This window comes from Aphelocoma coerulescens, chromosome 5, assembly GCF_041296385.1.
Source record: "Aphelocoma coerulescens isolate FSJ_1873_10779 chromosome 5, UR_Acoe_1.0, whole genome shotgun sequence".
NCBI lineage: Eukaryota > Metazoa > Chordata > Aves > Passeriformes > Corvidae > Aphelocoma > Aphelocoma coerulescens.
In genome coordinates, this window is record NC_091019.1 from 3,495,055 (window position 1) to 3,639,233 (window position 144,179).

At 43.8% G+C, this 144,179-nt stretch overlaps 2 protein-coding genes and 1 long non-coding RNA gene across 10 annotated transcripts; all 3 read right to left on the reverse strand.

The window, feature by feature from the left end:
- Nucleotides 1–12,744: 12,744 nt before the first annotated feature.
- FADD (Fas associated via death domain) lies at nt 12,745–16,308 on the reverse strand. Its single transcript, XM_069016403.1, has 2 exons — nt 15,791–16,308; nt 12,745–15,475 (listed from the first exon to the last, which is right to left on the reverse strand). Exons 1-2 carry the CDS (start codon nt 16,167–16,169, stop codon nt 15,189–15,191), a joined length of 666 nt encoding a protein of 221 aa, XP_068872504.1. The 5' UTR covers nt 16,170–16,308; the 3' UTR covers nt 12,745–15,188.
- Nucleotides 16,309–26,539: 10,231 nt separating this feature from the next.
- ANO1 (anoctamin 1) lies at nt 26,540–99,253 on the reverse strand. 8 transcript variants are annotated; one of them, XM_069016412.1, is made up of 28 exons: nt 98,822–99,019; nt 66,868–67,046; nt 63,997–64,323; nt 61,533–61,631; nt 60,397–60,548; nt 59,105–59,159; nt 56,608–56,659; nt 54,047–54,112; nt 53,495–53,550; nt 51,964–52,005; nt 48,862–48,926; nt 48,140–48,274; nt 46,718–46,878; nt 43,968–44,050; nt 42,349–42,360; nt 41,474–41,545; nt 39,538–39,615; nt 38,286–38,360; nt 36,681–36,882; nt 36,117–36,228; nt 35,932–35,989; nt 35,718–35,818; nt 35,446–35,591; nt 34,144–34,296; nt 32,911–32,963; nt 31,122–31,306; nt 29,382–29,487; nt 26,540–28,484 (listed from the first exon to the last, which is right to left on the reverse strand). In XM_069016412.1, the coding sequence occupies exons 1-28, from the start codon at nt 98,877–98,879 to the stop codon at nt 28,224–28,226; spliced, it is 3,144 nt and encodes a 1,047-aa protein (XP_068872513.1). In that variant the 5' UTR covers nt 98,880–99,019; the 3' UTR covers nt 26,540–28,223. The 8 variants fall into 8 exon arrangements, with proteins under 8 accessions (XP_068872513.1, XP_068872510.1, XP_068872506.1 ...); XM_069016409.1 differs by lacking the exons at nt 39,538–39,615; nt 98,822–99,019 and adding an exon at nt 99,246–99,253; XM_069016405.1 differs by lacking the exon at nt 39,538–39,615 and having other exon boundaries at nt 98,822–99,018.
- A 6,147-nt stretch (nt 99,254–105,400) lies between these two features.
- On the reverse strand, nt 105,401–111,768 carry LOC138112118 (uncharacterized). Its single transcript, XR_011151556.1, has 4 exons — nt 111,679–111,768; nt 111,291–111,455; nt 106,710–106,793; nt 105,401–106,101 (listed from the first exon to the last, which is right to left on the reverse strand). It is a non-coding gene; the product is annotated as an uncharacterized lncRNA (long non-coding RNA).
- Nucleotides 111,769–144,179: the final 32,411 nt, after the last annotated feature.

A 144,179-nucleotide genomic window follows, 5' to 3' on the forward strand; every position in this document is an offset into this window, starting at 1 on the left:
ACCCTGAAATCACTGTGTACACAGGTTTCAGGGGAGGGTGGAAATGCCAGTGGTTAGGCACTTTCTTGAGAAATGGGTTTCAGCCTCGGGTGGGAACAGAGTTCCCATAGCATATAAATGTCTGCTCTATGAGAAGGAGGCACTGTAAAGAGCCAGGTATTTATTCATGCCCAAAAGGATGGCTTAGTCCAGGAGGGAACCTACATCCAGAATATCCCAGCTAAGGAATATGCCTCCCACGTGGCATAGTGCAAATACCTTCCTTAGGCGCCACGCTCTGGGAATGCCACACAGAGCCCAGACCGTGGATACGGCAGAATTGCTGAGATGCCCCAAAAACGCCCAAAAGGCCTGACTTCAAAGCCAATTGCTACTCCCATGTGCAGTCCACCAAAGCTGGGACCAGATCAGCGTAGAGCCAGAACTTGAAATTCCAGAGAAAAAGTGAATAAGCAGGTCTTTGCATGATGCTCCGTGCTGCACAAAACACACATGGAATGATAAAGTCAGAACTCCCAGGCTCTGCAAATACCAGAATATTTCTCAGTCCTATTTACTTTGTAGTACAAGGAAAACAGTTTCCTTATTTTCCTTCCTCCTGGGCATGTAACCCAGGGTATACCATCCGACATGAAGAGGCACCAGCAGCTCAGATCTTTTTAATTAAATGAGTGTGATGTGTCTTTTGTAAGTTCAGCAAGAGGTCTGGCTCCCTGTCCGTGTCATTTAGTGAGATGTAACACTTGTGGATGTGTCTGGAAAGAGCCCCACATACATCAGCTGACAGCAAAGTAATCAGTTCAGAAACCCAGGTTAAATCTCCCTCCACTCTTTGCACCTCAGAAACCACACGCTGAAATTCAAACAAAGGCTGTTAAAAACAGGGAGGAGGGGGGGGAAAAAAAAGGTTTCCTTTCCTGTCACATGATAAATTAGATCCTAATGTTTATCCAAGCTCAGCAAAGCAGCCAGCTCTTCCTGCCAGCCAGTGCGGTGGGGTGAGGTGTGGGGTCGGGCCGGAGCTGCCCTGCCGTGGGCTCCGAGGACAAACACCTGCTGCCACCCGGGCCGGGCTGCCCGCGCACCCTGCTCGCCTCACCCGCCGCCTTCCCTGCCCACCGAGGGCTTCACGCTTCATCTGTGCTGAAATTTCCTTTGTGAGCCTCAGAGCCACCCCACGCTAGCACAAAACCTCTGCTGAAAATAGTCCAAGATCGCCTACGCAGTTTTCTTCCCCTCCGAGCCGAGCTGACGGTGCCTTATTTACTCCTTGTCCTTTACAGATGACTTAATGACTTAGCAGCAAGATGCATTTTGAACACATTTCAGGCATTTCATACAGAAATGAATAGATGCAAGGACAGGATTTTTGCCAGCAGCACTGATTATCCTTTTGTCAGTAGATAGACGTGACCTGGACCATTCTGTTACCATAAGAAACGTCTCCAGAGGTTTCTAGACAGAGGAGACACTTTGCCTGAGGGAGAAGGAATGAGAGGGAAGAGGATGGAAGGTGGCCTGTGGAGAAGAGGACGGAGGTAATTAATGGTTATGCCCACGTATAAAGATAAGTGCCCCAGTAAATGTGTCAGCCCTTGGGCAATGGAAGCCACGACTTCTGCAAACCCCAACGCAGTTCTCGACATCGACATTTTATTTATATAACGTGGGTCTACGTGGATCTGTGCCGGATTCAGGCAGGTGTAAATCAAATGGGAATTGGCTGCTCTGAAGCTGAAGAGGGTTTTTGAGTTGGACTTAGGAAGAAAAGTCTCCACAAAGCAACTGGAGACATGGAGAGGACTCTTAAAACACCAGATGAACTTACACAGTTTATTTTAGTGGGAATCATACCTATGTCAAGACCATAAATATTTTCAAATGTAGCTGTTACTCCTGCAACCAAAACCACATATTCTCACTCAAGTACAAACCTGCTGAACTCGAAAAGGCTTTCAGCTTAGTTTCAGCTTCAGTTGTGCAATTTGCAGTTCAGAATTATTGCAGCTGTTGTCTTTTTTGTGTGGATTTACAGCAGCAGAAATCCCCTTGAGCTAGAAGGAATTTCTAAAGCCAAGTATCATTTATTTCAATCTGAAATGAAATACACCCCTAATATCTAATGCAAACGTAGTACATTCCCTCAGTGTAGACTGATTTCAGCACGTCTTCAGATAGTTTATAGCTATAATGAAAGGTATCGACCTAAAAGTGCATTCAGTTGCAAGTTCAGGGCAATGGAGTTGCACATTATTTAGTTAAGCATTTTTAAAAAGATAATATTTTTCAGAAAGGCCATATTTGTGTGACGTAGCTGTGAATAATATTGGAAGAAGAAACTGAAGGGTTCAGAACCAGCTGTGATAATGCAGCTCCTGCCTAACTAGAACAGGTCTGGATACATTCCACCAGGCTGACCACCTACAGCATGAACCCATTTACCCTGGGCTGCCTCTGTAATCAGTGGAGCGAGAGAACCACTCCATGGGAGGAGTGATTCAGACCTTTGGTGTGGTCCATGAATCACCTGCTCCAGGTGCCTGTCTGTTCCCATTGACTGCAGAGGGAGCCCAGGGCAGCCGGACTCTTGCCGTGGGAGCTGTGCTCGGGTGTCTAAAGCAGCATGAGATGAATCTGGATGCTGGATACGTGTGAGATCAGCACAGCTTGTTGCTGTAGGAAAGCAAGGAAAATGACCATGACTGTCCTCAGAAATGAGCAGGGCTGTTACTGGCTTCATTGCCACGGATTTAGCAGCCCAGGGTTTGCCTGTCTCAGTAATTTTAGCTGGTCTGCAATTCAATTACTGTCTTTGCAAGACTGGAGCCTAGAGCTTCAGAGACATGGCAGCCTCTCAGGGCAGAGAATCATAGAAACACAGAATGGTTTGGGTTGGCAGGGACCTTAAAGATGATCCAGTTCCAACCCCCTGCCATGGGCAGGGACACCTTCCACTAGACCAGATTGCTCCAAGCCCTGTCCAGCATGGTCTTGAACGCCTCCAGGGATGGGGAGTCCATAACCTCTCTGGGCAACCCGTGCCAGTGCCTTATCACCCTCTCAGCAAAGAATTTATTTCTTATATCTAATCTAAACCCACCCTCCTTCAGCTTGAGGCCATTTCCCCTTGTCACTCTGCCCTTGCCCAAAGTCCCTCTCCATCTCTCTTGTAGCCCTTTTAGGTACTGCAAAGGGCTGTAAGGTCTCCCCAGAGCCTTTTCTTCTCCGGGATGAACAGTCCCAACTCCCTCAGCCTGTCTTCATTCCAAGAGAAAAGAATGATGTTGTTTTTATTCTGAACCCCCTGTATACGCACACAGCGATCCCAGAGTGAGCTCCACAGACATTGAACCTTTCACCTCTTCTCAGGACCACAAGAGAGAACAGCTGGGTTCTACCTGGATCGCTTCAATGTGGAGGCTTCAGCTTTTAGAATGTTTTGAGACCTGCTACGAGAAAAATTAAAAGATTGCATTATTTTAATAACAGATTTAATAAACTTTATAAATAATCCAACTACAGAAAACAAAAAGGATTTGCATGTGAAGTAACACTTCTGTTCCTGTACATCAGTGTTTGAAGGAAAAAAAATAGGGTTTTTTTCTGCTTTGTCTGCTATGCAAAGACTCCTACTGTTTCAAGTGGCTTTGGAGTAGGCACTAAGCAAAGTGGACCATGATTTCCATGTACTCAGTGTCCTCTACTATTAGTCCTTCATACTGTAGTAAAGTAGATAAAAGCATTTGAAAAATAAAGAGATCTCAAATAGCACTTAAGCCTATTTTTAATCCTTACCTGACTAGATTTCAAGTGATAACATACCTTTCATTACATGCACATTGCCTGCATGAAATTGTTTGCAGCAATCACCACCTTCATTATTCAGATGCACACTGAATTGAAGCATTAACCCCTGTGTGTGAAGATAATAATGTTGGGAAGGTATTAGTCCCAAATCATACGTGTGGGACAAGGCTGAAGCATCTTGCTGTACAACCAGCTTCAGCTTACAGGCAAATGAAAATGTAAACAACACTTGCAGTGAATCACCAGTTTATGTATGAGTTAAAATGTTTATTTTCACCGTTTTAGAGCTCCCCACTGTCTTCACAGTATTTACTAGAAATATTAATTTGCTGAAATGAATTGGCTGAGATGGTGACTAAAAACCAACATGGCCTCAAAATGAAGTCATAAAGCAAACTGCACCAGATAAAAATTATTAAAACTACGGACGCTTGCAATGGCAACAGTGTGTTTGGCAAAAAAACATCTCCAATTTCAAGGTGAACCTAAGGCTCAGATGAAATTGTCTGCCAGTAGATATGGTGTATTAAAGTGCTGTTAAAGTTCAGTTTCCAATATTATTTCCTGTTCTGACTAGTAGCAATTCTGCCTAGGCAACCAGGTCATTTCAGACTAAATCTCACCTTTGGCATTTGGAGAAGAAGGTTATTAGGTCAGGATCCAACACGGAAAATGAGTATAGGTATAAGCCATCTAATGGGAACCATTCAGCTCCGACCACCTACCAGCAGCCTGAAGCAGCAGAGTGACATTTAAAAGCAATCAGAGTCAGAAGAAAACCTTCAGGGAAAACAGACAGTCCTTCAGAAAAAGCAGCTCTACATTCGGCAGAGGGAAAAAAACACCAGACCTTTGGGAGCAGTGCTCAAGTCGACTTGAAATAAATATCAAGAAAAAGAATGGAAATACAGTAAGTGGGGCTTCTTTTTAAGTAAATTTATTCCCCACTTGCTTCTATATTGGCCTGTCCTTACCTGTCAGTGTTGTCCCTTGCTGGGAGCGGTCTCACCCTTAGCTTTTGAGCAAAATTCCCTGCAAATCCATAAACCCAGAGCACACAGCACACAGCCTGGGTGAGACATGCTGTGGGGAGGAGATCCTCATGGAGAAGGCAGGATCCTCTCTAATGCCAACAGGAGCAGGAGCTGCCTTTGCACTGCCTTGCCCATATGGGTTATCCCTGCTGCTGGACTCACAGTGCCCTAAAGTAAGGCAGTTTTAGGATTCCTGTCTGAAATTATAATTTCATTGCAACTACAATATCCTAATTTTGAGATTAATGTGTTAAGGATGCTTAAGTCCTTATGGAACCATCTCTTTTTTTAATAATGACTAAAAACAGTGAAGCCTTGCATCCCTTCTTGGCTGGCAGAGTGTTTGTCGCTAATCTGGCCCAATTTATCTTCCCTCTACACAGAAATCTCCTCTGTAAAACTTATGGTCAGCTCATACTGCCTCCTCCGGCTGGAGTCAGGCTTTGTGTGTGCTCATCCCTGTGGGTCACTCCGAGTTCAGGCCCCTTACAGGAATGTCTTTATCTGCACCTGAGGTTTGATCCGGTGTGTCCTCAGCTGCAATTGAGGTCTCCACGTGTAGTCTTTTGGCTCAGCTACCAACAAAAGGTTTGTCCCTGCCTTGTGCCAGATAACGCTCTTAGTCACTCAAATGTTCCTTTTCCCTTTTTCTGTTTGCCTGAATGCCTTGTTCCTTTGCACAGAGCTATTTACACAGCTCTTGTCAAATGGCAATTAATTAAGGCTGGCTGTTACTAAATAAAAAGTCATTTACTATCTAACTGCTGCACGTAAGGTGACATGGCATGTAACTTGGAAAAAAAACCAAAAAACCAAGAGAAAAAGGTATGAGAAGTTGTCCTCTCCCTGCTCTGGGTTAGGAATCATCATTTCTAGGAGGGTGGACAAACAGCTGATCAAACCTTGTCACTGTCTTATGCTAATCCTTAAATGAAGTGAGAATAACACATGTAAGATATAAAAGGGAATAACTCAGAAGAAAGCAGCAGCCCTGATATTGTTCATCTGTGCCACAACGAGCAGGGGAAATGATTTATTTCGAAGCTAAATTCCCCGTTGTCCTGAACACGGTTCATATTAAAGACCCTTTGACCACACCATCTGTTTGCATTGTAATCCACGTCTAAAAGAGTCAACAGCAGTATTGACTCACGAGCTGGTTCTAGCTTAGGCCTGCGAGTTAAGCTCCCACGGCACACTTAAGCTTTTGCACAAAGAGCCGCAGGAACACTTCCCACCTTTTCCTTTCGTGTTACAATCAATCATCCAGTACTCCAAACACAGCTCAGGTCCTCCTCCCCAGTGCAAACGAACTTCTATCTTCCCTTTGTCTCGCAAACAACTTTAAATAACAATGCCGAAAACTTCCAGGAATCATTAGCATTTCTTCGTACCCAAATGGGAAATATTAAGTCTAGCCAAGGTGAGATTAATCTGGCAGTTTCAGTCTGGTGAAGTGCTGCCCTTGCCACAACAGCCATCGAGGAACTTGGCACTAACTCGCTCTTTGTACTTTTTACCTGGGAAGCCAAAGGCTGAAGTGGCAGGGACTCACCTGCCCTGGGCTGGAATAATTTATGGCACTGGAAAAGCACAAGGAGAGTGAGAGAAGGACTCTTCCATTCACTCTGGCCACGTATAATTTCTAAATTTTTACTGTTAGATGATTTCCTCGGTGTCTCCAGCTGCTGCCTGCGAAAGCAGAAGCAACGGGGAACAGAACAGAAGGTTCATTTCAGCATCCCAGGTTTTGAATTGACCCAAAACACTGGACTGAAGGAAAATGCTGAAAATCCCAGTAACTGCTCCAGTGTACACCAGGAATTAAGCCAATTCTCGCATTTAAAGCTGTGAGAGTAAAACAATGGCTCAAAATCACTCCTGCTCTGGCTGATCCTGGAGATGCAGCAGCTGCCTCTGGATTTGTACTTATTTTTAATGAGTTGGCCCAGAAATACCACCTTTGTTTCTGACAAAATTAGGCTGCTCTTGGAGATTGCCATAGGGATATATTTCCTTACAGAAGCAGCATATACGGGACAGCCAGAAGCTGGAGAAGCAGTGTTGAGACATAGCCCTGGCAGGAAAATCTTGTTTTCCAGATTATATCAAATAACTTTACTGAAGGGTGTGTGTGTGTGTGTGTGTGCATTTGGATACACACACTATACACACACAGATACGTGGATATATGCACACACACAAGCATATCAGGATTTGGGAGGCACGTAATTTTCATGTCCAAAACTTTCTTTCTCTCCTATAATTAAATGTGCAGTTTCCTTTCACCAAAACAACCTGGAACCAGTTTGATTTTAATATATCTTTAAGCCATGTACAAACAGTGAGGTTCCTTGCATGAATATTCAGCATTTATCTGCCACATGCCCATGGATATTCAGAAAAACAGGGAATATTCAGCTGTAAGTGATACAACAAAAAGTTCTGCAGTACCAGATTTTTGCTGTAAATAGAATCATCAAATATTATGCCAGCCAAAACAGTGATAATTTAAACTTTTATCTCTCAAATCCAGCAATGCTTTTCTGGATTGGGTTGTTTTATGCTGTCAAGGTCAGGATGTATAGTAACAGCAATGGGGATGGTTCCTGACTCCCAGTTTTCAGTGCTCATGGAGATAACATGTCTCAGTTACAGCCAAAATGCTGCAGAAAAGCCTCTGTATACAGACACCAGCTAGGTCATAGCAAGGTTTCTGAGTGCACAAAGGAAGGGTTTTTCAGCTCCTAGGGTTCACTTTGGTTCCATGATTTAGAGGCTTTTTTTGTCTGCCTTCAATAATGCCACCTTTGTAGTACCAAAACACACGGCTGGGAGAAGCTGGCAGCTCTCTGTGGCCAGCAGCTCCCCCATTCCCTCCCTTTGCATGGAAAAAAATAAACAAACCCAAAGCAGGAAGCTGCCACTGCTGCTGTGACATCTGACATGGTTCAAAAACAGGATACTCCCTGACCTGCCTACAGGTGCCGTGGCAATTCCACCCGTGCCCGTTTTTCCCTAGCTGAGGTTGTCCTATCCTATTTGAATGCATTAAGAACCGCTGGAACAGGCTGCCTGAATAACCAGGGGTGATTCAAGGACTGTCAGAGTCCTCTTCAAAGCACCAAGAAAACGAGTGTTTGTCCTCCCTCAGGCCTGTGTGTTGGAATTATCCAGCATTTAATGATGAGTTGGGGGGTGAGTTTGTGGGAAGGAGATAAGGGATGAAAGTAACCTTTTAAAGGAGAAAATGGGACAAGCCTATGGGGCACTTCAGGTACCCTTTAAATAAAAGAAAGTGGGATCTGATTTCTCTACAATTCCTTCTCTAATTCCTCTGAATTAGCCTGTGGGAACTTCTCAGCCCTCACAAAACAAATTGAGCTCCCCACAAGTCAGACCCGAGGAACAGACATCAGACTTGCTGGTGAGGCTCCTTCTGGCAGAAGACCTGTCTCAAGCCTATTTGAATCACACATTATTAAAAAAATCACCTTCAAAAAATGTCAGTTCAACCTAAATTCAGGCAAACCTAATAGTAATACCCCGTAAACCAGTGAAAATACTAACATAGGAAATGGACAAACACTATGTGTGAAAGCAAACTCAGGATTTTCAAAGGTGTTGGTTGACATTAAATTTGGTTAAGTAGCTGTGTGATGGCATCTTCTCTGAGAGTGTTGGCCTAGACACCTCTGAAAACCTTAATTCACAGGAGTCAAATCTGCCTCTGGCTTTCAAGCTGCAAAATGATCTGGTCCTTTCCCACTGCTCAGCATCTTACCCAGTGGAAGTGATTACTGAAGAGTCAGGAATTTCTAGAGCTGAGGATTTCTCTCTCTGGTGAGGACTCCCACCTCCACTCCCACTTTAAGGCAAATTAGGCGAAAGAAGGAGATATTCCTAGGGAGAAAATCATGATCAGGGGTACCTTATGCCATGCTCAAGCTGCTTTTCTTTACCCCCAGTGGCTGGAGGCTGCACAGGCATCAGTCCCATATGCCAAGGAGCTCAAGGATTATTTGGACCCTTGGCTGAGCACTTTCATTCCCCAGCATTTTATTTCTGTACTGGATGCAGGGTGGGGAAAAAAAGGATCCCATCCACAGAATTATTCTTAAAATCAAAAGCCAGGGTTTGGGGGTGCCTCTTGCTCAGGTCCAACATGAAAATACGGGGTTTAAATTCTTACTCAGCCATTGAGTCACGTGAGTAAAAGTTTGAAGTGAGGCAGGGCTGGAGAGCTTTAACCATGAAATTCCAGGAGTTAAGGGGAAAAAATACTGCATGAAGTGAAGTGCCTTCTAAACACAATCCTCTAAGATACAGTGCAACATTTAATAGCCCTGAAAAGTCACAGGCTGGATGCAGAATTTGACGTTCTGATTTAAAGATTCAGATATTAGTTCTTCAGCATGAAGCCAGTATTTTTTTTTTTTTTTTTTTTTTTTTTTGGGGTAAAAAGTAGAATATGGTTTACAGAAAATCGTATGAGCAGGTCCACAGTGAATAACTTATTTGGTGGCATGTAACAGAGCTGCCCACAGTCGTTAGCTAGAAATGTGCACTTTGCTGGCTTTAGCTCTAATTTTAATTCATCTGCATATAAAATAGCTGCTTCATGCACCAACATGCAGCTACACACACAAGCTGGAGCTTTACCATTCCAGCTGGAAACAGAAATGGAAGCACCGTGTGCTAAACTGGTGCTAAGGACAAAAAACCAATTCTATTTCTTAATATTTAGCCCTGCTCTCTCACGTCGTGTTCCAGGGAGAAGTGGAACCGAGGGAATTCGTCAAGAAACTTTCATTTTCCATTCCTGCCCTCGGATTTTGGGTTCCTGACATGGTCACTGAGTGGAGCCTGCAGCAAATCCCACAATTAGTAAGGGCTTCCCAGGGCTGTGCGGCTGGCTGGGATGGCCAGGAGGCAGCGTGCTGCAGCCACATGGCCCGTGGACTGCCGTGCACTCGGATTGCCGTGGCAACCCCGGCTTTGGGGGGAATTCAGGCTATCCCGGCTTTCCCACGTTAGGGACTTCACAGCCAAGAAGCTGTGAATAAATTCTGCTTACGCTGAGCAGAACATAAATTAAACAGTGTGGGATGTGAGGCACAGACCTGCCAGTGCTGCACCCTTTTAATTCACGTTTTCTCCGCAATTTTTGTTCACAATTTGGCAATATGCCTGGGAGTGACAGAAAGCACCTCTCAGGAGATGACTGGGAGGGAAACAAAGATAAGATTTAGCTCAATTGTTCACATACAGACATTAGTGGCAAGAACAGTTTTATAGTTTCATTTTTATGTCAAACCTTTCTCACACTTTGTATGCTGGCTACAAAATCGCGTACCAGGTTTGCATACAAAAATCACCAACTTTTGTACAGAGATTTCATCTTTATTCATCCCTTTAGACAAACTTTTGCCACAGGTGGTGTGTACCCTTGCAGAATGGCTGCTACAACCCTATTAAAAGTTAGACCCCAGTAAGAACTGCTCCCAGATTAAATTCTGCAAATTAATTTTGTTTGAAAGTTAATATTCCTGCTGGTATCAATAGCAGAATTAAGAAACGGGAAAGGAAACATTATAAAGATGGTGAGCATTTTTAATGGCAAGATGATTGCTTTCTGTAGAAGTTCTCGAAAGCCAGGCTTGCCTGTGAATAAAACACCTCCCACACAAAGTCCCAGCTGGGTGTTTTTTACATTTCCCATGACAAAGGTCCAGTTCTATGTCTGTGTAACTTCACACAGCACCAGAGGCTGCTCTGAAGGCTTCGACATTAGGTAGTAAATAAAAAATACCAGTCTGGCAACTTTCTGAAGTATTCGGCAGAGATACAAAGTTGACATTAGGCTGCTTCCCTTAGCAAAGGCCCTTTTTTATTCCATTGCACTGGAGACATCTCAAGGCCTCCCTTAGAGCTGTCATTTTTTACAGAGTAGAGAGCACACACAAACCCCTTCCCTTTGCTCTAAGAGCTGGTTACTGAGAGCTGCTGCGCCCTGCCCCAAACACAGCACAGCAAACCGAAAGAAAGGAGAGCCAAGCTGCCATCCACGCAGGAGCTCTGCACACACAGGGCACTTGGAAACCCATGAAAAGGCTTTCCGCTTCCAAACCCGATCAAATCAGAGAAATTACCACATTCCAACTCAACCAGGATGGCCAACTTCAGGGACTTTAACGGTGTCTATTACATCACGCTTCACAAGAGCAAGCCTGCTGTTTTCTCTTCAGCCTGCTTTAAGAAAGGCATGTGTAATGCTCTCAGGAATGAGGCAGGAGCAGGAACGCTTCTGTGGACGGGACTCTTTAATGATCAAGAGTCGGCTCCCCGCAGATTCCCACGCAGAGACCTGCATGACTCTGCCTTTCCCAGCAGCCGAGTAAAGCTCAGCTTCCCTCTCCCCGAACCTACAGTTCCCAGCACACATTGGCAACACGCCCTGCTGCTGTGAAGCAATCCTCAGCTGCGACAGGTTTTACTGAAACACATTCTCCAAAAGTTCCTGAACCTCTCTACTCACAACTCCTTCCCCTAGCCCCCAGCTCACCCCCACAATTCCTACTTTCGTGGTTGAAGCAGTGAACTAATTTCTCTCAATTCCACCAGAGCAACAAAACACTGGCAGAGAAAAGTAATAAATCAAAGAGGGAAGACAGCCTACAAAAATATTTGTGCTGGAACACATTTTAAGGACATAGGTGATTCATGCAGAAGAAGAAGGCCACAAGGCAGTGATTAGAAATAAATTTGAATTGAAAAATACTCAGCCAAAAAGCCTGAATTAAGAACATGCTGAGCACCAGAGAGAGCTTGGAGACACAGTCTGTGTTATTAAGCTTTCTGCATTAAACAATTAAATGAAGCAATTACATTTCAGAAAGGAGGCAATTATTTTAGGAATGAAACAAAGGCTGGAGGAAATGCAGCTGCCTGTGTGTGGAGAATGGAGAAAAGGAAAGCAAAGCACTGCATTTGAAATGTTCACAACAACCAATTTGCCTAAGAGGATTTTTAATTAACGGTCTAGGAAACTTCTTTTGACTCAGTAATGAAAATAATGCGATTTAAGAAAAACACCTCAATATGTGATTATAATTGGTATCTTCAAAAATCATAGGCAATGGGAAGCAAGTGCTGAAAGGGACCGAGAAGTGACACGGAAAAACAATCCTCCAAGAGGAGAATTCTCCCGAGATGGCACTTTTAACTCTCCACATGTTTTGATGTGCTGTTTTCTCAAGGCTGTGAGGAAAGATGACTCTCACGAGACTAAAAGGAAAAGGTTTGAGTAATTCCTCACAGGCAGATCTTCTTGCAGAGCATCCTAAAGGACTTGATAAAATGGGTAATTAAGTTATTTGTCTTACTCATTCACAGCTTTTAGTGCAGGCTGACACTCCAGAGAGCACCCAAACCTCTGACAATTTTGCTCTGAGCACGTCTTCTAAAAGCCTGACCAAGCTTAGACTAAACTGGAAGCCGTGCTTTTAATTAATCATAAAACAAATATAACATCCTCAGCACGGCACGGCTAGCAGAGGAAAAGGGAGGGAAACTACCCACAGGCAGCCTGTCTCCCAAGCACACTGGGACTCGATTTTAGGCTCCTGAGGGCTGGCAGAGAATTTGTTTTCCTTACACCTCCCTAAGTGACAGCATTCAAATGCTACTGCTGCTGCTGGAAAACTGCAGCCTGTTTAGCACTTCTGAGAAACTCAATGACAAAACACTTTGCTTTTTTGCTTTCATGTCCCAAGGAGGGCACTTGGTAACACAATGCCTGTTTAGCACCACTCCTTGCCTTCAAAGTGTCCTTAACATCCACCTTCTCCCAATCAGAGATCTCACTGCAGACAGCAATCCCACCAAACAAGAAGAAAGCCCAGTTCCATTTATCTTGGTTTTTAAGGAATTATTTTTAATGAATTGTACCAAAAATTACACAATATAAAGCTTTAATTCAAGTTATAAAAATATGTATATGAGTTCAAAGTGTTTAATTTGAAAATAGAAGATTGCCAGCTGGATCAGAAAACATTCCCTTACAAACTGCACCCTTTCCCCTTATCCCTCCTCCCAATAAAAATATTTTGTTCCCTTCGTTTCAGTTGATTTTGCTCTCACATAAACAACATTTTAACCTCGCATAAAAACAGTCTTAATTGGCCCTGAGGTACTGCACAGATTGATGCAGTCTAGGTCATTGCTTTCATACACCGTAAAAGGATGTACAAAATCTCTGAAGAAATAAGGTTTTTATCTTCTGAAGCAGAATATTTCTTGTAGCTGATGAGTCCTTGGCTACAACTAACAGGTTGTTCCAACCGATTCCCAAAATATCCTAGTCGTATGCAGTAGGCAGTATGCTCTTCCCATTCCACATAAATCTCCTCTGTGAAGCAGAAGACTCATTAAAAGTGGGTAAGAAAGGCACTTTAGCAGAGAGATTGGACTTGGAGCTGTTGCAGCACTCGCATAACTCACTCCACTTCTCTGCTCTGCTCCCAAGGATTGCTCAGAGGCAGGAAGGAAAAATTCCTGGAGCAATCCTTTTCTTTACATACTGCAGAATGGATACTGCTGGTGTCTGTGGAACAAAAACCTCCAAAACACCCGAGCTGGTCATTCAGCTGAAGCTCAGCATCTCCTCCTGGGAGCCTGGAGTTGACAACTGATACAAGTAAAGGGAATAAGAACGTGGAGAACTCTGCCTGCCCAAAAAGGCAGACAGGTGGCAACTCCTGAATTACCCTTTGCTTGGATACTCACTGGTATTTAACATACCACAAGTGGAAAGATACTGAGAATCAGCATGCAATCCCAATGGTTTGGGCTGGAAGGGACCTTAAAGATCATCCAGTTCCAACCAGGGACACCTTACACTCAGCCAGGTTGCTCCAAGTCCCATCCAGCCTGGCCTTGAGCACTTCTAGGAATGTGGAGAAGAATCACTGAAGAGAAAAAAAAGCCCTGACTGAAATGATTTTTCTATCATGTGAACTTACAGCAGTTTCCCTTCACTACAATTAAGTATTCAAGCCTCAGTGTTTGAGCAAGAGGCACCAAGTGCAATGAAAACCTGACAACTGTCAGTGTCATGACGTTTCTGCAGAGCACTGCCAGGTTACCTGCTGACACCCAGCCTTCACAGCAATGGCACCACACAAAAACAGCTTGGAAGGAGCTGGAAGTCCCACAGGTGCAGCAGCAATAAAACCTCTTCCAATCTCTAGCCAGGCACTTGGGAGGATGTTTGCAGAAACACATGATCAAGCAAGAATGTTCTGTTCAAGCAAGAATGAACTGTTCAAGCAAGAATGAACTGTTCAAGCAAGAATGATTTCAGAGGATTCCCCCCCAGCACAGGGGATGGTCCCCAGAGGCCTCTACAGCCCTGCACGTCCTGGACTGAGCAATTGTGCAGCTTCTCCAGCCTTAGGTCAGGCGGGAAGGCCACGGACTGAAGTTTGTTCCAGATTAAAGCTGAGAACTGCACCTGGTCTGGCTCATACATCCTGTTCCCTCACACCTTCCAGCACACACGAGCAGCCTCTGGGACAGAGGTCATGGGAGGATTCCCAGCAAGGAACCCCAAAGCATTCACAGCTTTGAAAAGAGGCTGCTGCAAACATCTGTGAGACACACAATCACTTGGATAGGTTCAGGAGAACGCTTCCTTCAGGATGCTGAAGGCACTTGGTGCAGACATTGGATTTCATTTTCAAACCCAAGGCACATTTTTTTTTGTTCCAAGAAAGAGCCACCACAATATTTAATGGCCCTCTTGCACTGCAGTCTGAGGTTACAGTTGTCTTAATATCCCTTGATGGAGAGCAAATATACTTGACAAATTACCTAAGATATTATCTTATGCTACTCCAAAAGAAAAGCCAGCACCCAGCTGAGAAGTTTACTCCTTCTCCCTTTCACACTAAATGTATAATAGGCCACCAAAACAAAAAAAATCCAACCTCTCCATGAAATTTTAAATTCCAGTCGCCTCAGAAGTGTCCCATGGATGTATTTTCATGGAGATGTATCTGAAAAGGGCCTCGCAGCAAAGCAAATCTTTCCAGGTAGGTGGCAGAACAAAAGTGCAAGAATTTCTACAAAACGGAGTTCAGGTCTTGTGAAAGTTAAAATATCTTGAAGGAAGCATCAAACTACAAAGTGTTCTCTGAAAGGAATCAGTTTCAATGTCAATTTTCATCTGAGCACAAATTAACTTATTAAGGCACATAAATTAATGGCATGGTAAGCAAACAGCGGTAATTGTTTTGGTTCAGAAGAAGGCACTTTGACTTTTTTTATTCATATTTTTCACTGATTTCATCTGGCTCCAGTGTTAAGCTGTGAGATCTTCTCTTCAACCATGTCTGCCACCAAATTCAGGCTGCAGCCCCGCAGGGCTTTTATTAAATCAGCCACCTTTGCATCCTTCCCCTTCCACTTCTGCCACTCCAGAAGTGCCTGAACAAGCTGTTCATACAAATTAAATCGATGGGCTGCCTCTATCCTGTCCAGCTTCACCTCCGGCATTCCAAGTTCTCGCATCAGCTTCTTCCACTCTTTCCCAACGTTGTCACATATGACAGCAATAGCTGCCTTCAGGAGACCTGAAACAGCAGATGCAGATCAACTCAGCCATGGATTTATTAAGAAATATAAGACAATGTTTAGAAGTTGTCGGTTTTTTGGTTCTGTTTCAGCAAAATGCCACTACTCTTGTTGCACTGCACATACTGAGAGTTCTAAAGAATAGAATAGATAGATTTGGAATCCCAAAAGATAACAGAAAAGGAAGATAAAGAGAGGGGAAAAAATTCCACCCCGGAAAGCCGTTTGTGTACACATTTACTGGGGCTGCTGGGCAGCGGTACACACGGGGGATGTACCTGTTTACAACCACATACATATAATAATCCACCTACCTTTTTCATGCGCATCTGGCTGACCATCAGGGGCATGAGGTTCTTCCTCTTCGAACTGCACCAGCTGTGCCACCAAGTCGTCCCTATCGATGTGCTGCAGCAGCTTCCTCAGGAATTCCAGGCTGCCGCTCGAGATCTCCTGCTGCTCCATCAGGATGCTGAACAGTTCCCGGCCGCTTTGCACCGTCTCAAGCTTTCGCTTCCTAATTTTGTCGCGGCAGAGGAACTTCATGGCGGAGAGCTCCGTGTCCGACAGGCCCGAGGAGATGGAGTGCAGCAGGCTCAGGAAAGGATTCACGGCGCCCGGGCCCGCGCCGGGCACAGGCCGCGCGGGGAGCACTTCGGCGTCCCGTCCCCACCCTCCGGAGGGGAAATCCATTGCTGCCTGCGCAGAGCGACTTCCCGGGAACACGGAGAGACAGCAGGGAGACGACACCGGAAAGACGGAGACGGAGACCAAAACCAAAACCGAGACCGACCCGACCCGGCCCGGCCCGGCCCGTCCCCGCCGCGATGGCCGCGACCCGCGCCCGGAACTCACGTGACCCCGCGGGTTTCCCGCGCCCCGCCCGCCCCAAGATGGCGGCCGCGCTGCCGCCCGTAAGGCGGGAGGGTTCGTGCCCTCGCCGCCGCCTACCCCGGGGCTGGGGCCCGCTGCCCCGACCTTCCCGCGAGGCGAACGGGCTTGTTTGGTGCTGCTGAATGCAGAGCGTGTGTTGGAGCCGAGCTCGGCCCGGTCCGTGTCCGGCTGCAGCAGAGCCCCCCGTGCCTCAGCGCCTCAGCCCTGGCTGGGTCCCAGAATCACAGAATCGCAGAACCAATTCGGTTGGAAAAGACCTCGGAGACCATGGAGTCCAGTCTATGAGCGAACACCACCGTGTCAACCAGACCGTGGCCCTGAGAGCCACACCCATCGTTCAGCACCACCAGGGACGGTGACTCCGCCGCCTCTCTGGGCAGCCCATTCCAAAGTCTGATCACCCTTTCTGCAAAGGAATTCTTCCTAATATCCAACCTAAGCCTCTCCTGGTGCAGCTTAGACCATGTCCTCTCCTCCTGTCCCTGTTCCCTGGCAGCAGAGCCCGACCCCCCCGGCTGCCCCCTCCTGTCAGGGACTTGTGCAGAGCCACAAGGTCCCCCCTGAGCCTCCTTTGCTCCAGCCTGAGCCCCTTCCCAGCTCCCTCAGCCTCTCCTGGGGCTCCAGCCCCTTCCCAGCTCCATTCCCTCCTCTGGACATGCCCCTCGATGACCTTCCTGAAGCACGGAGCCCAGAACTGGACACAAGACTCATGGGGTGACTTTGCCAGTCTAAGCCTGAAGTTGGGGGAGCTGTAGCTTCCTTGTTTAGTACTCAATCATTGGACTTCTTGCAAACATCTACCCCTATGAGGGTTAATCTCTGTGGGGTTTTTTTTTCAAAAGATGGAAAGAAAATCAGTACAGGGATGAAAGGTCCAACCTGGGGAGGAGGAGGCTCAGGGGGTACCTTCTCGCTCTCCTCAACTCCCTGAGAGGAGCATGTAGAGTGTGGGTTTGATCTCTTTTCCCGAGGAAAAGGGGCTGGACAAGAAGAAGATCACCAGGGGAGGTTTAGGCGGGATATTAGGAGAAATTTCTTCACTGAAAGGGTGGACAGCCATTGGAACAGGCTGCCCAGGGGATTGGTGGAGTCACCATCCTTGGAAGGATTTAAAAGACGTACAGATGCAGTGCTTTGAGACATGGTGGTGGACTTGGTAGTGCTGGGTTAATGGTCAGACTCAATGATCTTAGAGGTCTTTTCCAAGCTTAATTGTTCAATGGTTCTATGATTCTAAAGAGGGCTTTCTACACCAAGAGCAAGAAAGGCCACAACAGAGCCCTGCTCCCAAAGAGATGCCATTCCCATGGTTTCCCTGCCTGATAGCTGCCCAGGGAAGCAGCCTCTGCCCTCCCTGTGCAGCCTCGGCTGCCCCCAGAGACCCCCAGCCTTTCCCTGGAAACGCAGGGCATGCAGCCTGGCCTTTGTTCCTCACAAAGATTAATTGTGACACAAAGCACCTCCTGACCTTTAAAAGGGAAGAAACAGGGCAAATGTTAAGTCCCTGTATTTTAGAGGCGACTCTTACACAGGGTGGAAGGTTGTGAACTTTTCTTAAATGGGAAAGATCACGTTCATCCCATTGTTTTGTAGGTGCCTTTTGGCTTTCCTTCTCAGCACATGTAGATAGTTCAGAGATTTCCTTGCTCCTTCTGTGAGCACTGGCACATTGATTCCCCAAGCTACCTCATTCCTAAGTTGTTTCCAGCACACTTTATTATTGTTACACTCACAGGCCTGTGTTCCCTCATCATAAAAAGATTTCCATCTGATAAATGGACTTAAACACTATCGTCTTCCTCATCTCCGTCTCCACTCTCACATTCCAACGGGAACTCCTACCCCCAAAACATTTCTAAAACTCCCACAGGCACAAGCCCTCCTTAGATAAACCCACTAGATATTTTTGTTTATTCCCTAAATGCTGCAAACTGGAGGGAATTAACTTGTTGCAGGGTCTCATGGTGGAGCAAAGAGCGAGAGGAGTCACTGCTGAGACCCTGAGCTGGGATGAGATGTGCCCGATTTAAGAGATTTGGTTTCTTTCTGCAGCCCTGAATATACCTTAAACTCAAGGAAAGACATTAACAAAAAGGGTAGCGTAGGAGAGATATGCTTGCTGTGTGTGTATTAATTTATGAAGCAGGACCAATGCTTTTACTGATGTAAGAAGTACAAAATCCAGTTAAATAAAATCTCTTATTAATTTTATGAAGGAGGGTGACTCTACAAAACAGCAGGTACCAAATCCCAATATGCCTGGTGATGGCAGCCAGCTGAATTCAGAGACAAATCTATGTGAGAGAAATCTAAATCAGTAAAACTCATGGTTTTATTCTCTATTCCTTGGCATGCAATTGAGAACATCAACTGAGATTTTAATCAGCTCATGCAAACCTAGGATTCAGCACTGAGGTACGAGGAGCGTGGAAGTGATGCTGCACATTTATGTGATTCCAAAGGTGTTTAAATTTGTAACAGAGACGAAGCTAAAAGACACAAATCAGTATTTAATTAAGACTCTTAAGTGCTTTTAAACTCACTCCTAACCTAAGGCAGAGTGATTGAGTAGGGTCTTTTATTGTGTCTGAACCTGACTTGGACACATTCACTGATGAAAGTACCCCAGCAACTTGCTGTGTTCCAGGGATTTCCTTTGGAAGCAGTCCGTGGGGCTTTGGCAAAGAAAGGATTAGGCGAGCCTAACACATCGTAAGCGCTTCCGCATCGGAATAAAACTTAATAGAAATGATTTATTGGAGCAGCTCAGATTTCAGTGGAAGCTTCCCAGAAATTTAAGTGCTGTGAATGATCCCGTTCCTAACCAAGTAATCCTCGGGATTCTCGAGGCAAGACGAGTCCTTGCACAATACTGCAGAGGGAGCTCGAAGCCTGGGAGTGTTTCAGGCTTCGCTTTGACTTCACGGTCCTCGCTGGAGGAGCAGGGCAAAGAGAGCGTGGAAAGATTAATTTCAGCAGAGCCCTCAGGGAGGTGTCGGACACCGGGACATTCAGGCAGAACCCGCCCATTTGGGCACTGCAAAAATGGCAAAGTGTGGGGCTGTCCTGAGCTTTGGGTGACTGAGGTGTGTTTGTGTGGGAAGATGCTTCGTGATTTCCAGCCAAGGCCACTGACATTCTGCTGCTCCAGAGAAACTGGAGTATTTAGGAGCTGCTGGGCTTTTAAGTGAAGCAGCTTGGATAATTTCTTTAATTTACCAGGCAATTCGATAGCAGATAACCCGGGGGGGATTTAAAATCCTCCACACGGGTTGGGCAAGTGCCTTGGCACAGGCAGTGCTGAGGAACTGTTTCTCTTTTGAGGCCCAGTTGATTGCATATGTATCTTTTAATATACCTGCTCTTGTCTCCCGAGGGAATTAATAGCACCTCCTCTTTTTCTTTGCTGTCTCCAAGATAAGAGGGGATTTTTGCATTAAAAGAGCAACCCCCTCCCTACTAGCAGAACTGGGCTGCAAGAGGTTTGTAGTTTGCTTGCTGGCTTTTTCACTCCCATGGTGAATAAACTGATCTCCATAACATTTCTTAATGGATTTATTCGATGCCTCTCACCCGTTTTTTCTTTTCTTTTCTTTTTTTTTTTTGCAAAACCCCAAAATACACATTTTCAGCAAAGAGAAGACAGTTTCTGTATTTTCTTTTGTGAATGAATTGATCTGCACATGTTTCTTTTGTCAGCTATCACCTCTCTGTTGCTATAACAGCCAGTGTAGAAAGAAGTGCTCTGGTAAAGAAACTCATTTGTGAAGAGACTAAGGATCTTAGGAGAAAACTGTCCCTGACAAAAGGGCCTGTAAGAAATGTCAAATTATTGTGGGCTGAGAGAGTAAATTAGAAGCAGAGTGTGGGAAAAGTAAATAAGTACTGAAAAGAAAGTGAACTCTGGCATGACTAGGTTGTATACAGATAAAAGATCTGGCCAAGTAACAACAACAACAAGCAAGAAGTTGTTAACAGATGCTTGAACTTAATATTGAAACAGCAGAAGTGTTGATATAATTCTGTTGATACAGTTCTCTTGTGTTATTGTTGGCAGAAGAAGTTAGTTTAACTTTAGGGGAAGGGTAAATTGTAGACTTTTGTTTATTTGCTCCGGCTAAAAACCTCTGACTTGACTTTTTACCTATTTTTGTAGTGAATTTTCATCATACCATGGAAGTATGAAATCATTCAGACAAACATTTCACATGTCAATAAAGCTGTGTGTATATGTTAGCCCAGCACATCTCATTCCTATAAACCGTATTTATTACTTAAGCCCTGTGACATCAATTTGGCACTTGGAAAAACAGGAGAACAGAGAAAACAGAAAGCAAGGGCTGTTTGCAGAGGAGCATTGTTGTGAAGTGACAAAACACCCCCGAGTAACAGTGAGTGATCATTAGATCCCTTTTGAGGCCCTTTGTGTCTCTATTCAGTTCAGTTCCTGCTCTGTAACTGGCTGAGGGTGAAGCAGAGCAAGTTAAGATCCAAACTGGAAGTTGCTGTTCATCCAGGGAAATAATCCAGCAGCTTTGATTGCCAGGCTTGGAAGCTAATACGAATTAATTTCTGCAGAGTATGTATAATTTGTTCTTTATTTTCCTGAGTTGCTGTATTGCCAGTTCCTAAACCAGATAAAACCATGAAAAGGTAAATACTTACCACAATAACATTTATTTTCTGTAAATGGAGGTGTTTTTCCTCACTCTCCATCTTTGTATTAGAAAATACAATATTGTGAGCAGCTATAAAATAAAGGTTAGGATAACAAAAATAATTATTTTGCAGAAAACTGATCCATTTTGCACCACTTGGAAGTATTTCTTACAAGCATGTAATTAGTCCTGTGCCATGGGACTTCCTCCTCCCACCCAAGGAAAGGTTTTTTTCTCCTTTCCCTACAGAGGAGCAGCACTCCATTGCCTGATGCAGAGCATTGCAGTTGAAATAATGGCAGCAGCGATTTTTACTTGTGGGTGTACCTGTGAATATTCAGCTCTTATCTCTTCTGCACTAACAGACTCTGCTTTGAACCTGGTGAAAAATGCAATCTTTCTCCCAGCCAGCATCCAGCCTGCAGAGCAGCCTCTTCAGAGACCAGGGAATATCGAAATGTCTCTCAGAGGTACTGAAATTTTGCTTTAATAAAGAAAAATCAGTGAGCCTGGTCGCACTTGCTTGGTTTTTGGGTTAAACTCAGGTATTGTGAACTCTCTGCTGTGACTGGAGATGATGACAAGCTGAGGAGTGGGGGTTATTTCCTAGAAACAAGTGTTGCCTTAGATACCTGTGACTCTCATTCTTTTCAGGATGTGCCAATGCAGTATTTTCCATCTGAGTCACTGTCCTGGAGGTTGGAAGGTGCAAGTTTTCGACTCAGTTCCGATTGGAGAGGGAGTGCCTCGTCTGCTCCAACACAGTGCAGTTATTACCCAGTTATTTCCTTCCAGAACATGAATAGTTTTGTGTAGCCACTAAGTGATACAGGATGTGACTGGGCGAGTAGCTCACAGGGATTTAGATATAATAAATAAGAAAGCAAATCTGATTTCATCATCCCTCTCCCTCTGTTCTTTGGGGAGGAAGTATTATTTTCTGCTCTCTGAAGAAACGCTGTAATTTGAGCTAGCCCACAGTGCTGTGGTCAGAACCAGATACCAGCTGGTCCTAAACCACAGTTTGGAATCCATTTTCATGCACAGACATGTGGGAAACTTGTTGCATTTGTTCCCAGAGATGAAAAGTCTAGGAAGGGAGCGTGGCTTCCTGAGAGAAGGCTGGATTAATCTAATACAATATAGCATTTATGCATTTTCCTCACAGTCTGTACCCTTTACAAGAAGTGAGGAAGTTACATGTGCCACAGCTTGGAGCCAAAAAAGCCACAGAGGGAGTTTTCATTTTTTCCTTTTGTAGATACAACCCAAATTAAAAGACCTGTAGCATAAGATCAGCCCCAAGCTCACCCTCTCTGGTCAGTCAAATACACATTTAACCATCCTTGGCTGTTCTTCACCAGTTTTGGAGTGAGGCTTTCGAAAGGAGCCCGTACCACATCTTTGCCAAGCACCTAAACCTGCCTGTGATTAATTCATTGTCACTTCTTACACCCAAGAAGCCCCAGAGGTGATTACCAGCTTAGCTCACCAGCTCTAAGAGGCAAGCCTTGTAAAGAGGTGGAGAAACTTGGGTTCAGAAGTCACACTCAGAGAGGCAGAAGGGAAGAGGTTCGGTAGAAGTTCAGAACTACCTCTCAGTTTTACCCATTTCACTCTTTGAAGGCAGGATGAAGATGGAGCTGAAGTTCACGTTGATTCGGAGGAATTTCACTGTTCCTTCCCTGCTCACAGCTCCCTTTTTCCAGCAGGGCCTGAGGGAGAGCAAAATGCCCAAACACGTCCAGGAGTCAGAGCCCACCATCCTGCAGACACACAGTGCCCACACACCGTCTCCTGCAGCACACCCAGGGCAGTCTGGCCTGCTGAGATTTGTTGCCCTCCCACTTGATGGCTAGTTACTTGCTAATTACTTGCTAGTTACTACCTTCCTTCCTTACCTGGAGATGTATTTCAGAGATGAATCCCATGAGAAGTGTGAGCTGCTCCTGTAATTACATGCTGCTGCCAGGACAGATGGGAATTCCAGGCTCGTGAGCGACGTCCCTCCCACAGGAGCAAAGCCTCCCAGCTTCCATCTCCACACCAGGCCCACAGCATTGCCTGGCTTGGCACGCTTGGGATGGCACATGGCTGTGGGAACACTGGCAAAGGCTGCCCCATAACGACCTACAAGGTGTCCTTGCCTTAGGAATCCATCCTCTTTCCAGAAAAAAAGCCATTCCTGTGGCTGATCTGTCAGCTACCTGGGCTCTGAGAACAGCAGGCAAAAGCCTTTTCTTCCTCCCTTCCCTATTTCGCACCTTTCCTGTAGCTCCATCTCATATTTCAGCTGGAGAAGATAACCACTATTTTTTCATTTAGCAGTAAAAGTAGGGAATAACCTTTTCTTCTCTTCTAAGATTGCTTAACCACATGCCTCTCGCTCTGAAAAATGGACTTTATTACACTTCTAAGCTTGTTCAGCACAAACACTCTGCAAAATATTTTGTATTTTGATTCTTTTTTCTCATGGTCATCAGAACAGATCCGTTTCCTGTTTTGGCATGAATTTTTTTCCCAAGATGGAGGACCACATGAAAGCTTTGACCTCAAAATCTTCAATCCTCTTGGATTTTCCAAGGCCTTTGCCTCATGGAAACCAGCACAGTGGTGCACCCAACTCTTTACTGCTCTCACAATGCATCTGCATCGATTTATTTTGGCTTTAGCTGACACTGAGGGTTAGAAAAGTAACCTACAATAACTGTCAGGAGTTTTTATTTTATCCAAAGTGAAACCAATCACTCAATAAGTAATGCTTAACCTCATGCAAAGCACGCTGAAGTCAAAGGGAATCAATGGAAATATTTTCTTTGGCTTCAGGTGGCCTGCATGGCCTTAAAAACTAAGGATAGAGTTAAAATTCAAAACAAGCCATAGTTAGTTTTTTCTTCAGAAAGGCCTGTTGGGCTAAAAAAAGAAGGTTAAAAAAAGCACTTTGGTTTTTCTCTGCTATACTAAAAATGGCACGTTGTGTTTGGTCATGGAATAAATAGTGCTCGAATGTGCAAAGAATTGAACCAGAGTTTGAATGGAATTCATATAAATTTTAAGATGGGTTTTTTTGTTCCAGTGGCAAGAGGAAGAGCAGTTGTTTACTCTAAAAGCTTCATAGGAAAATATAAATGCACTCAAGTGATGTATGGAACTCTGAGAGAGGTCAGACTCCTGAGGTATCAAGACGAAAAATAAATTATTATTGCCTATTGGAAATCACAACAGCCAAAAAGATCATTAACAGCTCAGGACCAGGGAGCGTGGGGGGGTTAAAAATAGAAATGTGTCTGTGCCTTGACATGAGACTTATTCACCCTTAAGCTATTTAAGACTGCAAAATATTTGTAGGACAGTATCTTGGAAACACAATGACATGGAAATGCAGGAGCTCCAGACTCGCTCTGGCAGCACTGTGGGGTGGGAACAACTTCCTCCTCGGACTCAGTGGCTGACGTCGTGTCTTTGCTGCGAGCTTCGGATGGCAAAAAGCAAACAGTGATTCAGCAGTGGTTCAGAAATGGTCCTTGGAGCCTTTTCCAGCAGGAATCTTCCCCCTGGTCTGCATTTTCTCTTGGACCAAGCAAACTGGTGTTGTGACTTTCCTCTTCAATATGTTAAGACATTGCTTTTGGGACTCTTTTTCTTTGCTCAAATCAGGGCTGGGAAGTGGTTTTGTACTCATGGTTTTGGGGCAGAAGCATGCCAGGAACAGGGCGAATGCATGTCATGGACGTGCTGTCATACCAACACAGAATTCAGCTTTGTATTTGCACAAATGAAATATTTGGTTTGCTATCTTTCATCAAACCTGGCCCACATGGTGACTGTGAGTCACATCAAGGCACGGCCAGGTATTCTTTGATCACTTCCAGATCCCTGCTTCCCTGCTTTATTTTTTTTCCCCCTCTATTCCAGCAAATCCTTATGCATAATCCTGCCCCAAATTTGCTATTGATAAAAGCAAACCCTTTTTTTTTTTTTTTTTTTTTTTTTGTGTCCCAAATATGAAAAAAACTTTCAGGAGAAGTACCACAACCACAGTGCAGGTCTTTTTCCAGAAGGCATTACCTTGTATCTAATAAGCTCATATGTACTATTTTGTCTTTAAGAACTGACAATCCCACACAGTTACCAGCTAGACCGTGATTTACCTGCTTCTGGTGTCCATGTCCATTCTCTCAGGACACAATTCCCACCTTCTAACTAAATTTCCTGGCTTGGAACATTATTTTCCACCAGGGAAAGGAGGATTGGCATGAAGCCTCCTGCTTCGCCTTCTCACACAACAGTTAAATGGGAGAAGGAGAAAAAAAAATTGCAACCAGCAGGTGAGGTTCTGAGCCCAGCTTTGCTTGGACAGGTCCCTCAGGGCAGTGAAAGTGTGACAGCCACAGTGGGGCCATTCTGCTTCCCTTCAGAGCTGAATCCAGCAAGGTGTGGTCAAAAGGCTCCCCGAGTTTCACTCCTGTCGTTTCACCACTTCATTCTTAATAATGAATACAGTTTCCAATGAAAAAAGAAACAAAGCCAATAGCATTCTTCCTCATTGCAAACTTCTTAGTAAAAGCTCCTCCACGTTGTTTTCTCCTAAATGCCTAGGATTAAATCAGAAAAAAAAGGAAAGCTCCCAGGCTAAGACCCATCATTTCATATTCCGTGTCTGTAGGTCCAAAGCAGCCAAAAACTCCCTTTGTGCTCTTGGAGATGGATTTCAGGTAGGTTTCACTCATCTCCAAGGGGGTCTCTAAAGTGGCTCAAACACCAGATCTACCTGGGACATTTTTAGGAAGATGTCTGTATGCTCAGAGCACAAGGAGGGTTGGGAACAGAACCTGTCCCACAGGAGAAACTCTTGGATATTTAAGTTTATTTCAAATAAGTGTTCAAAGAAAAAGGAAAAAAAAAAAAAAAACGAAATAAATCAGATTTAGTATATATTTGCTTTTCTTTAAAAAATGATTCCATGAAAGAATTTTATAGATATCTAAGTAGTAATACAGATTTTTATATACAAAATTCCATTTCAAACAATTTACTGTACAAAAGAAAGTATAAGCATTACTGTTACTATTCCATGATTTCAGCAAATAATGAAAAATTCGGCTAAGTATGTGTTCAGGATATAGTTCCACCATTTACAGGAATGTCAGTATTAAGTTGGGAATACCTTCAGGTCAGTATTTACAGATTAAATCCCCTTCGAGGACGATCCCTAAGATTTCTCTTCAGAATAGGTAGTTTGGCTTTCTCCTGGATCTTTTGGGCTACCGAGGAATGAGAGGAAGAACAGGTTTCCAACAAAATGTGGGGACAGAATTCTGCTTGATTTATCCCCACTCCCAGTCCTATTGCAGTCACTGGGACTGACCTGGACCTGACATTTACTGCCAGGCATTGCGTTAATGTGGGAATAAATCAGGCAGGATTTGGCCCTGCAGCAACACTCTATCCTAAGTTACAAATTTTAAAAATAGTGACATTCCTGCAAGTCAAAATACAACAGAAACAAGATTTAACAAAATATAAGCCCTTTATTAATAAAAATCTTTGGTTGGATCAGTATTTTAAATAAGCTTCAAGAATATTTGGTTAATACCATTTATCTTTCTTCCACATAATTTCTCTTCTGGTACCTTCTTTGGACAGACTACAGAAAAATATCAAGTTTATCACATACTTTAAAACAAATAAATATATCAAAAGCTATATATGGCATTCTTTTTAGAGTTCTAGCATTAATCTTTAAATTAGTTTGGCGAAGAAAAAAAGAAAAGAACAAAAGAAATAACTAACTCCTCTTGAAAACAGCTTGGTTTTGTAACAAACCATACAGTAGTTAGACTTTAAAGAAATCTTTCCTTTTTATTTTCTTTTTCAGTTTTGTAATGCAAGTGCCATGGACAAGACAAAGCAATAAAAAGAAATTAGGTTAATTGCACCAATGTTATTTGGAAGTGCAGTTCATCGGTCGACAAAGCAAAACTAAAATATATTATGCTTAAAAAGAGCTGTACTGGTGGGATTTAACTAGTCGTGGTAAGTAAGGATTTCAGACTTATACTTTAAGGATAAAGCTCCTTGTACAAAAGATAGAGGATTTTAAGACAAAAGAAAAGTCCTGTAACTAACTGAAGGTCTGGTCCTGCAGCCCCAGTGCAGGCAAAGCTTCCACTGAAGACAGTGAGTGGGATGCATTTGGGATTTACTCCTCTGGCACAGCCTCTGGGAAATGCCAGCCAACAGCAGAAAGTCTGTGGGAAACACTGGCTGTGAAACACAGGTGCAAGTACTCCCTTCTCCTGCTCCAGAGGGCTACAGGGAAAAGCCTGGCTGGGACAGGGATGTGCTGAAACAAGGGGGAAAAAAGGGAATTTCCTCAGCAACAGCAGTGTCCGAGTGCTTGGCAGGGCAGTGAGAGTCACTGGAGCTCTCTGTGTGCTCATTTAACAAAATGCTCCATGACCATGGACCTGCTGGGGGATCTCTGGAATTGTGCTGCTGCTGCTGCTGCTGCTGCTGCTGCTGCCAAGAAAGCTCTTCCCAGATTCCCTGCGCTGATGTTTCCAGAGGCAGCGGTGCCCCGGGGAGGGCCTGGGGGACACAGCAGGCTGCCACAAGTGCCCCCTGTCACACCTGTGGGACTCCAAAGCTCAGATTCACTGAGCTAAAGCCAGCCTTGGGAAGCAAGTCAGCCTGGCAGGCTTTATGGAATACTAGGGAATACTGATTTTGCATATAATTTATCGAGTTACCCCATGGACCTTCAAACCTGGGTTTCCAAAAAATAGTTCAAGTTAGCATTATTATTATTATTATGACTTCAAATTTACCTTTATTTCGTCAGCTAATTGATAGGCTAAGATCAGATTCCCAGAGAATATCTCTAGCAAGATGTCCTAGGTATCTGCATTTCTCAATGCACGCCAACATCGATAGTGTTACCTACGGATGAAATATAAAAACTCCCTGCATTACTGCTTGTGCAAAAGGAAACAAACAAACCAACAGAAACCCAACATTGTCAGAAATAGAACGTGGTCCTCCATGTTTGCAAGAAGGGCATTTCTCACAAAGATGGGAGCGAAAAGGCAGCACATCCTTCAACATGCACCGGGGTGTCCATTACCGGAGTCCTGCCCTTGGCGCCATGGCTTTTGTCTCTGGAATGCCCCGACAGACTCAGCTCCCTCCTCTTCTAAACATCCAGAGGATAGGAATGGCAGGAGGACAAGCTCCCACTGCGGCTCCTGGAGAGCCTGGGGCTGTGGTTGTTACAGTTTTCCCCTTTTTTCTTGTCCTTGTCTTTCCAGGTTTCCAGCATCTGCAGCTTCCCTTGCTCTTCCCTCATGAAGACCTCCACCATGAGAACTTTCTCCTTGTGAATCTGCTGACTAATGTCCTTGGGAATGTCTGGGATAATCCAGTCAACAAATTCACTCATGAACATGACCAAGTTCTGAAAATGAAGTTGAGAGAAAGTGTCAGCGAGCTTAAATGAAAGGGAGGCTCTAGGGAAAGGAAAGGGGCTGATTTTGGTGGGCTTAGGAAGGAAAAATGAAGAGAGGACAATATTTGGTCTGGAATACTTGACCAAATTCCCCTCAACTGCTTTGTGCATGCTAGTAGTAGAGAAATACATCATAGACCTACATGATTTATGAACCAATCCTGACACAGCCTTGTAGAAATCCAAAGGAATTTGTCATTGGTGAGTGGCTCATGAGGTTTACATCAGGAAGGCAGAAACAAGTACAAGAGATAAAATGGCAAAAATTGGTAAAATATGTTCCAATTAAACGCTTCTGATTGAAAAACCTTGATTCAAGGAAAGGGAGGTCTTTCCCCAAAAGATAATTTTTTATCAAAAAACCCAATAAAAGTTTTGAAACAAGTTATTCAGATAAGGCCGACTTAAAACACTTGTGTCACAATAAGCAGCATCTGTCTTTTAAGGACAAATTACAAGATTTTGGCTTCTTATTCAGATGCAAGTTTAACTGGGAAAATTTTGAAAATCTCATTTCTTGGCTAGTTCTGAAAACAATTTTGGATTAAATTTATGCTGCTTCAGTGAAACTGTTGATGTCCTATGGGAGAAATTGGTGGGACCTAATTAGTATCAGCCTTGTGCTTTGCTGCTCTCTAAGGTCATTAAGTTCTGCATCAAACCAGTTCAGGGAATCCCTGGGGATGAATTGTTCCCCTGAGGATATACCAATGCCTGGGTGGGTGGGTGGGACAAAGAGGGTGATGAAGAGGGGCAAGTTTCTTTGGCTTTTCCATGAAACAACTGAGAAAGAAGATATTTCTTTGGCCCAGTAACTTATTTCCAAGTGCCTGCAGTGTAACCTACCTGGAAGACTATCACAAATGCCAATCTTGCTGCTAGGACAGCCCAGAAATCCTTAGAAATGTCGTATTTGTTTTCAGACCAGGGGGGTTCTCTATAATCTTTGTACCTGCGAAACAAGACTCAGTAAATCAGGGGTGCAATTCAGAAATGTTAGCACCAGAAGGAATTATCAACAAACAGTCAAACAATAAATGGAACTGTCTAAAAGAAAGTTCACTGTATTAACCTTTCAGAAACGAGACACAGCTGAAAGTCTCCCTTAGCCTTCCAGTTTTACTCAAAATTAAAAATTAATGCATCTTAATTCCCTCTGATTACTACAAATAACATCAATTTTGCATAAGACAGAGTAAACTACACAGCTCAGGTAATGTATTTTATTTTAAGATAGGTAAAAAGACAACATATATTTTTCAAACTAATTTTAAAGACAAAAATACTGACCTCAGATTCATAGAAGATGTTTAACACATGATTAGCAAAAGATTGAAGCTAAATTTTGCCATGTGGAGAGAAGAGAGTTTTTCCTTAGTTATGGCTTACAGAAAATCTATGTGTTGATAAACAGGACCAAACAAAAATACATTAAATTCAAAACCACAGCATCCTGTCAATATTTTGAAAGAAATAGGGCTCTGCATTTTCAAATGATTTAAAAATCCTTGGGATACAGATGGGCTTGGAAGAAGGCAGGGGCTGGGACTGGAAAGCAAATAAATTTGGCATTTTGGTATTAGACCACGATGCCAACACTTCCATTCTGTGCTGAAACGTGTTTGCCAACCTTGCTTAACCTCTGCCCAGAGAGCAGCAGGAGGAAACCAGGAGAAAGTAAAAACAAGCAAAGCTACTACAAATGCAGTTTGGGTTGGTTTTGCTTTCATCTCTGAGCGAATTTTCTGTTTAGAGGTCATTTCAGCATATTAACTTGCACTATTCAAATGCATAAAGAATATAATATAAAATAATACCATTCAAAGGCAAGGTTTTTTACTTGGTCAGTTCGTGTGATTTTCTTAGTATGTGTGGATCAAAGTCATCTTTGGTTTTTTCTTCCCTGGAATATCTCGTCCTTCCTTGCTCTCCTCTCCCTTTTCCTCCCTCCATTTTCCCCCTTTCAGCTCTGCTGGTCTAAGTGCTTTCACTGTCAGATTTGGCTTTGGCCCCCAGTTTTAAGAATTCAGAAGCTGAAATAGGTAACCATAATTTTCCTTTAAACATGAGAAGAACACACAGAAATTGTCACAGGCATGCAAATTTCTCCTGTGTGATGACACTTTAACTAAGTCCTAAGTTCCAGTGCAGATAAGGATGCTACTGCTTTCATCAGGAATTGGAAACTGGACCAAAAAAATGAGGTCACGGCCATTATATCATGACATGACATCAGAGTGACATCATTTTCTTCCCTTAAAGCATCATTGTGCTGTTTATCATTATTTGTCTCCATTTCTGGAAAAGGGAATCCATAATAATAAAAATCTTTGCATGGACAAGCACTGAATTTAACTAATCCTAATCTCCATTTCCCCAAATAAGCAGTAAATCATAGTCAGGCTTGTGATTACTTGATATGTAGGCAAGATGTTCAAGGCAGTGGATCCATCTGATACAAAAGGCTAGCAAGGTGCTAAAAAAGGCTTTGAAAATACAAGGAACCTGCCCCAGGAATGCCAGAATTTGCCCCGCTCTCAGCCAGCCGTGAAAACCCTTCACGTTAGTGACCGTTCAAGAGAGTACCTGCATATCTGAACCTCGTAGCCAAGATCCAGGGGGTCGTTGGGAGCTGTTCCTGCTTGGAAATCGCTGACATTAAAAGAGGATAGTGTATGGTTGACGAAGCCATGCATGGTGCCATTCTCACTGTACATGTACAGGTACACGAGGCGTGGAATGAAGTCGGATGTGAATGAGATCACAAATGCCTGAGCCACAAGAGTAGAGAGTGAGCGCAGTACCCAGGCAGGGCTTAAGTTCATCACATCCTCAACCATGACTCGCCCAAACAACTCACACAACTCAGGGGAGCCTGGGGGCCCTGAAAGTGGAGCATCCACTGCACCAGTAAAGGGATTATTCACTGCCCACTCTCCTGAGGTGCAGCGTATTCCCCGGAGCAGTGCCACACCAGCTGAGGTGGCTGCGTGGGTGATAACCTGAGCCCCCCAAAAATGGAGCAGCTGTACCCCCCAGCACCAGGGGAGAGCTACCACAGCTCTGCTTCCCCGTGTCCCCATCACAGCTTCTCCCTGGTGCCTTGCACAAGGTCCAATTGATTGATTTCCAGCTGCTTTTCCGTCCTGCAAACAACTGACGGTGATTTGACTCTTCCAAGTCTCATTGCATTGCAAAAGGACATTAATTGCATGTGGTTCTTAACTTCATCAGGATAAAAGCATGAGGAGACTGAGCCCAGTTTTATTTTTATGGTCACAAAAGCTGCATTTCATCCAGTTATTTAAAATTTTCTAAAAAGATCGTGGAGAGAAGGCACGACAGCCAATTGGGCTGGGTTCCTCATGACTTTAGCCTTCCTCGTTTATCATCATTATGAAACATTGCCCCTGGCATAAATCTCATGTACATGTGGAACAAACACAGTACAAAATGTTTTACTTATTTTATGGTAAAGAGGAGCAGCACACTGATCAAAGAGGGAAAAATAACACGGGGTATTGATGAAGAGAGACTACACAGACCGAAAGAGAAAAACAGAGAGAAATTATTTCCAAAGGAAAAGAGGAGAAATGGGAAAGACAAGCTAAGGCAGCATATGAAACAACCAAAAGAATGAGTTTGCCATAGCACAGCAGAACCCTGGGGACAAAATGAAGGGATTGCAAGTCTGGATAACATAAAAAACCCCATGGGAGTCCATGGCCACGTGGCCATAAGCGTTACAGAGCCCCTGCTTTGCTGCATTGCAAACGTGTTGAACTTCAGCTGGCCTTTGTTTTCATCTTTCCCCAGCTGGGGTGTGAGGAGGATGATCATTGTGGGTGTCTATTCATATAGAATAGCACAGAAGTACATGCATTAATACATTAAGGCCTGCTAAATTTGTGTAAGATGTTGAATTCTTTTTTTTTCAGGATTTTCCAAGCTCTCTGAGTAGGGGCAAAGCAGCTTGAGGGCAGATTTTCGATGGAGGGATTCTGCACTCTGAGGAGCTGAACTGACTCTCACCTTACCCAAAACAGTGCTGAAATGAAAAAATACATCTCATCCTACTGATAGTATTTCACAAGAGTAAAAGTAAGCAGCTGTGGTCATATTTGTTTGAAGGGCAAAACTGTTTCATGAAAACATTCTGGAAAAAAGCAGCAGTGACTAGTTACTATTTTACATTATTGCTACTGCTATCACAGCTTGAAAATAAACACAGCAACTCATCCTCTGATGCTTCCAAAAATTTCTAAATCTTATCCTTTCACTTGATTTAAGGGATTTGTGCTGAAGTAAAACTAATGGAGCAGAATGGAAAAGCCAGCCTATTGAATTCAAATTTAATTCATGCTGATTTACTTACATTTATGATGACAGCAAGCTTTCCAATACCTCTGAGGATATTATACCAGATTCCTAAGGAAGGAGACAAGCATGTCAGTGCTGTTCTAGTCCTTGAAATTAGATTAATTACATCTTCAGCTCACACAGTTAGGAGCGTGCGTGATTGTGCTGAGCTAGAATGATATTTTAAATAGAAAAAGAACAAATTATAAAAAATTAATGTAATGGCTTGTAAGCAAAGGGAGCCCAACTGTGTTTTGGCAGTTATTTTTTTGAGGTTTGAAGAATGGGATTGAACTGCAATGAATTGCAATTAATACCTTCTCAGAAACAAATTTTAAAAAAATAATCAAATCCCCGTCACAATCAAAAAAATCAACATCACCCTCCCTATCATCTCCACCAGCAACCTGAACCTGCTGCATCAAATCAGGGAGCCACAAAACACCTCCAAAGCAAAGTCATGGCAAAACAGGACATGCTCTTCAAGTCTAGGATGATCCTAGGGCACAAGGATGAGCCCAAGGAAAAAAGGAACGACTCTGCCTGTACAGCAGTAGGATGAACATAGAGTTTAATAACAGATAAATCTCTCTGCTCTTGCTGCCTGGCTCTGTAACAAGGACAATTATTTTATTTCTACTTTTATTTTTATTTTAATGAGCTTTTCAGTAATAAATAACCACCATTTGGGAGAAGCAGCTCCCTCATGACAAACACCCACAGGTGTTGCCCCCCCTGTAAGGGCAGGACTGGGCTCTTGTCCCCACATAGCCACAGAGCCCAGCTCCATCCACTGCAGTTTTCACCCTTCTGACATTCCTGCTGAGTAGGGACAAAGGGATACATTTACCCACAGACTTCTGAGTCTCCTCTCATTCCCAAGGGCATTTCTGAGGCCAGTCCAGAGTTTTTAAATGCGGAAATTTTTGCTTCTGCACGAAAACTGCACTGCCAGGAAGGGCTGGTGTTGTCAGAACCGTGTGAGATATTTTTCTATAGCATTGATCATTTTGATTTCAAAAGTGATAATGCTTGCTTAATGAAATATTCATCTGAATTTAAAGCTCTGGTCTTCCTATTTTAAAGATAAAGCCCCGATAAATTATGGCAATTCACGGGTAAGCCACAGTCGAATGTTTTGACTTTTCCTATAAATATCTCCCTGTTGTTGAAACCAGCTCAGCATAACAACATCCTGCCATCAATCCAGGAATAAGCAAACAGGGGTACAATAGCTATATCCACTTACCTATATCCTTTGCTCTCACAGCTACCGGTCTCCTCAGCTCAGTAACAAATTTCTTGGCATCCAGACGGATTTCAATGATGTTGTTCAATAAAGCGAACAGAGGTGCCAGCGGGAAGGAGGCAACGAACAAAGTTACAAACCCAAACTGGATAACTGGAGAGAAAAAACAAAACATTTCAGTGCCTGGTGCCAGTATTTACCAAATGCAGCCATCGCCACGTCAGTGCCAGCCCCCAAATTCTGACAAGGTGGCAAGTTCTGGGAGACTCAATCCCATTTTCTGTGTCAGGCACAGTTTGCTTGATGGCTGCTCCATTTGGGCATGGAAGGGCCAGTTGCCACCTTGCAAAAAGCAAGGCGAGAGTAACCAGAAGGACGGGGAAGCTCCTAAAGCATTTTTATCATGGTCAAGGCTGGCACAGGAGTCACCTGAAGGAGTGAGATTATGGCAGTGACCTCTGTGTTGGCTCTACCTCAACTTGCCATGTTCCCCCTGGCAGGTTTTTGGCCTTCACCAATCCCACTGGAAGCTTTGGAAAGGACGTGGCTGATTCTGTGCCTCTGCCAGGAATAACTTGCTTCCTATAACCTGGGATCATATTTGCTTTTTGTGTGGATGCCATGCTCATCCTGGTACTGCCAGTGCCCATCTTTCTCCTGTTACTTCCACATGCTGATCTCAGTAACTGCACTTTTTCTTATTTTTAGGAACTGGCAGCATGGCCTTGTAGTTTGTACCACTGAATTCCCATCTGCTTCAAGTACTCTGAACATCAAGGTCACCAGATATTCTAATTTGTCTCACTCAACATAAGATACTACTTGAAAAAAAAAGTTCTGCGTGATCTGTCAAGTAGAACCTGGTCTACAGACTTGCATTGCTCTCAGATTTAGTTCAGATATCAGGAAAAAAAAGAAGGACTCTGGTGTGGAAATGATCCAATCTGAACTAGCTTATTTCCAGTGCAGGGTTCATCTGATGGTGAAATATGCCTCACAATCCTGAGTAGATGCCACTTAATCATTTGCATTTGAAACTTGACAGTGATGTGTCACATGGCTCGAAAGAAAATATCTAAAATATCGTGCTAAAGTAAGGGCTTGTGAACAGCAGAGAGCACAGTTCAGCCCTCCAGCAGCCAGGGTTGGCTGAAACACGCTCCAGTCCAAGACTGCACACGTTAATAATTCAGTTATCTCATATCCACTGTCTGCTGAATGTACAGCTCAAAAAGCTCAGCTCTCCACCCCAATTAGTCACAATAATTACGGTTTAAAACGCCTTCTTTCCACCTCACTCACTCATTTCCATGTACTCAGGGGTGAGTCCAGCAAAGGGCTCCAGGTTATAGTCCACTTCGTAACGCTGCTTTTTCTTCATGTGCTCTTCATGGTCAAGAGAACGCCGGCGCTTCAATTTCAAGTATCGTATAAACTTCTTCATTTTTCTGAGGGAAATGGAGAAAATGTGCTGAGCACTCCGTTCTGCTCACTCAGTGCTCATTTCCCAGTTATTTTACATGAACAGGCACAATAATTTGGAAAAAAAATATCGAACAGAAGCTGCTACTTACGGGATGCCGATCTCAAACAAATTGTTCTGGATCAGCTGCTTGCCCAACATGATAATACTGAGCTGGATACACAACTCCATGAGGCAACCTCCTGGGGCACACTGGGGTGGACAGAGGAGAGGTCATTCAGAGCACCTCCTCCACCCCTGTGGCAGGGGCAGAGGGTGCTCCCATCCATCCAACACGATCCCAGACAGGATAGAAATTCAATTACCTCTTCCATTCGGAAGGAATGGAAAATGTAGACGTAGTCTCCTGGACGTCCAACAAATCTAGGGCACAATGGTCAGAGTTATAAACATCAGATGGATTTTATACTTTCCATATTTGATTCCTGAAGCTGAGGCCTGAAAAGGCCTCCAACAAGCTGAAACCCTGAACAGCCCTTTCATGACTCACCGGCCCTTGAAGAAAGCCACGTAGAAAATGGGGGTGTAGGCGTTGACAAATTTCAGCAGGAAAGCCTTGAAAATCAGCCGCTCCTCAAAGTTCTTGTCGGTCTTTGGTACCTCTGGAACCAATGGGACATGGAAGAGAAATGTTAAGGAATTATCCTACCTGGAAACATTTCAAGATCTTATAAATGTGGGTTTTGGAGAACATCAGCCACCTTTTAAACAAAGGCACATATATATAAAGGCATATATATATAAAAGCTGTGGCTGTACTGAGGTCAGTGGTCAATTTGCTGAGGATCCCACCAGTCAGACACGTTACAGCAGCAATTCCAGTTGCATTCCACACCTGCCTGACCTTCATGACAATCATTTGTAGATGGGCGAAAACTTAACCTGAAAAGCTTTCCGGACCTTTTTGTTACGGATAATTTTTTGGAAATAATTAAAAAAGAAAAAAAAAAGCTCTACAGTGGCATTTTAGCCACAAATTTGAACATCCATGAGTCCCAGTCATCTGGGTGCTCTGATTTCAACCCCTTCCAGCGAGCTGAGGGCTCCAACGCACCGATCTGCGTGAGCCACCTGGCGATGCAGCCGTACACCTCGTCCAGGATGATGATGACCACGAGGTTGATGATGACGGCGGTGGCGGTGACGGTGACGCGGACGCTGGAGCGCCCTGAGGGCGTGGAGCTGATGGCCAGGGCAGCGGCCGTGGAGATCCTGTAGATGATCACCCCGAACACGATGGCGAACGTCAGCCCGACCTGCGAGGAAGGACGGCCCAAAACCTCACCAAAGATGCACCTTTCAACGCTTGCTTTGGGATTTAGAAATAACCTTACAAAGGGGACCTCTAGGCCACACCCCAAGTCCCCCCCCCAGTTCTGCTTTAAGGCTCTGAGGAACTGTGGGAAAGGATCCTCTTTTGTTACTTGAGGATCACATGAAAAAAAATGACACCATGATGCCACAATCGCAGGCAAAAGGCTTTTTTTTTTTTTAAGGCACCTAAATGTAAATTCCTTGCTTAGCAGTATTAAAAAATACTGCATATTACTAATAAATAAATTCTAAAATACTGTGTATTGCTAATGAATAGAAATAATAGTTGTAATTAATATAAATACTAATATTAAAAGTATTAGTGTGCTTGTTTTTGGCCCCAACACCAACGGCATATACACATGGAATTTCCTCTTTGATATACCAAAAAAGCCAAATTTGAAACAAAGAGGAGTATTTCAGCTGCATTCTACACACAATCCTTCAAATCCCTTACTCAGGCTCACTGTGCTTTCATAATCACAAACTGAAATTAAATCTGATTAAATCAACACACTTCCTGGCACAGTAAAATCCCTCTCAACTTTTCAGTGCTTAAATAGAGGAATGATTTTAAAGCGTGATTCTCAAAAGGTATTGATTCTTCAGCTGAAAATATGAGATTTGTTGCATTTCCGATCTCTGAAAACACAAAAATTAAAAAATCCCAACCCTAAACCAAAATCCCCATCCCAAGGAACCAAATTAATTGACTTACTTTGGTGAATTTTACCTTTGGAAAGGGTTTAAGCTTCTTTTTATCTCTCTGCCAATCTGTTCCATGACTTGAATTATTATTATTTCTGTCAACATTTGTTTTAAATGCTGATGCTTTATCAGCAAATGGAAGAAGGCTGTTCTCATCATTATTTTACCTTTTCCTTGAATTAAGTGCTCTGTTTGCAATTCTCCTGTTAGATGGTATAGCTCCAAATTTGAATGATTAATTAAAAATCCTTGCAATTATGATTGCAACTGGCAACGTCATTTCTTTCCAAAAGTTTGATTATAAAAATTATGTTGGTCTCTACTTCCTGACCACTCTCTGAGAGGCCTCTCTGTGCTTTTTAAGTTTCATCCCATCAGTGGTGGTGGGAATTTCCATTTCTGTCACCTTGTTTTCCCCACCCTATTTTAGTATTCTTTTTTCTTTATTGGAAAGAGACAGCAAAGTAGAAATTCAAGCTCTTGAAAATATTTTAGATCACAAACCAATAAAATGCTTGAATTTTTTCACTGGGAGAAAGCCACTGGGAATCACATCCACCTGATAAAGTTTCTATCACTTCCCTTCCTTACAACGACTCAGGAACAAAAATTTCAGGTTTTGCCAGGTGATGCTTACCATGAAGATGATGCCAACAAAATTGGTTAAATAGGCTGGAAAACGGTCCTTCCATGTCAGCTTCTCTTTATCCGTCTAAAATTTTTTTTGGAGGAGGGAAAAAAGCGTACATTTAATAAAGAAGGAGAGTGTGATTTTGCACATGTGATGAAAACAGAAAGGGGGAAGAAAAGGCTGGCAAAACCACAACCAGTTAGAGGATGCAGACACAGTGTTTACAGCCACAATTCCACAGAGGCAAATTGTTTACTCCGTATCCAGGTTCAGACTGGTCAAGCGCCTGCGCTGGGAGTATAAATAAATCAGATTTTTCTGTGTACTTTTGAAGGAAACATGCAAATAGGCTGTCATAAACCATGAAGTAAGGTCTCTCTTGCTGTTAAATATTTTCTTTTGCTTTCTCTAGAAAAATCCCCCTCCTTCCTCTCTCCCTCCACAGTTAATATTTGCAGCTCTGCTGTTGCACAGCTGGCTCCACTGAAACACAGATTTAGGTATTAAATTAATTCATGCTATGGAGTAGCTCCGAGGTGAACACTCAGTTGACAGGGAAGATCTAGTTTTGGTGGGTGGTAAGACTTGAAATTCCTTTGATATGAGTGATTTTTAATTATACCTGGCTATTCCCACAGTATTCAATGGACTACACTGAGAGGAATTATGGAAGGGGGGCTGGAATGAGGTGATCTTTAAGGTCCCTTCCAACCCAAACCATTTTGTGATTTTCTATATAACAAGTCTTTATATTCTCTGAATTCCCTTGATCCAGCCAACCAGCCACTGCCTGAATTTGGCTACCAGAAATTCATTTAGAAGAGCATTGCTCCTCTGGAGTCCTTCACAAACTTGGATGCCCGGAATTGTTTTGAAACACCAGAAAATCAACAACAAAAGAAACATGGCAGAAGATGATGCACACGTTGTAATGCACATAAAAATACTGCTCCAATTCTATTTTTAGGACATGCACGTTGTCTCAGGGAAGTGCAAGAGACTCTTTCAACACATAGCCCATGCTCCACTGCAAAACACAACATCCAGGATGGGAAATCTAAGATTAGCCATGCAGTGCCATTCCCAACTCATAGAACAGCGTCCCAAAAAGTGCTGAAGGAACAAGGGGAGGAAGGGGAAGAAACCCAGAACTGAATGTGAATATTAAACAAAGGTTCAACAGCCAAAAACAAATTGATTTGTGTCTTCCATAATTACTCATAATTTGAGTTTCTTCATAAGTTTGAATAAAAAGAACCAATTTCACCCCAGCCATGACTGTCTTAACTCTTTGTCTCCATTTGTTTGCTGTCTCTTCTGGAAAATATCGGTGCTTCTGATGGCAGTCAAAGGAAACAGAAAAGGGTCGGGCAATATGGCATTACAAAGCACTGCTCATTTAATTCCATTTATTAATTCCATATTCTCTACTGGCACAGCACTTTAGCACAAGTGAATGCTCTGTTAGTTTGCTTAGGGCTTGGTGTTTCAGCTTTAAGTTAATAAAGCCTAACAGCAACAAAAGACAAACGCTTGCCCCAAATCCTAGGGAACATCAGGCAATCCTAAAAGGATATTCCCTTTTAAATACAGGATTGTGCTCTGCTTTCTCTTTTATGATGTATAAACAATGTCCAAATTTTCTTTTTCCTTTAATTTTGTTTTAAATTGGGCTTCTCTTGGAAAAGCTATAAGCAATTTTGGTTTAGCTTTAGATATTTTTTCTTTAAGAAGGTTTCCAAGTCATCTTACAACTGTTGAATTTGAACTTTAATACACTAGATCCCAATGAAAGATAACCACCAAGTCTTTCAGAAAAAAACCTCCTTTTCTCACGTTTCTCAAATTAGTAACATCCAAATTGAACACAGCCCAAAAACTTATAAATAGTCTGGTAAAAAAAAAAAAAAATCCTTTCTTAATTGCTCAACTTTCATTCTACAATATTAGAGGGCCACCATTCATTAATTGTCTGATTAGCCTTCCACATTTAAGACCTGAATTCTGATTATACAAAGTACAGCAAGTTTCAGGTTTTTAGCAGAATACAGTAAAGTCTGTATTCAAAATCATTTACCCAGCCTATCACAGGGTAGCAACCCGAATTGTTTCTCTTCTGCAAGGGACTTAAAAAGGGATTTGATTTGCATATGGCCCTGAGCCACTGACACACAGCATCCTATAGATTAATGGGAACACACCACCAGCAGCTCTGTAGCATCTTTTAAGAGGAGCCCAGTGGTACTCAAGTATAAATTTATTTTAACACCCATCTCTACGTGCTGCCCCTGAAGAGTGTATCATGTAAGCTTTGTTGTTGCAGTTGTATTTTCACAGGGTTGTCATAAAATCCCAATTTAGGGAATGGTTCCATGCTGTGGTGCCACTGGCAACAGACACGAGAGGAAATTCTGCCAACAGGTCTGGTTTTATGCTGGAGTTTCTACTTCTGTCATTAAAACCACGGCACACAAATGGCTCAGTCCTTGCAGTGAAGGGGGAATAACCTCAGGTAGGACGGGCCAGTAGAAAAGGAGCTTTTCCAAATCTTTCTGCTGCTGACAGGAAAGGAATTCCAGCCCCAGTGAAAGGGCAGGGAAGCTGCTTGTAGGGATTGCACCATCCCTTGGCAAGAGGCAGGTGCTCCTGGGATGAGTGGCAGCCCCTTTGTCACACTGGTGTAAAGAGCAAGTTCCAAGTGTAAGTGAGCACTGCCTCGCTCAGTGGGATAAAAGGGAAGCTGTGTTTTCAAAAGGCAGAAGGCTGCTGCCAAAGCTGGAATTCGGCGTGGAAATCGGGGTTAGTACTGTTCATTAATATTTTTATTTGCAGGGAAAGTCCAGCAGGAGAAAGAACTTCTCCTGAGAGGCTTTAGGTACTTTTGCTGCATGGAAAAAGATGGTTTGTCACAGTTTTCTCAAACTTGATTTATTAGCATCAGAGGAGCACCTCTTTGATGAGGCTCAATCAGTTTCCCTGAGCCACACTCCTGAATCTAATTAGTAAAGGCATTTCTAGATTTAATCAGGTCTTGTGCCTGGCACACCCCGAGCATCTCATGCATAGATGAAGACACCTGGAATTTAAACACACTGAGCATTGACTATTTTTTACCTATTTCTTAGTCTTGGGTCACTGCCTGCTGTAACAACCTTCTTTTTCATAAGTGAAACAAATGAATGTTTTTACCATACCTCTTTATGTTTGTGTTCTTTTCTCAGGGATTTTTCCAAAACTTTCGCTTCGTATTCCGCTCTTGGATGATCCTGTGAAAGAAGTCATATTTAATTAAAAAGCAACATTACTTATTTTCTCTATCAGCTACAGATGAACTCTCTTCAGGTCGATTTCCTGGTAATTTCTGGGTTTTCTAACTGAATTCCAATTCTCTTGGTATGTCATTCATGTCAATTGATAGTTGACTATAACTAAAAAAATGTTGGATCCTGTGTCTACAGCAGCAACTGCAGAATGATTTGGACAGCAATGTGCAGATTAAATTTAATATATGAGATATGCAGCACAACCTGCAGACAGAATGGCTCATGATGCTTGGATTTTATTACCTCTATTTTTGATAAAAGTTAAATGTCAGTTACTAATTTCAGTGATCCTCAGCTCATGAGGGGATTATTTTTCTGCTGTAAGTATGCAAAATACTTGGCTTTGGGATCCCATAAAATTGTCAGGTGGGGTGTTCCCCTAATTCTGTCCTGGACAGCATCCACAGATTCTCCATCTGCATTGCAGGAGAAGGTGCAGGAGATACTTGGAAGTAAGAGACAGCCAAAAGATTGAGGAAGATTCATGGATTCAGAATTCCCGATAATTACACATTCATAAAAGAGTCAGAATTCAAAATTATGCATTGGATGGGAAACAGAACAGAGCTGAAAAAAGTCTGAAAAAGTGGAGAGGGGAAGGGTGTAAAGGCAAAGCAATCAGTGGGAGTTCTAAAGAAAATCTGATGCTTGAAAAAGGAGAAATGGAGATCAAAAGATGGCATTCATCAGTAGACATGGAATAAAAAAGGTAGGAGTGATTTTTAAAAAAAAAATGTTTTCCAAACCTTGACTGCCTCCTTCAGGAAACCAGAAAAAAACCACGAAAAACAAGAAAAAACAAATAAAACAAATAAACAAAAAATTGATTACTGAACTGTTGCAGGTCATATTGTATTTATATATTAAAAATTACATAAAGCAAACTTAGTTACAGAGGATGGTTAGACACTACCAGAGAAAAACCAGTCTATTCATGTTCCATATTATTTAACATTACTGAAAGTATTGCATGAACCAGGCATCCCTAAAACCACCAGAAAATGAGATACTTTGGGCTTTAGCATTTCACTCAAAACCCCGACTGTTCAACATGATTCTAGCTTAAGTTTCCCCCCAAATCAGAAACAGGAGAATCTTAAATTCTGTGCTAAACCCATGACTGTATTCTTTATCACTGCCCAAAACACAGAATAAAATACACTGTATTGACAGCTGCTGGTCTGGCTGTGCAGAGCTCTGAACTCAGACACTGGAAAGATACACTTAATCCTCTCCCCTTTCATGTATGCTAACAAGTTACCAAAAATAAAGGAGTATATAGTGTCCAGGAAATAAATCCCTATATTCTCTCCCAGTAAATAGGTACGGACCAGCACAGAGGCTGCTGGCACAGGGCACCTAAATATATTGTGGAGGAGATAAACATATTAAGGGGAGCTAATTCCAGCAGAAAGGCTTTGGGGGCGAGGGGAGCGATGGCTGGGCCAGGCTCAGCGAGCTGCAGGGTGTCAGACCCAGGGCTGGTGAGGTTTGTGTTGCACGTGAGCAGTGTTTGTTGTGTATCTATTTAGGACATCTAGGGACGTGACAAGGGAGGTCATACTTCTTTTAATAACAACAGCAGGGCAAGGCTGGGGGCTGGGACTGTGCTCTGCTCCGGCAAGGTGTCTCCTTTATTCTTTGTGAAGCGGCAAAATCGAAACCAAAAAGGTGGGAAACAGTTTCTCAGCTGACTGAGGGTTTTCTCTCCTTTCCTTCTAAAACTTCATTGATTTTGAAGATCTTTTCTTTCATACAGATTTGGCCCTTTTCTCCTTTATGCTCTTTAGCAGATTTAGCATAAACCTGGCCAGGGATATTACATTTTTTTAGCCACTGCAAAAAACTCCACCACCTCCACACCGTGTCCCTCCCCATGCCTCAAGCCCACACGTCTGGCAGTGCTTCCTGAGGTATTTTCCAAGTCAGGGCTTGATCCTGCATCGTTAAAGTTAATAGGAATTTTTCAGTGCTTTTTTTTACAGCGCTGTAACTTTATCAGTTTCAATGCACTCATTTCTGATTTACAGCAGTGTGTGATGAACGAGGTCCTTGGCTCTTGGCACCCTGACTTCAGCCCAGCAGAAGGTCTGAGCTGTATATTCCATGCCTACACTGCTAGGTGTGACCCCACTACACACTTCAAAAAAAAAAACCAACCCACATTTTGTGGCTATACAATTATGTTCCCATGGCAACAGGGCTGGACTAGTCATGCTCTTGCTACAAAAACCTCAAATAGTTCATGTATAGGGATTTTCCTTCCTTCTAAAGGATGGAACCCTCCCAGGAACACGAGGCAAAGTCTGCAAGGTCAGGGCAACAGCACGGTGGAAAGCAAAGAGTCAGAACTGAAGGGACAAACCTCCTCCTCTTCAAACCCAGTCAGGTCCCACCTGTAGTTGAGGCGCATCTGTTTTCTCTTCCAGTGCTCCATAAAGGTGGCAGCTGAAACAACAGTTTAACATATAACACATATTACCACATAACTTCATTTCTGCTCTCTTTCAATCAGCAGTCATGTCTGGCTGGGAAACACTGATGTGCCAAGAGCCAAATGTTTTACCCAGGTAAGCTGAAAAAAGGGCGTTTGTTACATCCACAGCTTCAGGTAGGAAGATGCCTGTAATTTTTAAGGGGTCTAAGAAAGTCAGGCAGCCAAACTTATTTAAATATTTGTACTTGTGACTAATGATATTGTTGGTCTTCAACCGCATATCGTTTCATCTGTGAGTCCAAAAAACCTGAGTCTTACCTGTACAAAATAGGAATGATTTCACTTGTATTGATGGTAGAGTTATTCCCCCAAAGATATCAAGATAGAGCAATTTAATGTCATTATAATTACATCCATCTAGTGGTCACAATAGTGTGGTTGGCTCTAAACATCACACCCAAACCCAAACACTCTTGTGAAAGCTGCATGTGGGCAGGCTGTGAAAGAGGAAGCCTTTAAGGGTTTCAATCATTAAAAACCTGGCTATTTTCTTTTTGATGGAGAAGGCTCAGAGAAAAAAAACCTCACTAAAGCTGTTCTTGAGTCCCAATGAATGATCCCAGTCTATATCAGTCCATCTGCCCCTGAGACCGAGCGAGTTCTCAGAGGACATATTTAGATGCTGGGAATACACCAGTGTTGTATAATAAATAAGTGATTATGAAAGAGGCAAGTCTACCAAGAAATGGTGCTCCCAGGGGAGCTTCCCACAGTGAGTATTAACAGATGTGCTCAGAAACGTTCATATCCAGAAAAAACAGAGGCAGGGAGAGGGTAACAAAGTTGAACAGAGAGGAAAGGACACCCTCTTGACTGGAGCCAGGCTGGGGCCATGACATTCATTCGCCTTCCAAGCGAAACTCTCACATGGAAAAGCTACAGCTGAGGCCCTTCACAAGCCACAGGCTTCCTGTGAATCAGGATGGCCAGAGCTGTGTCTTGAGAGGGTCCCTGTCACGGAGCTGGAACTGCCTCCCCTCTCCTCGCTGCCGGCAGTTCTCACGCTGGCTGGGGGCTGCAGCTCCCATTTACAGACAGAAAGATGGAAAACGAACGAGAGGCTGCTGGAAATCCTCCCGTGGCACTGGTTTACAACAGGGCAAAAAGAAAAGGACAGTGTCTGGAATGCTGGGTTGTTTCAGGAGCCCTGGGGGAAGATGCTGGGGAGCTGCACCCCCGCTCTGCCACAAGCACCTGCACTCTCCTACTTCAACTCCACATGAATTTAAAAATACAAATTCAAAACTATGTGGAGAAAGTTCTTCGTTTTCTAGCTGAAAAAGACCTCTTTGAAACAACATTTGTTTTATATAGTATTGTACCACAACAAAGCTTTATGTTGACTCCAAAGAGCTTGAGGAGTTTCACATCCCACTTCAAAACCCTCTCAAATTTTGTGCAGGGCCCAGGGCTTCTGCCAATCTGCCTTGCACAAGAGTGAAAAAAAATGGATTAAGAGACCCATAGTTGCTTGCTGTGCAAAGTGAGGCAAACTGTTACTTTTTGGACAACAGGACAACATGCCAAGATCCATGTGGGGCTCATGATAATGGAAAATGAGGGAGACTAAAGCTGACATTTGACTTTCCTTGTGGTACTTGATAATAAGCTCTCAGTGCTGCAGCTAAAACAGTGTTATCCCAACCACAGACCTTGGCCAAGAATTTAAATTAAATTATGTTGAATTGTACTTAAATCAGTTCAGATGAATGGCAATGTACAAACAGTTCCCAGTGTACTGGAAGAGATAAAAGCTCAGGGTGTATTACTGGGATGAAATATAATCCAGAACAGGTTATGTTAATTCACAACGAGGTGTACAGGGTTGTGCTGCTCTCAGTGCTGCTGGGAATATGCGGCCATCAAAGCTCCTCTCCCCCAGAGCCCATTCCTGGAGAAGGGAGGTTCCCCATCCCTCCTCCAGCAGGGAGGGGAGAAGCCCTCCAAACCATTCCTGAAGACATCCTCACAAAGTTTTCATGAGAGGGTTCATATTTTGACCCAAGTGCCAGAGACATGCCCAGAAAGGGCTCAAAGCACGAGGGCAGCATCAGGATCAGAAAAAATCCCTCTCCACCACTGTTCCCTCTTCCCAGTCTCCTTGCATGATGTCTGCCTGCTGATAAACCTAATTGCATCTCAGAGCACACTTGGGAATCAATGTTGGTTTGTCCTGAAGACACTAAAGGCCATTACACTTCCCCCCGGAGCCCTCCCCTCAACCCCCAAGTACATTAATACATTTCTTCTCTAATGTTCTAAAGTGGAAGCTGGCTCTGCAAAGAGATTTTTTTTTTTTTTTTTTTGGCAAGCTGTGCAATCCCTTTAATGAAATTTTGACATACCACGCAGCAGTTTTATGACAGATGCTTAACAATTTCATTTGCTATTCAGCTTGAGCAACTTTTTGAATTTTAGCCTCCAGTCCAGAATATAAATTTGGGTGTGACAGTTTCATGGGAAAGGAAAAAAAAAAAAGGAAGAAGAAGAAGAAGAAGAAAAAGAGACGTTCTTTGCATCATTAACTGCCTGTGTATAAATATACTGCTTTATCTCCTTTGTTTCTTCCTGTTGTATAAATAATTAAAAGCTTAACATCAAGGCATAGATCTTCTTACCCCAGAGAGCCATGAAGACTGAGAAGAAGACAGTTGCAGGGTTATCAAACAGATGACTCGCACGGGCAGTGGCACAAGCAGAGCTCATCTTCCAGTAACTGCACGTTTTGTCACACAAGGGACACATGGTGATGTTGTTTCTCTGGTCACACATCTCCATACTGCAATGAAGCCACAAGAGAAGGGAACAGCACGGTCAGGATGGCTCCAGCTTCGTGCTCTGGTCATCTGTTCTCCTCTGGACAGCAGCTGTTTCTGTAGGATCATTGGATCCCATCCTACACCGCTGCAGGGGCTGAAATCCTCACGTAAGGCTGTCTCCCCCCCTCCCTCCCTCCCGCCTTCCCCAGCTCTATTTCCATTCCAAGGAATAAGAGGGAACATTAAGAAAGGCATAAGGCTGTATGCTTTCTACTCTAAGATCTTACAGAATAAAATAAAATAAAAATAAAATAAAACAAAGCACTCTTGTTTTGAAATACAAACTACAGTGATAGATAAGGTACAAGGGAAGTGCTGAACATCAAGAGACTGGAGTTCAACCAATTTATCTCCTCTGTGCTCCATCTGTGAAATAGCAACAGTGACCCTCCCTTTGACTTTCTTCAACTGTTGGAAGCACTACAAAGCAATCTTAACGAACAAAAAAAAATTTAATCTATTTTTTGGTATCCATTATCTGCTTTGTTACTCAGGGCTGGTGCTCGTTGTACAAACCCTGTAATTTGCATCTCCAGCTGATGATACATGCAGGGCAAATAATGCAAAATCAGAGGGCTTTAAAAATGTTCTAATATGAAACTTGCTAAGAGATTAAAAGTAGGAGGACATCCAGATTTTGTTGATGTGATCACAGTAGCTTATTTGAGGGATGTGTATTCTTGATGCATCTCTCTGTCACACTATGCCCTCCTCAGCACTCTGTGCTGGGAAGCAGCAAACCCCCTCATTAGCAGAATTTTGCTGGTTTGTTTTAACATAATGATCTGAGTTAGGGAAAAAGAAACAACCACCTGAGCAACCGGCCAAGAATTATTTTTAGGACATCAATGCAAACTCCCCAAGTAATATTAGCAATAAATGCTAATGAGATAGAAATGAGCTGTTCTGTGCCCTTGGGAAAGCTCCATGGCTTACTGGAAGCTGAGATCAGTGGGGCCTGTGGAGGTGGATTAATTTTAAGCAGAGCTTCCAAAAGATAAAGCGTGAGGATGGAGGGTTTTAGGAGCACACACAGACAGACCTCAGGAACAGGGATTGGGGTGTCAGGATGTGGGTGGCACAGGGCAAGATGCAGGAACAAGAAACCACAATTTCAGCTGTGCTCAGCCTGGATATTACTGACAAAACATTTCTAAAGCAAAGCAACTTTGAGCTTCCAGTGCCCTCCAACAGCAGAATCTATTTATTCATCCATTTTACCTGGGTATATTCTCATCCACAGTTGCACAGCCATACAGGAAAACGATAATCCCTACAATTGAAGCTGGAATGAGCATTTGTGTATAAACTCCCAGCCAGGCAAAATATAGCCCGATCTTCTCTCCAAAGTATTTTCTGAAATACATTTAGAAAAAAAAGAAAAAGAAATGAGAGAGAGAGAGAGAGAGAAATGTTTCCTACTTCTTAAAATATAACGTGGCTAAAATTATGAATCGCATCTGGATTGGGCATGGAGAAAGGAAGATCTGATGACCTGTGGGAATTTTTTTCTTCTCAGAGGACTCTCTTTCTCATGATGCTTGGAGTCCATCCAGAGATACAGGCACCCTGAAAACTAGTTTGTCCCACTGGTCATTTTTTCCCCCCACTGTGTTTCTGCTGTGCAAATTGGTGTCTTTGGACCTTCTGTGAGTGAATCCTCTTAAAAAGGCACCTCATTTTCATCAGAGAGCCTCAGGTCTTATCATGAGCAAACAAAATTAATTGAAAATGTGTCCTCCGCAAGCTTTCACACGGTGTGGGCTATATCAGCACATTTTAACTCACAGAGAACTCCTTTTCTCCGAGTGAATTTCCCACTCTCTGGAATCCCCCGGGGGTGGCACTGAGGGCGGCATCCCCCAAGGGGCACGGGCACGAGCATCCCTGCAGAGCTTCACCTCTGCCCCGTGGCAACTCGACCCCAAGGGCTGAACTCTCACCTCACCAGGTCGATGGGCTGGTATTTATAAAACACTCCGTAGCTCGCCCACTCCTCACACAGCAGCTGGAAAACAGAAGGGCAAGGGAAAGGTGAGAGCTAAAGCACCAGTGGGTTCTCCTCGGGCGCTGCAGGGCCCACAGCTCCGGCCTCACCGCGTCGGGGTTTCAGCCCAAATCATGCCAACACACGCAGCCTGCATTAAGTATTAAAGGTCAATGTGATGGTTTGGCTTGCTCCAACAGAGTGATGAATTCCAGCACATTAAAAGGCTCCTCAGCAGCCAGACGGATGGACACCCACAGCAGAGACAGGGAGAGCAGTGCTGGCTCTGTGATCCGTAGGCCCAACCACCCTCTGGGGGAAGAACCTTCTCACATCCAACCTCAGCCTCCCCTGACACAACTTCAGGCCGTTTTGCTACACCAAATATATAATTCAGCATCCAGCAAGAGGTGCTGGGCTGAGGTGCCTCAAAAGCTGCATTTAAGATTTTTTTCAGCTTTAAACCACAAGAAGCCAATGGTCTCCACTCTTCCTTTTTGTCAGGATATGGGCCAAGGGAAACAATGATCCCCGTTACTGATTTGCAAAACTGAATCCCTCACAAAACCAGGTTCCTCTGAGACTGTCAACTTATCCTTTATTCTGTAAAATATATAAATAGTGCTTCTCAAACCTGATTTTTTTCCCTTATTCAATTCAGCCAACAGAGTGAACAAGAAATCAAACTCAATGGGGAACCAAGACTGAAACCAGTAGCAGTATAGGGAAGACAACAGGATTAATCTAGTTCCTAGACCAAACAGGATGTTATTCCCTGAACTCCAGGCTATTTTATCATGGGAAACTTGACAGATGTCAAACTCCTACATGTCTCCAGTGAAATGCAGTGGAGAAAAGAAGGGCAGACCAGAGCCATGCCCATTCCTCCTGCTCACATTTGATCAAAGAGAAGTCCCACAGCAAACAACGTTCCTAGAGCAATTTTGGAATTCTCCTGCCAAACCACTAACAGAGAATTTCCAAGCTGTACTTATACAAATGGCTTGGCTCATTAAAAAAAAACCAAACAAAAAACACCAAGAAACTTCTCAGCTTTTACAGAAATATGACGTCAAAAATATAAGTGGGCTGTGGGTTTTCCCCTCTGCAACCCAAAGTCATTAGCCATTAATAATTTCCTTACAACAGTAAGAGCAGGAACTGAAACTTAACAGCAGGCCTTTATTAAACAGCAACATTCTTGCAAACTTTATTTTTATTCTGCTTTAGGTTTCTTTCAACCACATTTTCCAAAAGTTTAAGGCCAACTGCCTGTGTCTTGGAGGCAATGATTTGGGACACCTCAACATGCACATGCAGCACTAGCTAAGCCCCTTTGTTTTATATATATATATATATTTTAAGATTTCATTTTAAAAACTAAGTTTATGGTGGAAATTAGATTCCTTTTCTGTGATCTAAGCTGGCCAGACGTATCAAGAAAACACTAAGCTGAGGAGGTTTTGCATCAGTGCCATGTTTTAGTTTAGTGCAACTCGAAACCAGATTTGTGTCTAAAGTACAAATGAATTATCTCATTTATCCTGACATTTATCAGCCTGATATTCAAAGCACAGCTTCAAAGACATGATTAGAGGAGATCAGCACACTAGACCTAAATATTTACTTCATTTCTAGGCCTCAAATCTTTAATTTTCTTGTTAAAAAAGGCACAGGCCAAGCCTAGCACTGGATAAGATTAAAGAAAGCTTCAAGAAACCAGAAGAGACATGCCAAAACACACCAAAAGATTACTTGATGGAACTGAAAGTCAAAAGCCAAGGTAAACACTTCCAAACACCCAATGAACTCGAGAAATTAATGAATTTGTGAGGTTTGAAGTAATAGCAATGAAGAAGATGACCTGGACTCTTTCAGAAAACATGGACTTACATGCTATTTTTAGTTGAGCGAAGTGTTGCTTAATAATGAAAAGACAGATGTGTGGTATTTTTAACACGAATCAATAGAGGGAGGGAAATAACATCCACTGCCTTTTGATGAGCCATTTGCACCTGAAGGACTAGCAGTCTGTCCATTTTGGGCACCTATTTTTATATATAAAGCCTGAAGCTCTTTAAATCTGCTCTTCCTACGACCTGAACGACCAGAGCATTTCTTTGGAGAAAAAAAAAAATAATGAAACAAACAGGGAAGGCAAAGTTTCAGGTCTGAAAGCCCAGCATATACAACACCCAAGTTCAGTAGCTCGTCCTGAGAGAACTGGTTGTCACCTCTCCACTTCAGTTTTTGTCTGATGCACCGACAAAAGCCACCCTTCTTTGGGGAAGTGTGATGGGGAGGATGCAGTAACTGAGCTTTGAATTTAAGAAATCAGCACTGCCACAAAGGCTGAAAAATTTGGCTTTTTTCCTCATACTTCCTTAGTATAAAGTAGTACTTCCCACTTCCTTAGGAAGAGTTCTTCCTTGGGAGAATTCCTGGTTTTATAACTTGTATTATTCCTTGTTTTAATAACTTGTTTCACCACAATGAACGTTATGTCTTTCACTATACAGACAATAAAACCCCAATTTCAAGCATTAACTTCAGCAGAAAGTGATGCAATGCCTCAGTGTGTACATCCACAGGGCAGCTTCTGGCTGCAGAGAACACATCAAACGTTGCTGAGGGCCTCTTATTCCCAATAAATATTCAATATTTATCTTTCCCCATCACTTTTATGCTTATGTTTTCAATTGCTGCTCCCTCCCACTCCTCCAATTCTGATCCTGAAGCAGGATTTATGCCCAATACAGACACCAGAAGATGGCTGAGCATATTCTCATCATTGGCCCGAAATGGCAACATCTGAACTTTGGGAGGAGTTACATGTCAGTATTCTTGCCAGTGTGGCATGAAATGTGTCATTACTGAGCTGGGTGCTTTATACATATCCACACTACTGGAAAGCACATTTTCTCTTAAACTGCTTGGAATTTAGTGTCTTTTTGCAGCATTTTCTGTGAGATTTTGGCAAAAACATCAGATTCCAACAGGTGACTCTTCAGGCTGGGACTCTTGTGAATATGTTAAACCCCTCCATGCATCAACTTACTTTTCTGTCATTGGGCTCCACGTTTTCACCTTCATAGTCACCCTTTAAAAAGAGAGAAAATCTGTGTCATCCAGCAGGTTGTGCCAAGAACTGCTCTGCATCCTGCATACCCACATCTCCCACTCACTTAATGCATCAAAACCAGAAAAAGCAATCTGTAAAATAACGCTGTATTTTAGGAGCCCATTTGTCACGGGGCACTTTGTCTTCTGTCGTTGGGCACATTAGGAAAGAGCAATAGTGTCTGTCATGGGGGAAAAGGAATGAATAAGTGATAAAGGTGGCCTAAAAATGTCAAGGGAAAGGATGCGGTGTTGCCGTGGTATTTGGGGTTCAGCTCAGTCCGCTGGAAAGAGAAGAAACCAGCTGAGAGAGCTGCTCCCTCTCCAGACTCTCCAAACACTCAGGGCTGATTAGAGCTGAGGTTTTCATTTGCAGCTATTTTTTGAGATGATAAAGGAGTAAACGAAGGCAATAAGTAACTTCTATCCAAGACTATCAGTAGCTGTCTAAAGATGTGAGGCAAGAACACGACGAGACGTTTATTCAACCTTTCTTTCTCGATTTCTACACGGCACTGCTGTAGTTTTTGAGAGCCCTGACATGTATGACAAACATCAGGCAGAAAAAGAGGCAGCTCTGCTCTTGGGTGCTCCAAGACAGAGCTCTCACAGTCCCACCTAAAACCAGTGTGAGTGTGGGGAGCAGAAAGCCAGGAAGACACACTTCACCCTCACATCCCAGGCCAGAAAATGGGCACCGGGCTCGGCAGCCCTTGGACACTCACACAGGCTGTACATGAGGAGGGAGCAGCATGACTGCCACATCCCCCTGACATCTGCCAAGCTTTTCTGTAGGCTAAGAGCATGTGTTTGTCAGTTCTAGTTGTACCCTGAACCTCTAAATCAGGACACCAGCACCCAGCTGTGTGCACCTCTGACAGGATGAGGGTCCCCACTCGGCTGTGAGTGCCACCAGAATCCCTGAGTTCTCACTGACCCTCTCAATGAGCACCACAGCTGAACACACTCTTGACATCTCACTGAGCTGCTCAGAAGCAGATTTCATCAGTAGGAAGGTCTGCAATCACATCCAGCCCCATGGAAAATGGGACTTCAGATCCTTGCTTATGGTTTTTGCTGGTTGCACAGACACACAGCGACCGACACCTCTGCAGGGTGAGGCCAAAGGAACCAGCTCCTTGGTGCCCTGGGAGTGAATGTGGTTCCTGGAATTGGTGCCAGAGACCTTGGGGGCAGAAGGTCAGGAAACAACAGAGGAATTTCATTTGCTAAAACACTGAAACAACTTTTCTGACGTTCAAATTTATGATCATCAGACAGAGAACAGAGGTGTGGAATTCCTTAAAAGAGAGCAGAGGGGTGGAAACAACCTGCAGAAGTTACTGCAGTCCTGACACAAGGGAGAAGGAAGTCAGTCATGTTTGGGATGATGCCACCAACACGTCACACACAAGGGATTTCTTGGTGACAGACAGCAGACGTGTAAAACACAGTGCGAGATCACTTACGTCATGCAGAGGATATGCAGCACTGTAAACTCCATTGGCAAGCAGGCTGGTGATCCCTTGAAAAATAAAGACATAATAGTTATTTATAATTTCAAGGTTAGACAGCCTCACTTCATCATCCTTCCTGGAGATTTCCCTCAAAATAACAGCCATTTGATCAGATAATGATTTTGCTGCCATCTCATTCCTTTCCAGGTAGTTTCATTTTTAATCATATAGGTTATTATACATGACTCATTTTATGAAATGGAGAACTGCAGAGAGCAAGAGGAAGTCATATATATTTGAGAATCAAGAATTAGAAGCCAATGACTTGAAATTAGTCATTAAAATAAATTACATTTTCTGAAAAGTCAGTTTGATTTAAAGGCAAGCCTGAAGATTTGAAAGTGTAGCAGAAGGCTGGATCACAAGGAGAATGTGGCTGGAATTGATGGCATAGGGGAACACACATCCACACGCATCACCCACGCAAAGTTTTGAATTCAGGTTTCAGATTGATCAGAGAAATTGTAGGGAAAGCCTTTGCGAAGACCTTGGCGTAATACTTACCATATTTACCACATTTTCGTCTTTTATTTAAAAGGGCAGTTTCCTTCTTTCTTCCCTCTCCTTTCCCTGTTTACACAGCCGTTTATTAGTGACATGCATGAGGCTGAAAGCAATTAGTGCTTCATCTATTAAATGTCTGTGGCACAAGGGACTGGGAGGAGTCCTGCCTTTCCCAGGGGTGGTGTCGCTCCTTAACCGGGGGTCAGAGGGAGGAGTTGGTGTGGAAGTTTGGAGGAGCACTGCACCATTCCCAAAGGTGGCTGGACCTGGACCTTTGGAGGGCTGTAGCTCATTAATTCCCTCATGTTCTTTCCTCCAGCAGCTGCTGGCTTTAATAGAGCTACTTCCAATTCTGTTCACCACGTCTGGAGGTGGCGTGTCGCCCATGAACACACATTTGGGGATGGAATGAACCAGTTTTGGGTGCTGAGTCAGAGCTAAGTCAAGCACTTGTCTTTGTGCAGGGCAACGGTGATTAATGCCAACTGAAAAAAAAAAAAAATATCTATAACTGGCCACTGGCGTTGGGGAGGATTTGAAAGGACTTAAAAAAAGAAAAGAAAAATGAGGTGTACAGTGGGCTCCATGCTGCCCATCAGTTCATGGCTAAGAAAAGAGTGGGAGACTGGATTTGAAGGAACAACGACTATGGACCTGGAACCAGCTCACTGTAGAGTAATTTTTGATTGCTCTTGAAACGAGGATTGTTCAAGTTCATTAACATTTTCGAGATACTAATCACCTGCTGCAGGAGCAGCTCCAGGAGTGCTCAGTATCTTGCGGTATCATTAATTTTCAAAGCCCTATTTAAGATTATACAGGTCTATGAATTGTCTGCAAATGTTTCCACACTCCTGGCAGAAACAACTGGTGAGCAGATAAATTATTTTCCCAGGGCTGTGAGAAGAGCTACATAGTCCCCTTCTTCAGATCTGGATTTAACAGTGAAGACAGATCCACATCTTCACAAATTTTCCTAATAAATAACAAAGGCTGCAGTGTTCCCCTGGGAAGCTGCCTTTTTCCTGCTGGGCAGCAGTGCTGCAGCATTATCTGTGTTTGTTTAAATCTGTTTGCCACCTCTGCTGGGTTGTAACCCAGCATTCCAGCCCTGGAACACAAAGGAGCTGATTGAGTTATGCTGGGCTGGCCTGATGGCATTTTCATTAGCAATATTGTGTGGCCTTGCCAGACTGAGGTAGAAGAACCATCCAGGAATCCCAACACTCTACCATCCATTAGTGCCTTCCCTATTCAACTGACCCCTACTGTGTTTCCCATTTTCTGGAGAAAAAAAAATACTCAACTGAGAAACCAATTCCAAGGGAAGAATTCAAACTGAGCTGTGTGACCTTCCCCTTTCAAGAGTCCAAAGACGTAATTTCCAGTGAAAATGATCCAGCACCAGACTCGGAAAGGGTCTTGAAAGTCACACAATAATTTGGATTTCCCATGCTACAGAGAACAGCACTTCTGTTAATACTGGCTGGCCACCAAATTTTAGTGTATATAAGGAGTCAACAATTGTGCATTGTGTGTTGCAACTTCGACACAAAAGGCAAAGCATGGAAATAATTTGTGGCGTAATTGTTCGTCTATTATTTGATGTCTTTCTAAGCAGCTGATGGGTCAATATTGAACAGAACTACCTGTAATTCAAGTTCCCATTGTTTTATTGAACTGCTTGAAGGCAAATAAACGCTGTAACAGATTTCAACAGTCACCAAACATTTTCTTCCATGTTCATGCACTTTTCTCGCTTTGTTTGGGAATTCACTCTTCCACCTTATTTGTTTGGATTTACAATTAACTATTTGTTAGCTTTGGTCTCAAAGTCAAGTGTATACCTGTGCATCATGAGATGTATAAAATAAAGTATATAACAGCTGAGCACGATCAGCTGCCAACAAATCTTTAAGGTGGCCTGATTTGCAGTTCATCTTTCTTATGAGTTTAATTCTTACAGCACAAACTCTGAGGCTGAAATCCTAAAACTCTTGCTCGTGGCAGTACAAACTTCACATCCCCTGACTTGCAGCACCTGTTCTGAGGGCTGAGGTGCCCAGTTCCAGTGCAAGCCTTGGCCCCTGGCTGTTCCATGGGGCTCATCTCAGTTCCACTCAGGATGGTCATCGGTCAAGACCATTTCACTCCAGTCACTGGAAAACCATGGCACCATAAAACATGGGGTTCCTGCTTGAAAGGAATGGGCCAAGCCACAGACTTCCACTGCAGCTGGAATTAATGGAAATACCCTCATGCATTTTAGGGAGTGTAGGACACAGAGCACATCTCATCTGCTGGTTTATGTCACCTTCCAGCCCTGCAGGGGCTATGTGCTCACTTACCATTTAATTTAGAGTCAAATCTATAAATTCACATTTGAAAAAATGTCAAACAGCTACATAAATTCCATTAAATTTCCAAATAAAACAATTACATCCACATACATCAAATTAGAGAGCAGGGGAAAAACCTAAACTCCACAGCCATTTATGACACGCAATTATTTTCAATACCTGAAAAAGACACTGATCTTAGAGCTAAATAAAGTTCCTTACCCATGCTATATTTTGCTTTGGTACACGTTGTTCTTTTCAATATTTCATAAACCTACAGAAGCAGAAGCAAAGAGAGGAAAGGGTTACTTCAGACACTGCCAGTGAAAAGCACGATCTTTTTGTGTACAGCTCAAATATTGGCCAAACCAAGATGTCGATGAAGTCATCATTCTTTAATAAAAGTCATGGTATTCAGGAGAGCAGGGCTCGGAGCTCTCCGTGCTGTGCTTTCTGTACAGGAGAGAAAAGCTTAGCTAAATAGTCAGCCACTGAGAGAATTGATGGGGGCAAACAGGGTTACATCTACCCCCTGGCGTAACAGAAATGCTATTTTTGCTCAAGTTAGCCACTGATCAAAGCTCAGGGGTGTTCTTCCACCTGGAGCAGCTCTTCCCTCGCCTCCGAGGGCGCAGGCTGGCTCCATCCCAAGGACCCGAGCAGAGCTCCGGGCTCACAGCGTGTACACAGCACGCAGCCGTTTATCAAACTGGCCTAACACAGGCTGACCTTAACATCTCTGAGCCTGCCTGACCCCAGTGGCAAAACAGATGTATTTATTTTGGGATTTATTGCATTTATTGTCGAGTAACCTTTGCACAGCTCAGCAGGCTGCCCGCGAGGTTCAGCTTTCGGCCGCTGCCGTGCAGCGATGCTCTGGGGCGAGGCAAGCAGGCAGCACAGGGAAACCTGGAGCAAAGGCACCTCCTGCCCACTGCCTGGCCTGTCCGGGGAGCTGGGGGCTGTTTCCCAGCTCCCTAATCCGTGTGCTAACTCGACTCTTGCTCAATTCATTGGAGGAAGCAAGTGAGGGCATCCAGGGCAAGTCCCACAGCTCGTCCGTCTGTCGTCTTGTAACCCCAGTGAGTTAAAGGGCTGTCACAGAGAGATTTCCAGTTATATAATTTTTTTTTATTTTCTTTTTTAATAACTAAAAGGTCTTTGGCTTAGTTTCTATTCATCAAAGACTCACGGGTAGTGACTAGATTCCTGTTCATTTTGCAGTAGGCGGGAGGGTCAATATTTGCACTGCGGTTCAAAAATACATATGAGAAAGGCAGGGGAGAACTTTAAGAAAGAAGAATACAAACAGCAGTGCACACAGAATAAAATGGTGTTGGGAAACATTCAATATGTTCTTCATTACTGGGTGATTTACAGGGATTTCACACAAAGCAGCACAGCAGCAGCACTATTGTTATATGCCCAGTGTTCCTCCAGTCGTTTAAAAAACCCCTATCCCTCCCTTTCCTCTCAGCCTCTGCTCTGAGCTCCCGTTTCAGTCCATTTTTCAGTCAGTCTTGCTCACCCTCTTGTCCCATGGAGCCATTTTGTCTTGCTGCCTTGCTCAGCCTGCCATGAAATTTAACTCTTTGTTTGTTAAGTTCCTTGCACTTACAAGGATTTTTTACCATACATCCGGACATATAAAAGAAAGCCTACAAACAAAACCCAGGCTTTTTTTTTTGGTTTCCCAATCTCAAGTTGAATGTTTTATTTGCAAATAAACTGAATCAATGTTTGCCTTTTCCTTCCCCGTTTCTGTGCTCCTGCATCTGCCTCCCCTGGTCCAGCTCACCTCACCCCCATAACTTGTGCTCACATCAAACCCCTGCACTTCAAGCTGGAGGGGAACTGCCCTGTGGAACACGCTGGAATTTCAGAGCAGGAAAGGGAAGTGGGATATCTCACACCCCTTATCACCACAGCAATGAAAGGCAGCTATGACTGGGATATAAGATCTTTTGGAAACCACTTGGCATCCCAAAAGGCTGATGTTAAAGATAAGATAAAAGCACACTGGCAGTCACATTCCAAGGCACCAGTTAGGAGCAGGGGAATGGGGCAAAGAGTCCCTGTTATCCTTTGAAGTGTGTTGCAGCCAGGGCTGCTTGGCACGGCCCCTTCCAGCTGCCCTGCATGTCACACGAGCTGGCCTTTCCATTCCTCCTTTGGTGGCTACAAATGAGGCTACACCTTCTTCCCCAGCTCTATTTTATGTTCTGGAAGTCAGATAAAAGCCATCAACCTCAACACTTTCAATACCATTACAGAGAATTTCCCCCCAAAACTATAAATAATATTCCCTGTGAATACCCGGCTGTTTCGTTGGAATTTGTCTCGGGATACTTCCCAGCATTTTGCAAGAAGAACAATGTACAGTTACAAAAAGTTAAACCAGTCATGGGTGCAGGCAGCTGGTGGGCAGAACCAGTGGTAACATCTAAATATTCCCAGCTGGTGATATCTCTACTAAGAAAATTACCTGTGAACTAGAAAGAAGATCCAAATTATTTTCCAAAAGGCAGCGACCTGTTAGCATCAAACACTACTCAGCACTAAGTCTGGAAGTGCTTTCTTTATAATTTCAGTACCTGATGGCACAGGAGATCCTTGGCATTTGGTTAAGAAAGATAAACTTGAACAGGCATTGTTCTAAAGCTGTTAACACCACGACTGAGGCAATATCCACCATAAATTATTTATAGGCAGAACTTACTATAGTGCTTCTCGTTTTACTGTCGAAGAAGGAATCTTTGTCAGACAAATCAAATCTGTTAAAAGATTAGAAGGAAGCCCATTAGGTCAGGAAAAGAAAAAAGTCAGTAATTTCCTGTTCTTGTTGACCCCTTCAATATTTTCATTTCTCCTGGGGATGTCTCAGAGCTCACATTAAAGAACAGCTTGTAAAAACCCTGTTAAAAAGCAAGTCCAACCCAACTCACACAGTTTAAAGAGGCTGCTTATACATTTCACTGGTTCCATGTCTTTATAGGTTTTTCAGCACAAAAGAGAATGTTGGTGCTCATTTAAGTTGAATCCCTGACCACTGCTGGCCTTGAATTTCCCCTCATAATCTTTAATTTTCCCTGTAAGGCTGCTGTTTTCTCCCTTATTCAGCAGAGACACAGGTGGTCTCACTGGAAAAGCCACCTGCAAACAGTCTGAGGCCCATCCATGTCTACACTCAGGAGCATCTTTTGGACCTTCTCTGAGCCTCCAGGAACACCCCACACTCAGCAAACACACAAACACATTTCCTGCAAGCCCAAGGCCAGGCCAAGATGTCACACACATTGACTGGCCCAGCCCCACCAGTGCTCTGCATCTCTGGATGAAGCACTAAAATCCCTGTGTGTGCAGGGAAGGGATCCTGCCCTGGGATTGTTGTTTGTTCCAGCTGGCACATCCATTAACATGGCCTTCAAAGTGACTCCTCTGGGATGCTGGCCAGGGAAGAGCAGCAGCAGAGCAATCCAGGGCAGGAGAAGCTTTGGCTGGGCTCTGCCTCATGATTTTTTCCCCTACACCCACATTTACAGCTGTTCTTGCTGATCTGGGATCGATGGCAAAGCCACCTCTGACTTCACAGCACTTCAAAGGCAAGGCCTGGTTGGCACTACCTGTGTCAGCTGCCCACACCAGATAAATTAAATTATTCTGAAATTCATCAACCCACATCTCTGCCTGCAAGTTTTACCAAGCATTATAAACCACACTATTATAAACCACATTATAAATCCCCTTTTGGCAGCCTGACAGATAAATTGTACAGTTATACAGATGTGCATTATGTGCTACAACACACAGAGATTTCTCTACAAAGACTCATTCCTCAACAACGAGCCCAAAACCCCCCCAAAAAGTACGTTTACTGCAAAATGGAAATATTCTTTGCAGCAATGCCCACCAAAGTGTTGGTATTCATGTCCCCATTCACCCCCTGGTGCCTGAGCTGCTCTCAGGGAGGCTGGAACCTGTGGACATGGATTTTTAGGGAAATTCACTTACAAGTGCTGCTTCTCTCTGGAGAAGGGGTAGGAGAGGCGCTTCACCGTCTGAGGTTTGTGTTCTGCTACTTTTGGCTGGATGGGCTCTGTTATTTTTTGAATTACAGAATTAATCTTTTTCAGGAGACCGTGGGTCTGGTTGATCTGATACATCTGAGGGGGCAAAGAGAGAAAAAAACCCCAAAAAACAGTTAAACTTCACTGCTTTTTGGTTATCCCTAGGTCAGAGTGGACTGCAAGGAATAAACCAGCAATTAGATAAATGTATCACAATAAACTATTGTGGAGTGGGGTTTACATTCTTGAAACCATCCAGAAAGACAGGGATGAGAAAGTCAAACCAAGGATTAAGGAACCACAGGATCGCAACAGACTTTTTTATTTAATTGTGCTTCTGATTAAAATCTCCTGGTAAGTGAGGCAATAATGGGGATTAATATGAAATCCAAACCAAAAGTGTGGTTTTAGTGTTGTAATAAATGATGCTGGGCTTGGAGACTGTCTCTTGCTCCATTATGAACTTCCCTGTGCAGTCTGGGACCTGCACTTAGTCTGTGTTTAAATATTAATCCATCTCTGAGCTGTGCTCACTGAGCAGGTAGCTATCGATCTATCTATCTATCCATCACGGGTGATTTAGAATTGATGAAAATACACTGTCATTCCTTTAATGATATTTCAAATATTCTGAGAGGTAATTTATTTTGTGGTAGAGTGGCCCCAGCTCCTGCAAACGTGACTGACTGTGTATAGGAGTAGTCACTAAACCCGGCGAGACAAATTCTTATCCTTGTGCTCATTTTTAGCAGTCTTCAGGTGAGAAAAAAGTGTCCAAAATGCACACACAAATGTCACCATCAATTGCAACCTCTTCTTTTAAAACACACTGAGGATGAAATCACTCTCATCATGTACAGACAGTGGCAGCAGCCAGAAATTCTTTATTTCCATTCCTCCTTTCACTTTTTCTCTCTGCTGCCCGAAGCAAGTACGTTTGTGACTTTCATTTTTGGTGCACATTAGTTAATTGTTTTTAAAGTGCTCGTGGAAAGAGAAGTCTGCATTTGCAAGGTGCTCTGAGAGGAACAAATGTTTAAACTATGCCTTCTTGAGGAAAACAAGAAGACCAGGACTGACCTTTTTTGTGGGCATCTTGAGCTTAAGGAATTCCGCCTCTCGACACAATACATTCCACGGTGCATGTATTTTTACAAATCCAATCCCATGGATTTTAGTCTTAACAGAAAAAAAAAAAAAAAAGCAGGGGAAAATGTTACTGATGAGAGGAAATTAAATATATTACCCCTTGTGATTCATACATATTTAAGGAACAAACAGTCCATCAGGGCCACCATGATAAATCTCATTTGTTTGAGAGAGTTGGTTTCTAACAACAGGACAATCACTGAACACCTCACTGTGCTGAGCTGCTATGGAACGTGACTCAAAAAACACTATTGTCTCCCAGAGCAATTACCACAAGGTTAAACAGATAAAAAATGTTTGGGAAATAAAAGCTGATGACTGTGGACACAAATACAGTCTGAGCTAGTTAAATTTGAAGCAGAGGCATGCAGCCAAAATGGTGTGATTTGGTGAGTGTGCTGTAATTGCTGAGAGAGCCCCTGCTGCCTCCTGAGAGCTGCTCACACCTCAGAGCAGCAGCCTCAGAATCAAATGTGAGTATCTCCATTAAAGCATTGTAATTAGGAAAACTGGCAGGAATAACTCCACAGAACAAAGAAAAAGGAGGATAGAAGTTAATGGCAACATTGGTGGTTTGCCTGCAGCCCAGTCATTCTCTGAGCTGCGTTCTAGAGGGCCGGACATGGATGTTTGCTCCTGGCACTCCCACATACGCCCATGTTTGCTCCCCCTGGAGCAACCGTTCCAAAGGCACTGGACAAACAATTTCCAACCAGGAGGCATTCAGCAAACAGAAGAGAAATGAACTTTAATGAATCTTTCTAATCTTGCTGCTGCAATTCAGTTATTACAAGAACTAGTTTTCACACAGCTATATCCTCACCGGCTTTCTAGAAACTGGTTACTCAGAGGACCATGGAATGGTTTGGGTTGGAAGGGATCTTAGGGATCATCCAGTTCCAACACTCCTGCCATGGACAGGCCAGGCTGCCCCAAGCCTTGTCCAACCTGGCCTTGTTTTAATCAATTATTTGTGGACATTGAGCTGCTGACCGCAATTCTTTGTGTGTGACCATCCAGCCATTTCACTGAAGAGCGCTTAAGTGATTTATTAAACACCATCTGTTTAAGAAGCCTTTGCTCTTTTGGAATCAGTGAGGTCTCCAAAGCAGCTTTGTGGCTTTTCAGGCCCAACTGACTGCAGATCTTTCCCCCTGCATGGATGTGCTGGATGTGGAAGCTGATGTAAATCCCCGAGTCTTGCTTTCATCTCTAGACTTTCCTCATGTGGTTTGGTGTCTTGCACTGAAAGGACAGGGTTCCCTCTCTTTTACAGTGTCCTGGCTTGACCCCTGTGCCCTTCTGCATCATTTGAAATCATATTACATGTCATAGGTGAAACCTCCCATCTGGCAAAGGGTTTAAATGTCCATGACTTGACACCTGCCAGCTCCCAGTTTCTTACAGGAACCTGCAAGCTGGACAGAAAGCCAGTCTAATTTTCATTGGGAGACAGAGCAGGGAAAGGTTTTGGGGTTTTGTTGCATTGTACCATGTTAAATATATATATGACATACACATAATATATAAAAGATATAAATGTCTGTAATTTGTGAGGAATAGGTGACAGATTTATTTTTTAGCAGGCTGTTCCCAGGTTGAAATGTTTACCTCAGCTTTTGGATCCTGTAAATAAAACCAGCATAAATGTTTACCCTCTCTCTCAGGAGTCTGAGGCACATTGGTTGGGTCAGATAATTGTAGCAGCTTTCTTTGAAATTAATACTGCTGTGTCTATTTCTGCTAATCACACACTGGCAGCACTTCACATACATCATTTTTTACACTGGCTAATGGGCTTTTAATAGAATATCCTGTTTTCAGGGTGCAGGTGGAAGACGTTACAAGCTGTACTGTTCACATCTAAGAATGGAAAGAGCAAACTGTAAGGCAGACCCACGTGCCCCAGCAGGAGCGTGGACCAGAGCCTCCTGAACAAATTTAATTCTCCTCGAGCCTATATTGAGGAATAAAGATGATGCTGCCTTTATCAGATTTTTTTTTTTTTCCTCAGAACTGGAATTACCAGGGGATCCAAATCACTGCATACTGTAAACCCACCAAACTGGGATCAGTGTTCAGAGCAATTTAAGCCTCACTTCCAGATAGCACGACACAGCTGTGTTGCAATGGTGGATGTGCCACAAATCCTGGCCAAGAAAAGCCAGGAACTTCACCTCAGTGGGGCATTTACAATACCTTGCCACACTCCTGTGCAGCCAACTAAATCACTGGGTGAGGATGGCACTGACTGCCAGAACTGCAATCAAATCCTGCAAGAGCTGAGCTTGTGCAACCTTGATCAGAGCCAGGTTCGCAGGGACGGCTCAGCACCACCCAGGACCTGGCCACCAATTACCCTCTCTATCTTTAACCCTTTTAAATGGATCCTTACATCTTCATCACGTTCCAGCTCCAGCCCAGCCTCCACGAGGTTCCCTTCATACTCCTCCCTGCGGAACCTCTTGTCATCTTCGTGGTAATCCATGTGAGTCTCACTCTCCCCCATCTCCAGCTGCACGCCCTTCCCTGGAAGGGGCTGGTCCTGCTTGCTGCTTCGGACACTGGCATCATTCTGCTGAGTTCTCCTGGCCAGAGTCCTCCCGGCCGAGGACTTCTTGTAGTGGTAAACCAGGATGTAGTCCACTTTCCTCTTGCCATCTCTGAAGTAGAGCCCGTATTTGCAGTCAGCATCCGGATTTTTGGATAGGGAATTTAATAACTGGAAGTGGGGAATGGGGGTGTGGAGAGAAGGAGAGAGAAAAATAATGAGTGCACACCCCAGCACAAGCACCAGACAGACCATCCTCTCCTCTCCAAGCTCCTTTTGCCTGGAGCACACGATGCCCTCTCTGCAGACAGGCAGCAGGTGGGAGGAGTCCCCCCATGCTACTTACTCCAAAAATTTTTGCAAGTTAACACCTTTAATTTTACTGATAGCCAGCTGGGGTTTTATTGGCCAGGAATAAATAGATTAAATGTCTGGGATTTAATCTAATCAGCAGCACACTGGTTCATAAGTCAGCTACTTGGTGGGTTTGATCTTCTCCTTCGGGGGTTAATCGCCACTAAGATCGTCTGTCCTTTTCCACCCATGACATCTGCAATGTTGTAATTCTGACAAATAGATTAATATCGTGTGGAAACATTTCTCACTTCTCTTATCTATCATTGCAAGTCTGTATCATCTGAGAAAGAGATCATCTTAGATACAGACTGAAGGGAGCCAGCTGGTCCTGCGGCACGGCCAAAAACGCGCATGGAAAGTAGCCAGGGAAGTGGGGTCACTGCTTATTGAGTTCACCACTTCTTTTTCCCACTTATAAAACCCATGTCACTATGCAATCTGATGGTGGCAATGGCTTTATTCCCAGCCTGAGTTAATGCTGGGTAAGTGTTGCAAGATACATGAAAGGTAAGACTCAAACCACAATTTCATTTCCAAGCATTTATCTGAAAACTGCACAGGCCAAGTGTAGAAACAAACAAGCAAGCAAACAAAAAGGTACTAACAATTAATTTATTTCTACTTGTATAACACTTCTCATGCATAATCCACAATTCTACCCTTGGAGATCCACATACTATTCAAAAAAAAAAAAAAAAAAAGGAAAGAAAATTCACTAGTTACTGGCCTTTCCTCATCACAAGAGTGGCTTTTCAGCAACCAGGGAAATTTTCTGGCTTTTAAGTTTATAGAAGAATGTCCATCCTCCATGAAAGGAAAAGGACTTGTGCTCCAAAAGAGAGCAAGAGGCCATCAGTTGCAAAATGCTACCATCTGTTTGGGATGTGCACACCTGCTTACTTCATACACATAACAGGGAATGTGAGTTATTTTAGATAGCCTTTGCTTCTCTCTCCTTTAGGATCTCGCCCCTCTTTCCCATTTAACCTAAACCCTTTGCACCAAGTTAATAAATATATAATAAAATAGTACAGCATTTGGTGCCACCTTGGAGTTCACTCTTTGTCCTCTTGCCTCTATTTCCTGTTCCATGAAAACAGGGAAGGTTATTTAGCCATGCCAAACTCTTCAGGGCACAGGCTGCTCACGTTTGTGCCCTATCTAGATATTCTCATTTAGTTCTTAAGCATAACTTTGATGTAAAATACCATTGATAACTCTTACTTTCCAATTGCTTTGTGATTAATGGCACGTACCTGTGAATTCAGAACATTTTTTTCAAAGCAAGCTGACAGCTGCTTGTGGCAGGCAACTCACTTATGCAAATTTCTACAGAAACAAAACATTAACAAATGGCAACTAACTGTATTGTGTTTAATTTTTCTTTAAGATGTGTCAATCTTACTAATTAATTAAACAGCAGCTTCTGAAAAACCTGGCTGAACCACCACTATGGCTACTAAAGCCTCAACAGATTCATTAATATGTGAGAATAGCTATAACCCACTGCAAACAGGAAGCAGCCGAAAAAATTGGTTCTGTTTTAAAGAAATTAATGGTCAGGTTATTTTAAGGATGGGGTATAAATGCTGAAAGGTACTCATGGGCCCCCTGTTCTCTTGCAGTGCTGCTGTGCTTAAATGGAGTTGCATTGACTTAGGCCATGTCCCTTCAGCTGTGAATGAGACAGAGAAAAGACATTTCAGTTTCACCACAGCAGGAGATTTTAACACCCTGACAGAATCATTCCTCCATGCTCCATCCTAATTTTAAGCACAAGCACAATAAATCACATGCTGCTTTTTCAGGTTCCTCTTTCCCCAGGGAATCTGTTGTATAGACCACTCCACCTTAATAAACTTGTTTTTATGTTGGTTATTACATAACCAACTCGTAATCACACTGGGTATTCATATTACTGACTTCCTCTAAAATCTGTGTTAAGGAATTTTACCAAGGAGCAGTAAATGACACTGGAAATCTGATCTCTGTTGTGTGCTGGAGAGGATCAGTTTAATATTACCTATGTCAACAATGGCTTTTGCATGAAATTTTAGGCATTCTCTTCTGTTCTCCTCTGCACTGGTAAGATGTGAAGGTTGGCATAGCCTTGTTGCCAGATTCCTTACTCTGAGAAGAGTCAGCCCCTTTTTATGCTCCAGGTTCCCTTTCTCACCCAGCCGAGAACAACCCCCAGCACACCAGCAGGGACAGTGCCTGGTGGCAATCCTTCCCAGCACCTTGGGAAAACAGAGGGAGGGGATTTCAGAGCATCCTGGGAGTGGAAAGGATGAGAAATGAGCTGAGGGGTGAAGAGCAGCGTGCCTGTTCTGGCCCTGCAGGCCCGTGATTACTCACGGTGCTCTCGTGCTGGTCATAGCCGATGTCCTCGATCGCTCGGATGTTGATGATGTGGATGCCCTTCTCCTCAGCAGGTAGGCAGGAGTATTTCTTGTTCACCCTCATTCCTGTCTCCACTGGAGCCTCGCTGAGATCTTCTGGCAGAAAATCCACCCCATGAAACTCGCTGTCTGCATCTGAGAAGAAAGGGAACAATTTTATCAAGACACTTTAATCCCAACACTTGCTCCTCCCAGAGCCACCCAAAAGCTGAAATGTATCCCGTGCCTGCCTTCTCCTGCCAATGAGCCTTGGGCAGGGCTCCCACCCCTTCTCCCTGCCTCCCTTCTCAGCTTTCCTCAGCCCTCTTCAGCCCTACCTGGGTATCCTCCTCCTCCAGAGGAAGAGTGCTCAGTTAACTTTTATCCTGCACTGGTGTCTCAGGATGTTTTCACTCTGTGGGCTCATGGAATGATTGTATTTCTTTGCAAGAGAAGGAAAAAAGCAGGGGGAAAGAGGAAAACTGCTGGTGAGGATAGGTGCCACGGTTCTTTCCCCTTCTCAGAAAGCGTTTTCTCCTTTAACTTGTTCGTGCTGAAGAACTAAGTCAAGGGTTTCCCCTCAAGTACCTACATCCTGCATCTGATTTACTGAACCATTCTTATTTAAGCAGTTTTGAGAATCTGGGGGGTTCTCCCTCTCAAACTGCTTCTGATGAAGACAGAACTGTTTCCACTCACTGTTTAAGTACACAGGCTAAAGGATTTAATATAAAAGTTTCATTACGAACGGAGTGACCAGATAAGGGACAGAATGCAAACTGTTGTTTGCATATGGGCACTTATGCAAGCAATAGGAGGAAAAGTGTTCCACGATTTTATTAATTTTGACATTGAAATACAATACTGCAACATTGTACCCTTTTTTTTTTAACCACACAGGAGCAGGGCTTGCTTGTCCGAAGAGTGAAGATAAAGCAAGTATTATAGAGGTTATGGATACTAAATAAGCTCTCCCAAACAACAAAAACATGCAACCAAGTTCCCTGTCTGGGTCTGGCTGAAGTTCAGGGATAATGTTGAGGAAAGAAACAAGGAAAATCTCACTCCCCAGCAAGTTTGCAGATGATGTGAAACTGAGGAGAAGGATTGATAAGCTGGAGGGCAAGGCTGCCACTTCAAGGGGTCTTGATAGGCTGGAAAAATGCAAACCCAAAGAAGATAGGAAGGCAAATGAGGGGTTCCCATTCCTGCCTTCACCTACCAGCTGAGTAGGTAGAGACACAGCAGGACCGGATTTGATGCCTTAGGTTTCAACTTTCATATTTTTTATTTCTTTGGCACCCCAGAAAGAACTGATGCCTTGAGAGGCCACCTAAAAAAAGAGACTGGACAAGAACAAGGGAATAAAGGTGGGTATTTATTTGAAAGGCCTTCAGAGGTACCCCTGGGAGCCAGAGGCCACTGCCAAGAGGGACCCCAAGATGGACAGCAGGTCATGAGTTCTTCACACCTTTATAGGTTTGGTTCATTTGCATATCAGGGTTAATGCTCCAATTAAAGCTTCAGTTCTATGATGTATTCCCCCTCATCTTACACCCCCTTAGAGATTTTTGGTTTATACTTTTTGGGCCTAGGACAGTCTGGGTGTCCTTGGAGAGCAGGCCTGGAGAGGCTTTGTTATGTTTAACCTAGCACGAGAGAGCAGAAGTGAACAGCTACAAGGAACTTCAGAGTCACACACTGGGCAGTGCAGGATTTGAAAAATATAAAAGTTAAAACCTAAGGCATCAGATTCTTCTCACAGGTGCATGAGAAAAGGGTGGGGGCTACAGACACAAGTTGCAACGAGGGAGATTATGACCAAACATTAAAAAAAAAAAATCTCAGTTCTCTAACAACAAGAGTGATCACACGATGGGGGAGGAAACCAGTGAAGCTACAAATCTCCATCCATCCCTGGAGAAGGTCAGAGCTTGACCACACCTGGCCTCAAGCAACCTCACCCAATGTGAGTGTTGGGAGGGCACTGCACTAATCCCTGCACTTGAGATCAGGCTCTTGGCAGGGACGAGGCAGGAGCCAGCACGGACAGCAACCCGCAGCAGGCAGAGGAGGAAGATGCAAGCGAAGCCCTGGCACATCTCCTGAGCTTATCAGACAGAGAAAGGTAAACATTACTGTTATGAAAGCCATGCTGCTGTGGAATTTGCAGTTGTGCTTCTCTGGAACTTGCCGACGCCACGAGCCTGCTGCTCATTTCAGTTCTGGGCCATCTGCTGCCCCAAGCTGCTTTCAGAGGAACTCCAGTGCTCATTAACATCATCACCTTACAGTAAAACCTGGGCAGCACGCACCTTTGCATATTCATGTGCACAGCATCGAACACCCACACCTTTGCAGATCTGGGCTGCTCTCCTTGGCTTTCCTTCAAACCTCCCCAATAACTCTCACCAGAACAGACACCACTCGTGAGATCTCGGGGCAGCACCACCAAACTCAGCGAGCTGCTTGAACAGCAATTTGTAACAGTTAAAGAGGATATTTTGGGGGTCATACAGAGGATGCAGCCAAAAATCTGCTGGCTCGTGGCAGCAGCTGGAGTGTTTGTAGTAATTCCCTACCTATGTGTGGTCTCTTTTTCCCAGCACGCAGACACACACGGGCAGGCTCCCTGAACAAGGGCAATTGAAGTAAGTGTGGTCAGCTGCTGTATCCTCTGTACTCAAGCCTTTATTCTGTGGCTGCAAAATACTCATAAAATAATACCACTTCTAGAACTTCATAAGCATAACCAACCTGCATTTTTATTCGGAAGGAGGCCAGAAACAACTTTGTAGGAACAGTGGATTAAGTGCTGTAAAAGTCCTCTCCTTTTTTCCCCTCTTTTTCACACGTGTACTAAGTAAAGCCCAGTTACGTCAGCATTTTGCAGAGGGTATTAGAAGAGAAGCACCTTTTACTGACTGTGAAGCTGAATAATGGACCTGTGAACTGAAAAGTGCTGGTTTAGGGACAGAATAGGCTCCGAGGAGAAAAACACAAGCTTCATTGAGCCCAAAGGACTTCCCTGTGCTCTGGGGCTGCACTTCCAAGCAGTGTTTGTGAAGTCCCAGCACAGAGCAAGGAGACCTGCTCAGATGATTCAGCACCATTGTGCAAGCCCAAACAATCCCCCCCCCCCTCCCCCGAGACAAGCAGATATTTACATTTGTGTTTACACATCAGTAGCCTGGCAATATTGGAAAGAACAAGTGCTTCAGGTAGGCAGTGAATCATACCATTTTGGTTTATTATGACCATACTGGAAAATACTTGAATTGTGAGAGCTTTCTTGATATAATCTTAATTACACCAGATTTGATTTCTGCACTTAAGGATGATGTCGGGATTTAATACCAAGTAAAGCCATCCAAACCACTCTGGTAATTACAAACACCCAGGGATTACAACCAATTCACTTGTGCTGATTTGGCAGAGGTCAAAGCCTTCTGTTCCAGAACACAAAACCGCTTTTTTACATGGAGTAGAGCATTTTGAAGACTTAAAACCATGAATATTTTATGTTAATCGTATTAAACAAGGACAATAATTTAATCACAAAATAAATTCATGTTCAGAATTATTTATGGCAAGATAGCAGAGGTAAGGTGAGGCGTGCAAAGAGCAGTAATGTCCTAATTCAGCTCGTCTGACATCCTAATCTCTTTGCTGGGAACTGAAAGAGGAGAGCATTGTGAAAACTGCTGGCTTTGCTGCCTTCTAATGCTGACTAACCCACTCTCTTCTATTTATTAAGCAGAAGACACTACAACAAAGATTTGAAGAAGCACTCAATGTGTGTCAACACAGCCATAAAACCAATCCACCCTTTCTCCTCTGCATCCACAGCTGATGTTGTTCAAAACCCCACTGATTTAGAGTCAGCAGAAGTCCCTAATATTCCTGGGACACGGAGTCAAACCCATGCTTGAGGCTCTCATTCTGAACAATATGGGAGACAAGACTGAACTAACAAAAAGAAATCCCTCAAACTCGAAACCACTTCCTCCCCTGTTCAAATTTCAGTCGCAGCTGTTAAAATTCCCAACCTCATCTTGCAAAAATTAACACTAATTAATTAATGACAGCTTTTCCACCACTGAAATTTGGCACGCTGTGCTGTAACCTTCCCTCACTCAGACAATGCTTCTTCATTGGATGTTGAAGACCAGGTGAACCAGAACCAAAAACCTGCTGTGGAAGCCGATGTATTTCCTCCATGATTCAATCAGCCATTAACATTATAATCATAATCATGCATAGCCACTGAATATTCCCCAGCAAAAATTATTTTTATCATTAAAATGAATTTAAAAATTGCACTCACACAACCCAACTCTTAGAGAAACACCCTGCACTAGTTCTAAAATGAGCATCATCAAGTCAGCACGAGTATATCTAAACAAATGAACAGCTATTTCCCTGCTGAACCTGAAACCAGTAATGTCACTGAAACTGCCTGCCCTTGTTTTGTTTTTCTTTTTTCTTGTTTCCTCTTCTTTTCCTTTTTAGGGAGTATGTTTAAGAAAGTGGGAGAACAAAAAAAAGTCACAAAGACCTCTGAGTTAGCTGTCCCAGCTGTTCCCAAAAGGGAAGCAGCAGGAGAGTTACAAGACCATGTGATTCAAGGCTTCTAAATGTCCACGCCCTTATCTTTTTTCTTTATAAAAACCAGGATAGAATCCAGAATGAAAAGTTAAGAATCATGCAGGTAATGAGGATGTGTATAAAGAAAACCATGCACACACACACATATTTATACATATTCTAAAAGAAACACACACAATCCGTAGGTAAAGGTTGATTATTTGTTTATAATATGCTCTTTCTGCAGAAAAAAAACCGGTGGCGCGTGCAATATGTTGGATAACTTTTGGGTTTAAGCTCTTGAATAAAAAGTTTGATAAGATACTGAGACAAAACGCCTTCAGTGGGGCTTTGCTTGCTACATATTGCCCCCTAGCAGCAGGATCCTCCTTCAGCACGTTCTCACCCAGTTCTCCACCTCCCGTATCCCCCAAATTCCAAGTTAGAGGTTAATCCTAAGAAGCAAAAAAGTCATCCTCACAAGTGACTCGCCTATCGCTTCCCCTTTTTCTTGCCCCACCTCCTGATATACTCCAAGGCCGTCAGATTTGGAGGCCAAAACCCCCGGACAAACAAGGCAAGTGCCGGGCAGGCTCAGAGTGCCACCCCAGCAGCAGCAGGTCTCGTTCCCGACCAGCGGGTCATTCCTGCTGGCCCGAGGAGCCGTGCCCGGGAATGCCAGCGAGGATGCTGGAATGCCAGCGAGGATACCCGCTGCTGGCAAGGAGGACAGTTCTTTTTTTGGGATGCTGACACCTGTTTACGAGGCACTGGCCCCAGACCAGCAGCCGGGACAGGAGCTGTGGCGCTCTCCAAGGAACACCCACACACGTCCTGAACTTTTGTTCTGCCCAAAGTCCTGACACCAGGTGCTGATCAGAGCCACATCTGGGACCATTTGATGTAAATTTCCCTCGCCTCTCCAGCTGTGAGCAGCCAGATGTTGCCTGGAGCTGCGCTGCTTCTGGAGAGGCAGCAGGTTTCACTCTACCACCCACGGGCTGCTGGAAAAGGCAGCCCACCTCCCCGGGGCAAATCTAACACCTCTAGGGATGCTGATACCTCCTGTCCATCCATCTGCAGAAAGGTCACTCCCTACCTCTTTCATCTTCTCCAGCACCACGCTAAGTAAGACACACTGGAACCCACCCATCTCCTCTGCTTTTCCATTTATTTTAAAACTTGTAGCCAAGGTCTGTGGTGGTTATTACCTTAATGAATCAAACATGATGTTATGACCCAATCCACTAAAAGAAAGAAAAGCTCGAACAGTGAAATAAATCTTGGATTCCATGGACAGTTTCCTTTGCAGACTGGAAATACTTTCAAAGCAGGATGGCCTTGATGTACCTGGTGCTGACAACTCACACTGAAGGGCAGAGCCCATTCAGACACTCTTGTGTCCGGTGCTTGGGAGTCACACGGGTGGAAAAACTTCAGCTCCTGGTAGGATTATGTGGATGATCAGCTGGCTTAGCTCTGTTCCTCACTACTGAGAATGGTGGGGCTCTGCAGTGGGGCTGCAGCTTTCCTGGAAGGCTGTCTACAGCTTTAAAGTTATTGATCTATTATTATCATCAACATTCTCAAAGCAGGTTAGAAGGACACACACAGCTATGACATCATTTTTTATTCCTGCCCATCTATTTTTGTTTTTAAAGATTAATTTACCCTGTTTGCAGGATACAGCCCTGGGCTTGAACATGTCTGATCTGACAGAAGCCTTGTGAAATGTAAAAACAAAGAGCAAAACCACCTAAAACCTGTAAAGATAATGAACATTTTGATTGAAATAGCATTTTCAACAGCATGCAAAGGACCAGAAAATACAAATTCTACCATAACACTGTTGCCTGTTTATTAGACCCCATCAAAGCTCACATTTTATAAAAACACATAAAGCCTCTCCCCATCCCAAGGCAAATTTCACTTTTTTCCCCACAACTACCAACAACTATTTAATGCTCTATTAAGTAAATCTGCTTTCATACATATTTCTAACACACCTAAATTAAGCACTCCTCTTCTGCCAGACATCAGAAAAATATTATTTGCTTCTGTTGCTATTGCACAAAAATCAGCACTAAAACTCTGCTCAAGGCTATGGTGGAAACAAAACTAGATTTGGGAGAGCCACTGAATCCATGCTTTGTGAATCGTGTTAATTATGCTTTGAAGGTTTATGATGCTCATTATTTTTGTTTGTGTGGTCCAAGGGAAGGCAGCTTTTATCAATGGGAGCAGTAAGATGAAAGGAAAAAAAATACTAAAAAAGAGATTATGGTGAGAGAATTTATGTTTATTGGGTCAGTGGATACCTAAACTCTCACCAGAGTCTAGATACAAGAGATACTTAGATACACTTAAAATATGATGTTTTGTTTTACCAGGCTGCAACAAAAGGCTCTTTATAGCAAACATGTGGAAATGAGGATCCAAAAATTACCAGTTTTACTCTAAAATCTCAGTCACGGACTGCAGCCTGGGGCTGAGGCCATGGCACACGTGCTGACTGGCAGAGCTGCTCTTTATCCCTGAGGTTTCCCATTTAAAGTCCTAATCTTGAGACATTTGCACTCGTGTTTACATTTCCATGCAAAGCCACGAGGGCATTTGGGCTGTGTAAACCCAGTCATGGATGCCTTGGAAGGCTTTGCTCACCTGATAAAGAGGGTTTGGGCCACAGCAGCACATTCAGGAGCTGCTTTTCTACATTTGAGCTGAGAGAGGCGGTCACTGGGGCTGGGTTTTGCAGGGCAGAGCTCCACCCTATTTATATATGTTTTTTGGGTGTGCCCAGGCAGGTGGAGCTGATGTGGTGGGGAGATGGGGGTGGGTGATATCCAGCTCTTGCTCCTTGAGGAAATCCAACCAAATCTTGCCCTAAGTTTGGCTCTCCCAAGTTTGCCTCATAGCCCTGCACTTTTAACTTGGAACAACACTGATATTGACAGTGAAGGGGAAAGTTCCACCAGCAGTGGGAAGAATCTCTCTCCCTGAGCAAGGGAATGCAAATCAGTGAGTGGAAAAGCTCCATTAACTCCTGTCTCTCCATGGGAATGCATTCCCCAGGCCTAAGGAACCGAGCTGAGGCACACCAGTGGCAGAAGCCCTCAGAAGTGTAGATGCAGCCAGGCACTCTGCCCCCTGATTTTGATGGCTGAAGCAGCCACCTGAAAACAGAGACTAGACAGGAGTAAGGGAATAAAGGTGGGTATTTATTTGAAAGGCCTTCAAAGGTACCCCTGGGGAGCCAGAGGCCACTGCCAAGATGGACCCCAAGATGCACAGCAGGTCACGAGTTCTTCACACCTTTATAGGTTTGGTTCATTTGCATATCAGGGTTAATGCTCCAATTAAAGTTTCAGTTCTATGATGTAATTCCCCTCAGCTTACCCCCCTTAGAGGCTCTTTGGTTTATACTTTTTGGGCCTAGGATGGTCTGGTGTCCTTGGAGAGCAGGCCTGGAGAGGCTTTGTTATGTTTAACCTAGCACGAGAGAGCAGAAGTGAACAGCTACAAGGAACTTCAGAGTTACACATTAGGCAGTAAAGGATTCGAAAAATATGAAAGTTAAAACCTAAGGCATCAATTTTAGAAAGAGCTGAGATCTGGGAGGGTGCCAGGTACCAGGCAGCCAGCTCTCCCCATGCCAGGGGATGCAGAAACGCGTGCTGCAGGAACACAAGATACTCCTGCTGAGGATTCCCAGAGGTCCCATCCTGAGTGGCAGAATTCTTGGAGCAGAAAGCTGATCCATCAGCAGAGACAGCTTCCCTCGGGGGCCAGCAAGAGGAAGGATTGGGCCAGAGCCTTGGTAAGGCTTCTTGAGACCTCCCCAGATGAAAAGCATTGGAATGGTTGAGGATAGACATCCTCTGCAGTTTGGCCCTCAGCAGGGCAGCTGAGAACAACAGCAGGGCTGAGCCCTGGCTCACCAAATCTCCTCCTTAAGGAGCTTTTGACAATATTTATTATCTCATACATCTTTATATCAAAGGAGCAGTCAAGACCCAGTCTAAGTGTAAACAGCTGCCTTGTAGTTTTGTAACAGGGGACAGGCTTACTTATAAACCTGGATTATCCAAAGGTACACTGGTCAATCCACATTTCCTGCCCAAAAACAAAGGAGAGGAAATTGCCATGAAATTGCTGTCACCTGTACAATGGAAAGAAGCAGAGCGTGGAGGGCTCTGTGGTTGCTGCAGGTGCTCAAAGGCAGCTGGGCCAAAATCTCTATCCAAATATCTAAGTTTCATTCCTATCTTGTTCCTGTTTGTTCTGCAGCAGCGCTTTTCCAAAAGGAGCTCAGGGTCTGTCCCAAAGGAGTGGACCTTAAAGAGGCAGATTTCTGCATCAACACTGCTCCCCCCAAAAAACAAACAGAAAACCCAAGGAGCTCATATGACAAGAACCTAAGACAGACCTATGTTGAAAGATCCTTGTGCTCAAGCTGTGTATAAACAAGGACATGTTGGCAAACTCAGAGATGTCCTACAGAAAAAATATAAAAGAAAGAAAAAAAAGACTTTTTTTAAAAAAAATTACGATCATCATGTAAAACACTAATGAAAACAGAAATAATAAAGGGCAATTCTAGTCCAGTATTTTATTTCAAAGAGTGTGAGATAGGATTCTCCCTTTTGCCATCTTCCTGTTCAATACTCTTTGAGAAATCATCCCCAGAAAGAGCATCACCAGACAATCACAAGCATCACCAGAGGGACATCGTTCCTCCCATGACAAACCCTCAACACTCTCTCTTTAGTACTAGAAATGAATCCTCCTCCACTGAGGAAACACCTCTGAGCCCCACAAATGTATGGCCCAAAGAAGCAAAACTAGAAATTATAGATTTTCAAACAGCATGTCTTTTCTGTAGCCAAATCTTCTTTAAACTCCCAAACTGCAGCTGTTCCACCACGAAAGAGCCCAAAATTCATCACAGGCACGTGGTCAGTGATGGGCTGCCCAGAGATATTCTGGGTAAGAAAGGAAACAGCAGCTCCTGCCAAGAGCAAGCATTTGATATCAACGCAGAGAGAAGGAGAGAAAACATTATTTGTTTTCATATTTCCTGAGAAAGACATTGAGGATGTAACCTTGTTATTTATACAGGGTCAAGGTTTCATCCTAGAATTTAGGAAAGGAATTTATTTTCCCCTAAAGTGTGATTAAGTTTATAAGCCCAAGACAAGTTTTGATTGTGGGTTTTTTCTGTTTTGGTTAACAGAATAATATTTCACTTTCTGTCTTCTCTTTTTTTTGAAAAAGGAAAATATGCTGTTCATTTATCTGGTGAATGTTTATCCATTCTGTGTTAAAAACCCCTAAACAATAGAATAAAATGGAATTAAACTTTAATATATTGCTTATCTTCAAGCACTGAAACACTGAGAAAAACAATACTCTGCATGACAAAAAAGCCCCTTGTCTTACCAGAATGTTTAGAAAAGTAATTTTTTTCAGATACACTAAAGGACAGTATCTGTTATTCCACAGACCTTTTCAAAATATGTTGTAAATGGCTATTTGCAAACTTGATTGGTTTTTAATAGCACATACTATATGCTGGTGGGTTTGTTAAACCAGTTTACAAAACACAGTTTCATCAGCTAGGTTTCTAGTCTCATAACAGTCTCTACCAATTTTAATTTTGGTTTTTTTTTTTTTAATATTCAAGCTCTCTGGAAATTGTCTTGATGTGGTTGCTTTTAAACCTGCAACAAAAGTATTGCTGATGGAGAGAAAGTTCCAACTGCAGTAATGATGTCAATATTGGTATTTTTAAGGAAGAGAGGGCAACTAGCTAAATAAAAAGAGAGGTATTGCAATTCTGAGTGATTTCAGTTCTGAAATAACTTGCCAGCAACATCCTTGGACCCTTTGCTTTATCAGCCTTTTGGATATCTGGGGCCTGTAGCAGTTGCTGGTTTCTATTATGACATTGCACACTGCATTTTTTGTGTTTGAGGGACAGACAGTATTTAAAATATTTGAACTGGTTGCAGAGGGTGAAAAAAAAACGTCTGAGGGTGTAAATTTTTGTTTTCATGCTGTCAGACTCCAGCCCAGTTCAGGATTGAGGCACTCTTCCATGAGGGTAAGGATGGACAGAGCAGTGGGCACCTCACCACAGCATCCCCCCGAGCCAACACACACTTGTGACATTTCTGTATCTACTTGTTTCCTTTACCTGATTTTAACACCATTTTTTGTTTGGGTGAAACTAACCCTTCTTTCCTGAAAAATCTCATCTCTTAGCTATATTCCTTCGGGAAGTATTTGTAACTCAGATCAACAGTTTGAGTTCTTTATGCCTTTTCTCCCTGCTGGCTGGTTTTTGCCTGTCCTTGGGACCAAAGACAGGCAGGACAGCGAATGCCACCACGGCACAGCTCCAGGCAGTCCAACAAGAGCCTTCAGGGAAACTTCAGAACACAAAGCCAAGTCTTCTTGATTAACATCCCACCGTGGTACAGCACAAAATCGTGTTGTGTGAAAGGCTGGATGCTCCAATGGTACTGAAAACTGGAGCAAGTGTAAATGTAGGTATGACCTGACTCCACCCAAAGCTTTTGGAGTGCCAGTTCTTGCAGGAGAAAATACCTACAGACCCACGTTGTCACTCCTGAACATGATGTTCCAGTGGGAAAAAAACCCATCCTCACACCTACTCCAGCCCGTGTACCAATTCCCACAGTGCCCATCGGGATGTTCCCAGGCTAGAAAACACCAAGTGCTTGCTCTGCTAATCTTCACACTTGCTAATCAGCCATCAGGCTCTCAGAAAGGACTCAGCCTACGACCTTTTAAACAAGGTTTAAGAAGCCAGGCAGCAAAAATGAGCCATTTGCAGAAAAATCTGTGTCTGAAATGCTACTTTGCATGGTAAAACAATGACTTGCTGGTTTGACAGAAAGGCACACTTCTTGCTGATCGTGAGTCTTTTGAGCACTTATATCCTGTTTGGCTTCTCTCCCTTATGCCTATTTATTTGGGAAATTTATGGTGTAATTCCCAGGGCTTCGGATGCTGTATCCCTTACCCACGTCAATAAACAATCTGGAGTGCTGTTTAAATATGGAAACACTTTGTAGCTGCACAACCAAAGGCACTGGTGCTGCTGCTGCTGTGCCTGAGGGGGAAAAAGAGGGGGGCAAGAAAGGAATCTTTTGGTGAAGACAGCCACTTCTCTTTCATTAATCCACCAGCACCACTGGGGCACGGCACACAGCTGGAAGATTTACAAATTGCAAAATACTGATGCACTTGGGCAGGTAAGAACTCCCACCTGCAATGACCTGTAAGAACTGTGCCCTTCTGAGTGAAGCCTCATTGCCTCAGCCCCAGGGGCCAAAGCAGCCACGCTGGTGGGTCACAGTCCTCATGGGGCAATGGCTGGCAGCTCCAGCTGGGATGCCAAGATCCTGTGCTCCTGAAATACATCAATATCCCTGCCACTGACATGGGGCCCATTCCACCCTTGAGCTGGACACTCTTCTGGTTTGGGTGAGGATAAATTGCGCCATTTCCGGACAGTTCTGCCCTCTCCTTGATTTGTAGATGCCAAAACCGAGTCTGTTTCTGCTCACATCCCAGTGTCTTGGTTTTGGGAGACGCTTTCTGTTGAGAATTTCCAGTCAGCACTGGAAGTAGCAGAGGAGCTCTCAGAGCAGAGCTGCAGAAAACTGTCAGACCAACTGGAAGCCAACACCTTAAGGTCAAACTGCACACCCACTGCCTGTCCACCCTGTGCCCAAACACAGCAGACTCCTCCATTCCAAGGAACACCCACAGAAATATCTTTCTCCTGACTGTAGATCCTCAACAAGCCCATCAGAGCTCCCAGCACGGTGTAACATGTTCTGCTCCAACACAGGCTGCTCCTAAGCTTCTCCAGAGCTGTCACCTGCCAGCTCTGTCTGGCATTGCAGGTGCCTCAGGATTGCTTCTTTCTGTGTCTGTGCAACTGTCCCTCTGTGGGAAGCAGCTCAGAAAAAGGAACATTAGGGTATACATTTAGGGTATGTCCAGTGAAGATGAACGAGCATCAGCAGCTTTTTCTCTGGGACATTGCCTGCAGCACTCATCCCCCACTTTGTCAGACACAGGAACTCAAATTTAAGCAGATGCAAAATGACAGAGGGGGTTGTGGCAGTGATGGAGGGAGGAGCTTTCTAGAATACAATAAAAGAACTAAAAATGTACCCCCTCATTACCAGCTTTCCTCATCCTACACTGGGTGGTCAAGAAGTCAAAGGGCAATGAAGAACAACTAAAGTGCACAAGTGATTAATTAACATTGAGAATGCTCAAAGGCAGTCATTAGAGATGAGGCTCCAAAGCAGAGGTTCATGCCAGGGCAATGGAGGCCCAAAAAAGAAAAAAAAAATTGAAATAAATAAATATATAAATAAAGTAAAACAAAACTATTTTTGTAATGGTACTTGAGCAATTTATGAATGGGATTCTGTGATGTGGTTGCCCGAAATAGCAAAGATTTGGACATGGTGACCCCAGGAGTTCCTGAGAGCAGCTGGCACAGAGGCCACGCGTGCACAGAGGGTTTCCCACTGTTCCCTCTCCTCTCCTGTCAGGATGGGCTTTTCCCTCTGAGTTACAAACAAAACTCAGCATCAGCACAAGGCACCTCACACTAGGACAAGGATGATAAATATTGCCCCACAAACAACAACTCTACCCAGAAACCCAAAGGGAACTTTGCAAACCTCAATGGCCAAATGCCTCTCTTCCACTGCTTTCTTCCAAGACCTATTTCCCTGGATTTCTTTTCATTTTTGTTGCTTCAGGCTGCATGCTACACATTTTTCTTGTGAAAAGATGCTTGAAACAGGATAAAGTACTCCAGGTCAGGCTTTTCCAGCCCCAAGCAGCGTTACTGCATGTTCCCTACACAGAGATATTGTGGATTTATGTTTAGTTTATGAGTCCTAGACCCTTCTCTGAGGAACTGCCATTTAACTGGCTAATTACCCCTGCCCAGATGGAGGATTCTGCACTTGTCTGGTTCTCATCTCCAGTCCTGGGAGCACATCCTTTTCCAGGAAGATAAGCAACAACGAGTCTGCTTTAACAATGCAAGATTTAAGGCTGCTGGTGCCAGATCCAAACCTCCACGGGCACGGACACAAAAAGCTGAAGGGGGAGTGCACCAACTTCACTGGTTCAAGTTTCAGGAAATTTTTGGTGGGGCAATCTGTCATCAGCAGGCTTTATTTTAGATCTATTATCAACTGTCCTGCCATGTCCAGCCTGAAGCTGGCATAGAGGAACAGAGCTGCCATTAACCCATGTGGGTGCTTTCCTGGAGGAATTTGATAGAAATACAAGCCATGTGTGACCATACTCAAAGAAAATGAAACCAGTATTTTTGAGTGGCCTGATACTGCACAGATCCAACACCTAAAATTGTGAAATTGGGGCAAAAGTTTGGTTTTTACACAGTAAAACTTAAGAGGAGGGAAACTGGAGGAGATTCTTCTCTGTAAACATAGGAGCACATCTGATGTGGAGATCAAAAGGAGAACTTAGAGTAATTATACCGAGAAACAATCAGTGCTCCAGAACAGATAATAATGAGAAATGAACACTGCAGGAAACTTTGATGTACTTCTTAGATAACTGTGGTACTTTCAAACTGGATGCAGTTCAAACATTTAAAACATGTCAGTCTGAGATCTACATTTCAGATTGAGAACGTGTTGATGCACAAGTAGATTTTAAAATAAACACACTGTGGAGCAGAACACAAACATGGATTAAAATTGAAAAAAAAAACCCCAACCCCCTGCTCTTCAGTTGAATCTCCCCTGTTGAAAAGGCTTTAAAACCACTTCTCCTCCACACAAGCTAAGCCCAAACACCCAATTTTACTGAAATCATTGTTAATAATTTGGTTTGCAGCCTGGACTGGCCGAGGTGCCTGTTGACTCAGTGCAATTTGAGTCACAGGCACAGCCCAGATCACACTGCCAGCTCCTGCTCCCACCAGCAAGCACAGCACCAAGGGCAAAACATGTCAGTCCTGCTGGAGGAGAACACCAACCTGTGGATATTTCAGCAGGCCATTTGTCTTGCTGATGCTGATGAAGATTTCTCAGGATGGGTAGGTCTGGTTCATTACTGACTAAACTGTGGGACCAAGCTGAAAAGGTGTTCCCAAAAGCATCAGTGTTCTAGCAGTGACAGGATGAGGAATAACACAAAGCAAAAGGACAGAAATTTGGAGACTTTCAAGCTTCTCTAAACATACTTTCTTATACTCCTGTTTAGCAGTAAAATATTTTCCTGTAACACCCTTCACCAGAAAGTCGCCCAACACAGAACAAAGAACTAAAAAGACAACTAAAGACACGACTAAAAAGACAGCTAAAGTTTTTCTAGGACTGCAGCTGAATGAAATACGTGAAGACCAAAGCCACCACAGGGAGGGAAAGAACCATTCCAACAGCACCATCAATCCCTCCATTTACCCAAGAAATAATGTCCATGTGAAACACTTCATTTTCACCCTCTGCAGCCAAGCCATGGAAAGTGGATTTTCTCAGTATCATGATGTGACTTTTGATGGGCATCACAAAAACATAAGATAATCTTCAAAACACCATGAAAATTCAGAAATGCTATTAACAACAAAAAGGGGTTTTCTCCCCCACACATTTTCTATTTACATCTCCTGTGTTCTTATGTTCAAAATTCCTATGAGAGCCCCATCTGGGGGCATGGAGAGCACAACTGGAACAGGTCCATGAGCTCCACAGAAAAATTAACATAAAGATAAATTTTTAGAACACCCTCTATATATAAACTACAGGACAGCACGTGCTGCCAGGATTACCCTTCAGGAGCAATATGTGCCAGCACCTGTTGGACTGTTTATGAAACTGGCCATTAAATTTAAACACTTTGGAGGATGGAGAGGAGCCTGTGGCTCGCCCATCACTGAGTGGTTTTAATTACTTTGCTGAAGGGAGGATCAGAGAGTGTGTGACAGCTCCAGGGATGAGCAGAGCACATGGGAACAGCTTTGGATGAGGCTGCTCGTTTGCCCTGAGTTATATCCACGCTCCAGGAACTGCAGCTTTTCAAATTTAAGCAAATTAACCCGGCCAACCTTAAGGACATCTGACCCGAGGGCACGGAGTGGGGCATCAAAGGGGAGACAGGGTGCTCTCAGTTGCAAGCATGCACGGGCTTGCTGCCACCAGAATGTCCTGACAAGTGTCCATCGTGTTATTTTCAAAACAGCTGCTGCCCACTGGAGCTGTTGGAGTGTTTAATTACATGGATTAAGCACTGGGAGCCCAGTGCTGATCCAGCTCCCATGCTGGGCCACCAGCAGGGCCACCATGCCAGGCACCTCTTGCCCCAGGTGACAGGACACCGAGCATAGCTGTCACCTGCAGGGTGGCTCCTTCCTGGTGCCCACACTATTTATTTCCTGCTGGAGTCCATCCCCTGGCCTTGGAGATGTTTTAGTGCTTCTGGAGCCAACCAAACACGTGGCACATGAAATCCGAACACGCACCACCACAAACACTGGTTTAACGTGTCCTTTCCTTAAGAGGCAAAGGAAACAGCTCTCATTTTATTTTCAGGGTGCAACAGCATCTGGCACTGAGGAAAACAGAGGTGGAAATATTTTTCTAAAGCCCTTTCCATAAACATTTGCCATCTGCATGCTGGATGACGGACCCTGTCCACACGCTGTGTGATTCTGGGAGCAGATTTCAGGGATTTCACATTTCTGCAGCAGTCGGGAGTCAAATATTTTCCAGCCTGTATTTCTTTCAATCAGTTACCTGCCTACTGGTTACAGAAGGATTAGAAATCCTACTGTTCATAACTCTTAAGGTCCAAATTAATTATTTGAACACAAAAATCTGCTGAGGCAACATGCACCTTCTCCTCTATCCTAAAAAAGGGCTCCTGGAGCCCATGCAGTGAACTCCCAGGCAGCAAGCCCTGCTCACATGGAAATGTTAAAGAAAAGAAACAATATCAGAGTGCCCCCTATGTTTATAATTATAGCTTTAATAACATTCCACCTCCTTTCTAATTTTTCTTCCAGGTCCCATTTTTGGCCTGTTCTCAGTGACAGCCTCTCACAGGCATTTCCAAACTACAACACATACTTTGGTGAACTATCAGTTTCACTTACTCCACACTGATTTTTACTTGATGGTAGCATTTATTTTTCCTGGCGGGGCTACAAGTTATTCCCTCATGAAGAATAAAGCACTTAGAAGGATAAGTGCTCTCAGAAAGGTTTAGCAGGTTTTAGACATCCAGGTACACACCCCTCTGTTCACTTGTATCTGGACTTCTTGATGGGTTAAAGTTCTACCCGGGTAGAGGAAGGAATGACAGGATTGAAGTTCTAAGCTTGTAAATTAGGGTGGAATGAAATAGCACTACCAAGTCCAGGGAAAGGTGAAAGCTGCCTGCAGCAGACTCAATCAATAAATGATTGATCAAGTGTTTAAGCAAGAGAATGCTGAGGATGGGGCAAGATCTCCTAATGACCTAAAGGTGGTATTGCTGTAAGGTCCCTGCTTCTAAAACCACACACCAAGCACTTTGTTGATGATCAGAAATGCTGCAGTTATGACCCTCATGGGCCAAGTTCATCATTTTACTGGATAAATTCAGTGAGGTAAGATGGGTCTTTTCCCCTTTTTTAAACAGAGTTCCTTGAGCCTATCTCACACCGCTGTACACCACCATTAAAATAGAGAAAATGCAAAGTGAAACCCTTGTTCACACAGATTTTGGCAAACCCTCACTACAAGACACCAGCTGGAGCAGAGCGTGCTGGATTCAGAACAGACTCGGACTCACGTTTTACAAAAACAGCCTCTCAAACCACACCTTACCAACCAGTGTGGAACCCAGAAGTTATGAAAGTGAAAGCAAACTCTTCAGGGGTGGCTTATCCTCCCTCTGTTTGGGCTCAGACTCCTTGCCCCCTCCTCAGACATGCCCGGAGGCAGCCTGGAGATCCAGCCTGTAGGAATGAGCCGGCTTCCCACAGCGAATTTCTGTGCCCTCCAAACTGGGTGAGTAAATATTCCCTAAACAAAAATTACCTCTCGATCGTGCCACAGATGTAAAACAAATCAGGCTGTGGAAGACGAGAAGATGGAAAAGAGCGATCACCCAGATTTACCTGCTTTCAACAGCTTTAAAAAAAGATCCTTTTCCCCTCCAGGTGCAGCCTCTCTGGACCACCCTGGTGCTCCCACATGGGTACCAAGAGGACTCTTACACGTGGCAGAGGGATGGGAGCAGGGGGCACATCTCCTACATCTGAGGAACTGGCACTCCAGCAGCATCCAGCTGCTCTCTGCATCTGTTGCTCCCCTCCAAAATACAACCAGCTACTTACCCCATATCCCCAGACTTAACAAATAGCTGGGGCACTATTGGGTTTTTTATGAAAAAGGGGAAATATCAAAAAAAAAAGAAAGAGAGAAAGAGAGAAAGAGAGAGAAAAGAGAAAGAGAGAAAGAGAGAGAAAGAGAGAAAGAGAGAGAAAGAGAGAGAAGAGAGAGAAAGAGAGAAAAAGAGGGAAAGAGGGAGAGAGGGAGAGAGGGAGAGAGGGAAAGAAAGAGGGAAAGAGGGAAAGAGAGAAAGAGAGAAAGAGAGAAAGAGGGAAAGAGGGAAAGAGGGAAAGAGGGAAAGAGGGAGAGAGGGAGAGAGGGAGAGAGGGAGAGAGGGAGAGAGGGAGAGAGGGAGAGAGGGAGAGAGAGAGAGAGAGAGAAAGAGAGAAAGAGAGAAAGAGAGAAAGAGAGAAAAAGAGAGAAAGAAAGAAAGAGAGAAAGAAAGAAAGAGAGAAAGAGAGAAAGAAAACAGACACAAAATTAAACAATCTACCTTAAAATAAACTCTGCGGTATTATCTGTCTCTTGTCAAAAAGTTATTAGGGAATAAAAGTGACAGACTGTCTACTAAGATACATCCCATAACCAAGTGACACACCTAAAACTTGTCAAAGACTTCCCTCTGTCGATGTGTCTGCTTATCCTTAGTGCCCACACGTGTTACATTACTGTATATTCTTAGAGGGTGGAAGCTCTTGATTTATTTGTTGCAGGCAAAGAACGCTTCTTTCCCGCACCTGATTTCACCCTTCTGATGTGACAGGTCTTTGTCTGTTCCTCACATAAACCAGAAAAGTCCTCGACTAAAACCAGACTCCATGTAATTATTTTCCCTTAAAAATAAAGTCAATAAAACTGGCAAATGTGAACAAAACTGGAACTGATCTATCAAAGAACTGTAAACAGATTTTCCTCCAGTGCACATTCTTCTCATTGAGGAATTACTACTGCTTAGTATTAAAACCAGACAAATGATGTGGTGCTTCGGTGAAAGAGGGGCTGAAACAACTCATGTGGACAAGTTACAGGGATGGATAAAGGAGCTGGTGCCTCAGCCCAGACAGCAATTAGCTCTTGGGAACTCGGTGTCTGGTGTCCAGCCTTCGCCGAACGTTGCACGTAGGGCCTCTCCAGAACATGTCACATCAGGACTGGAACACCAGGCTCGGCCAGCTCCGCTTCAAAACTGGGCTTCGACCACAGCTTTGATGTGGTTGTGCACTGGGCATGTTCCCATGAAGTTTTAATTCTTGTTAAAACTGCGGGAGGGCAGAGCAAGGACAGCAGGAGGGCTCAGGAGAAAAGTGCTGCCGTGGGGGCAATGTGGAAAGGGTTTCCTCTGCAGTGTAACCAAAACCAGAGAGATTTAAAAACTGTTTGCAGATGAATAGCTGTACTTTTTTTTCTGAGAAGAAACTTTAAATGAAAATTAAACTGAGCAAATAAAGCAAGCTACAGCTATTGAAACGGAAAGTGTGTAGATCATGGGAAGGAGAAAAGAGCAAGTGGAATGCTTCACACTGGAAGGTGCACCCAGGAGGGCAAGTACACAAGAGTTTGAGTCTGAGCAGGAGCAAACTGTGTGTCAGAAACCAGTCTACACCTCATCAGCTGGACAGATGGAGAGAAAGATCTTTCCTGTAAACATTGATAAGGCCAGTTTCAGCACAAAAATTCATTTTGTTTCTTCATCATCTCTTGTTGGGGAGCAATTGAAACTCTTTCCCACACTCTTGAGTATCTACTTTTATCTCCATTTGTCTCAATGCAGCCTGAGTGATGTGAAGGTAGCCCAACAACAGCAAAATGTTTATTTCCCAATGCTGTGAGGAATCCATAGCCCAGGGCACCGGAATTCCCTGCCTTCCTCAGAGCTGGATCCTCAGAGCATCCCAACACTAACACAGCGTTGCTTCATGGGATTCTACCACCCAGTGGTATTGAGTCAACCAGAAAAGAAAAGTGCCTTCAGACATGAAGAGAAATCTCTGGCCTTCTCAAAAGGAAGCGCAGGGAGCAGTTCAAAGCTGAGCCCTAAGAAAACCCCTGGTCACAGAGGGTTTTGCCTTTCAATATGGTTTAGATTAAAATCCTATCTGCCTCCACAACTTTTGATGAAAGTCTTGTTTTCCGTGTCAACCGAAAGCAGTGAACTGAAACAAAGAACTTGACACATGTACACGTCTCCAGTGTACAAACAACTGGCTGTTTCCATAGAAAAAGCAGAGAACAAACTGAAATAACTCTAAAAAAAGGAATCCCTGATTTTGTAATAAAGGCCACACAGTCCACTCAAGTGGGCACAGAACTGGAGAGGCAAAACTGATCGGTTTTACCCAAACACTGCTACTGATTTCATCCCTTACTTCATCTCCTCTTTGCCCCAGGACACATTCCTGTGGAAACTCACCTCTTACTCAGCAGAGCATTGGCAGAATTAATTATTGAGCATTTAATCAAATCAAACAGTGAATGAACATACTCCGAAGTACGAGTTCACGGCAAACACAAAGCAAACCCAACACCATCGACCGAATTTTTGTGGTTGAATGCAAATCTCTTATCTGTGCTCACTGGAACCATTCTGGTCTGGGCTACACACAAACTTATTTTGTATGCCAGAGTCAAGCACAGTTCAACAAAGCAGAAAATCACCAGAAATGCCATTTGGAAGTCGGAGATTACAAACACCTCTTGCAAGATTTTAACACCATCAGACTCCAGATTCTGCCCTGATTTGGGAATAAACTGATATTCTGAGCCCCATCTTGCAAAACCCCCAAATCCAAACCCAACCTTGTCTCCACTGGGCACCACTATCAGGAAAAAGTCACCGATCAATAATGCTGGCACTAAGTTCATGCAAGGAATAGTACTGGCAAAGGCTTTGGATGTGAGCTGAAAACCCATTTAGTTAAGAGTATTTTATTGTGGAAAGGACATGGAAACAGAAAATAAGTTAAGAATGATAAAGAGACCTGAATAGAAAACGCGTGGTTATAAATGGAACGGTCGCTGTGAGCAGACAGTTCTGTACATCCACATCTGTTCCAGTTCAAAGCAGTTCATGTGAACCAGGGGAAGGAACTATTTTTTCCTTCAGTGCTGCAAACCTATCTGCAGTCTGGCCAGGGCACAGAGTAGGAAGAGGGAGAAACCACCATCACTGGCTCAATCCAAGTTTCAACGAGATGGAGCAGCCAACAACACCTCTGCTTGCCTTTCCCCATTTTCCCTCCCATATTAAAACACATTTAGAAGAGGAACAGCAACATTTGCAAGCACTTGTGGCAATTAATGCTGTTTGGTTTTGCTAAAACCAAGCTTAACGAAAGCTCTGGTTTTGTTCCTCTGCTCACAGATAGTTTCTGTTTCACAACTGTCCCTTCTGGGGCCACTTTGATGATAATGTGGGAAAAGCAGGCAGAACAGTCAAACAGGGAAATAAATATATAAAAATAATAGGGCTGCTCCAGGACTCATTCAGGTTCCAGAGGAGCTCAGATTTTCTGTGGATAGCTGAAACATTTTGTCTACCCAGTTCGGGCCTTGTTTCTGTAATATCCCTTTTTCTCCTTCTTTTGAATCTTAAAAATGAATTTTTAAAAAAAGTAACAAAGAAAGCAGTGGCAAGAAAAATGTGGGGCAAAGAAACAGAAAGAGCACTCAAAAAAGGGTGAAAGCTGGAATTAGCTTCCTGTTTTGGTCTGACAGCAATACCATACTCCAGAGGAAAGACACTCCCCCGTAATAGTCTGGTCATGAAAAATATTTATTTTCCTACTTACATTACTAGATGACTACACACATACAGTGCGTGGGATTTAAAAGCTTTTTTTTTTTTTTTTAACATCAAAATGCTCACATTGAGGTTGAAATATGTTTATGGGGTCCCTGAGTTTATTTGCCACAGGAAAAACACGAAACTTCCCGCAAACAACTCCGCTCCTGACGGAAAACGCGCTCAAGTCAGTCAATACCGAGTAATTGCTGGACTGCAATCAATCACAAGCTCCCAGGAACTGCTTCAACTGGGTTTTGCTTTAAAGATTTACTGCTGTGACTGGTGAGGCGCTGAAATCCTCAACTACCGTTCAACACCGCTTCCAAACTGGATGGCAAAGCCTCCAGTGGAGCAGAGCTCATGAGAAGCTCCCCGAAAGGCAGACATCTTCCACTTCAACTCAGTAATCCTAAAAACCCCTTACACAGATGCATAAATGAAGGGGCAGGGCTGTGCTGAGAAATGCTGCTCGTGTCAGATGGAGAAGGTGCCGTGGAGGGTGGGAAGCTGCTGCAGATTTCCCCTGGACACAGAGGCAGGGAAGATGCTGGGACACACGGGAGGATCTCCTGCTCAGCTGCCCACTTGCCACCAAAACCAGGGCTATTTGTACACTTAAGTGCTTCTCTGGATGAGAGCCAGAGGGCACAGGGAATTGGAGGACACAGCCCCCAGGAGCTATTCTGAGAAAATGTACTGAAGAGAGAGGAAAAGGAAAGCTTTCATTAATTTGTATTATCAAGACAACAAAGATCTTGTTTTGGAAACAGTAATCTGGTTCTTTTGACTGAGAGCTTCTTAGCAAGATGCCACAAAGAGAAGCTTTAAAAATTAAATTAATTCACCTGCCATTTAGAAACTATTAGCTTTAAAAGGCTTAGATTTGATTTCTATGCCTCTGGTATGTAACGATGTTTAAAATCTAAACCAAAACCTCTGATAAAACCAAAACCTCTGCTCTTCCTCTGATAATTAGTAGATGGTCTCTGGTTTTCATTATCTGACTATTCATTTATATTTTTAGATGGGCTTAAATGGTTAAGATTAATCAAAAATCCTTTATCACAACACACAAAAGACAAATCGTTATGGCACTGTAAGAACGGTACCGGTGAGCACAATTTCTCTCGCAGCCCATGACTTGTCATTATCCTCAGTGTGTTTGAGAGAGAAGGTTCATTCTCAAATGAAAATGATCAGCTGCAAATTTAAAAAAACAGCTATTCAATTGTTACAGTGTGGTGGCACTCATCAGTCCCCTGCAAAGTAAGCAGCAGAGTGAACCAGCACAGCCCGATGCCTCGAACTCCGATTCTGAACTAAGGAGCGCCTAGAACAATTTTACCCTGGGTAATCTGGGGCAGACACACAGCACTCTGCTTCTTCCTCACCTTCACAATGCACGGGGTCTTACCCTGGACAAGTGTTCTCTCAGCTGAATCCATTGCAAGTGAACTAAAACGACAGTTCTTGTTTTCTGTTGCCTGTCAAACCTATAAATTCAAGATATTAATTCTTGTCATGTGCCAGAAGTTCTGCAACTTGAATGCAATTGCAAATGGAGTGATGGGCTCTCACAATATCTCCCTAAAATTTGTGAAGCCCTCTAAGATCTGTGGATACAGAAATACCTTCTAAAGTACGTACAAAAGGGCTGGGACATGATTTTGGTGTTCAGCCTCTTAACCTGGGAATTAAAGGAAGATCTCCTGTGTATCCTTGAGTACAATTGTTCAGAAACAGGATTTGTTCCTATTCCAAGAGCCCAACCATCATCTAACACCCCAGGGAACACAAAGTCAAATATTTCTCCGAAATGACTGAATATGAAATCCGTGGCACAGGAAGAGCTGTCTCTCTGAGCTGAAGTGTGTCCTGGCAGCGTATCTCAAGCTGCTCTCTCATGCCTTTAGCTGGTCTCAGCTTTCTGGCAAATGGATTATTGACAGCAATAAAGACATAAAGATGAAATTACATTTCAAATCTATGTCCCTGTCAATCTCAATGCTATACCCTGGAAGACAAATTGAGGGAGCCTGCAAACACAACCCTACTAGTTCAGTGCTGATACCCACATCCCCTGAAACCTTGAAATGAAAGTTAAGGATTACTCAATTCACACCCTCTGTACAATCAGTCATGCTGGAAAAAAAAAAAAAAATGGAGTATGTGGACACTCTGCTTGCCACAAGAGAGGTACTCCCAAGATATATCCTGGCAAAGAAAATGGTGCTCAGCATGTTTTAGCTTAGATGACTTGCCACTTTTAAGGAGGGAACAGAATTACAGCATCTTCTGCTACCGTTGTACAGAGGGAGCCTTAAATTTCAGTAGGGACTCACCCCAAAGGAGACCTCTACCTAAAATTCCTGATAACAGTAATTTATTTTCAGATCTGTTTGATTCAAGTTGGTGGTTGGTTTGGGGCAGCAGCACGATGTACTGACTGTATGCTGTAGGAGACTAAATTTGTGAACATACATTGCTTGAGCTGATCAAAAGAAAGTAAGTGTTGCTTTGGATGTTGGTGTGATGAACCTTAGGGGTAGTGTGAGAGGAATAATTAACTGGAATGTCTCTTTTATTACTTTAGTGATAAACCAACCTTAAGAATTTCACTTCTAACGATTATTTCTTTTTTAACTCTTTGCACAGAGCTGCAAGGCTTTACCACTTTGGAGGCAGATGCAGCAAACAGCTTTCCCCTCCGTGCTGCCTATGTCATGTGTGAGACCCCTGCAGCACAACCCCAAAGCCAGCCCTTTCCCTCAGTGACCCCGGAGCCGCAACTCCTACACCTGGCGAAAATCCTGGAAAAAGCCTGGCTCCACATCCTTACTTTGTGACTCAGGCTCGTTTCTGTTTATACTCCTGTGAGCTGAAGAATGATGATGACTAGTAGCTATATAGATAAATAAAGTATGTTAAGTCACAGGAAGTGAAAAGGGAAAACCATTAATTTATTTTTAGAAACCTGTTCTTGCCATTCATCGGGAGAAGAACATTCAGAAGTTTGCAGCAAGATACAAGCATCTGGAAGGGGTTTGCTGACCACATACCAACACTCAGACTACACACAGAGAAGCATTTGCCTTCTTTAGGCCAGTCCCAGACTCCGTGCCAGGGACACAGGGTACAGGCAGTAATGGAGCAGTTCTCACTAGCAGGAAAGGGTGCTTTCACCCCACAACTTACAGCTGCATGGTCTCCCCCTTCCAGAGGTCCTGTAGGAGCACCGTGGCACCAGCTGGTACATCCCAAACTGCTGTCCACACACCTTCCATCAGCAGTGCCCACACCAGGTTAAACGGCAGGGAAAATGTCCCAAGGGCCAGATGGCCTTCTCCAGACGGACAGGGCGAGGTGCTGCACCTCGGCTGGGGCAGTCCCAAGATACAGGCTGGGCAGAGAATGGATTGAGAGCAGCCCTGCTGGCTGATGAGAAGCTCAACATGAGCTGCCAAGGTGTGCTGGCAGCCCAAAAAGCCAAATGTGCCCCTGGGTGCCACGAAAACAGCGTGGCCAGCAGGGTGAGGGAGGGGATTCTGCCCCTCTACCCTGGAGCACTGCATCCAGCTCTGGGGCTTCAACATGGAAAGGATGTGGACGTGCTGGAGCGGGTCCAGAGGAGGCCATGGAGACCCTCCAAGGGCTGGAGCCATCTATGGAGCCAGGCTGGGAGAGCTGGGGGTGTTCACCCTGGAGAAGAGAAGGCTTTGGGGAGGCCTTAGAGCCCCTTCCACTGCCTAAGGGGGCTCCAGGAGAGCTGGAGAGGCATTTTGGGCAAGGGCCTGGAGTGCCAGGATGAGGGAGAATGGCTTCAAGCAGGGAGGGCAGGTTCAGATGGGATATTGGGAAGGAATCATTCCCTGTGAGGGTGGGCAGGCCCTGGCACAGGGTGCCCAGAGCAGCTGTGGCTGCCCCTGGATCCCTGGCAGTGCCCAAGGCCAGGCTGGACGGGGCTTGGAGCAGCCTGGGACAGTGGAAGGTGTCCCTGCTCATGGCAGGGGGTGGAACTGGATGATTTTTAAGGCCCTTTCAAACCCAAACCACCCTGGGATTCTGTGACCATGCCAATGCTAATCAAAACCAAAGAGGTGATTAAATCTGGAACTGGATGCTCTACTCCCAAACACACAGCAGTGAACTCAGTACACCCACACACCCCTTGCTCCCCCTCCTCTTGCTGGTTTGCCAAAACAGCACCAATCCAACAGTGGAAAAGCTTTCCAGGCCGACAGCGCCGAGCCGCACTCGTGATGAATTTAACGGGATTTGCATAAAAAGCTTCCATCTCTTGCAGCCCGCAGAAGATATTTCTTTTCTGGGCAGTCATACCACAAGCATAAAGTCACGCCATATTTTGAATGTTTGCCTTCCAAAATCCGGGAAGAGTCGCAAGGCAGACTCATTGACATGTCTTGTGGTGCGTGGGCAGCCAAGATGCCATAGTACAAATGGCCAGACATAAATACACAAGAGGTTCTTCTCTGACTGTTAATGCTGGACAAGTGTCTGTCACCATCTTTACTTCAAAGTAGTAAAAACCCTAAAACTTTGAATGGTGATTAGCCCTGAAACTTCCACCTTGGCTCTTGTTCCACTTCTTAAGAAAAATTATAAAACTCTTACAGTATTGTGTTGAAAATCAGAGTTTTAAAATGCATTTGGAGTTCATTACTTTTACCTCCACGATGTCACTGAAGTCACTCTCTGCTCACTCTTCCTATTCAATTTTTAACAATGTGTCCTGAATCTGCTCTGAAAATGTAATTTAGTTGCTAGACTTTTCCCTTCTTCTGCTAATTGAATGCTGTGAAATGTATTTCTCTCTCCCTGGACACATCTTCTCTCAGTAAACCTTACTTATCAACACACGGATCCCTATTGCACATTGCAAGCTTGCTCTGGAAGCAGGGTATCAGCTGACGTCAATGAAGATGTACAAGGGGCACCAAATATTTTGCAACGTGTTTAGAAAACAGAGATTTTTCTCGTTTTAGTGTGTACTCCTCGGGCTACAAATAGAGGGAGAGGTAAACCAGCAGGACTGGGAGCCAGGAATACATAACTCGGATTGTTGTGTATCACTGATGTCATGATAGAAGTTCAATAATTTACAGCATTTGGAAAGAGCAGTTAATGCCTGCAAACCACTTAGGCTTTTTAATAGCAGATTTCAGGTTTCAAAACTCCCTCGGAGCACTTAGAATTGTGTGGAAAAAGTGTGGATAGGTGTTTGTGTCAGTTTAAAAACAGAAAAGGTTCTGCCTTTCAGAGCTGCAGCCTGAAAGGCCATCTCAGTAATTGTATACATTTTTAATATACCACTGATAGGAATAAGAATGTACATCCAGGTCCTTGCACAGATAGAGGGCTGCCAAGAATAAATCAGATATGTAGATAAGGTAAGCAGGCAAAGATATTAAAGAGGAATGGCACTGGGTCTGGTGCTACTGCTATCTTTCCATCAGTTCAAATCTGGAAATAGTTTCCGTAATGGCTGGAAGGACAGACTGCCAGCAGAAGGTTCAAAAAAAGTGAACTGTGGGAGTCTGAAGAAGACAGCAAACACTGGCATGTGGGCCAGCCACAGAGGAGAGGCAGGGACAAGCCACTGGAAAGAGCAAAGGAAGCTGGAACACAGAACACACGGAGCAGCACAAAGGCACGGAACAAAGGCGAGGCAAGGACGGAGCAGGGACACGGGTCAGCTGCTGCAGAGAAAGGCTGAAGGATGCAGGGAGGTTAGGCGGCAGGGAGAAGGGCTGGCCCTCCCACCAGGATGTAGTACTAGTCTCAGAAACAGAGGGATGAGGGGTACAAATCACAGGCTAAACCAAATAAATAAGAGTCTATTTCCCTGGAGGGCATGTGGGCTCGCCTAGGACGCCGCCGTGGTGGCTAATGCAGGCCAGCACGAGGAGCTCTGCTTCCTGTGCATTCCAAGCCTCCCGAGCCAGGCAGACATTGTGGTTGCTGCTAAAAGGCCCACATTTACCATAAATTACCTCGAAGGAGCAATGGAGACACCACTATCTCTGTGCTCTTCAAAGCGCCAGGACAGTCGCACAGTGTCAGTGGCATTGCTCAGATCTAACAGCTGGCACAAGATGACTTAGCAGCACTGAAAATAACCCCGTGACAGGGCCCCAGCAAAGCTGCCAACCCCTGAAAATCTGCCATTTGTAAAACCCCCTCCCCTTGGGATTTGTACCTATGACAGAACTGCAAGTCTTGTCCTAATCTCCAGTTTGGCTGCCATCACGGGGGAGGTCGGGAAGGTGAATAACCCCACGCCAGCTGAACACCTTCTGCAGCCTCTGAAATCATACAGAGCTCTTTGATCCCGCTGCTACTAACACAACTTGTGTAACAAAACATGAGGCTGCGAGCAGGAGGGCTTTCTCAGAATCCCTGAAAACACTCACAAGAAATCAGGGGAGTGGTGACTCCCATTCCTGGAGCTCACCGGACCAGTGGTGCACCTACACAGTGACCCAACAATTCCATACAAAATGCATGTTTTGATAGTGTAGATACTCCTCAAATTCCCCATCATCTTGCCAGAGGACACTGCCAAGGGCTTGGGACAGGCTTGGGACAGGCTTTCCTCCGGTGCCTGCTCGGTGCCTTTGGCTTTCCCAGGTCTCACCCCTGTGCTGACTGCCCTCTGTGGCAAATGAGGATAAAGCAGAGGGATCAGCCTTCCGAGGGCACAGGACAAAGATTGACGAGTACCTGGAAGACAGGGAGCAGGATGCTGAGCTCTGTGTGGAGGCTGACGGGATCTCTTTCCCCAGGAGTCACAGACCTTGCTGCACAGTGTGATACCTCTTTAGCACTATGACCTCAGTGGGAACAGCTCCTCCCTGCTGGAGAGGTTTCTGGTCAGGAGTGTATCCCAGGGGATCTCGCTCAGGACCCAGCTGTGTGAGATGCCAAACGTGCCCCGGTTAGTGCCAAGCATCCTCAACAGAACAGGAGGTGGGGCCAAACTTGGCATTCATCAGCCTTTCACACAGTAAAGTCCTCAAGCTTTCCATGCCTGTCACAGCCCCTTTCTTCCTCTCCCCAAAGTGATCCTAATTAAAACTGAGCCTTATTTTCCAACCACGGCACATCCCCAAGCACTTCCTTTCCTCAAAACTGCCAGAACCCAAAGGGTGCAATTCGAGTCAAAAGGGACATTTTTCCCTTCCTGATGCCAACAAACAGTGCTACTTCCCGGGGCTACTCTGCTGCCTGCCTCCTGTTTTGGCACGTTGCTTTCCCCCCATATTTCATGTCACACGCCCGTGCAACCTCAGCATGTGGCCCCAGAGCTCCACAGCACCTTCCCGGCACATCCACCACACCTGAGTGCACAGTGCCCCGTTTCCCACCACCTCGACACCCTGTCAGAGCTCCCAGTGACTGCCAAGCTGCCCTGCTTGCTGGCAGCCTGGGGCAGGACGAGGAATGCTTCCCATGGCACATCCAGCACAAAGTCAGAGCCACTGCCCCGGCTGCGTGCATGCTCACCCCCAGAAATTAATAAGTTATTACGGAAAATTAAAATATTAAGTCAATGATGTGCATGACTGCAAGTTACAGAGCTGGAAAAGAAGTCCTAATTAAATCAATACAGTTATTAGTCCCTTGTCATCTCTGATTAATTATTAGCTTAATATGCTCCATCATTTTCACTGCTAATGGAAAGAGCTGCAGTGCTACCAGGGGAAGCTGGGCAGTACACATGAGAAACCCATGGAGACGTGCTGGAACTCCCAGCTCTGGATTGAACAAGGTCTTCCAGAGAAGAGGGGAAGGAACGTTTCATTTTTTGGGGCACTGGTCTGACAACACTGAAGTTTGTTTTCAAAGGGGGCAGATGTTCACACGGGGGATTTTTGACTGCTGAAAGGTTAGGGTGTAAAGACCTGACCCCTAAAGCTGGGCTTAGTCCCAGGCACTTGTCCCCGTGCCTCCAAGCTTTTCTCTGCAGTAACAGGATAACACCACGATCCTTTCAGAAGCCAGCACGCCCCTCCCTTGCCACCCACAGAGCTCTGACCCTCACCCCATCCTCACCAGGCGTGCTCATTACCCCATGGCACAGAGGAGGAGTGGGCACTTAATAAGCTGGCAGGCATCAGCTGTGGTGCCTGGCTCCTCAGGGCACAGATGTAGCTCAGGACACCTGTCCTTTCATGCCACCGACAGGGCCAAATATAATGTGCTGAGGTCACTTTTTTCCTTGGTAGTGATAAAACACAGATGAAACAGTACTTTGGATGTAGGCAACAGATAGTATTTACCCAGGGCTTAGGGGAGCACAGTTTCCCTTTTGCTTCCCTGTCTTCCATCATCCTCTCACTGCCCCCAACTTTTTCCTAACTCCCAGTAACGAGCAGGTTTCCTTTGCTGTCTGCAGGAGGATGTTTTTGAGTGTAAAAACGTCAAGGATGGGTCTCCACATGTGTCTCCAGCAAGTTAGGAAGCGAATTTGTACCACAAACGCTGCTATGTCATTAGACAGGAGTTTTGGCTTACAAACAGCTTTTACAAACAAGCTCTTTTGGATAGGTTATCAACAGAAATACAAACACACAGAGCCGAGAACCAAACTGCTCCTTGAACTCATCAATGGAGCTGTTCATGCTGCTGAGGGGTGATTCAGTAAATTAAATAATGCCACTGTAAAAGACTGTGCTTCTCAAAGATAAAAAGCCACTCAAACGATTTCTCAGGACTCTCACCGCCCTATCGCTGCGATTACCTCGTGATAAATTGCCACCTGCCCCATGAGTAATGGCAGTTCCCAGTGCCATTTTATCATTTAGTCCTCTTACTGATATCTCTGTTAGTGTACTGCCACAACACTTCAGCTTCCCATGCTCTCTCTACTTGCCTTCCACTGCAGTTGTGCAAAGTTTGAGCTCCTTATCTCCAGAGAGAAGTTAAGGTGGGACAACCAGTGTCATGCAGAAACCCTTTCCCCCTCTCCTTAGATATAAAGCCCACCTGTTTTGTGCCAGACATTAAAGAAAAAGCTTGAATTCTGAGCGCTCTGACCAGCCTAGTTTTGATGAGCAAACAGCATTTCTTCTAGAAGTGGGCTGAGCTCCAGTGAAATATTTGGCCATTTAATGAGTAGGCTCTAGGATAACGGGTTTTGTGGGAATCCAGAAAGAGGGAGTAAAGAAAAGGGCTCCCCGCGCTATTCTTAGCTGCAAACAGCTAGATTTGGAATTTTGATTGTAAAGCATGGAATTTATAAATGGTGCCATGCTAAATTTACTTCATTTGTATACAATTCAGCCGGATAATCAGAAGTGTTCCAGTATGTTCCTGGTTAGCATCTCGGTTCTGGTTTTATTGTCTCCAAACTGGTAGAAAAAATGCGTTCAGTAAACAGTACTTGCAAAATTTGTGTCCCAAGGCGTGCGCACGAAGGTTTTCTATACACAGATTTTATATAAACGCACATGTGGGTGCACACGCATGCACACAGACACTGAGCCGTGATTTATTTCCAGAGGGAAGCCAAGGAAATTCCCACCCCCTACCATTTAAACGATCTGCTCTTTGGCTCCAAACATTCTGCAACTTCTCAGCCAAGGAATGTATTTTCCCCTTCCAATACATATAATTTATTTTGCTGCACACATTAGTTAATGATACCGAGATACACGATTTAGTCAGTCCTGTAACAACATTACTGACAATCTCAGACAGATCCATTTCATTTAGTAAGTTGGTTTTTTTTAGCTTGTCTTCCGCAGCACAGTGTGAATTAACAGCAATCATCAACTCACGGATTTGTCACACACACTTCTTACTCCGGCAATTTTTCATAATTAGATTGGCTTCCCACGGTTAGACGAGCTTTTAATTATGATATTAATATAGGTTAAAAGGACTTTACCCTGTTTTACGCTTCAGGAGGGGGAGGCGGAAAGCGGGAGATGGGAGACGAGCTATTTCATTTCACCGGTACTCTGCGGCGATTATTTCTGGATTTTTAAAAATAGTCGATGAAACGCTAATAATAAATCCCTTATCGGGGCACCCGGGGCGGCCGCCCGCCGAGCCCGTCCCCGGCCGGGCAGGAGCGCGCCCCATCCCGCACCTTCCCCAACGCGGCGGCGGCGGCGGCAGCCGAGACTTACGCGGTCCCCAGGGCGCGGCGGCCGGCAGCCTGCGCAGGTGGATCTCATCCTTCTCCATCGCCCGTCCGAGCCCCGCAGCCCGCCTGCCACTTGGTACCAAAGTGAACTTGCCAGGATCCCTCCTCCCGCCGCTCCTCCTCCCTCGTCCCCCCCTGCTGCCGGGGCGGGCGCGCTGCTCCCGGAGCGGCTCCGCGCAGCGCCCCGCCGCCCCCGGGCACACTTTAAATACGGGCGCCGGGCGGCGGCCGGCCCGGCCCGCCGGAGCGCGGCCCTCCGCGGAGAGCCGGCCCTCCCCCCGCCTTGCCTTGCCTTGCCTTGCCTTGCCTTGCCTTGCCTTGCCTTGCCTTGCCTTGCTCTGCCCTCCCTCCCTCGGTGACGCCGCGGCTCTCCCGCCCGGCCGCCCCCGCGCAATCCCCGCGCGTACCTGCGGAGCGGCGGCGGGGCTGACCTTGGGCGCGGGGCGGCGGCGCCGGAGCGACGGCGGCAGCTGCGGGCGGGGACAGCGCGGCCGCGAAAGGTCAGCGCGCCCTGCGCTGCGGGAGCGCCCGCCGCCCGCGTCCGAACCGCTGCCCCCCGCGCCGCTCCCTACTCCTTTTTGGTTTTTTCTTTTCTTCCAGAGGCCTTCCCGTTTTTCCCCGAGGTGAACGGGAAAAGCGAGGCTGGGTTTGCTGTTGAAGCCCCGGGGTCGGTCCCCCTCGCACAAAGTGGAGGCTGGCCGCTCCCCGTGTTTCTCGCGGCCCCGGTGGGAAAGGTGACGAGATTCCCAGCTGGGAAGGCAGGGACAAAGTTCTCCTCCGCTCTGCTGGCAGAGGGGCAGCCAGGGCAGCCCGTCTCCCAGGAAAGCTTCTTCTCCCAGGTCTGGTCCAGGAAGGATGCTCCGAATGTCACCATAGACACCAACCAACCTGGGCCCTCAAAAATAATTATTTAAACTTTTTTTTAGACGTGTGAGGTGTGAAACAGCTGGCACTCGCTTTTTACACCTCCCACTGTATGGCTACAGTATCTGTACAGGGGTTTCAATAGGATTCCAGGCTATTCCCCTTTGCAGCGCCCCACAGGGATTCCCTGGTCTTCTCCGAAGTTACAGCCTGAGCCTGTGCTGTGCTGCAGAAACCCACCCAGGCAAACCTGACACAGATTTATCTGCACCATTCTCTGACTGTTTTCTCTCTTTTTTTTTTTTAAATTGGAATCTCAGATGAGCACTTAACCCTCGAAAGTGCAAAGCCAGGAGTGTGTGAGGGCTCTGCCAGAAGGAAAGAGGCTCAGCAGGCTTCCCAACTTCTGTCTGGCAGCCCCCAAGTGTCCCACACTTGCAAGCTCTTCTCACTGCCATGCTCCTGCTGTACCCAGGCCCTTCCCAGTCCCCTTGCATCCAGGGAAATTTCAGGGATGTTGCTGAGTGGCATCTTGCTGGTGACACTCACCCCCAGGCTACAGATCACAGTTCTAGTTCCACTCCGAATTCACCTTTGCTACTGAAAATGTAGCGGGTTATGGCTTAGGTATCTCTGTGGGGCTGGTTTTTGGAAAACTGTGGAAGTGTCTTTCCTGTGTTGGTTGGGGGTTTGACAGGAGGGACAGAAAACGCAGTGTGGTAGGTATATGAACAAGGGAATTCATGCATGTGGACTTTTCCTTCATGGAGTATAACCCCCAGAGGCCCTGAGCCACGGTGGTTTCAGGCTACATTTCCTATCTTTTTAGCTCAATTTTAACTTTTGGGCTGGTTTTGGGACCATATGGATTGGACTGTTTTTAAAGTGCACATCACTGGGGTTATTATTAGCAGGGAAAGGGGCGAGGAGATTGTGTTGCACCGAAGCCTCAGTCACCAGCTCCCTTAACCCCCAGATCAAAAGCACTTGGGAACGTGCTCTTTTCCCTTTGCCTGTAATTAATTTATTTTGGACAGACATCTGCAACAGACCCAAATGTGGGCACGGGACCAACATATATATTTGTTTTACGGATGTGAGACACAAAGAGAGAGATCTGGAAATAGTGCTGAGTTCCAGTATCCCATCTCATCATGACCACAAGCTCTGTGAGCATCTGCTGGATGGAGCTGGGGTGGGAATTCAGCCTGGATGTATGCACAGGGCCTTCATCATTGAAGTGCCACCTTTCCTGGGGGTAACTTCCTGCTGAAAGCCCAGCCAGAGGTAGATCAGCTGATTGATGACATCGTTTTTAGGAAGTTTTAGTCTGACAAGCCGGATTTTGGGAACTAGGCTTGTATTCCAGCTTCACACCTAAAAAAAAAAAAAAAAAAGCTGATATTACTGCCTCATTCCAGGTGTTTAAGTCTTAATGAGCAATAATTTATGTTAGTTTCCTGAATTTTAATATACATTAATTGCCTGGCATTTATTTTATAAGGTCCAGATTTGAGTGGAAATGGAGAAGTCTCAGTGCACTGTGGAACCTGTGCTCCACTCAATAGTACTGAGAGGCAGGACAGCAAATTCCCATCCCATGCCCCTAGATGAGCTCTGGCAGATCCTTTAACTTCTTTGGAGAAGCCCATTGTTGGAAACAGCTGTAAAGATAACAGGAAAACCATGAGTCTGGACAGAACCTGCCTGACCTCCATCCCCCTGCGCTGCTTCCCCACGCTGTTCCTTTTACCTGTCAATATTGCCCCCTCTGTGTGGGCATGTGGACTTCATAATGAGGCTAACAAGGGCTGGATCACTCACCTGAGGTGGCAGAGCTGTTCTGTGGGACTGCTCAGGCTCCAACAGGCACAGAGGAAACGCGATTTGTCTTTTCAAGAGCCCCACGAGCTAAAATAGGCTGCTGGGATGACAGGAAGCAGAGACTCCAGCTCCAGTTTTCTTCCTCAGCCATCTCAACACATACTTGTGAGAAGGATGGCGAGGGGATGGAGAACCCACTGTCTGTGCAATAAAACAAAAATGCTCTCCCAACAGTTAGGAAGGCGACAGCGGGGCTTGGCATCCACACCTACAGGGAGTGCTCTTGCTGGAAATATTTACAGTCTGTAGAATGAATTGTGTGCCTTTGTAACAATAATAATGTGGCTCTGGGCTCCTGTGTTTTGGAGCTGAGTGAAGGCTCTGTGCACTCTGGGTGCTCCTGCTCTGAGGACGTGCCTGTGCGCGGCACCAGCCCCATCACCCCAAATGGCAAACCAACCACCCACCCACCCCTCTGCCTTGCAGTCGCCTCTGGACTATTTTTCTGAAGCCTTTTACGCTTCTGAGGGGCGCTCAGTGAAGGCAGGGATCCACTGCAGCTCTGCTCTCAGCTGGGGCACCCAGAGATAAGAGCCCATATCCCTGGCAGGCACCCGGAACAGCGTGAACACAATCACATGATGGTGAAACAAGCCCTGGCCCTGGCTGTGACAGCAGCACAGCCCCTGCTCCTCACCTTCACCGCCACACACAGCACCCTCCCTGCCTGTCACGGACTCACAGGCAAAAAAAAAATGGATATATTGTGTAGAATCGGGTTCCAGAGAGCCCTAAAACCACAGGCAATGCGAGAAAGATAAACAGGGAGTGATAAGTCACAAAATAAAAACTAAGGCATGCCCAGAGGAATTAGCAAGTGGCAAGATTAAATAAACAGGATGAGTGGTTTTTCCAGGTAATGCACTGAAGCCATAAGATTATTAAGTAAATCACTATGTAATAGTAGATAGAACAAAACTGCATACAGAGTACAGAACATTGTTACATTGTCAGGAGATACAAGTCAAGCCAGAAGCTGGGGGGTTTTTCTTTGAAAATGGATGAGAAATATCTATGAAAAATAGCTCCAATGGTGTCTACTGTACAGAGCAGTCTGGCTGTAATTTTCGGCTTAGCAAGCTCTCAAAGCTCTGCTGGTTGGAAAAGCATTTGTGGGGAACGATGTTCTGTTTCTAATCCCCTTTCCTTGCTGCTTACCCTTGACAGACCGTGGGTCCTGGCTGAGGTGGACCTCAGAGCATGGCAAGTTCTTTTGGCTCTATAGCACTTAACACTTAGGTAGAGCTCATGTACCTAAAGCACAGACGATTTCATTTGTTTTGAACTCATTTAGGTCAAGCATAGTCACTTTTGTGCATGCTTTTATTAAATATTACTTCTGTGAGCAGCCTCTGCTTTTTTTTAAAATTTTTTTTTTTTTAGATTTTTTTTTGTGATTTAACATTTTGCAAAGCTCAGCGAGAAAAATGTTACTGCTTGTAAATAGTAATGTCCAGGAGGAGCAGGACTATTCCCTTTCTCAGTTCCCACAGAATACTTTCACCAGTTGCTGCTGGCCACGAATCTGGGGAACACCCTGGGTTTTCCCATCAATGCTGCCGAAGTTTCCGAGTGTCGTTTTGCAGAAGGAGTTAGAGGCACCTCCCACCTCTTCCCTGTGCAGTTTGCAGCTGAAAGGAACCACCCAAGAGCCCCGCCAGGCCTTTGAAATGAATTCAGGAGATGCTGTAAGCTGCGCTCGCAGGAGCGGCGGGGAGAAGGTTTCACTCAGACCGTGTGAGCCACAGCTGGTCCCCGCTTCTCCCCGCGCTGCTGACGGAAGGAAACTTTGACAGCCGTGGCACAGCTGGGCTGGGGAGGGAAACGGAGCCCACTCCCAATTTTTAAAACAAAATTTAAAAGAAAATAAAAATCCTCTGCTCTTGGATCCAGTCGCCCTCTCTGTCCCAAAGCCGGTTGAACTGGAGCCAAACTACTGAGTTTCCTTTTGGTGAGATTGCCATCATCCATCTCCAGCTCCTGTGGGATTCTGGTGCTGTGCTTAAAGTTATCCGTGTGTTTAGAAAAATGTTCCCTAATCCCAAGCACTTCTTGCTATAGGGCAAGGCAACTGGGCCATGGCCATTTCCATCAGACACAGCAGTGTGTGTTCCCTGCTCTTTGATCTGTGTGACTAACAGCAGCACCTGTTCATCACCTTCTTGAACTGAATCTTCGGGTAACCAGGAGAGGAAAAATCAGAACTGTTCTCAATGGTTTCCTTCATTTTTCAGTTGTTTGGTTGGTTTTTTTTTTTTTTTGGGGGGGGGGGGGGGGGGGTGTATAGTCCAAAGCAAGAATCAGCCCACAGCGTTTCCATCTTCCAGCATGCTGCAACCTGCATCTGTGCCTTTGGTCTTAAGCAATGAAGGTAAAACAAGATTATACAAAATTACCTGTAGAGCTTTAGTCACCTGAGTCACAAAGAGGAAGAAAGGCGAAGCATTTGCTTGTGACTGCACTGGCCACTCTTTGCATTTACAGGAGGCAGCATCTCCCTCAACACACATTTAGTCCAGTTGTTTACTGCATCTTCATTTTGAACCTGCAGTGGTTTCACCATTTATAATTGAGGCAGCAAAGCCTTTTGTTACAAAATACAAAGAGGCACTAACAGTGAGTCAGGTTAATACCCTTTAAGTGGCTTGGATACTGGAAGGCTGCAGCCTGGGTGCTGCAGTCATTCTACAGTGGATTCAGCATCCTGCACGCACTGGCAGCCAAGGTTTTAACACTTCATTAACTGTGATGGGAGTTTTGCCATCAGCAGCCATGGTTTTCACATGCCAGGACCTAAATATTTCATATCCTGCTTCGTTATCAGCAGGTATCCAATAAAACAGCTCAAGATTTGTTATCTGCTGGAGATTAGACTCTGTAAAGCTCAGGGTTTTGACAGCGTTTGCCAAAGGAGATGCTGGTTCTTCCAGCCCATCCATGGGGCCATCTGCTCACCAGGATAACAGGGATCATACCCAGAGACCCAACCCATGGGTTTTGCTTCTTGTCCATCACACCTCCTGAGCAGGCAGGAGCCCAGACTGGCCTCCCTTCCCTGAAAACACTTCACAAAAAGTAGCAAATTTGTGCTTCTGTAAATGAGTGCAGACCCGAAGCTAAACAGGACCAGATGGTGGCACAACAGCAAAGAACCTGTTGCACTTTTGTTTGGATAACACTGCACTCCTATAGCTGCTTTTTCTGATTTGAATTACTGCAGTGCAGCTCTCAGTGGTCTACATACAGAAATTACCTACAGATAATATACGGCCTTTCCATGAGACATTACTGATGAGATTACACCTGAGACTGTCACTGAAATGTAGGTTTAAATTCTGTGCTTTCATATAGTCAGTTGCAACTGGTGGTTACAGCTTTTTGTGTGTTTGGTTGTTTGGGGTTTTTTTAAATATCCACAGTTATCTCCAAGGTGTTTGTGGTTTAAACACACGAATCATGAATTGAATTGTCTGTGAAGACTCCCTGGAAACAAAAGGACAATGAGCTGAGAATCCAGTCTGGGGCTGAGTCAGAGGCAGGTTCAGAGAGACTCACCAATATTTTCCAAAGCACAGATACCTACGGCCTGCATGAGAAGCTGTGAGAGTGGTGAACTGGCTAAAGGAACAGCTGTGTTCACTCTTTCAGCCTCAGACCTCTGTGTTTCTGCAGGACAGGTATTGAAAGAAAGAAACACAGACAAACTTGCAGAAGGATGTTTCATCATGCAATCACCACTCTGAGACAGATCTTAGCACGACAGAGCATCACCTGCAGTAGCTGAGTCCTGGTGAGGTAATCCAGGTGTGGCTGTGTCCTCATGTGCACGTGTTTGAACATCACATGGATCCAAGAAAGAATATAAACCTCTTTATATTGTGCTTTGAATCCATATAAATAAAATAATGCAGCAGTGATTGTTTCCTGGTGAGGCTGAGCACCACATACCTTCCTGCATGGTATCTGTAAATATAAGTAGCCTGTCTATATCCAGATGGGTAATTAGGATTAACAAAGCCAGGCCATTTGTTACTGTACACAAATGTGCCATAAAAATGCACCACTTGCAGCACACACTGGTGTTTGAAAAACAAGCAGCCAACACTGGGTCCTGTGTGATCCCACAGCCCAGGTCTCTGCTTCCCTCTGGGAAAAATCAGGGTGGGAAGGCAGACAAAGCCAGAGGGGATGACAAAACCAAGGTGCTGCAAAAGCCTGGAGCTGTGGGCTAGGTTTAGTGATAACAGGGGAGGGCTGGACTAGACAGGATAAAAAACTGTGCTAAAAAAAGTCTGTGAAGTCCTTGTGTCTTATTCAGCATGACTAACCCTAAGTGAAACTCCTCTGCTGAGCTGTTGCCTCCTGTCAGGGTAGCCGTGACATCCAGGCCATTCCTTCAGCTCTAATGCCACCTTCTCCAGCGAATCTTAATGAATCTTTTTAATTGCACCACTTAGGAGTTAATCTGTCGTGGGAGAATTTTTTTGTAGCTCCCCTCCAGACTGTCAAATCCGTCTGCAAGAGAAGAAGAAAGGGTGTTCTGCTGCTATTCTTGTCAGGGCTGCCATCCAAGAGGTACTGCGTCAAGGAGTTTTCTTTTTCAGAGGTGAACTCGAATCACAGCAGCCTCTTGCTGGCCACAGAAGAAAACTGAATTTGAGGGAGTTCAGGAAGCTCTGTGTGTATCATTTATGTAGGTCAAGGTGGGAAATAGACACATTCACATGAATTTCTGGTGATTCTGGCCATTTCTTTTCAAAAGCAGCTCTTGAATGCTCCCTTTAAAAACATAGGGCTTTCAATGTATGTAATGTTTCTTTGGCCTACTTTATCAGCTATTCCAATGATAGGAACCAAGTTCTTTTATATATATAATTTTTATATATATATAGATATATATACACACAGAATTCTTTTATCTTCACAGTAGGTTGAATTCCCATGGGAAGGTGCCAGCACATACCCTGAGGATGAGGATATCAGCAGCTATGAGGTGAGGTACCTGGCACAAGGCCTGAAAGGGACCAGTGACACAGTAGGAGAAATTCCAGTGGCTCATTCTCTCCTTCTTCCCATGTACAACCTGCACACCCAACAACTCACACACCTTAAAATACTGGTACCTGGAAACAAGTCCTCAGACAGCTTTCACCATCAGATCATAGAGTGTTATTTAATTATGGATTATAGGCATGGGGACAATAAACCTGAACAGAATAAAGAGAAGAAATCCCAGTGTTCTTTCTGAATATTTTTAAAGTACTTTTTAAAATGCACTTATTACACATTTAGAAGTAAATTTATCAGTGGGTTTGGGAACATCTGGACATATGTAAAAATAACCCTGAAAAATTACAAGCTAAAACTCTGTTTTCAATTCTGAAAAAAGGCTTTTAAAGTATCTTTTTTTCCTATGCCCTAGTTTTCACACCTTTCTCAGGTAGAGTTATTTAAGTGCTTCTCCGTGAATCTCGCGTCTTAAAAGACACACAGATACGATTGATCTTTATCACGTTCTTTTAAACACGAGGGGGCACCAAAAAGCCAGAGGAGCAAGATAAAAGCGGTTCCCATACAATAAATCAGAAAAAAACCTGTTACAACTCTTGATAGCCTTGTCAAGTGAGGCAGATTTTGAAGGAATAAAAAAAAGAAAAGCAATGCAATATTTTGTAATTCCTTCATCTGAAAGGACTGGGAAAGTAATTTCTGCCACGTGCATCTTTTGCTGCCTCATTTCTCTTACTGGCTAGAATTTGGATTGTTTCCCACCACAGATGGTTCTTGAGGAAGGTGGAATCCTGTGTCCATGGTTTTATAAAGGAGGAATCCAGCTTTGAAGCTTAAAGGTGCCAAATACCGCCCAAAATGCAAAGTTGAGACAAAGGACCGTTAGATTTTTTTGATTCTTTTTTGCTCTAGAAATGTCAGTTATGCTTGTGTTACTCAAATTTCCAGCCCTTTGTCAATCAATTTGTGTTTCCATAATAAAGCTGACTAGAAAGGAAGTTTTGATACATAAATTAAGGTATGAAAGTTCTTAATGTAGCATGACATGATGCCTTAGGTTTTAACTTTTATATTTTTCAAGTCCTGCACTGCCCAGTGTGTGACTCTGAAGTTCCTTGTAGCTGTTCACTTCTGCTCTCTCGTGCTAGGTTAAACATAACAAAGCCTCTCCAGGCCTGCTCTCCAAGGACACCCAGACTGTCCTAGGCCCAAAAAGTATAAACCAAAGAGCCTCTAAGAGGGGTAAGCTGAGGGGAATTACATCATAGAACTGAAGCTTTAATTGGAGCATTAACCCTGATATGCAAATGAACCAAACCTATAAAGGTGTGAAGAACTCGTGACCTGGGGTCCATCTTGGGGTCCATCTTGGCAGTGGCCTCTGGCTCCCCCAGGGGTACCTCTGAAGGCCTTTCAAATAAATACCCACCTTTATTCCCTTACTCCTGTCTAGTCTCTGTTTTCAGGTGGCCGCTTCAGGCATCAACCCCATCTACTGCACTATGGGTGTGTGCACACACAAAACAAGGGAATTTTCCCAGTGCAGGGGGTGAGCAGGAGACCCAGCTGGGTGTAAATCCCAAGAGCAGAGCAGTGGTGTGAGGGAAGGGTCATCTGAGCACCGCTGGATCCCCTCTGTAACTGCTGAGTCTCTGCTGAGCTTTCCCAGCCCCGCGCGAGGGCCGGGGTCAGGCTGTGAGGTTGGTGCGTGACAGATCCCCGCTATTCATCCTCCCTCTGCTGCTCATAAAAGGGAGCAGAATTCAAAGGAATGCCAGGTTTTAGTGCAATGAATGAAAGCAAGGCTCCTCTGGAACTTCAGTGAATGGCTTTGGAAGAGTGTTTTTCTTTTTAACTTTTCCTAACTTTTTTTCTCCTCTTTGACTTCAGACATTGAAGGTTTCCTCCCGAGGAGTTTCCTGCTTTCTTAGGTGCACTCTCGTTCTTCCTGGATTTTTTTATGTCCTCCTAACTCTCAAGGCAATTATCCATCTAGCCCTTCCCTCTTCCCAGCCTAAACAAACATTGGTAGACCAAGTTTTCAAAGGAATTAACACTTTCCAGGTCAACATGAGGTCTCAAGGGAGACGTCCTTGGTGGAGAGCTCGTTTTTAGGTGGATTACCTTAAGTCAGCAGGTAACAATCACAAGGAGGAAATACTTTTTTTTTTGCAAGTGTCGAACTGTTTTAACTCTCTTGAAGTCCCAGGTGAGGCCTGCATGGCGTTAAAATGTCTTTGCTACGTAGTCAGACCATACACAGGTGGATTATTCTGTCCATGAGATGATGGTCCGGGTATGAAGGTTTCAAACTTCTGTTGTTCTGCTTGGGAAAATGGTTCTACAGCAAAACAGATCTCATGGTTGAGATTTTCCTGATAACTGACTGTGTTTGGACCTGCACAGAGCTGCTTCTCCCATTCTCCGTGTTCCCCTAGGTTGTGAACTCCCTGTTCACTGCTGTGTTCATTACCTGTTTAATGTAGGTAAAACTTCATACATGGTTTCCAAAATGAGAAAACTCTTTGAGCTTTGAAAAGGAAAATTTAAAAAAATATGTAAGATGCGATGTGTTCTTTAAATTCATCACAGACTCAGAGGGATCCCATGACTCAAAAATGGGTTTGTGGGTAGAACACAGAAGAAGGGAGTCAAGAGATGTGAATCCTTTTCACACCATTCCCTTTCTTGTGAATACGAGTCAGCAAACTTGCCTGTGCTTTATTCTCACATGCAAATGTTTACCTTGTGCATTACTGACAACAGACCCAGCTAGGAGGAGAAAAACCCCATCATTTCTGCAAACTTGAGACCAAAGCCTGGTTTTTCCAGCCTTGATGTCAGCGCTGCACTCACCAGCCCTTGAAATCAGGGGAACCTCTGACTTAATGAAGTTTGTAGGTGTGTGAGGGGCTTTTTATTCAATCACTTAACCTTAAGTAGGTGTTGGGATGGAGTAGAGGTGAGGAGCAGGTTAGTTTAGGACTGTCCAACTGTTGCCTAATCCAAACTTTTTGTCTCTTTTTACTTAATTCCAAAAATAATAAAGGTTCTGCTTGCATTGTGCCCAGGTCTCCAAGCAGGTTTATGACACAGGCCTTTCTGTGTGAGTGTGTTGGTTGCAGCATTAATTCCTGCCCGTGCAGGAGCTGGAGTCTTGCTTGTGCTGAGCTGCACGTGCCTTCAAGCAGAGCTGCTCCTGTCTGATGCTGCTGGGACATTCAACACTCAGCTCCCTCACTAAAACTGAGCATCATCCCCTGATGCTTTTGTTCAGGTCTTCAGTGTGCTTTGCTGACTTTTTGGGAGTCATTATTCCTGCAACTCTGTTTGGGCTTGGCTCCTCTTTTTCCCTCACATAAATACATTTTATTCTTTTTGCCTTCCTTTCATTTCTCACCTTTCCCTCTTTTAGCTACAGCTATTTGTCTAGGAGTGCTGGGATGCCTCTGATAGGTGCCTTACATTAACCATGGCTGCAGCATCCCTCCCTGCAGTGGATCCAAACGAGGCACAGCACCAGGGAATCTCTTCAAGGACACCAGAGCATCCTCAGTCATTGCAAAAGCCATCCTGGGATTTTTAACCTTCACACCAAATGTCTGTTTCTTATCCACCCACCATACTTCATAGACCTCCCCCAGACATATGAGTCAGCTCTCTGGGGATTTGGAATCATGGATTTAAGGAAACGAGGTAGTCCCTACTTGATAATGAAATTAGACAGCGACTATGGCTCCACATGAGCAACTTTTGGTGCCAGCACTGGCTCAATCCACCCCTCTTCCTGTACCTGCTGGGCCTTTTATCACTGCACTCACTCCTTCCTCTGAACTATGGTTCTGGATGCCTGTGAGAAACAACCCAGGCTACTTATCTGAATGAGGAAAAAAAGAAAAAGAAGATTTTGGGGGTTTTTTTTCAGTTGAACCTGTTCCTCAATCTCTCAGTGACAGCACACGTGTTGGTGATGGCTCAGACCAGGAGGCAGCTTGGAAAAGGGGAAAGGGTTGCTTATAAAATCCAAAGTGCTGCTGGGTGTGGCAGTGCAGCCTGACCTGGAATCAGTCACAGAAAAGTTAAAACATGGCCCTTTGTGAATACTGAGACTTCTAACATCACGAATGTCAGGTCTGATAAAATTTCCTTTCAGGCAGCAATAAAAACTTCCTGAACTTTATTTTATTCACTCTGTCAAATATAGAGTTTCAATCAACCTGAAATAAAGAGTTCTTTCCAAAGCACAGAACTTTCCTGCAGACAGGAAATTCTCTTTCTAACCAACCAAGTAGAAATAAAGTCAAATGATGAATACAACCTGGCTTTCTTGCTGTTACATTTAAATTTCCACGCAAGACAATAAAAAAAATAGGAAGAAATTGTAGCTTAACCTTTCCAAACTGCAAAACTCAAGCTCAAAAGTAAAGCTTTTGAGCTATAGTGATGTTTCTTCTCTGTGCTGTGCAGGTGTGCTGCAGATTTCCCCTTCCTTTTGCAATACTCAATTTGTATTGAGGAGGAAAAGGGACTTTGATCTGCAAAGCTGAGTTTTATCCATTGGGTCTGGAGCTGTCCTTTAAAAGGAATTTGTGTTTCCTGAACACATCTGATACATGCAAAACCCAGAAGCGGCTCGAAACCTTGGACACAGTAGATAATAAAATACACCAGGCAATCAGAAAAGTGTAACTAACCTGAGTGGAGGAGTGCACAGAGCTCATGAGACTTGTACCCATTCTTACATTCATCCCTTCTCCCCACTTCCAACCACTTGGCACCAGCACACTGAGGACCATTTCCAGTGACAGGAGAAAGAGCTGCCTCCTCCTCAAGTGGCTCTGCTTCAGTGGCACACCATGCTAGGAACAAAACAAAGCACAGATAAACATGCACTCCCTGCCTCAAAAGAACCTGGCTGTGAAGAAAGGGAGGTGTCAGCAGTGGTTTCAGCACTCTGGGAGTGCGTGGCTGTGCTGCTATTGAACATCAAACACTCAGCTGATGAGAAAAGCCTCATCTGGCAGAGCTGCACCAGCATCACCCTGAGCCTTGCAAAGCTGGAAAAGTTGTAGTAGCTCTTACATTTTTGTCAGGGTGGAGGAAGCCATCCTTTCCTCCTGACTGCACTCCATTGCCCTCGTTTCTGGGGAGTGAGCACCCCCTGACTCAAAGTTTCGGTTCCAGTGCAGGCTGGAAGCAGGGAGTGAAATCCTGGGGATGTGTTTCAGCTGCTTTGGCCTGGGTCTGGTGCCAAGAAAGCCTCCAGCAGGATGAAGGGGTAATCAGCACCGGGTGGGAATGGCATCACCACCAGGAGAGTCTGAGGGAGCTCTGTTCAACTGCTACTGGGCTTGCAGGGTGATAAAAATGTAGGAGAGAGAGACGGGTAATGAGGACTTTGTGGTTTGAATCTGTCTCCTTTCACTGGGGTGATCAAAAGCAGCTCTGGCTAAGTCAAAAGTTTCAATGGTAAGTGGGGATAGTAACAAATCATTAAAAAGCTTTAGGATGCTGTCAGACAATCTGATGTTTAAGCTTTGATAAGAGGCTAGAGCAGCAGTTTAAGTGCAGGGCTTAAGTATTTATACATATTTTATTAGCACTCATTTTATAATTACCAACATGTTATTGTGCCAGATGTATGTTTATAAATACCACCAGACTCACTGCAGCACCAACTTCACTTGTGTGATAAATATTGGCATGTTTGTCTTAGAAAACAATCCCTTTTGCTTTGGAGTCTTTAATTAGTTCCGCTTTCTGTCATTCCCTGGAATTGATTTTTGCATGTTTACTCTTTGGGAACTGTGTGTACAATCCTTGCATGGCAGCCAGAACTTGGGTGATATGTTGTTCATCTCTGGAGCTTTGTTAAAGTGTTTTGAAAAGTGAAAAACGGAGGTTTCTATAAATCTGCCAGAGAGTTGTAGCCAGTTTTGCTTTTTGTTGTTTTTTTTTTTGTTTTTTTTTTTTTTTTTTAATTCTTTTTAGAAGTTGAAGAAACTTGGAAATGGGCAGGAAAAGTTTAAAAGTGTTTTCTTTAACAGTTTGAAACATCGTATTTCATGTTGCTATTATAAACAGTGAAATGCCCTGTTCCCTTATTTGGTGAAAAAAGCAGACAAGCTATATGCACTGGGTATTCTGCCTTTAGGACCTTTTTTTACCACAATTATTAATTACAGTGCACACTAGTTGGCATCCCAGATTGGTGCTACTGAGCCGAGAAGCCAAATATTAAAAGTTTCTGTTTGAAGGTTCAGTTCATAACCCCTCTGTTTGGATTAAGAGCACAATGTTTGTGTGAATTTTTCTGTAAAAAACTCAAGCTTCCAATGTTTAATGGAAATGGAATTATAACACAGGCCATGTCTCCAAAGTCCTCTCAGAGTGAGCAGCAAAACAGTTTTAAATGCAAACATACGTTTCATAAACTTTGGTTTATTTAACTTTTCTTTCTTTTTTTCTTTTTTTTTAATGAGGAGATGAATTTTACAGCTGACAGAGTCGAAATTAGGCAGCATTATGTTCAACAAGCATTCTATCCTGAGGGGTTTTTTTTTTAAGCTTCACGACAGAGATTTCTGTTCTTCTCAGATTATGCAATATCCAGTGGCTGGAAGTATAGTCGGTGTCAGAATTCTCACATTGCTCTGCATCCCATCTTCCAGGTTGGTTATCTGTTGCAATCTTAGCCTAAACTCAGCATTTAAAAGCTTTGTGCTTGGCCCACAGAGCTCACACATCCATCACCACCTCACTTTATTCGGGAGGAAGGAGCTGATCTCGCACACCACTGCTTGCCCATGAGCTGGGGAGCAAGTCTGCTTCCAAGAGATGCTAAATTGCCAAAAAGTAGGAATGTCTTTAGATGAGAGCATCCTAAATGTTTTAGATGTAGAAGTGGAACACAGGAAAAAAAAAACTGTGGAAGGTTGAGGAGAGATAATTTGCTTGATTAGAGTCTGCTCATCTGAGGTCCATTCCAAGCAGAGTGTGCTGTGCTGAGAGCACAAAATAAGTTGGGGGGGGGGTCTGTCTGTGTAAATTCACTGTAAAAGGAGAAAGCTCACAGTGTTCAGACCCCTGCTCAAAGGCACTGGAAATTACTCCCTTTTTTTCCCCTCACCTATGATGCAGGATCACCCCAGAGACATTCTGGCATGCTCTGACCAAGTGAAAGACTGTCTTTTCCCTTAAATCTCACAGTTTTGGGTGTTTTTGGGGGGGTATGGGATGAAATCTGCCAAGAGATTTTTAATACTAGACATTGCGTGGCTCAGTAAATGCCTGACACTGCCAGGCAAGTAATTCAAGATTGTTACAAAAAAAACCCCAACGACTTTAAAAATGAAACAGAAATCCTCTTTGAATTTTTGAAAATTCAAAATTGAGCATTGTTTTTCCAAGTTCAACTACAGTAGAAAGGAGAGTTCAACGATTTTAACTTGTTTTAATTGTTCTTTACTACTCACAGGCATGAAAAAACATGCCTGTAACATAAACATTCAGGTTACCTGTCTATTGGAATACATTTCAAATCTAAACTCTGAGCACCTCACCCACCCTTTATCACTCTGGAGAGAATTAAACTTCATATTTTAAAAAAGGCCCCTGTTTTTTCTGTCTGTCAGCTTTTCCAGTAGCTGGTACTGAATGCAACTGAAGAGTCTGGTGGGGAGTTTAACACCCAGAATCACCAAATTCTCACCCTTGGGTGAAAAGTGGAAGACTTATGGGTCAAGGGGAGAACAAAATACAGAAAATATTAGGTTGGGCTTCTGTTTGGAATGTCTGGAAAAGTGTCAGTGTGTGGAATCACTCCATCCAGGAGAGGCAGATTTTACCCTTTGTTGTTCCTGCCAAATGGGAACAACCAGTAAAACGAAAATATTGATCTAAAATCTCTCTGGACACTGCACATAATCAGCAGAATGGTCTATTACACGAGTACACTTCACATTAATAGAGTTCCAGGGATTCATGAGATTAAGAAATATCACTGGAGACACTGGGCAAACTGGCAAGTCTGTTCCTTCTTGTGAAGCTGGGCCATTAGAAATGAATCCAGGCTCATTCTTAGGTCTCAGACTGAGATTGCAATGTCTGCAGAGGAAGGGGAAAAAAAACCCTATAACAAGCAGCTCAATGCCACCTGAGACATTACAGCAATAGCTGAGATAAATTATCACTGAAATTTAGTGGAGTGAATAAAATCTTCTAGACACAAATCCAGGGTGCCCCAAAACTCACAAAATACATTCAGAATTAAATCCCCAAATTTGGGCTGGTTTTACAAGGTTTATTCAGCACCTGTCTCTAAGTCTTACCATGCCAAATCCAAGCCTCATGGGCTAGGAACATAGGCAGGTTAAGCAGACAGGTCTTTTCTGTGCTTCTCTTAATTTGGGTTATGTTTGTCCCACAAGATGGTCTTAATTATTTTTATGTGCACCAAAACTGTTCCAGAATTAGCAGAGAAGGGAATAACTGAATGGAAAGAAAATGTTATCAAGCGAGTGGAGCTGATGAGGACAGTTCTAAATTAGTTTTGTCGGCAGCATTTCTGGCTTCTGAGAATCTGAAGGGTCTCGTTTCTGAGATGTCGAGCCAGCAGTGGGGGAGTTGCCAAAAATAAAAGACAATTTAAGAACAAATATAAATCCCATCTAGTTTAGAAGAACTCGTCATAGGGTAAGAGTTTCCCACAGGATGGAGCCCAGTCAGGGAAATGGTCCTTCTAAGGACGTTTCCGTTCCGGAGGAATCCCCCTGCAAAACTCCAACGTGTTGTCACAGAGCCACTGTCTCCAGCTGCCAGAAAGAGTCCTATGAGAAAATGACTGCCCTGACATTTCCTCCTGAGGTCTCTTCTTTCCCATTTTCCAACTGGAAAGTCTCTGCCTGGGAGTGTGAGTCAGTGGCAAGAGCGGGATTCATCGTGGGGTAGACTCCGAGGTAGAAATACGGCTTTTCCATGGATTTCTACACCCCATTTGCTACTGCTTCACCCACTTCAGCAGTGCTTAATGACAGGACTGACACCTGCCATGTGCCTGCTCCCTCATCTCCTGGCCAGTGGGAGAAGTGGGAACAGTGGGGTGCGTTTTATAACATCCCCCCACCACCACCATGTGCTTAAAGGCACCCAGAGCTCTGCATGCAAGTTAGAGTGAGATCAACATCCCAGACATGCTCCCTGCACTTTGTCTGGAGGGTTGGGCCATTTGGGGTGGTCCCCAGCTGCCTGGGAAATCACCAGGAGACGGGGAGATGAGCAAGGAGGGGAATTTTACCCTCATTGTAGAGCTCCACCGCACCAGGGGAGGACCCTGCACCACCCTGGCCAAAGATGTTTCTTGTGTTATTAACAGCAGCTGATAATTAGGAGTTGCTCTTGAAAGCCCGGGAGCATTTCTAAAGTCGAGGCAAGCTATAGGCTTGCCTGACCAATTGCAAGACCTTTAATCAAGGCCAATAAAATGCAAGTTTTTATGACTTTTGTCACGGAAGATGAGCTGTGCTTCGAAAACACCCAGGTTCCAGAAAACAGTGCATATGGAGGCGTTCATGGTATAAATAGGCTGAATTAAGGTAATCAGATTTGTAGGACAGTATTCAGAATGGAACAGTAAGAAACCCAGCCTTTTTTGTATGCAGACTAACCAAGATTCTTATGCTCGCCTCAAAGTGCTGGTCCATGGGAGTTTCCATGTCTTGATTCTCCAAGGAATCCCAGAAGTACAGCAAAAGCTGCAGGAACAAAAAAGACAGAAGGGTAGTAGTACTCAGAGGACCTAACTGCTGTTATTCACGTAGTGTATGACTCACTTTACTATCTCTCTGTGCCTGCATCTTTCTCTAGTCTTGGTCTGCTTAGGTTGAACCTTCTCAGCAACACCAATCATGTTTGGCCATGATAAATAAATAAAACTATTCTGGGTTTTGGAAAATGAGTGGGGCATTTGGTGGGTGCTTTGGACCAGGACTCGGGAAAATGGAGTTCACTTCTCAGGTGCAGCACAGAGCTCCTGCATGAACTCAAGCAGGTATTTAGCTGTGCTTCCACTTCCCATGTGCAAAACAAGTAGTTTTACTTACTTTCTGTGTCTTGCCTAGTTGGATTTGAAATTCTGAGGTGCATGGGCTTTTAACAAATTGTATTTATCTTCGTGCAGCACCTGGCACAGGGGGACCTCAGGTGCAGAGTCTCTGGCACGAGGCTGTGTTACATCTACTGGTTAGGACTGGGTTTTGCCCAGTGTTGAAGATTTGCACATTGATTTGCACCTTTTTTCCCAAGCCTGGAGGACAAGCCAGCTTTGGAATTCAAAACCTAATTCAGGTAGTTTGTGAGGTTCACCAATGCTTCTAAACTTTTTTTTTTTTTTGGAAAGTCTGCCTCTTAAGACAGTGAGAAATTGGGCAATGACATAAATGGAATCTTTTTTAGTATTTTGCTGTCGGAACTTTACGCAGCTCAGATTTTCACTTTAGACCCATTACAGATAAAATTACCTCTCTGGATTCTGTACTGAAGTTAAAATATTGGCAGAACTGTTGCCCAGGTGTGGATTCCTGGATTCAGTCCCTGTTCACTCCTAAAGTTGACACCAACATTGTTATACACGTACCAGTGGGGGCAGAAGGAGGTTCTGGCATTGAGTCTGTTTTCAAATCACCCCATAAATACAGAAGTTTTTACCCCACAGTCAATCCTGTTGCTCAAAAGCAGAAACTTGGGATTCAACAAATCTGATGGCAAACTGCTACACAGGAAAATTCAGTTTGAAGCTTAGGTGGTGGTTGTTATTCCCTCTTCTCCTTCTTCTGTGCCTTAAAAATTGCCCTTGTCTTCCCACTGCAAAGAGACCTCCTTTTAAGTGCATTTCCCCAAGGAAATGAGAATGTATATCTACTTAATTTAAAAAGACTGCACATAACTGTGTTTTGGAAATTTTCTAATCTGGTGATGAGCTGCAGTCCTTCTCACTGTGCTGCAGACACTGTACCAAAACAAACCAGGTTTTTGCTGACACTCTTTGCTCTCCAAGTGGATTCTCATTTTCAGAAAGGATCAACACATCTTCCACTACAAAAAGGTCAGTCAGGTCCTTCTACCCCTCAGCAGATGTCTGAGCTTTGCTTTTTGTTTTAACGGGAATTGGTATCACCAGAAACTGGGACACTTCTTTCAGCCCTTTAGAGAAATGGGAGGATTAAGATGAAGATTTCACACATCTTAAACCAAAATAAAGGTGCTGAGCAATCTTGGTAGAAGGAGAATATCAGGTGAACAGGGCTGGAGGCTGGTATTTAGTAGTTGCTGAGAGCAGCTAGATGGTTAACAGCTGCAATGCACCTCTGCTTGTCAGGAGAGCTGAAGAAAACCCCAAGTGATTCCTCTCTTCTTCATTCCTTACATAATGAAAAGTAGGCCATTAATTTAAAACTAATGGGTGATTCTGTGTGGGAATTAGCAGTGATGAAATGCTTAGACTCCCTGAAAATCATAATCAGCATGATGTTATCATTGCTTCACTTCAATCCTTCAAAATACATTCTATTCCCAAACTCTTCAAGTTAAATGATTTCATTAAAAACCTTTAGGCTCAGAAAATCATAGTTGTCATTTGTAATATTCTCAGCTAAAATTAGATACATGCTGTGCAAACTATGCTACAATTATGGTGGTGTCATTTGTACTGTTCTGACTGCTTTACAAATGTGAACTGTTTTTCCATCTGAATTATAGTAAATATCTATTTTTATGCTTCATTTCTCTGCCTGTGATTTAATATTTTGTTTAAAGACAGCTGTATGTATATTCTATCCAATCTTTCTACCTCCCCACTAAAATTTTAGACAGTTGAATTGAAGAAAAATAGATTTGTAGACCTGTGAGTGCTTCGGGGTCCCATCCTTATTCCTATGCATATTTTAAAATAAATACTTAATACTTAACTTTTTTGTAAACATATCAGTGATATAAATGCCAAATACATCTAGAGTGGTTTTCCTTTGATGGAATAATTAACTTGTCTTTTTTTCATCCTTAACTTTATTTCATTGCTGAAGCAGGTCCTGTGCAGTGGCTTTAAAACCCAAATAATTCTGATTTACCAATCAGTATTAGTCACACATCACCAACATACAGGTAAAATTTTCCACACCTGACATTAAACTGAAAACCATTTAGGACATATATTTGGATATGGGAATTTTTTTCCCAGTTTGCTGTTGTGTAATTAAGAAAAAAAACCTTATGAAGATGTATTTTTCGTAGTTTCCTTTGTCAAACAAATAAAATGAGTCCACTGTGCTATTGCTCAACCCTAAACCCAGTGCTGGATAAAACCAGGTTTAGCACAGGTTCCATTTTGATTTTCTCAGGAAAACACTTCCTTTCATCCTTTCAGTTTTTCAATGGTCATCAAAAACCCAAATCAGTAACGAGTCAAACCGAAATAGATTGCGCAAAATCCACTCCATGCTTGTTTGAATAACTTTTCCCTGGAATTCACGCTGCAGATCTCCCGAGACCTTCTCGTCATATTGACATTTCCTCACCCTGCTGGGTCAGAGACAGGGCACTGAATGTTCTTGTGCAGCCCAGAGCCTTTGCTTCTGACCACCACCAGGCAATGCAAACAATTAACAGAAGCTTAAAGCCTTGCTAAGCTCCCAAGTACATTTGGTTGGATTTTGGGCCTACAGTTTATGTGCTGTACCTTCGATCAAAGAGCAGCAGAACTGTTTCCTCTAACAAGGAACTGTAGCCATAACTTGGAGGCCTTAACCTCCATTCAGTCCTTGTTCAAACAAAGAACAAAACAAGGGACAGGAATGAGGGAGGAATTAAAGGACCCCTTAAAGTAACACCTAAATCAACAGCAAAGTCCAAACTCAGCACGGCAAAGCTGTGGCTTGCCTAGAGTTAAGCTGGACTTGAGCAATTTCCTGCAGATATTAAAAAAAAACCCCAACAAAACCCAAACCATCTTGGCAACTTCAAAGGCAAGTCAAGCGCAAATTATGTGTCTTAAAGAGAAAATAACTTCCTCTTTTTATTATAATGACGTTAATTTCTACCACAGGTTCTTCTAAGGTCTCAGAAAGAATGGGGCCAGAAAAGTTTTGCAACCAAATTTCGCCTTTACAGAGATGAACTTCATCAATTTACACCTCTGTTAAATACATCATACTTGATAGCCATCAGTGGAACAGAGGTGTCAGTTTAGCAGTCATTTCTAAGTATAATTTTGGTGACAAAAAAGATTTATTTTAAACATTTTAAAGTTTTTTTCTCTTTCATAAAGGCTTTCTGAGATGGGTCTGCAGTATGATCTCGAGCACTAAATTTAATTAGACACAGGTTTATTTACTGCTGTAATCACTGTAGGAAAAATGGAATTGTTCCTTGCAGGGAAGCTGAGAGCAGAGTACAGAAATCTGCTCAGAGGCTGAGAGCTTTTTATTTTGATTGCTGTGAAGGAATCTGTTGAGAAAACAGGATATTATTTGCATAATGCATCAAAATGACTGTTAGTTTTCCTTTATGAAGGCACAACAAACTTCCTGACACAGATAATATCCTAGCAACTCCTTGTGGTAACAGAGACACCATTCCAGCAACAGAAATATTTACAGTATGTTTTTATGGCATATTAAGTCTCAGCTATTTAAAAAGCTGGAGGAATTGTTGTGTATTTCTAAAAATGGATGCTTGAGAGTAAGCCTTTAGAGCTATGCATAGTTCAGAACCCAATTGTTTCTTTTTTTGTGAGATGCAGGGTGATTTTGGGGGAATATTTTTGATAGACATGGTATTCCTGTCATTTTATATTGGGCAGTGTTTTCAACAAATTTTCAGCCAAGTGGCAATTTTTTGTTAGACAAAGACTGGAGAATTTGGAGAAGGACTAGCAAAATTCAACTTTTACTAAGTAAATTATGTCATGAATATATATATAAAAAATCAACAGAAAGCTGGGGTAAGACATCCTTGAAAATCCCTACTTTAAGATCCAAATATTTAACTTTCATTTTCTCTAAAACACAATTTATTTAAGAATAGCATAGCATATTAATCCTAGTCTATATACACAATTTACGGTATAGTCTGAATTGACACACAGTTTTAATCTTGAATATTTTTATCCTGTAGGAGATTTGCAAGAATATGAAACTCTTAAATGAGAAATGAAAGAATTTTCATAGTAAAAGGCTGGTTTCTGAACTGGCTTTACACGCTGGGGTTGGTTACTCATATCTGCCCATTCCAGTGCAGTCAACAGGATTTCATGGGTGAGGAACTTCCTGAGGCCCCTTCCTGAAGGAAGTTTTGGCCACAGAAGGATGATTAGGTAAACGTGGAAGTGTCTCCTGAGCAACATTCTTCCATCTGTGTGCTGAAATGTCTTCGTGGTGCCTTGCCTCAAAAAGTGAATATGTAACCAGTCTAAAGCTGCATTAAGTAGGTGTGAAAACCCAGTCAGAAAGTCAATATCCACTTGTACTTCCTAAAAACCTTCTTCTTTGGGTGCAGATCTGGATACTTCATGGTTTGTATGTTTTAAAACGGATCAGAAATATAAAATAGGTGAAGAAGTGCAGCCCTGTTTCCTGTGAATGAGCTCTGCTGTACACATTTCCCTGGCATCCCCGAGACCTGATGATACCTCTTTGGAAGGCACCACATTAATAACCCAGCATGGCAAACACTCGTATATTTATGCTTTTGCAGCTTCCCCATTGGATGAATTTAGTGATTCATTTGCCTGATGACCCAAGTCAGGAAAATGTGTGTTCAAAGTACCCTGTCATCAATCACTTTCTTAACTTTAAACACATGTCAGGTCCCCCTGAAGCTGACCAATCCTTTGGGTCACTCTGAAAACTGACTTTGGAGCAGCTGAAAGAAGTGGGATGTAGTTTTAAAGAGTATTTTAACCTAATCCTCCATTCCTTATGATAAAAAAATTTGAGACTAGGCCGGTCAGCTTATGATTTTTGAGCAAATGGAAAATAAGGCTCAGCATGCTCAGCTACCACCACAACCAGGAGCTGTAAGAATTCTGAAAAGCCTTCTTCAAACACAGGAATCCATGTGGAGTTTTGCCTCATTTGTTTCATTAACTCTGTCGGGAAATATGATATAGTGCTCAGGAACGTAAACACTCTGACTTATGAGTTTGTTGCCATACAAGTAAAGGGCTTTTTCTCAAAGTCATGGCAGACATGAGTGTACACAAAGATACTCTGCATAGCAGGGAAGGCCACCCACAAAGTTATGTGAATTTAATTTTTCTGATTCACATTCCTCCTCTCCCATAAAAGCCAAGGTGGGCCGTGGCTGTTTTCCCATAAAGCGCTGAGAAAGCTCAACCCAAGTCATTTGGGCCTTGAACAGAGAGCAAACCCACACACACCCCCCAGCCCCCCCCAAAGGATCCTCTTTTTGTACATCCAACAGGGTAGCAAATTCCTCAGAGGAAACACTCAGGCTGAGGGAAGAACTGCAAGGATGTTTTCCTTCTGCATTTTAAAATTAGTTCCCTGGCTGACATCGGACCTGGTCCCAGATGCCAACCCAAAGCCCAGCCATGGGAGATGGCACTGCTGGAGAAAAGGCATTTTGGCTCTTGGCACCTTTGTTTTACAGCTGCTGAGGAGGCCCCGTGGGTGGTCGGGGCCTTTGGTTTCCCTTCTGCGGCCGACGGGAGACAGAAGGGAGATAAGAGAAAGGGAAAAGGGAGAGAGACAGTGTCACAGAATGGACAATCTGAGACGTGTGGAGCCAGCTTCTCTGAGAGCTAAATTAACTTGTCCCTGTTATGCCAACTTACCATTTTGATGTCTTGTAAAAAGTGCATTTTATGTTGCAAAGAACGAGGGAGCAAAATTAACCCCCAAACCCAAATTTCTACTGAGTGCATGCTTCATCTTCCACTTTAGGACAAACACGAACCGAATCAAGAGCAGCACTGGTGAATTTTCTTAACATGGGCTAAAAACCTGTCCCTGCTCCTTTATTGGTATTTGTTGCTGTGCTTACCTGGAATTTGAGCAGACATTTCTGCGTTGTATGGCCAGCAAGTGGCAGTTCTGGGGTGTATGGAGTCAGTCACCTTGCCTGAGTGGTTTCAAATCCATGCAAAGCTGTTTCTGGCATTCCAAATATGTGTATACATAGGCATTGTCAGGCCATTTCTTTTTCAAGTTTCTACTGGGTTTTAGCAAAAATCCTGGGAAAAGGCTTGCTGTGATTCTTTGCAAGAATCACTGGTTTAGGAAGATGAAATTGGAAACTGGGGTATTCCTCTCTTGGAAGAAGTTGAAAACTGCTTAAGCACAGCAGATGTGCTTTAATTCTGTCTACATCTTGCCCTGAAAGCAAAACTTTCTGGGGAAGTTTTCCCTGAAAGTTTTAGAGAAAATATCCTTTCCCTTATAACCTTGACAGCGTTGGTCCTTGATCTGCATCAGACAACAAATACACAGAGAAATTTTGTAATCTAGTGGAGGCAAAATGAATTCCCCTGTTCCCCACTTTCTTTATTGGAAAAAAAAGAGAGAGCTTTGAGGACAAGCCTGTGCTTCTAAAGGAAGGTGTGAGTTCAACAAGGCTATATCCCTGCTCACTGTCTGATGACATTAAGGGTTACCTCTCCAGCGTCCTCTTAGGCTTTTCCCAGTGGCAGCTACGAAGATGAAAGCCCTGGTGCTGTTCTGTCCCTGCCTGTGGGACACCCTGAGAGTCCCCAGAGGAATCAGCCAAGGTCAGTCCTGTCCGTGTGGGGCTCTGCAGCCTTTCTGAGGGCACCCCACCCTCAGCTTGGGTGACCTGAACTCTGTCATTCACCGATGAATCCCAAAGCACTCTGGAAGGCAATGCCAGGTGGGATGTGCTGCTTTTCCTACAGTGTCTCCTCAGAAACGCCTGTCCTCCAAGCCCTGTGGTCGTCTTATTCTACACATGGTGTTCAAGCGGCACGTGGAGGTGGCAGAGGAGCAGCAACATGGAGCAAGCAGAAATCCTTTACACTGTGTTTGCAATAAATCATTTCTGGTCATGCTTAAGAGCCCCATCTCTGTGGAGTTCACTGACCAGAGGGGCCACATAACAGAGGGGATCCAAAGGCAGCAGCTGTCCCCTTTCCCTGAGGGACAGGGATGACCCCGACTTCGCAGGGCTTCTGCGCTGAGGGAGCAGATCCGCCCGGGACGATGCAGAGGGTGGCCCTGGGAGCCAATCTCGTGGTGTCTAAGTTCAAAGAACCTTATCCAGCAGCAGCCCCGTGGGCCTGCAAGTGCTGGAGGGCTCTGGGCCACGCTGAAGAGCCCAGGAGCTGCCTCAGGCAGGTGCAAAGGGCAGAGCTGGATCTCTCCTGGGTCAGGAGGGAACAGGCAGGGAGCCCAGGAATAGATGTCCACAGGCCACAAAGCCCTTTCCTATCCAAAAGTTTGCATTGACAGTGTGGGACAGATCCTGGTTGCTCCAGTGGTCACAAGCGATGGATATCCAGAGAAGCTCCCTGAGCAGTGTGAAGCCAGTGGATCCGATATTGTCCTGAGCATCAAACCCTGCCAAAGTCTCAGAAGGAAAAAGAAGGTACTAAAAATCACTCACCCCGTCAAAGGCCGCGTCAGATTGTCCCTCAGAGGAGGGATACAGAAGCAAACTGCTAAAGCAAAAATCACCATCTCTGTGCTACCTGATTTTGACAGAAAGTCTCCAGACTGACCGAAATCGCAGCCCTTGGGCTGGTGTTCATCATTCTGACTTACTGAGGGTGAGGAGCTGCTTCAGCTGCTCACACACCTCAGTCTCATGCCCTGTGAGCCATCCCAGCCTAGCTAAGATACCCACGTGCTGGAAGACTTACAGCACACACCTGAGGCTCCAGGCAGAAACCAGGCAGGATACTTTGGAGCATCTCAGATGGGCTGTGGGGGCACCAAGATCTACCTCTTTTGCATTGGCTTTCCCTCAGAACTAAAAAAAACAGACAAAACACAGTGATGGGCACCGTGAGGGAAGCGCAGACAGAGAGGGGGATCCCTCTTTTTTCCCAGGCACACTCATGATCAAGCCCAAACTTCTCCTTCTCATCACCGTGTTTGAGCAACTCTTCATTTACTGCAGCAGGATCTGAATTTTCCCTGTGGAACTTGAAGCTGGCTTCCCATGGGGACCCGTGTGATCTCCAGGAGTTAACATCCTGAGGCCGAGTTAGCTTTAACACCTCCTCATTGAGTGGGTAAATATTTACATCCAATTGTCCAGACTTTAGCATAACAACTTCAATTCCTCCTGGCAAGAAAGCCAGCACAGGTCATTTTGTCAGTGACAAGGCTTCCAGATAGTTCAACAACACTCACTGGCCACTAATTTATATGCATTATAACTCAGGCTTAAGAACCTAAATAGACCAATAGAATAAACTTCACAGACACTAAACACTTATTTGCTGTGACATTATTTACATTTGGGTCTACAGAAAGCAGTAAATCAAAGAGGGACTTTGGAAGAGGAAGAAGAGAGAGCAGTCTTCCTTTTCCCAATATTAATGTTTAATGTCCTTTCAGACATATGCACTATTTGATGCAATTCCTAGAAAAGGGAATTTTTCATAAGGACTTGAATGAGCCAAATAATTAATGGCAAAAAATGTTACAACTGCTTTTTCTGGCATAGTCGCAGGGCCTACTGTGAGATTTTAGGGCCTGGTGTGAAAAAAAGCAAAGGAAGATGCATAAAAACGGATTAGAAGTGATTGTTCATGTGGCAGAATTTGCAAATTGAATACTGCAAAATGATTTCCAGGAGTGCTATGAATTCTTCTGTGTGGGAAATAAGTTAAAGAGAATAAAGAATGCAAATAATAGTCAATGAAAAGGGCACTCTCCCCAAAACGAGGCTGGAAAAACCATCTGCACAATCAAAAAGTTTGGGGCTTTGAAGTGGGGTTTTTTTGGTAAAACTTAAAGTGAACCTTGAAAACAGTGAAGCTGAACAGGCAAGAAGTACAGCTACAATTCCAGGGGTCATTTGTCTCTGCCAGGGGAAACAAATAAATCAACTTCTGTTAATATTCCTGGGTTTTAGTGTCTGGTGCTCAAATTTTGTCAGCATCTTTAATTTTCATCATATGATTTTCATCAAACGATTTTAAATGATGTCGTTTATAACCATATATGGAAAAATCACTTCCCACTCCTTTTTCTGCATGCAACAATGTTCATACCAATGTACAAGCTCCTTTTTTTGCTTTGAACCTGGTACTTCTATATTTCCCAAGGTGTTTTATTCCAGGAAAATGATCATGAAGATAGGTTGCATTCTTGATTGCTTTTGTATTTCCTTAGTTGTTGTATCTTTTATTACTTTTGGCAACAAATCAAAGCCAGGAGAGGCGTCTTTTCACTTGCAAGCAGGGAGTATTATACACACCTTATCACTTCATTAAATCACTTGTTGTAGTGATTTCTCAGCTTTTCTTGGCTGTTCTTCCAGTCGTTTTTGAGCTTTCCCAAACATCGCAGGGTACAATTAGTGCTAATAGTCAGCCATTATCTACATCGTTTTTCAAAAGGGAAGTATTTGATACAATTTACAGTGCAGGAGATCTGTCAGCTAATAGAGCCAGCCGGAAATGTAGACTTTTTTTCTTAGCTCTAAGTGCTGTTATTTTACATCCTGTTTGGTACTGAATAAACGCACTGCTTAAAGCTGGAGTGTATTTTCTTTGTGGGCACACAAGGAGGGAAGGTACAAGCCCAGATGGATTTCTCATGGCAGCAGACTCAGCAAATGTTTGTATTTAATCCCTCTGAGGGCATTGAGAGAGACCTCGATGCCTTTCAGGGCGGACGCCGTGGTGCTTCCTCTCCATGCCAGAGGAGTTTTCACTCTCATAAATAAGAGACCTTATCTCCGACACTGAAAATTAAGGATACTTTCAAACCAGCCCTATCAGATGGGATGCAGCAGGAGGCAGCCTCTCAGCTTGCCCCGCGGGTGTCAGCATCTGTGGTGCTCTATCACACAGCCCAAGGCTCCAGCCAGGCGTGGTGCCTCCTTCCAAGTGCTGCTCTTGCTCGCTGCTTCCCATTTTAGGCAGAGCAGCCACGAGAAACTGTCCTGCTCTGGAGCTATTCTTGCAAAGACAATGTCCTGACATTTTTTCAGCTCTGTATTGCTACTGGATTTGTGTACTTGTGTTTATATACATTTTAGATTCAAAGGGCTCCCCTGTGCTGGAGTACATCCAGGCTCACAGGCGAGGTCACATCAGGGAGAGTTCTCCTTGACAGTTTCTTGGGGAAAGGCATTTTCTGCACTTTCTGTACTGAGCCCGGGGCTACGATTCATCACCAGAGGAATCTTTGATGGGGATGGCCAGATCTTCAAAACATGCAAATCAAAGCAAATATTTTGGAATTATTATGGTGTAAGAACATGTCCTCATCTCATACTCTCTCACCCTGGGAGCTGCAGAGGTAAGAGGTCACTCTTCTGCCCCAGCCCAGAAAAACTGCCTCTGACAGGGGGCTTGTAATCGAAATAGAAAAGGCAGTGCTAAAATATTGACAATTCAGTGTGAAAATGGAGAAATATAGGGCCAGTCTTAGTCGCAGGGTCCTGATTCCACTCTCAGACACCTTGACATTTTTAGGCTCTCTAAGTGATGTGGAAATCAAGATCAAGTGAAAATTCAGGGTGTCTCCAGTATGAAGAACAAAGCCAGTGGCAGCCCCATTAAGCTGGAAGGAGAAAAGCAGGATCTTCTCAGGGACATGCTGAAGGATTGATTGGAGGTACAGCAGGGGGGATGGAATAAAAAAGAATTTTTCACTGATTAAAGCTAAAGGAGGCCAGGATTTCTAAACCAATACTAATCACCTCTCTGAAGGCTGACAGACTAAGGAAAATAAATAAATGCTGGAAATAATTACTGGCTACAGTAACATCATTACAAACATTGCAAATCACTGGAACTGTCTCCTGATCTTTCATCATCCAAGTAACGATTCCCCAGGAAAATAGATCTTACAGCTACCAATCTCTTCAGGTGATTGAAGCATTGAGGCTTTCCCTGGGGGCTCTGACAGATACTGTTATGCTCAGGTCAAATATCTGTATTCAAATATCTTTATTCTGCCTGGGAATGTATGTCCTGGCAGTGTCCTGCAGTCTAAGAGAGACTGCAGGGACAAAGGAACTGCAAACTCTCTGGGAAATGCTGTCCCCCTCAGTTGTACCATCTGATATTGAGCCACGGGTATTTTATTCTTTCCAACCAATAAAATATGGATTTGAAGGCACAGCTTTGCTAAGTCAGGGTCATAAACAGTCCACATAAACTGAGCCTGAGAAGTTTTTCCAGGGAATTGAATTCCCACTGAAGAAAGGTTGAAGCTGCCCGTTTTCCATGTGAACTGGGTAATCATTTTCTTTCCTCTGCTAGGGAAACTGAAGTCACCAAAGCAACTAAAAATCCTACTCTGCTAACAGATAAACTGGCATTTATATAGATGCAATTGCAATTTTCCTCTCAAAACAAGCTCACTAGCCAATGAAAAGGTGATATTCTAAAGCAATAACACTCTTTAGATTATGAATCATACATTTGTGTTTTCCTCTCTGGTGAAGGCTTTAGTGAAAGAATATGTGCAAAAAAATTATTGCATCTCCTCGAGATGGGAGATGCATGAAAGTGCTGGAGCTGCTTTCACCTGTGTTGGGCTAAATCAGGGGCTGCTGTGTGTATCCAAACTAGATACCTCATGTTAAAATATGATCCCTACAGTGCAAGAACAAGTGCCTTGATTGCACAATTTATTTCAGAGTGGTGGTTCTCAGCCCTCCCGTTTGATGGCTTCATAATAGCCTGGGGTAGATCCCAGTAGTGCTCAATTTTTTCTGTGCTAACTCACATTTTTCTTTGCTCAGTTTTTCCTGTCCAAACCAGACTGGGATTTAGCATCTTTAGTGTTTCAAATGAACACCAGCCTGGAATAACTTGAACTGTTATTTTCTAAGACCTTCAGATATGTCACTGGAAGGCAAAGCAGTGGCATGACCACGTTCCAAACAGCTCTAAGGCTAAAAGAAAAGCAATAATACAAATACACATGTCAAGGACTCCTGTGCTTTTTCACCATTCCTTTCACCATCCCACACACATTTCTTGCTGTTCCAGCCGTTCTGAAACCTCCTCCCAACATTTGTGTAAAGCAAGTAATTCCAGTTTCTGCCTCTGTGCCTCAGGTCACTCACTACATGTTTAGGTCTTAGTGCTTTGAATTAATTGCATGTGAACTCATTAATCCAGAGAGCAGTTTTAAAAATGTGTGTTGTTTGATGAGAGGATTACAGAATCAGACCAAGAGCAGGGCTCTGTGAAAACTGGAATAATTTGGGAGGTGGAAGAAAAACTCACATGAATTGTGTTGGTCCTTCAGGACTTTTTTGGTGATGGAAATTTGAGGCACCTGGAGTCCACCTGAATCTTGGCCCAAGGAGCACCAAAGGACATTGTCGGGCACACAGATCTGGTGACAGCAAAAAAACTGGCTGGGGCTCAAAGGAAACAAGTGTCTGTCTTGTGTCTCAAGACTAGGAATGAATAAAAATATTCCATTAAAAAGGGGCATTTTCAGACACATGCCTCAAATCTCAGTATAAAGAATATCTGGTGATGAACAACCACAGAGACAAACAGCAGGTATTTGTACCTCTGCTTATACAGTTGCCACATTTTCTCTACTTTTCTATGACCCTGCAACTTTCTTTTATGACAATGGAGAAATTAATTTGATCACAACACATGCTCTGACAATGAGCACTTGGTTTCAAATGTCAAGTGCCACAAAAAGAGAGGCTTATTTTAAAAATTTACTGTCAGTGGAAACGGGTGAAGACCCAGAAGGCCTGGCAGGATATTTATTGGTCTATCAGGCAATCTGAAAGTACATGAATATAAGCAGAATCTCAGATTCTATTGTTGTTTCCAGTAGGACATATAAACCACCATCCACATTTTCCAAAACAAAGAGGGCAATAACCTTCTCCCTGAATTTCCTATTACTGAAATAAGCAGATTTCAGCTGCTCTCAGCTTCACCAGGCTGAACTGAAACAGAGCAATCCTATCTGTAATTATAAATTCATAAATCACTCATCCAGACTGTGTATTTTTTGTAATTCAAGGTAGGCAGGATGTGTTATGCTAACTTCTAAATCCAATCCATGACCTCCTGTGTTTTGAGAGCAGGGCCAAGGATGGAGCTGGAAAATGAGTGTCTTGGTGTTACGAGACACACTGTGCATTTGTGAAATACAGTTTGGAAAGCGTTGCAGAGTGGCAGCCATGCACAGGAAATTTGATATGTAACAGATTTAGAACAGTTATAAGGAACAACTTCCTTTATGATGACGTCTAGGAAGTCATTTATCATCTCACAGAGGAGTCTGGCACCTTAAAGTGTTTATCTAAGGAAAGGAAATGAACCCCTGTCATCTAATAGAAACAGTATTTGATCCATCTCACAAAGATGTACACTGGTCAAAGGAATTTTAAATAATCCTCAGCTCCAGCATTTGGCTATACCTGCTTCTTGTCTCCAGGAAGCTCTCAATCCATTACTTTCCTGGTGTTTTCCTTTCTTTTCAATCCTTTCCTTATTTAGACAATCTCTGGGTTTGAACATTATCCAAGATTTATTCCTTTTCAGATTAAATTAACAAATACATCCAGTTACCTCGAGTTAAATAGCGGGTGTACTTTAAACACACCAAAAATTTCGTTTTCAGGAAGAAAACTAACTTGGATTCACTAAATATTCCTGAAGTTTACTCCACAGACTGCAACACAAAGGCAGTCTCAGGGACCACTGCTTTTAGTTTGTGATCCAAAGTCCATTAAAACCTTTCCACAGTCTTCAACAGGGCTTTGATTAAGGCACGTGGGTGGGACCATCATTGAAAGCTTTGCTGCAAGAAGTGTGTTATAAGGAGAAATTTATTTAAAACGAGCAGAGAATAAAGAGGAAAACCTGGAAGAGAGGCAAAAAGAGGACAGGATGGGAACAGGTTTGATGGGAAGTCTAAAATGGAGTGAAAATAGCAAAAAAAGCCCATGAGGAGAAAGGAGAGCCAGAATGCACAAAATAGTAGATTTATTGGTCCTTTGAGACAGAGATTTAAAATTGATTTGTGGGTTGAGAAATCCAAGCAGGAATCTGAATAAGACACCAAGGACAGCAAGGAATTACGATGACTCTTCCTGTAGTACTAGGGATGGATGAGAAAATAGGTAGGAAGGAGATCTGGGAAAAGTAGCTCTGCAGGGCAGGTTTCCCCAAAATCCTGGAGCTTCAAGTCTTATTTGCTAAGCCTTGGTCGTGACAGCTTTAACTTGGGAAAGGAGCAGCCCAGTGAGATCCCCAGCCTGCTGCCCTGAGTTTCCATGAGGGTAAAAACTAAAAGAAAAGTGTGAAATTTGGTATCTTGGAGAATGTTTGCACTTTTTAATGGCTTCTTCAGCACCAAACAATCAGATGGAAATGTCAATTTCACAGGACAAGTGTGAAAGAGGTCATAGGCTCAAAGTGATCAGTACTGAAAGTTGTAGTTAATTCCCCAAAAGAATGAAATAGAAACTGAAAAATTGATACTGGTCTGCAGTCCAGGCAAGAAAAGCAGAAGAAATAAGATGGAGACTAAAGGATATGACTGTTTCCTCTGTGAGGGGAAAAAAACATATGCAGTGAAAATAAAAGTTGAGCAAAAGTTATTTTGCTCACAGGGCTGTTTGGAAGCAGCTCTTCAGGGCTTATTTAGAGATGATTGCTCTCTAGGGCTTCAGACACAAAATACTCCTGTGAAATGACCAATAATAACTGAAACAGGTTGAATTTGTATTTTGGGGACAGTGTTGATTGCCTCAGGTAGTGCAGGTGAGTTCTAGACCCTTCAGTTTTCCCTTTCACTAGGGAGCCACTGCATACAAGAATTTTCCTTGAAAAACGAAAGTAAGCAAACAAAAAGAGAAGACAGAAAGTTATTTTTCTTCTCCCTTTTACCTAAATCTCTCTTTTCATGGTGGTTCATCATGACCACCACTGCATGGTACCTTGGAGCTTCCCACCTTTAGGAATCTGCAGAGTTCAAAGCTTGTGATGCCTTTACAATCGTGTCAAGTTCAGCAGCTCCCTTCAGCACTGCTCTTGGCTTCCCCACAGGATTTACACCTCCTGGACTCTGTGCCTTCCCCCATGGCACAGAGAGCTGCTGGGACAGACACCCATGCTTTGTTCTTGGTGCTAAATTCATCACGTTCTCACCTGACAGGATCACAGGGTTTATTCTGGCAAATTCCGCTTCGTGTTCCCTGCCTTCTTCCTCTCCTACCTGCTGTGGGACGTGGCCTTTGCTGTTATCCACCTTTCACCTCCCCCCAGCTTTCAATTAATGAGTTTATGAAGAATGTAATTATCTGCCTGAGCATCTTTCACTCTGTCCACAACCCATTTGAATCCCTCATTAAAAACATTTTTAGGAACTTCCAAAGGAAAGCGGGGGGGGGGGAAGCTCCTTCCCTGAGCCCAGTCTTGGAAAGAAACTCTTCAGGTGACAGGAGGTTTTAGCTATGGACATTTTTTTATATGCTCCATGCTTAATTTGGAGAGAGTGTCATCTAATTGCAGCACAATGGCAAATCAATTCAATTTCCCCTCTGACAGAACTTGCTTTCTTCTCTTACTTTCAGTGGGTTTACACTGAGAGCTCATTTGGCTGTGCTCTCCTACCTGACTGAACTGTCCTCCCCTGACCTGTGCTTGTCTTTGGAACAGCACATCAGAGGCAGAAGTTGAACAGGCGTTGCTGGACAGGAAAAGGAAAAGTGTCCCGAGTCCAACGAGCCTTTTAGGTTTATCTCTTCTCCGTGTTCCTGAAGTGCCAGCAAAACCTTAAATCCACTCTCTCAAGTACAGAACATCTGTCTTCCCCACAAGTTAGCCAAGCTTTTCTTCCTTAATGACCTTACTTGGCAAATTACTCCTGTGTTTACTACCTTGGTGAAATCTCAGAGTTTGAATTCCCAGTCTGGCCTTAACTTTCCATCTTCATTCTGCGTGTGCCACTCTCACTGTGGTTTCCTGTTCAGTTTCATGATGATTCATGACACATTTTCACTACTTCTAGAACTAAAACTCTTTCCTTCAATGAACTAATTTCTCTCCTTCAAATAAATGATCTGATTCTTTCCCCCTTCTCTCTTCACTTTTCTCTTTTTCCCCTCAGTAGATCTTGGCTTTGGCTGATTTGTAGCAAGAATTCCTGAGAAAGGCTAATTCCTCTATAGCTGTGTGAAATAGATGCTATGGCCAGGCTGCAGACTGTTGTCCCTTAAGTCTGCATAAACCCTGAATAATACCCCTGAAACCAAAGGAAACAGATTTCAAGTTACCAATCCCACGTTATACCTTTCGAGCAGTGAGTTTCCTGTCATTTCAGAAGAAAAGAGGCCAACTTCTCAACTAGTCTTGCTCCTTTTGTAGTATTTTTGTAGGAAAACATGTTCAGCCTGATAAATTGTCTGAGCTAACACGTAAAACCTCTCTCTTTAGCAAAACCCACCTGCTGTATGTCTCATGACCTCTCCTGATAAAGCATTTGATGGCAATTCACTACAAATCCCAGCCACTTTGAGGCCTAAATGTAATTTTTTTGTGCAAAATATTTTCTGTCCAATTCATCTCTGGTATAAATCCATCAGTTTTTGTATCATTTCTATTCTGCAAGTCTGTGACTACAGTAGAAGTGGGGCTCTTGTCTCCTCCAAGGACAGTGTTTTATATGATTGTGTCATTCGAATGGAGTCAGTAAATACAATCACTTGCTTCCACTTCAGTGTGTCCGACTTTCGATACATTCATCCAAAAATTTCAAATCTTTTAAAATCTTGTACCATCCATCAAACTTTCAATGCTTCCAATTTTAGCATCTGCCAGCTCTGGATGTTGGCACTCTCCCATCACGATCATTTCTACTCTACTCATCATTCGGCCCTCAAGAGTAAGGGATTAGAGAAAGCCTAAAAATACCATGAAAGATGTCATTAATTTCAGTCACTTCCCTGGAAACGCAGACACTGCACATTCTGTTCAGACCTTTGTCCACCTCAGACTGTTCAGCCTTTCCACAGCTGCCTCCAAGCCATGGTGCTCCTCCTCGGGAGCACAGGGAGCACGGTGAGGCTGTCCCAGAGCCCTTCACACACTTTCCTGCTCTCCAATATCAAAAGCTAAATACTGCTGAGATAATTCTGTCATTGCCTGGTGGTGCCTGAGAAAATTATTTCCCTAATGTTTTGGTTCCTCATCTACTTTCTGCCTACTCCGTGTCTATAAATAGGGTTAGTGTCATTTGAGCAGGGAACTACAGCTTCGTGCTCAAGGTTTATTTCTGCTCCTCTAATCATCCGGTAATGGACTATGTTGTAACATTCCTCTGCATCAAAAGGAGTAGTCAGCATTTATTTTTGCTCCAGAGCCTGAAGGCATCCTAACAGCTTCAGAAAAGAAGCAGAAAACCCATTGCCAAACACATAACCTGCCATCACCAGATTGAAGGATAGCTAATGGCCCAGAGTGGTTGAGTGACAGAAAGTGAGGAGAATGATTAAACACAAACAGATAACCAAAACAACAATGGCATAATGGGTTCTCTGAGCGAGGCCATGAGCGGTGTCACCAAAACTGTCTGAATGAGCAGTTCACTTCCTACTGGTTTGTTCAAAGAGGATGCACTTCTGAGTATTTGCCTGTACCATTAAGATTGTTTCTTGTGTGCTAACCAAGAAAGGAAATAACCTCTGAAGAGTTTGGAAAGTGGTAAAGGACAGAGCTTAGTCCAATGTGATTTTTTCCAAGGGACAAGGACAAGGCACAAGGGGAAAGAAGAGTTGCTCAAATATGAAGCAGAGAACTGTATCAAGGACACCCACTGGCGCCACTCGCTGAGTACCCTAAGCAAGATCACTGGGATGAGCTTTAACAGTGGTTGGGATTTCTTCATGTTGTTTCATCCTTATTCACAGAAGTTTACTTGAAAGAATTTTGAACAAAATATTTTTGGTTCCCCACACAGTGTCCTGCTGCAGTGGCATCGTTTGAGGTCAGGACTGTCCCTGTGTAACACCGGGCTGTCTCTGGAGGTGATTGGACACCAGGCAAGGCTGCAGAGCCTTGGCAGAAGGGCCAGGGCAGCACTGCTGCATTATCTGCAGGAACACGGCTCCCCCATTTCCTCATGCGGAGAAAAAGTTGGGAATAACGACGCAGGCCCTGCTCAGCAAGGCCTCGGCCCTCACGCAGCCTCTCTCATCTGCAGCATATTTAAAGATCAGACCACCTTCAAAGCATCACTTGACTTTATCTCTCCTTGTGTCTGTTCACACTGTCCTGGCCAAGCTGTTTTACTGCATTTTATCTGCAGGCTCGCTGTGACTCATGCAGGACGTGGCCACCCTCCCACTGCCGTGGTCTGTCACCGTCCTGCTGCGGCCCCGTTCCCGCTGCCGTGACTGGAATTGTCGTGGCATGTGCTGTAGCTCAAGATGAAATACAGCTTCCCACAGCAACCTTCAGTTCTCATCATTTCTTAGGCATGTTTTATTGAGGACCCTTCAGGCCTGGCATGAGTCCTCTCTCCACGTCACTCAAGATGAATACCTGTGGTTGCACAAGGGAAAAGGGACAACCCACGCTGCTGTGATGGCCACGCCAGCTGCAATCAGTCTCCTGCTGTCCAGAGGACCAAGCACTGCTGAGTTAATCCTTTGCTGAAGGGTTATGTACCCAGAAAATAGCATGAACTAGCCATACAGGAAAAGAAAACACCTGTAGTACTGAAAACTAGCAGTTTGCTATACTCACAACTCCGAGGTGGGAGAGCCTATATATTATCTTACTGATTCTGGAGAGGGAGCAAGTGTGTTATAAGTTTGCACTTCACAAATTTTGTGAAGTCTTCCTGAGGACAAAAAAATGTGACAGACAATCCTCAGACCAACAACCCTTCCGATGAGGATTAATCTAAAATACGAGGACTAAGAGCTGAGTTTTCTGTGTTCACAAGAGAGAAACATTCCTGTGTTATTCAGTGTTTGTTAGTAAGAAATCAGGCAAACCAAGGCCAGGATCAGTAAACCATGTAAAAGCTTTGCTTAACTCTATCCTTAAGCAGTCAAGCTTTTCAGAACATGCCTTCTTCAGCCCCACACTAAGTCCTGTTGCCCTCAGTTTCGCATAAGCACAAAACTTCTGGTGACTGTGAAAAGTTATGCCAAAATACACAGCCCAGAACAATTCAGAGGCATCAATAAGCTTCCCCTTTGTATTTCTGCACAGTCATAGAAATCTGAATCTGCCTTTCAACAGGTGATGTTTGGACAGTATTTTTCATTACAAATCTCACCCACAACAGCAAATTAAGCTGAAAGGAAAAGAATAAAAATTACTTTTCTGTTTTCAGTAAGAATTCCCATGCTGTACTAACATGAGGCCATCTTGCCAAGAAGTGTCAAGCTCCATCTACTGGCATTAAAATGAATTTGTAACTCGGCGTGCTGAGTTTTGGGTCTATCTACAAGAAACAAACAGGCAATTTCACTGTCTTTGTAGAATTTTAGTCCAGTTCCATTATGCTATACATTAATCAATCTTCTTTAAATATCAGCTGTATTTTCAAACTTGTGACATGTGCTGGGTTATGTGAGCATAGGATAAAAGACTTTCACTGCCTGAGGTGCTGGGCTGTGCATAAATAACAATTTCCATACAGCTGAACCAGAGAAGATTGTAGGGCTCTGCTTCATGTGGTGCTCACATCCCAAAGACGGATTTCCACAAGGCTGTGACCTGCCTAGCTCATCCTTAATTCAGCCACTGCTTAGTGGTACCAAGGAGGACAATTTATACCTGTGAATAGTTCCCCAAATGATTAGAAAGGGAGGGGAGATCTCCCTTCAGCTGCCAAGTGTGAGGGGGCAGGGAACAACAGCAGGTGAGGAAATGTGGGCTGCAAAAAGAGACACATCTCATCCTTTCACCAAGAAGACAAATTTAATTTTTTTCTCCTATCAGTTTTTAACTCAAACTCTTAATTTCTGTGTACACTCTGCCTTTTCATATACACTCTGCCTGCTCTCAGGTATAAAATTTCAGAGACTGGAAATAAATCCAGTGGTTGTTTTGAAGAAGGGCAAACTGCTACTTGTACCTGTTTTTATGTCAGGTGGGGCTTTTGATAACCTAGAGATCAAAATACACCATGCTAAAGTCACGCTGAGTTAATGGGCACCATGGCAAGTGTGTGTACTCATGATAAAATAAAATCAGTCAGCTCAAACGCAGAACAGCAAGGTTTCTATAATAGGGCATCGTGCAAATTCAAATTGCTTTCGAGATATTGAAGATACAAAAGGCTTGGAGAAGTGCATTTCTTCCTGACTGGTGTACAATAAACATCATAGATTTTTAATCTCATTGAGCCAAAAAAAAGAAAAATAAGGAGGGAGCGGGAACAGCCTTGACAGGAATCTGGTGTTGAGAAAATTCAACAATCAGAAAAGTCTGTGATGAGTGTTAATAGAACATAACATCCTATCCGTTTCTTGTTTAGTTACTTTTGAGGGAACATTCTTGCCTGAAATTGCATCCTGTTTCCAAAAAAAGCCTCTATGCTGAAGCCTGACATGTACCAAGATTAGGAAAGTAGGTCGAGCGAGTCCTGTTGGTGCGCAGTGTCAGTCAGCTGAGGGGATGTGCAGGTCCCAGCTGCCACTGGGACTCCCCCCCTGCTCATCTGGCCGAGATGCTGCCCTGCTCCCTCTCTCTTGGAGCACCTTGCACAGCTCATCCTGTGTGGAAATCCGAATCCCTTCCCCATTTCCCCGTGGTTTGTGCTGTTGACCATCAGCTCCACGCTCCAACCTTCTCCTCCCTTAGCTTTTCTGACTCTGCCCTCTCCTGGCTGGTTTCCCTCCTTGTTGTTTCCTCCTTCCTGAGGCATTGAGGGGAACCTCACCAAGATCAGCCCTTGGCCCCTCTGACCCCACTCTGGGTATTTAAATAGGTGCAGCTATCGGAAAAGTGTCTGTTTCATCCCACCTGACAAGTGCTGGTGACTACATAAATAATGTACCTCCTATTTTTCAGCCAGCTTTATTCTCTGGGAAGTCCCATCCCAAGGCATAGGGTCATTGAAAAGATCTTCCCTGGGTTCTTCTCTCAAGCTTAGGAGCAACAGCAATGTAATTTTATGACACTATCCATAGGAAGATTAATAAAAGCAACAGCTGAAAATACTGTGAAAACATTATCACTTTTTGGGTTTTGTGGTTTGGTTTTTGCTTGGGGTTTTTTGGGGTTTTTTTTTGTTGTTGTTGTATTTTTGGGTTTTTGGGCGTTTTTGTTTTTGCTGCATCTCTCTTTCTCTTTTGGTTTAGACCCTCATTTCAACTAAAACTCACTAATAATCAAATCTATTTTGCCCAGCTCTGCTCTTGGCAAATGCTCTCCTGTCACCCTGAATCTATTCCAAAATCCTTGGCAAAGTCTTGACCCTGGACTTGCTCATGTCACTCCCTTCATAGCCTCACTCTTCCTCCTCTTTCAACCTCCTTCAAAACCACTCTTTGAAGTTCCTCCAGTGCTTCTTACTGAGCCTGACAACTTCTCTCAGACAAGCCATGGAGCTGTGTCTTACAGAGATGTCCTTGACTGTCCCATTCATTTTTTTTTTCCATTTCTATTTTTATGCAACTGTTTGTTACTCTTTTGGGGGAGATTTCCACAGAAATCCCCTCCTCCAGAACTACCCTAGGCCATAAAGTGTGTAAGACAAAATGTGATTTAATAGGATGTAGCTTTATATGTCAATTTTATGCTCCAGCCTTTTACTTTTTCTCTTGCTCCATTGTTGAGCAACACCTTACCTGCCCTCATTAATGTCATTTATACATCAATACCTGATGTATAAGGATTTGCCTGTAGCAGCCTCTGACTTCCTTAAGCATCCTGGAAGTTTTTATTCAGCTGTAGATATGGAGGTAATCTCATTCAAGGAAATGGGACTAACCAACTGGGACTCTTGAGTTTAATACTGAGGTCCTTAAATAGTCAAAATGTGAAATAAACTAAATAAAAGAAGCATACTTTGGTACTTTCATAACATTGAGACAGTATTCCAGTCATTTTTCTCAGAGTGCTCAGTGGGAAATGCTGGTATCTCAAATCACATAATTTGTCTTCACTAAGAGCAAAATTCTCCTTTAGTATTTCCTGGAGCAGCCTAAGGCACTGATAACTCTGGAAAGAAGAGAGCTCATGAGTCAAATATGGGGAGCAACAGTGCTCCACTATCCAAACAACTCTATGCTCTTTATTTTGCCTTGCCAACTTGTCATGAGTAGACATTTTTCTTCAGAGAAATCTGTGTGAGATAGAGGCAGAAATATTTGGGGAATTTGGGCCTGAAGTCATCTGATAAGAAAGCAGAGGGCTAGGGGGCAACTTCCTATTATTTCTGAAGTGGGAGATGACACAGAACTGGGGAAAAGCCCCACTTCTCCTGCCCCTCTAAATACAGAATTGCAATGTTTTGTCTTCACAGTCCCAAAGGGGATCTCTAACCTGGGCGTGGGCTTCAAGAATATTTTAATGTCGCCTGACAGCTCATTAAAATAAATGCAGGCTGGTGAGAGGAAAAAGATGAAGAAATAGTCAAGGATCTTTATTCTTCTCACTCTGGTTGTTCTTGTTGTCCTTCTGTCCCTTGGAAAAATCAGGCTTTTAACAGCACTACCTGATAGAGTAGGACATAGCAGGGTGTACCACAGACAGGATTTCATTCTACCCTGCCTTTTGCTGTACTCGTTGGTGCTGCATGTTTTAAATCTACAAACTGCTGGGTATATTTAATTGCTGGGTGTATTTAAAGGTTATTTTATAGATAACCTTTCCTCTGCAATTACCCCAGCAGTTTTCTCTTTTGCCCTGGCATCCATCCTCTCCTGAGCATTGCCACAAAGCTCCCTCCTATTTTCCTACTGCTCTGACCATGGCCCTCCTCTCTTTGAACAATGCCACATCTCTGCTGTATCCAGCAAAGAAGACTTGTTGTCTTCACCTTGAAATCCTCTCAGAAGTGCACCTTGCTTATCCCTGCTCTCTGCTGAAATACCAGTGGGCAAAGGCAACATCGTGGATGTTTGGAGACTGAAAAATCTGTTTTCCTGTGAACTGGGATGGAGAGGAATCTGTCCATGCATTCTCTCTCTGCATCTTCTTCACTCCTCCTGACCAAACTTTCCCTGGGAAGTTTCACTAGATTTTCTTTTTTTTTTTTTTTTAATCTGATGCGAAATGTTTGACTCCAGTTAAGAAAACATACTTTGATGGAAATGCATTTGGCTGAAACTGCTCCAAAGCATCAGCTCTAATCACCTCTGACTTTCAACCAACCCCTGATAGCAGCCTCCCACTGCACACTTGGTACTTTTTCAAACTTTAGAGTGCCCTGCTTCCTCCCATACTGTCCTTTAAACCCTCACAAAGCTACGTCATCCTTCTTCTAATCTGTCCCTTGAGGGAAGCTTGGGGAGGGAAAAAAAGGGATTCTGCCCTACAAAGGAATTAATAATCCTGAAGAAAATAAATTAATGCAGCAAAACAAGCAAACAAACAAGCACCTTGCAGGTTAGCTTTTTAGAAGATACCTTTGAGTGAAGCAGGAACTTTTGGTTCAGCAGAAACTTTCTCTGAGAGAGATTTCTCAGGATAGAGATGAACTTTCTGATTAAAAAAACAGGATCAGAATACTGCAGGTATGTTTATATTCAAAGCATTGAATTTCAGTTCCCCACTTGGCCTAATTAGGAGAAGCAAATGCACTGGATGCTGGGCATATTTTGATTTTGGGTTTCTTTCTTTGATTCCACTTAAAAATAATCATCTGTGGTTTCATTTTAGGGCAAACCCAAACCTTACCAGGAATCTGCAAAATATTTCGAACAATGAGAAAAAGGATTGTGTTTCTACACCTTCAATTTTAATTTTTTAAACATGGTTTTGTGAGGCACATTGTTCTGAATTGGTTCCAGGCCCCAAACACCAACATGCTGGAATAGAGAATATAATGAGCAGCAAGAATGTTTCAATATTGCTCACACGTATAAAAACTCGTGTCACACCTGTAACCTGTCCTCTGTGTACTCCCAAAAGTTACACTTGTACTGCTAAAAAAAAATTTTAAAAATTGGGATATGTGACCACCCAACAGGGAAATCAGTCCCCTCTGACTGTAAGAAGCTCCACTGTTTGTAATAAATATTTTTTCTTATTCAAAAGCTTTTCAATAAATCAATCCATTTTCGTTTCCAAGTATATTGTGGCTAGCTGGCAAATGCTAACAAGAAGCAAACGTTTCCATTCCAAACCATTATTTCAAAGTGAAACACTTTTTTTTTGTGTCCTCTTCACTTTCTTTTTATCAATTTAGGAAATGAAAGCTTATGCCAAAATGTTGGTTTGAAACAAGAGGTAACTGTTCAAAGAGATTGTTTCCACATTTCAGACAAGAAAACTCTCAGTTCTAGCTAAAGATTAAGTCTTTATCTAGGACTGAAAGAGGTTGACTTTGAAACGACATTATTCCAAATAGTATTTGAAATAACTTTATTGTTGGTACCCAGACTCTTCCTGCTGTCAGCAGATGGCAGCCTCGACATATTTCAGCGAAATGCAGGTTTCTCAGGTGAAGTTGAAGCTGGCTTTAGTCAGCATTTTCCTTTTGAGGTGATTCCTTTTTTCTTCGCACTCTGTCCCGGCTTTCTCTCCATCTCAGTGGTCTGCAGTCATTTCTAGCTGAAGCCAGTCAGCCCCGAGTCAATTCAATGCTTTAAAATCAACACCTCTGCTTCTTAAATTGCAATGGAGAAATTAAGGACCTTAGAGAAAGCTTTCCTAGGCAAACAAACAGGACTTAAGGCCAGCAGCAATACCTCCAAATCCCTTTACCTGATTGGACTTTGTTTTTTATTTACACTGCAAGGTGACCCAAGTATCATAAACGAATAATACTCAGCTGTACAAGGACTGCAAGACTGAATTCCTGGCTGTGCCCTCCTGCCCCAGTTTTACATGAAAATGCAAATACCTTCAAACCAAAATAAGCATTTCCATAATGGCTTTTTTTTTCTCCAAAGAGCTATCCACTATCCTTCTCATAGTTGGTGAAAAAAAATGAAAAATTATTTGCTTAAAACTCCAGTAATTTAATCCGTGGGTTAAACTTTTTGGAGATCTTAAGCCTGGTCTATAAACAAAGCAAAGGAAACATCAGGTGTAGCGTTCTCTGCTGCTGTTGCACGTCACTTCTGAAAAGAGGAGGAGGTTAAGTTTGAGATGAAATTAGGGACTCAGATGCCTGTGAGCTTTCTGGAAGTAGCAAGAATCTAAATCCAAATTTTGGAGCTAGTTTCATAACACTTGGTCAAACCCTCTTGTCAGGAATACACTTAAATCTTTGGGGTTTTTGGCACTAGAACTTCAGTCTGAGTTTGGTGCTTCAGCTCTCCATCATTTACTGCTATCAGATATTAACAGGAGGAGATTTCCCTCACCCCAAGCTCCCTATGCCTTGGATGAGAAGGCAGAAGCTCACAGTAAATGGCACTTGCACAAGAGTCTGAGGTGAGAAATAACACTAAACCCCCAGTCCGTGAAGAACCAGAGTATGTCTGCAGGATCTCCAGTTTAAAACTTCTCATCCCCTACATAGCCAAGGGCGTTATTTTTTTCAATTCCTGCAATTTCTGCCCAAATCAATTTCAAATTGAGCTCATTTTTATTTTAGAGATACCAAATCAACACTTGCAGACCTTGGATCCTACTTCTGGAGACTGCATCAGATAGAAAATTATTCCTTGATACTTGGGGGTGATGCATTTGGGATAGCTAATTGTAAGATCTGAAACATGTAATGAGCTCCAGATACTCATGCAGGTGGTTCTCCAGGAATATTGTCTCAATTTTTCTTTTTCATTTCCTTCTCTTTTAATCAGATGTTCCTATAATCAAACCAGCCTAAGGCTTGATTCAGCAGGTAATGACTCACACTGAAGCTCAGGGAGAGCCTGAGGCTAAATATGCTGGGATAGGAGTAACACACAGGTATTTTCCCCCTGCTGTTTTTACTGCCACATCCCTTGGCTCGTTTGAAAAGTGAGCACAGGACTTGTGAAGCCAACCCAGTTTTCTGCCAAGGAAGGAGCAATCCTTGCCTCCACCCTGCAGATCCCTGCAAGCCTGAGGTCAGATCCCACTCACGGCACAGCTCCTCGCTGCAGGATGAAAAGGTCTAGCAACAAAAGTCTAGTTGATACACTAAAAATCTGTGACTGGAGGTGAAGATATTGGTGGTTTTCAGTGAGCTTTTATTGCTCAGGACTTTATGTTCTTAAATCACTATGCTGTTGTTGATACTGCACCGTGGTCGTTCCCTGTTGAGCCGTGCGTGGCTGAGGTCAACCCATAGCATTTATGAACACACTTTGTTTAGTCTCAGGATTTATCCCACCATAAAAGGGAGCAATACATAAATAAATAAATAAATAAATAAATGAACTGGCCACACAAAGGACAGGCTTCCAAAATCAGCATGCGGGAGGTTTTACTTTGAACCCCACGGCTTCCGAGACTCACAAGGACTTTTAAAGCTTGAACTAGAAGAAGCCCATGTGTGCTTGAATGCTGAGGACAGCAGAGCCTGCCTGCTTGAGCCCGGGATTAAGTGTGTGAACTGATGCTGACACTCTGTCATCAGTGCCCAGAGCTTCTCCAACTGGGCCTGCCACACACGGCACTCGTGGGTTCATGCCACCCCTCCTAAAGATAGCAAAGCGCGGCCAGGGAGCCTTTGCTCTGGTTTCAGGCTCATTAGATGAGTGATGACAGCTTATAGTAGTGGTCCCCCGTGGCCAGACAACAAGTAAGGCCCCCCACTGCTGCTGCCCACCCCAGTGGCAGCTGAATTTTGCCAGCTGTCATGGCAACCAGTGGGACACCGGCACAGATCTCCCCTTGTCTGGCTAAATAGGCTCTGTGCTTTTGGTGCAAGCTCCCCTGGAACCTCTCACTCCTCAGAAATGTGCCCCCCAAACCCAGAATTCTGGTAAAAATTGTTTTCCCTGTTTCTGTTTGCATCTCGTTTTACCAGAGATAACCTGGAGAAGACATAAACCCCCTCATTCTCTCTCCCTTGTTTTGAATCATTTCAGTGTTGAGCATTCACACCTGTGAGATGACTTCTCATCCAAGAGGGAGTGTTTCCTAATTACAACTTTAATGCTGGTGTCTTTTAAGTATCAAAACCATTATATGGTTACCTCAGCCTAATCTGAAATATGATCTTCATGTGTTCATTTAGTGCCATTGGCTGTAATCTTATCCAGGCTCAAAAACAAGTTAAACTCACAGCACTTCCAGTTTTATGGTCCTTCCCTGCACT

Excerpts from the sequence above, each read along its gene's own strand:
- FADD (XM_069016403.1), bottom strand. The coding sequence starts at position 16,169 with ATGGATTTCCCCTCCGGAGGGTGGGGACGGGACGCCGAAGTGCTCCCC. Across the intron at positions 15,476-15,790 it reads GCCAGATGCGCATGAAAAAG|GTCTCCTGAAGGCAGCTATT; the intron begins GTAGGTGGATTA and ends CTGCTGTTTCAG.
- ANO1 (XM_069016412.1), bottom strand. The coding sequence starts at position 98,879 with ATGGAGAAGGATGAGATCCACCTGCGCAGGCTGCCGGCCGCCGCGCCC. Across the intron at positions 52,006-53,494 it reads CTGCATATCCTCTGCATGAC|GGTGACTATGAAGGTGAAAA; the intron begins GTAAGTGATCTC and ends CTCTTTTTAAAG. Across the intron at positions 35,819-35,931 it reads ATTCCTTCCGAATGGAAGAG|TGTGCCCCAGGAGGTTGCCT; the intron begins GTAATTGAATTT and ends TGTCCACCCCAG.